Here is a 144,179-nt window from a genome sequence, read left to right as displayed (position 1 = left end):
AACCTTGAAGCAGAGAGGCCTAAACCAAAAGCTGAATCCTTTTCAGCAGGCCTCAGGATCTAGCAACCTGATTCTCACCTTCAACAGCTGGGCTGTGCTGTTTGCTTCTAGCTAAGAACACTGTGCTAGAACCCAGATCCAGACCCAGAAAGCACAGCTGTATCCAGAACCTGTCAGACCCAGACCAGAAGCCATGCTGTGAGCAGAACCCAGTGCCTGACACCGTCCGGTGGTAAGAGTGAAGTCCAAAGCCTTGACCAGATCTGTGACAAGGCCCATTCCATTCCAAAGCCTAAGAGTGAGTATCTAGTCTAGAACTGTCCATAACCAATCTCTTAGTTTAAAGTAATCCTCTTCCAACCATTTTAACCTGTCCAGAACTGCATTATAGAATCTTGTGTCCATCCTGTTGATTCCAAATCTGTAAAGCGCGATCTTTCATTTCTGAAATCTTGATTCTATTTCTGAAAATCTACCTTCACAAAAACCTCTGTAACTTTTGAACCGCACGTCCTAGAAGCGAAATGTCATTTTAAAGCTAAGCTCCTATGCTTTCCAACAAACCCAAATGACATTCCAATTCATTATAGTTTTTCCATAATCGCGATTTACGCACATGGAAAAATTGCCGCGAATTGCAATTTGGCTCAATTTCATTTTCTGTCAAAATAATTGTTTCTTGTTCTCAATTGCTGAAATTTGTTTTCAATTTGATAATCATTCATGAATCATTGCTAGTGTTGACCTGTGCCAATCCAAAGTAATTCTCACTAGTGCTGAATCTCCTTTAGTGAATTAAAATCAATTTAGCATATTTTCACTTTCACTGCAATCACATTCAAAAGTATTTTTGCCTGTTTTAAAATCATACCTGTTTCCCTAAGCTTGCTGGGGGAACTGGAATTGAACTGCCTTCTTCATTGTATTCCTGAAACCTGTGTGCCCTCATTTGCATCTCTTCATATTGCATAGGGGGGGGGGGTGAGTAGTCACAGGGGAAAAAGTGACCATATTATCTTTTGATTGAAATCATATTGAGTCTATTTCTATGTTGCATTCTTTCCCATTATTGCATTTCCTTGAATCACATAAAGTATTCTCTTCTACCGTATCCTCCATATTCATACTCCTAAGTGATTTAAGAGATTGTTAATTTTGTAATATTACCCATTGTTGATTACCGTCCATATTCATAAGTGTGCTATTCAAATATTATTTTGTTCATAATAGTGTGATATATATATTGTTTAATTCTTCAAATAAATCTTTTAATTTGCAAAACAAACCTACTTCTTGGCTCAGTGAGGTCAGGGGGATTCAAAGAGAGGGGTGTTATATAAGGGTTCATCATCCAGATTTAAAGAACTTTGACATAAAAATATATAAATAAGGGCTTCCATTGGGCATCCCAGACTAGACATTGACTTAGTTGGAGTGCTGCATTGAAGTCACTTACAGAGTGGGCGCTCGTCGCGGGACTTCTGGATTAGAACTACCACTTGTGCAACTTAATACAGTGTTCTAACTAATAGGATACATAAATCCTGTTGGACTACCACACTGTGTTACATTGTAAAAGCACTCCTCGAAAAGGAACGCTCTCAGGAAACGGTCTGTTTTGCAAAATAAAATAATAAACTTCTGTAAGTCAGGAAGGAAATCAATTTCCAGAATGGCGACATTGGTAGATATCAAGATAGCTAGAGAGCACCTTTTGCATAAATTGTTTGTCAGAGGTGAATGGACTGAGCAGGACCAGAATGTGTGGTTGCAGGCAATCACACAACAGATCACTGCAACTGGGTTAGATAACTGGAAAGATCAGGGTCCCTTACACGCGGTCCTGAGTGAACTATATATGGCGCTAAGGCCAAGGATGAGCACGACATGATTGTCAGGATAGCGGCATATTTATATTTATATATGGGAGCCATACAGGACAAATGTGCTGAAGGGCAAGATCTGGCAAGTAGGCAACTGATGGCATTAGAGAAGGCCCAATCTGACCTGGACTCTTCTGAGCAGAGGCTGCAGAGGAGCCAGGAGTCAGAAAACGAAAGTATGCAGTACATCAGTAAAATCAAAGAGGACATGGGTATCCTGCAACAGGAAAGGGCAGACCAGGATACCAGAATTCTGGCCTTGCAGAAGGAGTACCAAGAAGGTTTGGACTCCCTACTGCAGAGCCAGAAAAAGCTGGAGCAACAGCTGGATTTCAATAGGGCATGCACAGAGCAGGTAGCCACCCTGCACAGCCATCTAGATAGAGTGAAGGCAGAGAACAATAAGCTGATTTTGAAAGACCTGGACACCCAGGCAGAGTTTGATGAAGAGCGCCAGAAAGCTGGTGCCCTTCAAAGGCAGAGGGACGACCTGGTGGCACAGAGGCAAGCTCTTACTCAGGAAAGGGATACTTTAGGCCAGGAAGTCTGTCACTTAAAAGGGAAGCTGGAGGAAAATCACCTGGCCCTCCAGAGACTGGGTGATCTCAAAAAAGAGCATCAAAACTTGTTAGAGCACACCAGGAGGGTGGAAGATGCTCTGGCAAGAAAGGAGCAGGCCAGTAGGGACGGGACTCAGGAGGTAACCCTCCTGCAGCAAAGACTGGCCCAGTACTCCAGGACCAACCAGGAATCACAGAGAGAGAATGAGGCTCTCTGTCAGCACAATGATAGGCTCCAGCTACAGGTAGCAATGCAGGAGAGATTGATAGAGTCTAGTAAGGCCATGATAGAGGAACTGAAAGTACAGGCTCTTGCATGGCAACAGGGAGCAGGGCTGATAGAGATGAGGTTCTCTGGGAAAAGGGAAATACCTGAGTATAACCTAAGGAGCCCTAATACCAGAGGCCTCCATCTCTCCCAGTCCCTGTACTCTGCCACCCCCATGTCCCCTGGCGCACATGAACCCAGGGCCACGGAGATGGCAGATTACTATCCAGCCAGAAGTATGGGGCTCATAGGCCAGTACCTCCCAGGAATGGATGAGCGGGCATCCGGGTATGGGCACCCAAGTACTGTGAAGTTTAGTGGGGAACCCCAGGAGAGTAGGCCTACTAAGGGCATCCTGAAAACCTCTGCCCAGTTAGATCAGTGGGGGGTACCCATCAAATCCTGGGAGCAAGGAGGAATCAGAAGACTCCTCTGAGCATCCCAGGACACAGGTGACTAGGTCTCCACATTCTGCCAGCCTTTTCCAGGCTCGCAGAATCCAGGAAAACCTGGAAGATCAGACGGGCACCTCTGCGAGCTGTGCTTCTGAGTCAGAGGATGAATGGACCAGGGTTATCTGAACCAAGAAGGCCAATAAGGCGAAAAGGGCCCTGCTTAAGGACCCCTTAAAACAGATCAAAGCAATAAGGCGCGTCAACATTCCTTAACATAAGAACTCCAAGTATTCTGTTTGGGAACACTTGGAGCTCTTTGAGCAAATGATGGAGACTTTCCATTTGTAAACAGAAGTAGCTGCATTCAGTACGTAAAATGGACATTCTCCCCAGAATACTCCAGTTTCTTTGCGGGGCTGGAGGACCAAAACCATTCAAGATGGTCCACATATAGGGCGGCCATCTTAAAGCACTTTTCTGTTCATAGAAATCCCCAAGAGGCTCGCAAGGCAGCCTACAATTTGCAATGTGGGGAGGATCAGGCCCCACAAGAATTTGTGCAAGAGTTGAAGCGTGCCTTTGCGCAGACTACCAAGAGAGTGCGCACGGACAGTAAAGAATTTGTAAATACGTTTTTCCATGCCTTACCCAAATACATCATGACCCAGCTAGTGAGAGATTTTCATAAGAAAAGGTCACTGGACTGGGTCATTGAACAGGCCACCCAAATCTATGAGGTGCAGAAGTCCATAGAAAATAAAAATAATGTTCAGAAAAACCCCAAACTGACCAGCACCCCTGCTGCTGCCAAGGTGGCAGAGGTAAAGGTTGCCGCCATTTTAGATTTGGAGATGGGGGGGCCTAAAAACCTGCCTGCACCGAATAATTCCAAGCCCAGAAGGCCCTCGGGCCAGTCACAGACAGGGAGTCAAGGAGGTAGTCCCACAAATGGGGTCCATCCCTCCCCTGACTATGTAAGTCCCCGCTACAAGGGAAACCGACCCATCCTGGGTTATGTATGGACTCCTCCAGCCCAAGGGGGGGATCAAACCAAGCACCTAACCCAGGGAACTTCCCTCCTAACTTCCCCCAGGAGGGCAGAAATTCACCAAATCGTGGACAGAACTTTTTCACCAGGTATCCACAAAATTTCCAACCCCAAAATCATCCATCCTTCTTTCCCCACTTCCCTGAGCCCAGACCACCTAATCCGGGAGAGGGGAGGCCAAGGGTGGAGGGGTACCCAAATCTTCCCAACCCGGGGTACTACCAGAGAAGGGATAGCTACCCTTCCCGGGATCACCCCAGGGGAGAAAACAGAACCCCGTATCAGCCTGAGCGGGTTTCACAGTTAGAGCGCCAGGTCCAAAATATGGCACAGGATCTGGGTCGCATGCTGAGGGCTCAGCACAACCCTCAGATGGGCATGCCGGCGCAGAATGCCCCAAACTCTGGACCTGGTGCTCCAGAACAATGACGGGGCAGCACCCCGACAACCCACCGGTTCCCAGGGAGGAGGCACAAGGGGAAGGGGGGTGTAAAGCCTTGGAGGAAGCTTCCTTCCCCACTTCTAAACAGCCCTTGGAAACCCAGGAACCGGAAACAAAATCTCCTACCCCTGAAAGTCTGCCACCCAAGGAGCAGAGGGGGGGGGTAGGAGAAACAAAGGACCCAAACAGACCATCAATATCCCCTGGTTCAAACCCATCCTGTTGACTGCCTCCAAAAAAGGGGGGGGTGGCCCAGAACCAGAACCAGGGGAACCCAAAACATCTCCTATCTCCAGTTGCCAACTTTTTCTTTCAGATTCCCAAGACTCCCCACAGAATTCTGCCCAAATCTCTTCTCTCTCAATGTCCAAAACCAGAAAATTAGCCCACCAGTTGTCCAAAAATGTGCATTATCTGTGCCCCCTTGCGAAGAAGGAAGGAAGATGCTATGCCCCGGTACAAGTACAAGGGCAGGGTACAATTTTGGCACTGGAGGACACTGGATCCCAAGCTACCCTTCTGTCCAAAAAGGCCTTTGATTAACTAAATTCAGGAAGGGGGGAGAATTATCAAATTCCTCTCACCTCTCTTCCTGGACAACTTCAGAACTTTGACGGGAATGAAATTCCCGTCGAGAGGACTGCGGATTTGGACAAGGTGAAACACCCGGTCATAGCAGTGATTCCAGAGGGCACCCCTTGTTTACTAGGGAATGACCTCCTGAGAAGGTTGTCACCCCTAATAGATTGCGTAACAGAGTGTCAACTATGTTAGACTAAACGGCACATGCCATCATGGTTGAACAAAAATCTGACCAAGTAGAATTTCACTTCCAGAACAACCAAATTCCAGACGTGACAGTAATAGCAGTAGGACAACAGACTGCTGATGCGGGGTCCTCTCTATTTCTGAAAATCAACATTCCTTCAGGTTTAAGGTGGTATTCCACACTGGAAGGAAACACTCTGAAATTCTTTACTAATCCACAATCAGACATTCCCACTCCGATAGTCCAGAAAGATGTGAAATTGGCTCCATGCCTGGCTGATGTTCAGCAAATTGGAGAGCAGTTGTTCATCCCTGTTCAGTTAAATGATGGTGTGGACTCTGTTCTCGCTCGAGTGTGTGTGAACAACGGTAAGAGCTTCATCAGCGAAGCCATGTTCCGCCAACTCCCAAAAGATCCAGCCATTCCCACATTCAAACTGATAGACAAATGGGAAATGGATTTGGAAGCACCCAATTCCAAACACCTCCTGCCAAGCAGTTGTATGCTCAAAATCTCCATAGGCAACAAGAGCATAGTCCAAAATTGTTGGGTCGTGCGAGACGTCACTGCCGCCTTTTACTTAGGCAATGATATTCTCAATCGCTTTGCCATTAGTTTGGACCTAATAAACTTCAAAGCTTGCTCCCGATTAGCGGATAATCCCATGGGTTTTGATGACCAAGAGAAAGCATTTAGGTCAGCTCAATTGCTACCTTATGCAGTTGAAATTCAGATTGGAGAGGAAGTCACCATCCCAGAAAGGACCCAACAATTCTCCCTGGAAGAGAAAGTTAAAAGAGGACAGAAATTGAAAAACCCTGATGCTTATCTTCATCTAAATGCTTCTCTCCAACAGCAAGGGTTGGGGGTAAACCCAACACCATTAGTCAATATAGAACATGACACCATTCCAATAGAGGTGGAAAACAGCGACTTAAAGAGTATCACTCTAGCCGCAGGCACCATTATTGGAATGGCGGTTGATGACCAACATTTTTCTATTGATTTAGGCAATGAACTGTTAGGACCAGTCCCCCAGGACTGTTTTGACAGTGACAGTGATGACAACACAACACCAGACAGGATCTTTGCCCGGCATGGGGGGAACTTCCTGGTGTACACTTGTGTACACTTCCTGCCCCTATGGTAAGGAAGATGTGACTTGTGACTTCAGGAGGGATGAGGTGATTTTCCAGGTCCATGAGGGCTGCCTTTCCCGCCTGAAGCCACCAGTCCAAATCAGCACTCTGACCAGGGACTTCTCCACCCAGCTGGCGGAGGCCGCTGAGATAGCGAAACCAGAAGTCTTTCCAGGCTTCAGGCAGATGGTTGAAGAGAGAGTCAACCTAGCTGATGCCTGTGTGACTCTGGAGCAGAAGCAAAAGTTAAAACAAGTTTTCTTGGATCTTCAAGATCTCTTTGCGTGGACTCATATGACTGTGGTCGCATCGACATCCACACAACAACCATTCCCACGGACCCTGGTATGACTCCAGTATTTGTGAAGCAATATCGCTTGCCTCTCGCATCAATGGAGTCCCTTACTGAAATCATTAAGAACCTTGACTCCCAGCACCTTCAATAATCCGTTGCTGGGGATATTGAAGCCAAACGGCCAGTGCAGACTCTGCTCCGACCTTAGGGAGCTCAACAAACGGGTCCATACTTCCTGATGGCCTCTTCCCTACAGTGACCAAGGGCTGGCCCAGATCCAGGGGTCACAGGTATTCACTGCAATAGACCTGACCAAAGGATACTGGACTGTGCCTGTCAGTAGGGAGGCCCAGTACAAGCTGGCTTTTACCTTTGGGGGCCAGCAGTACACATGGACCCGGACTCCCTTCGGATACCTCAACTCCGGCAGTGAGTTCAACATTTTCCTACATAAGGCCATGCCCGACCTGGGTGCAAGGGGTAACCTGGCTTATGTAGATGATGTCCTCATCAAGAGCTCAACTGTCGAGGAACACACATCGGAGGTCCGTTATGTTCTGACACAGTTGAGGGCCGCCGGAGCAAAACTTTCCTTTCAGAAAGCACAGTGGTGTAGAACCCGTGTTAATTTCTTGGGGCATGAGATTACTGCTCAGGGTCTCTGTCCCCAGGAAAAGAAAGTGGAAGCACTTCAGGAACTGAAAGACCCCACAACTCTGCGGGAACTAAGGAGCCTCCTTGGACTGACTAATTACAGCAGAAAGCTCGTTGAGGGCTACGCAGAGATCACCAAACCCCTGATTCATCTCTTGTTCTTCTTGGAGACAGGGTTTTCTAATACATGCTTGACTGCAGTATTATACCAAAAGCATGACAAGGTCAATAAAGCAATCTCCTATGCGAGTAAAACTTTATCCTCTGTGGAGGAAAAATTCAATGATTGTGAGACGGCACTCCTGGCAACGGTGCAGGCATTGAAGTATTACCGCCCGTTTATCCAGGGGGAACACATCATAGTGGAGACTCCTCTGCAATATCTCCAAAGTGACAGAATGTGAGTAATTCCTGAATTACTTCCTGGATTCTGTCAATGCAAGGCTTTCCTGTGGAGGTCAGATATGGCCAAAACAAGAAGAGTCCCCTCGCGCAAGGTCTGGCTGATTTGCATGATTGCGCCAGAGAAAACTGTCTTGAGGACGAAAGTCTAAAAATCAAGGACAACCTGGAGGCATACCTCAATTCCCCACACAAAGTCTTTGAAGAAGACAAGTGTGAGGGAATGCCCACTGTCTATGTGGCTGGATGCTCTTACCACGTTGACAACAACGGGGAAAAAGAACTTGTGGCCGGCGTAGGGAATGCATGGGTGAATGAGTCCCTAGAACCCTCCGCTGGGTACAAGATTGGTCTCCGAAGTAGTCAAGTGGCAGAGTTGATGGCTGTGCATCAAGCCATCCTCACTGCTGTCCAACATCAGCTCCACAAACTGGTCATAATCACAGATTCAGATTATGTACGGAACGGGTTCGAAGAGCACCTGGTTAACTGGAAAACCAGAGGCATGCTTTGTGCTAATAACAAACCCTTGAAACATGGGAAGTTAATTCAAAATATTGATGATCTGGTCACCTTGAATGGGTTGACCATCTACTGGAAAAAGATCAATAGTCATTCCAAAGTAGAGGGACCAGACAAAACTGGAAATGACTTAGCTGATCAGCTTGCCAAAACCGGGGCCATCCAAGGGGATCTAATAGAGATCGAGTCCCTGTTGGGGGAAATCCAGGTCACTGCTATCACTAGGTCCCAGAAAAATGCTCACAATGATCTTTCAACTGCACAATGGAGCAAGAAGACCCCAGATGCTGATTTGATTACGGCTCAGAAAGGGGATCTAATAATTGGTAAGTTTTATCGACACATTGAGGACCCTGAGAACTTTCCCCTGACGGATACCGATTATATAGGGAAAGAGGACCTCAGAGTGTTGATGAAATGTCCAAAAATGTTCTGAATCCTAGATGGTTTGTTGGTAAGGAAATCCCAAGCTGGCCATGATCAGTGGGTGGTTCCTACCTCATTCCGAAGCATGATGTTAAGTCACGCCCATGATGCGGCCACAGCCGGTCATAGGGGGTTTCATACAACACTTGAAATCTTAAGAGAGGTTGCATACTGGCCACACATGGGGCAGGACCTCCACCAAGGGGTGTCTTGTGTGTGCACAATTTTAGCTAAAATCCCTCACACACCGTGCACCTCTCCAAAAGTGGGGGATGACACTGCCATGGTCAGATTTGCAAGTAGATTTCATTGGGCCCTTGATTCGCTCCTCTAAGGGGAATAAGTACATGTTGACCGTGACATGCTTATTTACTAAACGGGTGGAATGTCTCCTGGCCCCAAACTTCAAGGCAGAAACAGCAGCTGCCCTGATGATCAATCACATCTTTTCACATTTTGGACTGCCCCAAAAGATTGAGTCAGACAGAGGTAGCCATTTCACCAGCGAAGTAATGACAAAGATGTGGGACATACTTGGGGTTAAAGGAAGCTACATATTGCTTACCGGCTAGCCTCTAGTGGTGCAGTAGAATGTTACAACAAAACCATTGTGAGCATATTAAAAACATTTGTGGCAGATTCTGGGCCAAGTTGGGATATTCGTTTATCTCTTGTCCTAATGGCCATCAGATCTAACCCTTCATCTGCAACAAAAATGTCACCATTTGAGTTGATGACTGGACGCAGGATGGTGCTTCTCCAGCATCTGCTTTACAGGACCCAGGAGCAGACATTGATCAATGCCTCCACAACTCATGAGTATGTTGAAAATTTAAGAAAACACCTTCAACATGCTTTTGCCCATGCTCAGCGAAATCTAGAAAGATCAGCCGATAGCATGAAGACCCATTATGACTTGAAGACTACCAGGAAAGAATACAATGTAGGAGACAGGGTCTATTTATACAATTTCCAAAGGAACCAGGCCAAACAGCATAAATGTCTGCCTACCTGGAAGGGACCTTTTGAAATTGTAGACAAGATCTCACCAGTCGCCTATAAGATCCATATCCCCAAAGGCAGTTTGGCAGAGGGGGATGATAAGTGGGTCCATATTAATCAGCTAAAGTGTTGCCATCCTAGGCACACTCTGCAGCAACTGGAGGAGTCTTCTGGAACCCCAGAGGGGGCCCCTCCAGATCAATACATTTCCAACTCTAAAACCATTCCACACATAGTCTATAAAATTCAATAATAAAAATTCAAATGTCTCCTGATTTACAAAATCTATATGCCCGCCCCACTACATTAATAGTGGTGGAGAAATGTCTACGAATATGTTGTTGCCTTTTTGCTTTGTCATCCTAGGAGAGAGTAACCATGGAGACTGACCAAGGAGGATGACCCGGGGACCGGGAGCAAAGATCCGAGGGGCCCGGGGTATCGCTCAATACTCCCATCAGGACTGGCAAGGAGAACCAAGCGATCCACCCCTGATGGAGGAAAAGACGATGAACTGTGCCATTTGTGGAATCCGAAGAGATGAGGCTGACATCCGAGTCTTGCGAAGTTCCATCGATGAAAGATCAACGGCCATTGCAAGAGGGGGGCTTGTGGGATGTATCAACCCACTCATCCAAGCTCTGCAACATCACTGTGCATTGCTGGCAGAAGAAACATCATAATGGCCGCCGGAAAGCATGCTGCTCGCCAGAAATCACCAGAAATTGCCCAGTGAAAACCTGAAAAATAGGCCACCATCTACTTTTGCCTATATTAGTGAGCATAGAAGACCACTGCTAAAACCATCCTTTGGCTGCATACAGAGCAAAGTCATTGCAAGGGAATACAGAGTTGTTCAAAAATCTGTTTTCTTGGGTGTCAAATTGCTAAAATCCTGACTCACAAATCACCTAAAAGATGCAACCTCTTTGTTGGGTGTTCCACATTATTCTACTGCAAGAATCCACATCAATACAATGTCAGCAAAAATCATAGGCTATCAAGCAAAATCCCCTTTTAAAGATACTTATGGAAAGACAGCTGTCAAAAATGGGTGCAATACCATTTCTCACCTCTACCAGAAAGCCAGCGTTTTAAACCATTTTCCTTGTAAAGTTGAACATGGAACCCCAAACTATGCCAAATAAATACTTGCTATCAGAAGCCTAAGGGGTGGAGACAATTTAAAACTATATTCTGAAATGACTTGAAGGAAGCAATTGTTAAATGTATGTATTAAAAATGTGGGTTATATTGTAAGAAAAAACAATTTGTAGACATTGGTTGCAGAGTTAAAACGTTTCCCACACTGGGATCAAACACATTCTACACCTGTTCCCTGGACAAAAGAAGCTCCCTTCTGCCCTTGGCCAAGAGATTGACAGACTGGTGTGAACAGGAACTAGCCAAGGCACCCTGGCCTGCTGCTCTCAGTCAAGACAATGGGGGCTTTGGGATGAATAGGAATATGCTGATTTGGTTGTGACTGGTCAACAGCTCCTGACAGGAAAGAGAGACATGTGACCTCTGAGTCAGACAGCTCTGGGGGTGGAGACAAACCATTGTGGATTAAGATGGCCCAGCAAATATATGTTTTATAAAATTGCTTATATTAAAGTGTACCACCTGGCAAAAATGTAAAACGTTGAAACGGTTAAAATGAAAAATTCACTCACAATTTTAGACTAAGCTGGACGCTGTGTGATGTTCTGAGACTAAACTCCGGAATTATTAATATTGTAGCTGCAGTGTTGTTGATATGAACATAAGAAGTTAAAGTAATATGCCCAGAGAGGATCTGCATGCATGTATCAAATTTGGTGCAGACCCAATATTGGGAAACTCACTAAAAGCGCGAATATGTGGTCATTTCTGAACCCAAGCTCATAGGAACATGGTACTTGAAAAGAGACATGCCTTAATTGATCTGTGATGTGTATATGTATTATGAACAACTTGTGTATCTGGGAAATATGTTTTTGGGGAAAAATTGATTTTCTATGAAAATGCAAAGGGGAGGGATTTTACCTTAACCATAAACACAGCATCACTCTGACTCATTCGGACACGCTGATCCTTTCTCCACTCAGGGGACAGGGGATCCTCTAACCTATGAAATCCCTAGAGGGTTGGGCATGTAGAATCAGCCTTCACACCCACTTTAGAAACACATAAATAAGGACTGTTGAGACCCAGAAAGGCCCACTCTTTCCACTCTTCAACCGATGTCTTGCAAAGCACTCTGCAGGAAGACTCCAGACTCCAGATAGATCCAGATTACAGATAAAACCAAACTCTAGAACCCAAACTCTAGAACCTTGAAGCAGAGAGGTCTAAACCAAAAGCTGAATCCTTTTTAGCAGGCCTCAGAATCTAGCAACCTGATTCTCACCTTCAACAGCCTGGCTGTGCTGTTTGCTTCTAGCTAATAACCCTGTGCTAGAACCCAGATCCAGACCCAGAAAGCACAGCTGTATCCAGAACCTGTTAGACCCAGACCAGAGGCCATGCTGTGAGCAGAACCCAGTGCCTTAGACCGTCCGGTGTCGAGAGTGAAGTCCAAACCCTTGACCAGATCTGTGACGAGGCCCATTCCATTCCAAAGCCTAGGAGTGAGTATCTAGTCTAGAACTGTCCATAACCAATCTCTTAGTTTAAAGTAATCCTCTTGCAACCTTTTTAACCTGTCCAGAACTGCATTATAGAATCTTGTGTCCAAACTGTTGATTCCAAATCTGTAAAGCGCGATCTGTCATTTCTGAAATCTTGATTCTATTTCTGAAAATCTACCTTCACAAAAACCTCTGTAACTTTTGAACCGCACGTCCTAGAAGCGAAATTTAACGGTCATTTTAAAGCTAAGATCCTAACCCAGAACGATATTCCAATTCATTATAGATTTTCCGTAATCGCGATTTATGCATGCGGAAAAATTGCCGCAAATTGCAATTTGGCTCAATTTCATTTTCTGTCAAAATAGCTGTTTCTTGTTCTCAATTGCTGAAATTCGTTTTCAATTTGATAATAATTCATGAATCATTGCTATTGTTGACCTGTACCAATCCAAAGTAATTCTCACTAGTGCTGAATCTCCTTTAGTGAATTAAAATCAATTTACCATATTTTCACTTTCACTGCAATCACATTCAAAGGTATTTTTGCCTGTTTTAAGATCATACCTGTTGCTCTAAGCTTGCTGGGGGAACTGGAATTGAACTGCCTTCTTCATTGTATTCCTGAAGCCTGTGTGCCCTCATTTCCATCTCTTCATATTGCATAGGGGGGGGAGTGAGTAGTTGTGATGCTGGAAATGCATCGGAGGGACAGGGCCTCCGTATCCTTGTCCTTTACTGCTTTTTATCATGTGTTCTGTTGTGTTTTCCGCGCAGGAGTTCATGGGGAACTCCTGGCGGTGCAGCTCTCTTTCTTTTGGTTTGGTGAACGGACCCGTGGGATACCCTTATGGCACCCATGGTTGGGGGGTACAACCCTGTGCCCCTAGTGTATGTGTTTGGGCACCTGTGGGTGGCAGGCAGAGCAGGGTATGGGCTGGTGGCAGCTCCGTGCTGAATTTGACAGGTGCGCAGAGTATCCTCCATTTTGGGATACCCCCTGCCATTGGGATCAGTTGATTCCTGATGGAAAACAAGATGGCCTCTTGCTTTCTATTACCCATTACCTTGTTTCCCCAAAGTCCTGGGAAGCCCTGACTCTGTCCCTTCCCCCTGACTGGCTGTTGGGTGGAAGTGCCATATATGGTGTTGTTTTGAAGGCCCGGCCAGACTAGCTGGAGCCTTCCCGGTGATGTATGTTGTGGGTACCTCCTATGGGTGGGACCCGGGTGAATAGAGTGTGTGATGAATATGCATTCTGTGTTGTGGATGTCTAGTATCTGGTGGTTGACACAATGACTGAAACAGCCCTGCCCGAAACCGGTATGAATGCAGCTTGGAGTGCTGAATGCCTCGGTACTTGTCCCAATACACATAACTTGTTGTGAGTGTCTGGAGAGAAGTGAATGGCCTGAATACCTCGTGTGTCTGATTGGCTGCCTGCCTGCATGAATGCCCTTAGTCGTGATTGGATGCTTGAGTGTGACCCAGCGGAATGAATGGAAGATCAACAGGATATCTGGGGACCTCTCACTGCTAGGAATCGTGTTCAGAAGCTGAAGTCCACTACGACGAGTAACTGGATTAACTGAAGCTTGACCTTCAAGCCCTGCTGGACGAGAAGAATTGCTGTTGCTCTCCTTCGCAATCTGAAAGCTGCTGTGCCTCCAAGGACTGACCCAGAGAGGACCTGGTAAGGTGCCCTCTTCCCGAGCTACGAGGGACCATCGTGCACAGCTGATCTTTGCCAACGCTACCTGGTAGACAGACCTTCGACAGGCTGCCGACCCGATACGGGGACTGCTGCGGAACTCCAAGGAGAAGCACTCGGAATGTTGTCCGCCACTGTCGACGACCGCCGTCGCCGACCGGAGCCGCCATGCTCCCGTTTGCCTAAGAACTTCCATTGATCATCGGATGCTCTCGTCTGCATCGTCACCCGCTTGTCTCCCGCTGGAGAAGGCCCGACCGTTGATGCGCCGAGGAGCATCCGCCGGTGGGTTTCCCACCACCTAAAGACCACAGAGACGCCGACGACTCGACGCCCTTGCTGGGCCACAGTTCTTCATCATCTCTTTGCGGTCCAGAACTATCATCACCGAGGTGCCCCGCACGCCTCTTCCTTGCAGGACGCCAACGCTCTGTCATCGACGAGCACCGCTAGGAACGAAGCTGCCACTTCCTGCCGTAGTTCAACCTGTTCACCGTCGGACGTTCGATGACCCGTGACTCCTGCCTTAAAGGGAGGGCACTCAAGAAGAGCCGTCGATTCCCCGACACACACACCAAGTTCCCAGACGCCTCTCGACGAGCCGTGGCTCCTGCTTTAAAGGGAGGCACTCAAGAAGGATCGGTCGACACATCTTCGGAGAACTCTACTCCACCAGGTACATTGGGGGGGTAAAACCTTAATAGGAGGAACTAAGACTATTGAACAATATATGGACTGGGCTTGTGCTATATATCTCTTATTTACAGGTTGCCCAGGTGGGGGGATCCCCACACAGAACTGTGCCCAGTGGTAGGGGTCAGTATTGTGCCTATTGTTTCAACCATCTTGCGTTCCTTCCTATCTCTATTGCTGGTTTACTCGTTATTGATCTGTGTGACATTTTAACCGTACAGTTGATGCACTTTAATGAGATGGTACCACTTTAGAATTGTATATATTTATCATTATTGACTTCCGAGTACAAAGTGCGTTATTGTGATTGTGTACATACCTTTGAATATTAATTATATAAAGACTGTGTTTTCAGTAATACAGTGTGTGGAAATTCCTTTGTGGGGTTTCGGGGACTACACTGCACTTAAGAACCAGCCTGCATCACCTCCTGAGAAGCTAGGCCTTGATTGCTCGACCACGTACCTATAATAGAGAATCTTGGCTGGGGTCCTCTGTGCCTCTCCTCTATCATATAGAGAGCGGAAGTACAGACACCCCCTACCAGTCTTTACACTGGTGGCAGCGGTGGGATGCTTATGGTTTTAAGACTCAGTGTATAACCGTGCCACTTACAAAATATCCGCACTTTATTAGATTAAGGTTTGGGTGTGTACAAAATAACTGCATTACAAGCAATGGAGTCTATTGCAAATGGTAAATTGACTCGGATGAGCTTAGAGGCTCTCCAGAGTGCTTGTGAAGCCAGGGAGTTAGACTTTGTGGATAAGTCTAGGGCTGAGCTGATAGCTGCCCTGGTGGACTATCAGACCGATGGTGAAACTCTCGATGAGGGGGGGAATGCAACCAACGAGGACTCTGCCCCTGGGGATTCTACTGAATCTGTTTCTGGGAATACCACCATTCCTGCTGCCTCTGTTCCGAAGCCCAGCATTTCCTTGGAGCTTGAGTTATTAAGGATGAAATTGGCCTTTGAATATCGCAAGTTGGAAATAGATGCTGAACTTAAGAAAGCGGAGCTGGCTCAACAAGTTGAACTGAAGAATAGGGATCTTGAACTCAAAGACAAGGACACTGAATGTCAGAGAATCCAGCTAGAGAAAGCTCGAGTGGAGACTTCAGTGAAACCCAGTGAGAGTGTCAGGTCCCCAGCAACTAAATTTATGAAAGATTTGGTTGGTGTGTTTGTGGAGGGTTCTGATATCCTCCAATGGATTGAAGCGTTTGAAATGGCTTGTGCAATTCATGATGTTGACAAAAGAGATTGGGCTAAGTGTTTGCTAAGCAAAGTGCCTCAAACTGGATATGACTGTATTCTGAAGCTGAGCGTGGAAGAAAGGGGTCAGTATGAGTGTATGAAATCTGCTTTGATTGCCAAGTTTGGCAAGACACCTACCCAATACCTTAAAAGGTTCAGGGATTTTAAAAAAAGAGAGAATGTGTCTTGGGTTGACTGGGTGAGTGCTGCGCACATGAATATGATGGGGTGGTTTGATGGATACAAGGTGAAAACTTTTGTTGAATTGTCCCACCTGTTGTTTTTGAGCATTTTTCTGAAGCCTGTTCACTGGAGCTGCATCAGTATGTTGCTGACCAGAACATTTTGGATCCCTTTAAGCTTGCTAGGCTGGCTGACAAGTGGGTCTCCCACCGGGTGTCCCCTAAGGACTCCAGTGGGAAGGACAAGGACAAAGAAAAGGGGGCCTCTCAGAAAGCTGAGGAGTCCCAAAAGGAGTCACAGTCGGGTAAACCTAAACCCTCCTCTCCGAAGACCCAAAAATCTATTGGGGATAAGTCATCTGTGGGTGGGAATAAGAGTAGTGGTCCACCTGCTGCAAAGCAGGCTCCCGGTGGTTCCAGTACCGTACCCCGCACTCCTGGCACTTGTTGGGACTGTGGGGCTCTGGATCACAAAAGGGGTGACTCCAAGTGTAAAGGTAAGGCACTCGGAGTATAGGCTGTCAGCCTGACCTACCCTTACCCCATGTCTGAGGTGGAGGCTACTGCCCTCCCCTCCTCTACAGGAATCACATTTGGTTTACCCATAGAGATTTCCTTAGTGTTCCTTGGGGCCTGGGACCAGTACGCGGAAGTACTGGCGACTATCCCACAAAACACCCGTAGACTTTTGAGAAGTGTCCTCCTGAAGGGCCAGCCTTCTACTGGTTTGAGAGACACTGGGGCAAGCATGACAGTGGTGGACAGGACCCTGCTTAAGCCAGAGGACTATGTAGATGCTCCTCTGAGAACCTCCAGGTTAGCTGGTGGGCCTCCCAAATTATCGCCTGTAGCCCGAGTCACACTCGTAATTGGAGACAAGACAGCAAAGCTTCCTGTCCTGGTTCAGGACAATGTCCCTTCTAACATTCTGTTAGGTAACGATCTAGTAGAGTTGGGATTGATCGTGGATGGTCTTCCCATGACTGCGGCTGCGGTCACTAGATCACAGGTGACACCGGGTCTGGCTGTGAGTCAGGTACCCGAGCCGAAGGCACGGCCTAAGGCAAGACGAAGGAAGAGCAAGAAGGCCACCTCTGTGGAGGGAGCTCCGTCTCTTCCTGCTGTTCCTACAGCACCCATTGGGATCCATGCTCTGGACGGGCTGAGTCCTGTGGTAAACCTCGTCTCAACTCCTGTGGGATCAAGAGCCAGAAGACTCTCCTGTGGGAGAGAATCTCAACCCGGAGGATCATCCCGATCTTCAATGCTTGTTGGCTGAAGGGGGACCCTCCCGGGCAGACTTCTGTAAAGGACAGAGAGAGTGCCACTCTCCCGAGGGTCTGAGGAAACAGGCCCTTTCCCAGGCACAAGGAGAAGTGCCTAGGACATTCCGGATTTATTGGGAGGGTGAGCTCCTTGTTACCTGGTGCCCTCAAGAGGTTGGTGGTACCCCAGGTTTACAGGCCCTTCCTACTGCAGTTGGCGCATGAGGTGCCCTTGGCTGGTCATCTTGGTACCAAGAAGACTAAGCAGAGGCTCTCTGCCCATTTCTACTGGCCTCGGATGGGAGTAGAAGTGGAGTCCCACTGCAGGACCTGCCCAACTTGTCAGTTGTCTGGCAAGACTGGAGGCAGTGTCATTGCCCCACTGCAGCCATTGCCAGTGGTTGGCACACCGTTTGAGAGGGTGGGCATCGACATTGTTGGTCCCCTTGACCCTCCCACGTCAGGTGGACATCGGTTCATCCTGGTTTTGGTAGATCATGCCACCAGGTATCCTGAGGCTATACCCCTTCAGACTGTTACTGCCAAGGTGGTTGCCAGGGCTCTCCTGGGCATTTTCACCCGTGTTGGATTCCCCAAGGAGGTTGTCTCTGACAGAGGATCCAACTTCATGTCTAGTTACATGAAAACCATGTGGAAAGAGTGCGGGGTAACCTACAAGTTCTCCACCTCTTACCACCCCAGACCAATGGTCTGGTTAAGAGATTTAATAAAACTCTCAAGGGCATGCTAGGCGCTTTGGAAGAGCCCCTAAGGAGGAAATGGGATCTCCTCCTGCCATGCCTGCTGTTTGCTTACAGAGAGGTACCTCAAGATGGTGTTGGTTTCAGCCCCTTTGAGTTACTCTTTGGACATCCCGTGAGGGGGCCCCTTGCCTTGATCAGAGAAGGTTTGGAAGCCACCCCTCCCGGTCCCGCCAAGCAAGTGGGGGACTATGTGTTAGGCCTCAGGCGGAGGATGACACAGATGATGGGTCAAGCAACAGCGAATCTAAAGGCCAGCCAGGAATTGAACAAATACTGGCATGACCTTAAAGCATCGCAAGTGGATTGGACTCCGGGAGAGGAGGTCCTCATGATGGAGCCTACCAAGCCTCGGGCATTGGCAGATAAATGGACTGGACCCTTCCAGATAATCTCCAAGATGGGCGAGGTCAACTATCTGGTTGACATGGGAATCCCAGGGGTAGCCCCTCAGGTATTCCATGTCAATAGGCTCAAGCCTTTCCACAGGCGAGCCGAAGTCTCATGTCTCTTGCTGGCTTCAGAGCAATAAGAGGATGAGAGTGAGCCCCTTCCTGATTTGCTGCATAGCAACCCTACGGATGGCTCAGTGGAGGGAGTGCATCTCTCTCCAGATTTGACAACCGAGCAGCAGAGGGCCTGCAGGACTTTGCTCCAGCAGTATGCTGCTCTGTTTTCGCTGACGCCAGGCCTTACACCGTGGTGTAAGCACGAAATTGACACTGGTGACAGCGTGCATGTCAAGATCAGGAGCTACCGAATGTCAGATACGGTTAAGAACCACATCCAGGCTGAGGTCGCCAAGATGTTGGATCTGGGTGTTATTGAACCCTCAACCAGTCCCTGGTCCAGTCCCGTGGTCCTTGTCCCCAAGGCAAGTTCCCAGGCTGGTACCAAGGATTGGAGGTTCTGTGTGGACTACTGAGGGGTCAATGCCGTCACCAAAACTGACGCGCACCCACTGCCCAGGGCTGATGATCTCGTGGACACCATAGGTGCTGCCAAATTTGTGAGCACCTTTGACCTCACCTCAGGCTATTGGAAAATAGCTCTGACGGACCATGCCAAGGAAAAGACGGCGTTCTCAACACCAGAGAGACTCTACCAGTTTAGGGTCATGCCTTTTGGGTTGAAGAATGCCCCTGCCACCTTCCAGAGATTTGCCAATCATGCTATCAGTGGGCTGGAAGCCTTTTGTGTGGCTTATTTAGACGACATTGCCGTCTACAGTTCCACGTGGGAAGAGCACTTGACTCATCTGGGTAGAGTGTTGCAGGCCTTGAAAAGGGCTAACCTCACTATCAAGGCCACCAAGTGCCAGATAGCTCAGGGGAAAGTCACGTATCTTGGTCATGAGGTAGGAGGGGGTCAAATCCAACCTCTCCCCAGTAAGGTACAGGATGGTACAGGACTGGGAGACTCCCACTACTCAAACCCAGGTGAGAGCCTTTTTGGGCCTCACTGGGTACTATCGCAATTTCATGGCAGACTATGGAACCATAGCTGCACCCCTGACAGCGCTGACTTCACCCAAACAGCCTAGAAGGTTAATTGGACTGAAGACTGTCAGAGGGCCTTTGATGGCTTGAAAGAAAGTCTGTGTAGGGCACCCATGTTGTGTGCGCCTGACTACAGCCGACCCTTTATCGTCCAGACGGATGCCTGCAACACCGGAATTGGAGCTGTCTTGTCCCAGTTAGATGACAAAGGGAGAGAACATCCTATCATATTCATCAGTAGACAACTCAAGGGTAGAGAACTTAGGTAGGCTACTGTTGAAAAGGAATGTTTTAGTATAGTTTGGAGCCTTAGGCATTTTAGGCCCTACCTTATGGGGTCTACCTTCAAGGTCCAAACAGATCATAAGCCCCTGAAGTGGCTTATGCAGATGAAGGGTGAGAACCCGAAACTGCTCAGGTGGTCCATTAGCCTGCAAGGGCTAGACTTCACCATAGAGCACAGACCAGGGAAGAGTCACGATAATACAGATGGCCTTTCCAGAAGGTATGTTGACCGTCTGGATGAGGGTGTCTATCCCGTGGGAGATTAGGCACCCTCCACCTCAGTCTGGGGGGGGGCGACTGTGATGCTGGAAATGCATCGGAGGGACAGGGCCTCCGTATCCTTGTCCTTTACTGCTTTTTATCGTGTGTTCTGTCGTGTTTTCCGCGCAGGAGTTCATGGGGACTCCTGGCGGTGCAGCTCTCTTTCTTTTGGTTTGGTGAACGGACCCGTGGGATACCCTTATGGCACCCATGGGTGGGGGTACAACCCTGTGCCCCTAGTGTATGTTTTTGGGCACCTGTGGGGGGCCCGCAGAGCAGGGTATGGGCTGGTGGCAGCTCCATGCTGAATTCGACAGGTGCGCGGAGTATCCTCCATTTTGGGATACCCCGGCCCTGCCATTGGGATCAGTTGATTCTTGATGGAAAACAAGATGGCCCCTGTGGCCTCTTGCTTTCTATTACCCAAGTCCTGGGAAGCCCTGACTCTGTCCCTTCCCCCTGACTGGCTGTTGGGTGGAAGTGCCATATATGGTGTTGTTGTGAAGGCCCAGCCAGACTAGCTGGAGCCTTCCCAGTGATGTATGTTGTGGGTACCTCCTGTGGGTGGGACCCGGGTGAATAGAGTGTGTGACGAATATGCATTCTGTGTTGTGGATGTCTAGTATCTGGTGGTTGTCACAATGACTGAGACAGCCCTGCCCGAAACCGGTATGAATGCAGCTTGGATTGTTGAATGGCTCGGTACTTGTCCCAATACACATAACTTGTTGTGAGTGTCTGGAGAGAAGTGAATGGCCTGAATACCTCGTGTGCCTGATTGGCTGCCTGCCTGCATGAATGCCCTTAGTCGTGATTGGATGCTTGGGTGTGACCCAGCGGAATGAATGGGAGATCAACAGTATATCTGGGTACCTCTCACTGCTAGGAATCTTGTTCAGAAGCTGAAGTCCACTACGACGAGTAACTGGAGTAACGGAAGCTTGACCTTGAAGCCCTGCTGGACGAGAAGAATTGCTGTTGCTCTCCTTCGCAATCAGAAAGCTGCTGTGCCTCCAAGGACTGACCCAGAGAGGACCTGGTAAGGTGCCCTCTTCCCGAGCTATGAGGGACCATCGGGGGACTGCTGCGGAACTCCAAGGAGAAGCACTCGGACTGTTGTCCGCCACTGTCGACGACCGCCGTCTCCGACCGGAGCCGCCGTGCTCCCGTTTGCCTAAGAACTTCCATTGATCATCGGACGCTCTCGTCTGCATCGTCACCCACTTGTCTCCCGCTGGAGTAGGCCTGACCGTCGACGCGCCGAGGAGCTTCCACCGGTGGGTTTCCCGCCACCTAAAGACCACAGAGACGCCGATGACTCGACGCCCTTGCTGGGCCACAGTTCTTCATCATCTCTTTGTGGTCCAGAACTATCGTCACTGAGGTGCCCCGCTCGCCTCTTCCTTGCAGGACGCCAACGCTCTGTCGTCGAGGAGCTCCGCTAGGAACGAAGCTGCCAATTCCCTGCCGTAGTTCAACTTGTTCACCGTCGGACGTTGGACGACCCGTGACTCCTGCCTTAAAGGGAGGGCACTCAAGGAGGGCCGTCGATTCCCCGACACAGAACGCAAGTTCCCTGACGCCTCTCGACGATCCGTGGCTCCTGCTTTAAAGGGAGGTACTCAAGAAGGATCGGTCGACGCATCTTCGGAGAACTCTACTCCACGAGGTACATTGGGGGGGTAAAACCTTAATAGAAGGAACTAAGACTATTGAACAATATATGGACTGGGCTTGTGCTATATATGTCTTATTTACAGGTTGCCCAGGTGGGGGGATCCCCACATAGAACTGTGCCCAGTGGTAGGGGTCTGCATTCTGCCTATTGTTTCAACCATCTTGCGTTCCTTCCTATCTCTATTGCTGGTTTACTCGTTATTGATCTGTGTGACATTTTAACCGTACTGTTGATGCACTTTAATGAGATTCGATAACTTTGGTGGTACCACTTTAGAATTGTATATATTTATCATTATTGACTTCCGAGTACAAAGTGCGTTATTGTGATCGTGTACATACCTTTGAATATTAATTATATAAAGACTCTGTGTTCAGTAATACAGTGTGTGGACATTCCTTTGTGGGGTTTCGGGGACTACACTGTACTTAAGAACCAGCCTGCATCACCTCCTGAGAAGCTAGGCCTTGATTGCTCGACCACGTACCAATAATAGAGAAGCTTGGCTGGGGTCCTCTGTGCCTCTCCTCTACCATATAGAGAGCGGAAGTACAGACACCCCCTACCAGTCTTTACAGTAGTCACAGGGGAAAAAGTGACCATATTATCTTTTGATTGAAATCATATTGAGTCTATTTCTGTGCTGCATTCTTTCCCATTATTGCATGTCCTTGAATCACATAAAGTTTTCTCTGCTACTGTATCCTCCACATTCATACTCCTAAGTGATTAAAGAGATTGTTAATTTTGTAATATTACCCATTGTTGATTACCTTCCATATTCATAAATGTGCTATTCAAATATTATTTTGTTCATAAAAGTGTGATATATATATATATAATGTTTAATTCTTCAAATAAATCTTTTAATTTGAAAAACAAACCTACTTCTTGGCTCAGTGAGGTCAGGGGTTTCAAAGAGAGGGGCGTTATATAAGGGTTCATCATCCAGATTTAAAGAACTTTGACAAAAAAAAATATAAATAAGGGCTTCCATTGGGCATCCCAGACTAGGCATTGGGCCTCATTACGACCCAGGCGGTAAGTTACCGCCTGGGTCGTACCTTTACCACCATGGCGTAAACTACGTTTACGCCATGGTGGTTGGCGGACTTACCGCCCCATTCCGAGGTTGGCGGGGCGGTAAGTCCCCATTAACCCATTTACCCTTCCCCATTCCAATTTTTGCCCCATAGGGCAAAATGGGAGTGGGGAAGGCGTTAATTACGCCACCGTAAATTACGGTGGCGTAATTAACAAAAAGGTCCCTTAGCGCCATGGATTTTAACACCTGCTAAAAGCAGGTGTTAAATCCTCCATGGCGCTAAGGGACCTCGGAATCAGGCGGTAAGGGTCGGCGCTGTTTACGCCGCCGTAAACCCCTTACCGCCTGGGTCCTAATGAGGCTCATTGACTTAGTTGGAGTGCTGCATTGAAGTCACTTACAGAGAAGCAATGAGTACTGAGAGATTGGGGGGGACCAGGTACGTTTTCTCTTCTGTGTCTTTGTTGCGATTGGTGTGTGAAAGAGGGTAGGGGGCACAGAGGGGGAAAGGGACGAGGCTTCTATTCTTGCTATGGCGAGGCGACCAGTTTTTATGGAGGGGAAGGAGTGTGGTTGGAGGGGGATGGTGGTGGGAGTTGATGACGGAAGTGGGGGGTGAAAGGTTGTTGGGTCGGGTGTGCCTGGGAGGGTAGTGAGGGGAGCGGGTATGATCGTGGTAAGCTGATGGGTGGAGGGGATGGGAGAAGCGGTGGTCTTAGAGTGGATGGCTCGCCATTGTGCCCCTCTGCTTGGTGTTTGTAAAGGGGATGGGAAGGGGATGAGGCAGAGGGTGGGCTGATTTGGGGAGGGGGGTACGGGTGGCAGAGCTGGCGGGAGGGGGCGCACAGGGATCATTTTCGGCAGATCTCGCTTGGGGGCACTCATGGTTCGCACTGTGATATATATGGGTTGGATGACTTTGTTCACACCATCCCACTTTAGCTATATCACTTCATGTTAATTGTTTATACTTTTATGATTAACAGTACTACAGCTGTACCTAGCGATTATTTGTACTTTCTAAGTTCTAAATGCAATTATACTACAGATATGCTATTAGGAGGATTTTCTAAATGCAATTATACCATAGATATGCTATTAGGAGGACTTTCTAAATGCAATTCTATCACAGATATGCTATTAGGAGGACTTTCTAAATGCGAACTAGACAACAGATATGCTATTAAGAGGACTTTCTAAATGGAAACAAGAGCACACATATGCTGTTAGGAGGACTTTCTAAATGCAAACTAGACCACAGATATGTTGTTAGGAGGACTTTCCAAATGCAATTATACCACAGATATGTTATTAGGATGACTTTCTAAATGCAAAGAAGACCATAGATATGCTGTTAGGAGGACTTTCTAAATGCAAACTGGACCACAGATATGCTATTAGGAGGACATTCTAAATGCAAACTAGACCACAGATATGCTGTTAGGAGGATTTGTTGTCACAAAAGTGCTAAGCACCTTCATATTGATTAGTGTATTATGCTCATGAAATATAGATGGATATGAATTACATCCAGCAGTATTTGATAGGTTGCTTTTAGATATATTTTTCTAAATTTGAATATTCTATTATGATGTTTTTTGATAATTAATCAAATATGATGTTATATTTGTTCATCTGACTGAGTCTCTTTCCCCTCCACACTTATCTGAATCAATTATCAATTGAATAATTTACCTACCTTTCCGACATCTCTCCTTCTCCTTCTACTCTCTAATCTCCACTGGCTTTCCTCTTCTACTAGGCTCCGATTTTACCATCTCTATATTGAATTTAAATGGATTAATGATCTTGGCCCATCTTATTTATCTTCACTTCTTACTCTTTACCCTGATCCCTGTACCTCTCAGTTCTTCTTTTCATCATCTCTTAGCGGCCCCTCTTCTCCAGTGTTCAATCGTGTGTTATTTCTTTTTCTGTTCTATCCCCCAAACTCTGAAATGACCTTCTTCGTCTTTTACTCTCAGCACACGCTCTTGCCACATTTTGCATCTAATTTCGGTCACATTGGGCCTCATTACAACTCTGGTGGTAAAAAACGGCATGGCTGCCTCTGGAGTTGCATTTTTTCCTGCACCCGCGAATGGGCAAGAACTGGGTCATGCCGAGCTGGGCGGACTTGGTAATTGCTCATTTGCGAGTGCCGGAATCGAGGGCGTCCCGATCCCCATTCTGCCCCATAGGGCTGAATGGGGATGGAGACATCAGGATGCACCGGCACATTCAGAGTTGTGCCGGTGCATCGGACGTGCTCTGCTCGCGGGTGCCGTTACACCCGCCAGGAAAAACCTGCCGGGTGCAATGGCACCCGCGAGCAAAGCATGTAGTATTGCAGTCCGGGAACTACGGTACCGGCATGCTTACTGGTACCATAGTTCCCAGACCGCCATAGTTGTAATGAGGCCCATTTACTTTCTACCTCTCACACTTAATTGATATCTGTTGTTATGCCATTTCCATCTGCTGTTTTGTTTTGAACAACTTTATTTTTCACCAGACCTCTCATATTTCTCATGGCCATGGGTGAAAAGGCCATCCAGTCTTGTTTCCCCCTTTGGATTCTGGGACTTCTAGTATTTTCTTTCCCATCTGAAAATTAGGAAATGTACAAGTGCCAGAATTGCATACAAAACAGGGCTCCGTGGACTTCAGATGCCTGGCCATGAGAAGCATGAAAACTCTGGTTTCAAGCATATATACAGCACCTTGGCAGAAGCACTGTATAACTTCAAATGCATAAATACATACATAAACTGTTGCCTGTGGTGTTCTTTCAAACCACTTTTCCTCAGGACTTTGCACAAGCGTGCCCCCTACTCCTTTAATGTCACAGATGCTTTCATGTATTAGCTGTTAATCTAATTTAATAGATTAAGCTAACAAATAGCTATTTGAAAATAACATTAGATCACAATCCCATTCTATTGTAAATTAAGTTGTGAAAAAACATTTCTGATGTCAGAGCAAACAAAAATGTAGCAATAAACAATATTGAATTAAGTTTCAAACTGCAAGAGATAAGGCAGTACTTGTAACTGTAAGGCCAGTTTGGAGAAATTGTATGGCATGGCATAGATGTTTCCTAATATGCATCTGTACTCTTCTTTTTTTAATACAGCAGTAAGAAACCAATGCTTGCTCAAAACTAAGAAACAACTACTGTGACCATAAATCCCCATTGCAGTGTCCATGATCCTCCACCATGTCCAAGTCATCCTGTCCTTTATCTATGTTTAATTGCCCCCTGGTTTTTTGTCTTACTGATCCCTCTTTAAAAGTTAAATATGGCTTTTTATTTAACAAAGATTGTTTTTTCAATGATTGTGCTTGTTCTGGAGCTTTTGGGTGTGGTTTCCTGCGTCTCTGCAGGTAGGACTGGTGTCAGGTGCTGAGTGGATTTCAGGAGTGAGGTCTTGGGACCATCCTAGATGCTCTTTTTGCTTCATGAAGATTTTGCTGGTCTTTCTCTGCCCAAGCGTTCCTCCACGCTGCCTTGTTAACAGTTCAGATTGCTTTCAGTGGTCGCGCGGAGCCCTGGGAAGGGCTATTCTGAGCAAGAGCCGTAAACTGACAACAGCTTCACCCTGTACAACTATTGCTTGGTACTGTTAGGGCCTGTGAAGGTCCAAGAGCAAGAACCACTGCGCAACACACCCGAGATTACCCTATAGTGTGGCTGTCAGAGAGGCAGATCTAACTCCCGCAGCAGGTCACCCCCAATGTGCCCTGGGGATGGCTAGGGAGCAGAGCTTGCCTCTGCCTTGAACTACCTGACTTCATCTCTCAATTGAAGGTCTTTGGAAAGGACTGCTCTCCCAAAAGAATCAAACTAATTATTCTTCAAGGGTTGCAGTCCAGTGATGAATCTATGAATTTAAAGCCACATGTCCATAGGTGAATGCACAAAAGCAAGCCTGCTATAAGGGTCCAATCCTAGTTCCTGGAAAAATTGGACTTTGTCTTCTGACAAGATACCCAAAGTGCTTTGTTTTAAAGGAAGTGGAGGGGAGAGGAAAGAAAAGAGATAACATAGAAAAAAAGATGGTGCAATCTTCCTCCAGCTGGTCTGAGCTCCTTCTCCTCTGTCTGTACTAGCCCCGCCCCCTTTCCTTGACAATAGCATCAAAGGCTATTTTGGTATGCAGCACCCTGGTGTAATACTAGACCTTTTGGGATGTGTGTGCCCACGTGTATTATCGTTTTCCCAGGCCAGCTCTTGTTGTTAGCCTGGTTCACTGGAGAGGAGTCTTAAACCAACCCCACCCAAGATCAAAAGGAGAGGCATAGCCATTCACTCTCCTTCCCCGTCACTTGTGAGGGCCAGGCTGTCTGTGAAAATACAAATAAACCATCCACAGCTGAACTGGTCTCACAGTTCTGGCACATGTAAGATATGAGATTGGTGAGGCTTGGATAATGACGATAAACATTAGCCCCATACCTTAAACTCGGATATGGCTTATATTTATGGTTTACAATTGCCAACAGGATAGCAACTGTCATAGCAATGGGTTCTTTGGAACAAGGTGGGGGGGGGATTTTTTAAATGCAGCCCCTGTACTGTCACTGCAGCTGTCAAGAGGGCACCTGTGACCTTGAACCTGCTCTGTGTCACTGGAGAGCAGGCCCTGCAGATCAGGGTACTGATCCAGCTGGGCACAGGTGTATACTATGCTTTTAGCATGACGCATAGGAAAAGAGGTTCCTGATTAGCAAGTCACTGTTCATGAGATGGTATTTCCGAATAGTATGGGGCTGTTCATGTTTGGCAACGAGTTTGTCAAAGAACTTGACAAATATGTAAATGACTTCACAGTTCTTGAAAATGTAGAGGCTTTGTTTCTCAAGACTTTTTTCCTAGCATCTCTCCCAGGGCCAACCAATGTAGGGGTCATAAGTTGAGGAGTAACTCACTCTTCTGAGGCCCATATGATCAAAGACAGTTTGGGTACCAGACTGCTCCCTATCAAGCAACAGCTTCTGGGGTGTTTTGTTTTAGTTTCCGCCAGGGGATTATATGGGGGGTAGGTTACAGGTCTATATGAAAAATTGGTGACTTGTTCCTCAGGTCACTTGGGTTCAGGGTTTCAGGTCAGAATTCATGACCAGCAAAAATCCAAGATGAGTGTATTTCTTCTCAAAGGAGAATCATCTGTTAGTACACAGTGAGGCCAGGGATCTTGACCTAAAGAGAGCAGTGGAAAAGGCAGCCAGGCGACCATGGGTGCGTTCTGAACAACAAGAAGAAAGACAAAGATCTCGGGATCCAGCCAGAGCCAGCCGCCCCAAATCCATGCCATTAGCACCATGCACTGCATTATTAAAAAAAAAACACCTGCTACAGCATGGAATAGGGGGGTGGAGCAGCACATTGCCGCCATGAGCGCTCTTCTGGCTCTGCCCCCCTACGTGTACACAGCAGGACACCAAGCCTAAGGCCTTCTTAAGGAAGGCTGGGCCTGCACTCAGCTCACACCATCTTGAGGAGCCGCCGCCATCAATCTGCTTCAGGAGGCAGGTGCTGTCGTCTTCATCAGCCTTCTGCTGCTGCTGGAGCTGCCATAGCCATCATTATTCTGGAGCCGCTGATGCCTTTTTGCTACTCGCCGTCACTTCTGGTAAGAAGTTTTTGATGCCTGCACCTACGCAGATTACATTGCCGAGGCTGCAAAAATGGGGGCTCGGCCGCTCAGTGATTTAATCTGTCCTGTGCGAGCTCACAGCACATAGAGCAGATTACTCTTTGTGGCAGTGCTCACACAGGGCAGATTAGATCTCTGAGCCCCCACTTTGGTGGGTTGGACTCTAATCTGCCCCATGGTGCAAGCGGACTGTGCACACTGCACAGAGCATTTTAGTTATTTTGTACTCCCTCGGTTGATTTAATTTTAATTGTACTACTGTTTCCTTTGTCTCTCTGGTGTTTGTTCTTAGTTGGTTAAACAAATAAGAACAAACACGGAGCCAGCACACATTCAAATCTGGCCTCTAAAAAACTCAGCACGTCAGATAAGTTATGTGAATGTGTAGGGCTCCTCTTGACCCTGTGTAATTTGCAGGATCGATAACGGCACGAAATAGCCACTGAAGTGAGAGTTATTTTTAGCCCATTTGCTTTCCTAGATATATGTATTTGTTGCAAGGCAAGTTGCTTAATTTACACTTAAGTGTGTTTTGTTTGGCATGTGTATATGTTACTTAAAGTGCTCTTTACACTTTAGAGTGTGTGTGAATGTATGTAAGATCACAAAGGTAGTGCATGAGTATAGTCACAACATCTGGAGGTTGGCAACCCCAACACCTCCCTTCCCCAACTGAGCAGATGTAATTGATGTTTTCATACATGTGTATTACAGACAGGGATTTCAGTCCATTGTGCTATACATTCACAAACACTTGTTACTTCCTATCTCCCTGCTTAAGCGTGACTGATACTACCCCAGCTCCAACTGCCTACTAGGGACAGCATCAGGCTTTCCAAATCTCAATATAAAATGGACCTTTAATTCTTAGGGAAGCTCTAGTGCCAATCACAAATCAGGTACAGTTTACAAATGACTAACAAATGACTAACACTGCCTTGGACAAACCCGCCCTTATTTGGTTGTTACCGATTTGGGAAATCGTACTCGGTTGATTAATAGACCGGCTATAGAAAAATGTGTTTAACCTTCAAGCCCCATATTTCCGTCCTACAAAAGATAGTTTCCTGGTTAACGGTGCTTGTCTCAGAGACATCTATTTTGTATGTAGCCCTGGGTTTACACTTTATGCATCTGGTTTCCGGTACCACAGTGTTTGACTTCGGGTTTTTCTCACAAGATTTATGTAAATACTTCAGTGCTGGGCACCAAACATTTCCGATCCCCTTCCGCCTGCACATCTTCACTTAGTCTAGTGAGAATGCCTACATGTTTCATGCTTATAGCTGGTTTAGAACTAGCTCCAGAGCCTGTGTGCCACTGTTTAAATGGGTGTGCAGGCATGTCTTGGTTTGTGCACTGAGTTAAAGTGTGGTTATTTTGGAGCAGTTCTCATTGTGACTGATGCCGTGGGCAAATCTTATGCGTCTGCATACTGGCTGCCAGGGCTGGATTGGGGCATAAAATTGTCTTGGCACCAATGCAAAAGTGGCACACAGTTGCACATGGCCATTCATTCCTTTTGTGCCAGAATGTTTGAGTAGTATCCAAGGGGAGGTGTGTGATAAAATGTGATGCAAATTGTGTATATAAAGAATATTTATTCTCAAATACATGCAATGGAAAGTATAAGAATTTGTGGCTTGTGGGGTGAAGTGGGCAAGCCATACTGATCCTCAAAACATATTTCACAGCACATGTAGTAGCAGGAATTGGAAAAAGCTGTAGAATTTACTTTAAGGTATACATATATAACATCTCTGCAACAGTGTCCTAACCTGCTGAGCTGTCTTTGCAACATTCTGCTCTCAGATCCCCTGCCATTCCCACGCCAGACAATCAATTTTGTCCTGCTCACCGCCTCCTGTCAATGCATTATTGAGGCTCCTGTCTCTTTTTGTGGTGAGCAGCACTTGCCTAAAGGTTATTTCTTTGGAGAGTCAAAATAATCCTTCTCTGTGCCTTCCTTTCTTCACTGTGCCAATCAAAGAAGGTGGTGAAACACCATTGAGCTTATTGTACTCTAGGCACCACGCCCCTTGAAATTTAGGACTATGTTGGCTAACAGTCAGTGGTACAGCCGGTCGCGGTTCAAAGGCTAGACTTCCTCTCAAATGTCCTTAAATGATGGCCACTGGTTGATGCTTGTTGTGGCACTCCTCCTGCTTCACAGGATTCGTGCCGTCTTTTAAGGTGGATGGCCCAAAGCTGAGAAGAGTGTTTGCCAACGCCCTTGTACTTTGTTCAGAGACTCTCTTGCACTTCCCACCTAGGAAGCTGGCTGGCAGAACATGCTATGTGCTGGCAGGGTACTGGTTCTGGAGCTGCTGGATGTGTCGTCTGAGTCCGGTCTCTCTCTCTGTTTCTTGGGAGATGTTTAGGGGAGCGATCTTGTTTCCATCTTGGGAATCCTGGCCTTCCTTCACTGGCGGAAGATGTTAGGCTGACTGTACATTCAGCCAGGGTCCAAATAAGTCCTTCTTCTTACTCCCTTTGAAGTCGTCGGATGATCTGCTAAGTGAGGTGCTCAGCCCTCTTTTAAAGATAAATGGGCACCAGTGATTGGTGTAGGCTAAGCCTACCTTACAATCAATCTGGAGTCCCCACCAACAATCTTCTGTTATGCGTGAGGTCCGAACAAGAATACTTTGCAACAGGAAAGGTAAGGGGGGACAACATGTACTCCTAAGTCCCACCCATCTTCCTATCTGTTGTAAATCAAAGCGTCTCTCTGGTTAACTGAGCCCTCTGTGACTCTTGATCAAAGCAAAGGTCTCTGTTGAAGTTTGTGACAAGAGCAGGCAGACTTCTTATCTCCCTTAAATCACATACTTCTTCCCTCTAAAAGGGGACATCTCTGCAGGGTTTGCCTAGTGTAAATAATTAACCCAGACATGCCATTCACTGCCTTTTATACAGAGAGGTGGGAGTGAGCTTGAAGTTGACACATTGCATATCAAGCGGTGATAGAATATCACTATGTACAGGTATGGGTAAAGGACCTCAGGTTGTGCGCTTTGTTCACTCTAATAGATTATAACAAAAGGCTGAGCTGCGGTACCAGTGTCACAGATTAGCAACACCAATAGACTCCTAAGAATACACAATACAAGGTTAAAGTGTGACAGGCCTATCGTGCTCTTGCCCAGAATATAAGGTGCTCAGGTTCACAAAACCCAAAAGTCATATGTCGTTAGTATCCAAAGTATATCACCAATGTCTTAAATTGATGCAAAGTGTCAGAGGTGATAGTCCTGCCTTCCTCTTGTCCATTCTGCGACCAAGCATGTCGCAGGCCTGTTCCAATGAACTCTTATTAGTATGCGCTGCCACCAGCGGATTAGACAATAGGGAGGCAGATCCATGGAGCCTTTGATATTTTAAGCAGGCTGGCCATGGCCAGAGGAAGGTGTTGCCTTCCCCCTTGGATGCTTTTGATGTACCTGTGTGTAAAGACTGGAGGGGTGTTTGTACTTCTGCTCTCTATGTGGCAGAGCAGAGGCACAGAGGACCCCAGCCAAGGTTCTCTATAGGGCAGCGCTGGTCGAGCGATCATGGCCTAGCTTCTCAGGAGGTGATGCAGGCTGGTTCTTAAGTACAGTGTAGTCCCCAAGCCCCTACATAGGAATGTCCACACACTGTATTAGTTAAAACAAAGTCTTTATATAATTAATATTCAAGGTTATATGCACTATCACAATAACTCACTTTGTGCTCAGAAAATCTACAATGGTAAATATATACAGTTCTAAAGTGGTACCACGATTATTATCAGATCTCATTAAAATGCATCAACTATACTCTGGTCATATGTCACACAGATCACTTAATAAAGGCAACCAACAATAGACAGAGGAGGAAAGCAGTTGGTTAGAACAATTGGCAGAATGCTGGCCCCTGCCACTAGACACAGTTCTCTGTGGAGATCCCCCCACCTGGGCAACCTGTAAAGTAAAGATATATCACAAGCCCAGTCCATATATGTTCTAGAAGTCTTATTTCCTTCTAAAATAGTTCTACAACCCCAATGTACCTGGAATAGCAGAGTTCAACATCGGGTCGTCGATGGATCATTCTTGAGCAGCTCACTTTAAGGCAGGAGTCACGGATCGTCGAGATCCCATGAGGAAAAAGGGTTGAACGATGACGGTGAAGTGGCAGCTTTGTTCTTAGCGCTGCTCGTCGACGACTGAGCATTGGCTTCCTGCAAGGAAGAGGCGTGCGGGGCACCTCGGTGACGATAGTTCGGGACCACAATGAGATTGTGAAGAACTGTGGCCCAGCAAGGGCATCCAGTCGTCAGCGTCTCTGTGGTCTTTAGGTGGCGGAGCACCCACCGGCGGATGCTCCTCGGCGCGTCGGTGGCCTCGGCTTTCTCCAGCGGGAAAAATCGGATGACGGTGCAGGCAGGAGCATCCTTGGATCAAATATTACTTAGGCAAAGGGAGCACGACGGCTCCGGTCGGCGATGGCGGTCATCGACGGTGATGGACAACAGAACAGTCCGGGTGCTTCTCTTTTGGATTCCGCGGCAGTCCCCGTCTCCGGTCGGCAGCCTGTCATAGGTCTGTCTACCAGGGTGGCTGGCAAATATTACCAGTGCACAATGGTCCCTTGTAGCTCGGTAAGAGGGCGCCTAACCAAGTCCTCTCTGGGTCAGTCCTTGAAGACACAGCAGCTTTCAGATTGGTGAAGTAGAGCAGCAGCAAGACTTCTCCTCGAGCAGGGCTTCAAGGTTAAGCTTCAGTTTCAACTCCAGTTTCTCTTCAGCTTCTGAACACGAATTCTAGCAGTAAGAGACCCCCAGATACACTAGTTGATCTCCCATTCATTCTGCTGGATCACACTCAGGCAACTAATCGGTCAGAAGGGCATTCATGCAGGCAGGCATCCAATCAGGTACATAGTGTATTCAGGCCATTCACTTCTCTCCAGACACTCTCAACAATGTATGTGTATTGGGACAAGTACCCAGCCATTCAACACTCCACACTGCATTCATACCAGTTTCAGGCAGGGCTGTCTCAGTCATTGTGTCAAACACCAGATTCTAGACATCCACAACACAGAATGTGTATTTGTCACACACTCCATTCACCCAGGTTCCACCCACAGGGTGTACCCACAACATACAGTCACTGGGAAGGCTCCAGCCAGTCTGGCCTGGACTTCACAACAACACCATATATGGAACTTCCACCCAACAGCCAGTCAGGGGTACGGGACAGAGTCAGGGCTTCCCAGGACTTTGGGAAGACAAGGTAACAGGCAATAGAAAGCAAGAGGCCACAGGGGCCATCTTTTTTCCTATCAGGAATCAACTGATTCCAATGGAAGGGCCTGGGCATTCCAAAATGGAGGATACTCAGAGCACCTGTCAAGTACAGTATGGAGCTGCCACCAGCCCATACCCTGCTCTGTGGGCCACACACAGGTGCCCAAAAACATACACAAGGGGCACAGGGTTGTACCCCCACCCATTGGTGCCATAAGGGTATCCCATGGGTCTGTACACCAAACCAAAAGAGAGAGGTGCACCACCAGGAGTTCCACATGAACTCCTGCACGGAAAACAGTACAGAACACAAGATAAAAGGCAATAAAGGACAAGGATACGGAGGCCCTGTCCCTCCGATGCATTTCCAGCATCGCAGTCGCCCCCCAGACTGAGGTTAGGGTGCCTAATCTCCCACGAGATAGACACCCTCTTACAGACGGTCAACATACCTTCTGGAACGGCCATCTGCATTATCGTGACTCTTCCCTGGTCTATGCTCTATGGTGAAGTCTAGCCCTGGCAGGCTAATGGACCACCTGAGCAGTTTCGGGTTCTCACCCTTCATCTGCATAAGCCACTCCAGCGGCTTATGATCTGTTTGGACCTTAAAGGTAGACCCTGTAATGTCTAAGGCTCCAAACTATGCTAAAACATTCCTTTTCAACAGTAGCCCACCTATGTTCTCTACCCTTGAGTTGTCTACTGATGAATATGATAGGATGTTCCCTCCCTTTGTCATCTAACTGGGACAAGACAGCTCCAATTCCAGTGTTGCAGGCGTCAGTTTGAACAATAAAGGGCTTGCTGTAATCGGGCGCACACAACACAGGTGCCCTACACAGACTTTCTTTTTCAAGGAATCAAAGGCCCTCTGACAGTCTTCAGTCCAATTAACCTTCCTAGGCTGTTTGGGTGAAGTCAGAGCTGTCAGGGGTGCAGCTATGGTTCCATATTCTGCCTTGACATTGCGATAATACCCAGTGAGGCCAAAAAAGGCTCTCACCTGGGTTTGAGTAGTGGAGGTCTCCCAGTCCTGTACTTCCTGTACTTTACTGGGGAGAGGTTGGATTTGACCCCCTCCTACCTCATGAACAAGATATATGACTCTCCCCTGAGCTATCTGGCACTTGGTGGCCTTGATAGTGAGGTTAGCCCTTTTCAAGGCCTGCAACACCTTATCCAGATATGTCAAATGCTCTTCCCAGGTGGAACTGTAGATGGCAATGTCGTCTAAGTAGGCCACATAAAAGGCCTCCAGCCCACTCAGCGCGTGATTGACAAATCTCTGGAAGGTGGCAGGGGCATTCTTCAACCCAAAAGGCATGACCCTAAACTGGTAGAGGCCCTCTGGTGTTGAGAACGCCGTCTTATCCTTGGCATGGTCCGTCAGAGCTATTTGCCAATAGCCTGAGGTAAGGTCAAAGGTGCTCACAAATTTGGCAGCACCTATGATGTCTACAAGCTCATCAGCCCTGGGCAATGGGTTTGCGTCAGTTTTGGTGACGTCATCGACTCCTCGGTAGTCCACACAGAACCTCCAATCCTTGGTACCTGCCTGGGAACTTGTCTTGGGGACACGGACCACGGGACTGGACCAGGGACTGGTTGAGGGTTCAAGAACACCCAGATCCAACATCTTGGCGACCTCAGCCTAGATGTGGTTCTTAAAGGTATCTGACATACGGTAGCACCTACTTTTGACAGGCACATTGTCACCAGTGTCAATTCCGTACCTACACCAGGGTGTAAGACCTGGTGTCAGTGAAAACAGAGAGACATTCTGCCGGAGCAAAGCCCTGCAGGCCTTCTGCTGCTCTTTCGCCAGATCTGGAGCGAGATGTACTCCCTCCACTGAGCCATCCTGAGGGTTGCTATGCAGCAAATCATGAAGGGGCTCACTCTCATCCTCTTCTTGCTCTGAAGCTAGCAAGAGACATAAGACTTCTTCTCGCCTGTGGAAAGGCTTGAGCCTGTTAACATGGAATACCTGAGGGGCTTTCCCCAGGACTCCCATGTCAACCAGATAATTGACTTTGCCCATCTTGGAGATGATTCTGAAGGGCCCAATCCACTTTTCTGCCAAAGCTCTAGGCTTGGTAGGCTCCATCACAAGGATTTCCTGTCCCGGAGTCCAATCCACTTGCGAGGCTTTAAGGTCATGCCAGTACTTATTTAATTCCTGGCCTTGAGATTTGCTGTTGCCTGACCCATCATCTGTGTCACCCTCTGTCTGAGGCCTAACACATAGTCTCCCACTTGCTTGGCGGGCCCTGGAGGGGTGGCCTCCCAACCTTCTCTGTTCAAGGCAAGGGGCCCCCTCACGGGATGTGATAGAGTAACTTAAAGGGGCTGAAACCAACACCCTCTTGAGGTGCCTCTCTGTAAGCGAACAGCAGGCTTTGCAGGAGGAGATCCCATTTCCTCCTTAGGGGCTCTTCCAAAGCACCTAACATGCCCTTGAGAGTTTTATTAAATCTCTCAACCAGACCATTGGTCTGGGGATGGTAAGAGGTGGAGAACTTGTAGGTTACCCCGCACTCTTTCCACATGGTTTTCATGTAACTAGACATGAAGTGGGATCCTCTTTCATAGGCAAACTCCTTAGGGAATCCAACACGGGTGAAAATGCACAGGAGAGCCCTGGCAACCACCTTGGTAGTAACAGTCCGAAGGGGTATAGCCTCAGGGTACCTGGTGGCATGATCAACCAAGACCAGGATGAACCGATGTCCACCTAAAGTGGGAGGGTCAAGGGGACCGACAATGTCGATGCCCACCCTCTCAAACGGTGTGCCAACCACTGGCAATGGCTGCAGTGGGGCAATGATACTGCCTCCAGTCTTGCCAAACAACTGACAAGTTGGGCAGGTCCTGCAGTGGGACTCCACTTCCACTCCCATTCGGGGCAAGTAGAAATGGGCAGAGAGCTTCTGCTTAGTCTTCTTGGTACCTAGATGACCAGCTAAGGGCACCTCATGTGCCAACTGCAGCAGGAGGGCCTGTAAACCTGGGGTAACAACAACCTCTGAGGGCACCAGGTTCAGGCTTAGTGGGCTCACTAACTAGGAGCTCACCCTCCCAATAGATCCGGAATGTCCTAGGCACTTCTCCTTGTGCCTGGGACAGGGCCTGTTTCCTCAGACCCTCAAGAGAGAGTGGCACTCTCTCTGTCCCTTACAGAAGTGCATCCGGGGGGGTCCCCCTTTGAAGATCAGGGTGGTCCTCCGGGTTGAGAACCTCTCCCACAGGAGAGTTTTCTGTCTCTTCTCCCTCAGGAGTTGAGTTTGGTTTTTCCACTGGACCCAGCCCATCCAGAGCATGGATCCCAATGGGTGCTGTAGGAACAGCAGGAAGAGAAGAAGCCCCCTTCACAGAGGTGGCCTTCTTGGTCTTCCGTCTTCTTGCCTTGGGCCTCGCCTTTGGCTCAGGTACCTGACTCACATCCAGACCCTGTGTCACCTGTGACCTAGTGACTGCAGCAGCTTTCATGGGGAAACCATCCGAGATCAACCCCAACTCCACTAGATCATTACCTAACAGAATGTTAGCAGGGACATTGTCCTGAACCAGGACAGGAAGCTTTGCTGTCTTGTCTTCAATCGTGAGTGTGACTAAGGCTACAGGCGATAATTTGAGAGGCCCACCAGCTAACCTGGTGGTTCTCAGAGGAGTACCTACATAGTCCTCTGGCTTGAGCAGGGTCCTGTCCACAGAGACACTTTTCAAAAACCTATGGGTGTTCTGTGGGATAGTCGCCAGTACTTCTGCGTACTGGTCCTAGACCCCAAGGGACACTAAGAAAATCTCTACAGGAGCACCAAACTTGATCCCTGTAGAGGAGGGGAAGACAGTGGCCTCCACCTCAGATATGGGGAAAGGGTAGGTCAGGCTGACAGCCTGGACTCCAAGTGCCTTACCTTTACACTTGGGGTCACCCCTCTTGTGATCCAGAGCCCCACAGTCCCAACAAGTGCCAGGAATGCGGGGTACGGTACTGGAACCACTGGGAGCCTGCTTTGCAGCAGGTGGACCTCTACTCTTATTCCCATCCACAGATGACCTATCCCCACTAGATTTTGGGTCTTAGGAGAGGAAGGTTTTGGTTTTACTAGACTGTGATTGCTTCTGGGACTCCTCAGCTTTCTGAGAGGTCCCCTTTTCTTTGTCTTTGTCCTTCCCACTGGAGTCCTTTGGGGACACCCGTTGGGAGACCCACTTGTCAGCCAATCTAGCCAGCATAAAGGGATCCAAAATGTTCTGGTCAGCAACATACTGACGCAGCTCTGGTGAACAGGCTTCTGAAAAATGCTCAAAAAACAAAAGGTGGGACAATAGCAGTGCACGATGGTCCCTCGTAGCTCGGGAAGAGGGCGCCTAACCAGATCCTCTCTGGGTCAGTACTTGAAGACACAGCAGCTTTCAGATTGGTGAAGTAGAGCAGCAGCTAGACTTCTCTTCCAGCAGGGCTTCAAGGTTAAGCTTCAGTTTCAACTCCAGTTTCTCTTCAGCTTCTGAACACGAATTCTAGCAGTGAGAGGCCCCCAGATATACTAGCTGATCTCCCATTCATTCTGCTGGGTCACACTCAGGCAACCAATTGGTCAGAGTGGCATACATGTAGGCAGGCATCCAATCAGGTGCATAGTGCATTCAGGCCATTCACTTCTCTCCAGACACTCACAACAATGAATGTGTATTGGGACAAGTATCCATCCATTCAACACTCCACACTGCATTCATATCAGTTTCGGGCAGGGCTGTCTCAGTCATTGTGTCAAACGCCAGATACTAGACATCCACAACACAGAATGCGTATTCGTCACACACTCCATTCACCCAGGTCCCACCCCCAGGGTGTACCACAACATACAGTCACTGAGAAGGCTCCAGCCAGTCTGGCCTGGACTTCACAACAACACCATTTATGGAACTTCCACCCAACAGCCAGTCACAGGGAAGGGACAGAGTCAGGGCTTCCCAGGACTTTGGGAAGACAAGGTAACAGGCAATAGAAAGCAAGAGGCCACAGGGGCCATCTTGTTTCCTATCAGGAATCAACTGATTCCAATGGCAGGGCCTGGGTATCCCAAAATGGAGGATACTCAGAGCACCTGTCAAATTCAGCATGGAGCTGCCACCCACCCATACCCTGCTCTGTGGGTCACACACAGGTGCCCAAAAACATACACTAGGGGCCGAGGGTTGTACCCCCACCCATGGGTGCCATAAGGGTATCCCATGGGTCTGTACACCAAACCAAAAGAGATTACTCCACCGCCAGGAGTCCCACATGAACTCCGGCACGGAAAACACGACAGAACACACGATAAAAGGCAGTAAAGGACAAGGATACGGAGGCCCTGTCCCTCCGATGCATTTCCAGCATCACACTGTGGCTGTCACATTCCAGCTGAACATGACAGGGGAGAACGGCACCTGTAGGCTGTGTCCTCCGGGTGTACACATGACTATGCGTTTGTTGTGTGGTGAGCAGGAAAAATGTGTGCAGAATGGCCTCGGAGGTTGATCTCTCATCATTCATTGTCATTTCCAAAATTAAAAAAAAGCCCAGGCAAGCCCACGCTCTCCATGCAGATGGTCCAATTCCTCACACCAACACTTTTAGGTTCATGTGAGCACATCTGCTAGCTGAAACCAGGAATTAAATTATTCACTGCGCTGTCAGTGCCAAGAGGCAGTTAAGTTTGTCGTTTTTACTACACCAGATTAGATAAAACTAAACTTGCCTGACCTTCAACATCAACTTCTTCACAGAGAAGCAGGCACATCCATCTCACAGAGGAGAAGCAGGCACATCCATCTCACAGAGGAGAAGCAGGCACATCCATCTCACAGAGGAGAAGCATGCACATCCATCTCACAGAGGAAAAGCAGGCACATCCATCTCACAGAGGAGAAGCAGGCACATCTATTTCACAAAGGCTAAGCATGTGCATCTATCTCAAAGAAGAGACGCATGCACATCTTTCCCACAGAGAAGACACATGCACATCTATCCCACAGAGAAAGAAGCATGCTCATATATACCACAGAGGAGGCACATGCACATCTATTTGACAGAGGAAAACCAATCACATCTGTCCACAGAGAAGCATGCGCACCTATCTAACAGAGGAAAAATATTGCATTTCAATTCCACAAAGACACACGCAAACAGGTCTTCCAGATCATAAATAAATGGTCCGTCACCACCAGAATTTACTTTGAGTCTATGACTGAAATGTGTTTGTGATCTCACTGGCAAAGACCAATATGATATAATGTAATCAGTAGTATTATTTCACTAAAAAATGAGCCCTTTTCTAGGAAAGTATAAGAATACCGAGATGCACTTTCTTAAATCTCACCTACAGAAACATATACAATTAATAGTCACAGTCGCCATGAACCCTAAGAATGTCTAGGAAGAATTAGGTGCATATTGGAAGAATGGTCAATTTTTAAAGAATGTGTGAACTAAAGACATCTGTCTTTTATACGCTTCTGAAATGTATACGAATCTCATCAACCTCTAAAGTTGACCTATCATTCAAGTGTTTAATTAGTTCAATCAGCTTTTATCCTGGTATATTGACTTATTCAGCAACCCTCTGGTAATGAATAGCAAGTCAAGTCTCAAGGACAGTAACGATTTTTGGAACACCTGAAAAGCATTGACTCAAAGAGTGCAAACCTTTGATAACAACATCCTTAATAGTCTTTTTGTTTGGATTCTATTGCAAAACCACGCAGAAGTAGTAACATGAGCTATAGAATAAGTTTAACAAATATGAACACAAACATATAGTAATTATTAGTGGAATAATGTGAATGAACAGTGTAAACGCCTTGCGTAAGGCTTTGACACCGTTCATTCACACCACGCCACATTTTAATGTATTTGTATGGCAGAGAGGAGGGGCAGAACACAACTTGCATTTCCACTGCCTCCCTTCCTATCCGCTTTACAAATGCCCCAGCATTTGCTCCGGCATGAATTTTCATGGCAGTGCAAATTCCGGGGATCCATATGATGGCCACCGGTTTATGCGCCAGCATAGACAGGTAGACTCCATAGGGATCCTTTATACACGGCTCCTGCCATACAATCAAATGGATCCAATCATGCTCACAAGGCAGGAAACATTTACAAGTAAAACGATGCATACGATGGAACCATGGTAGGCAGTGTTTACAATTACAATTAAACGCTGCCTGCCATGGGTGCATGTCAGGAAGCAATTCAATGTAATTGTAAACTCTGCCTACCATGGCAGCGTTTACTCATTTGTACAGCGGAGTACAAATGTGCAGGGTAAAATGCTATGTACACTCATGGCAGACAGCGTTAACTATTACAATTAAAGGAAAATTCAGGAAAATGCATGCCGGCGCAAATGCTGCATTTACAAGTACAATTAAATGTTGCACCCCATGTGGCATGGCAGGCAGAGTTTATTGTAATTGTAAATACTTCCTTCCATTCAAGCATGGTAGGTAGCATTTAATGAGCATTGCAGACACTGGCCCTCATTACGACCCTTGCGGAAATCAACTGACATGACCGCCATAGCGTAAATAGCGTTTCCGCCACTGCACGATGGAGGAAAGTGCGGCTAATTCTGACCCATCGGGCACGAGCATTATGCCATGGCGGAAGTGCAAAGTCCGCGATGGCGGAAATGACCCCAAAACGCCCCTTACCGCCGTCGTACGTCGCCCTAGGTGCAATTCCGCCACCCATCTTAGCGGTCACCGTAATGAGCGGTCAGCGCAAAATACGGTCACCGTAAATATACGGAAACGGAAGTAAAAACATGGGGCCGGAACGGGAAACAGCACGCCGTACACCTATAAAAGCAGAATCCCAACACAACCATTAAAAATCCGACCCTGAGACACATCCCAACCCGTTAGCCACCCCAGTCCAAAAAATCAATATGGGAAAAGTTGCTAAAAAAGCGTGCGACCGCAAGCGGCAGGTCCACTTCTCCCACGAGGAACTCACCGTGCTCACAGAGACCCTCCAGGAGAATGCTGCCGTCGTCTTCTCCACGCAAATGACCAGGACGGCACTTGCGAACAAGAAGGCCATATGGGCGCTGGTGGCACAGCGGGTAAGTGCGGTGGGGACCGCACCCCGCAACCCACAGCAATGCAGAAAGCGATGGGACGACCTACGGATACGCGTCCGGAGCATACTCTCTGCCAACCGGAACATTGCCACAGCTACCGGGGGAGGATCGGAATCACCCATCAAGTTGACCCCCTGTGAAGAAATCTGTGCCTCCACCATTGGAATGGAGAGCATAGAGGGAGTCGGAGGGATGGAGAAAGGAGTGCAGACATCAGAAGAATCAGGTAGGTGGCCCAAATAAAACTATGCCAAATCCCCAATTACCAACCGTGTGAAGTACCATGTGTCCCCATAGTGCAATAGAAACACATGTTCAGGAGAACGACCACATACAATGCCATGACAGCGCCCCTTAAAAGTCAGATCAAATAAATAAATATTTAAAAAACCAAAAAACACACTCTACATGTGCAGCATGCACACCCTAACTGCAGACTGCAAAATAACTGCATCCCCAATGCACACAAAAATGAGACCACCTCCAAGGCCCTGACCCAAATCACCCCCAGGTACCACCCCAATGCATGTGATACAATTGCCATTACAATTACCACAGACCCATGAATAACGCTCGCCCTCCTTTACTCCACCACAGGGTCCGATTCCAACGACGAGCTTCAGGACACCCCTACCAGCACACCTGCAAAGAGGGCCAAGACCAACGGCCAAAGACCCTCCACCTCAGCTGCACGGATCAAGGCACGGCAGCTGCACAAATCGAGTGGCAGCACACTGGAGGGGACATCAACAGGCACCCCAGCAGCCAGCATGTCCACAACAGCAGCACCACAGGTCCCCCCCAATGGATGCCACAGAAGGCACTGCTTCTGGTGGCAGCAGCACCCTAGGTGACACTGCATTCATGCCAGCATGCTCCGACACAGAAAACGGTGCTGCCGAAGTAGGACACATCCATGACCTGTCCCAATCCCCCTGCATGTTTCATCCCGTACACCATGAGGAAACCACGCAGGGGCACCCACAAGACGACGACTGGCCAACCCCCACAAGGCCTGTTGCAAGGCAACATGAGGCGTCCAGCCCCTCTGTGACACCACCGCAAATGGGCATGGCCCAGCAGAGGCAACAGTCCCTCGAGCAGATGATAGTGCAACAGCAGCAACTAGCCACGCTCCTCAAGGAGCATGCTGATGAATGTGGGGGTTCTAAGGCAGCCATTGAAACATCTACTGAGACACTTAGGGCAGAAATCGAGCGAAGTACAGAGACACTAAGGGCACAAATGGAGAGAAGTACCGAGAGCCTGAGGGGGGAACTGCATGCGATGTCCAAAGACGTATGTGGTGAACTTGCCGCTGTGCGCCGTGTGCTCACTGAGCTCTCACAAACCCTTAGGGACATGCATGGACGTGAGCAGGCAGAGACATCATCCGTTGCAAGTTCCGTCCAGGGCAGCCCCCAACGTAGATCTGGGAGGACCCGGCGCTCCACAGGCAGGGGTGCCCCTGATACCCGGAGAGGCGGCTTGCAATAGCGTCTGCCCACTGACAATGAGCGTCATTGGACACTGGTGTTCGGGGGGGAGGTAGGAGGGTGGAGGGGGTGTGTTGGGCTTCTTTGGGTGGTGGGTCGATTGGGTGTGTAATGTCTTTTCACATCTGCAATACAATTCTTCATATTCATCCTATGAGATGTGTGGACATTGATCTCTGTGTACGAGGCCTATCTTGGCGTACAGTCCATATTGTGCATGTCCCAGACACACACAGTGCAACAAGTCCCATGTCCATGTAACAGCCACCAGGCGTGAGTGCTAGAAGCATGCATCTATGAGATTCTGACGTAATTCACGGGCCTCTTGTGCCTCGCGGACCCCTTGAGGTGCTGCCACATCCCCACCCTCATCATGACCATCTTCAGGTGCTAGCAGTTCTGCGTCGGGGGGCATGGCCACATTCCTACGTACGCACATGTTGTGTAGCATGACACATGCCATGACCATCTTTGCCACCTTCTCATGGCGGTACAGGAGTGCCCCGCCAGACCTGCTGAGGCAGCGGAAACGAGCCTTCAGTAGGCCGAATGCCTGTTCTATGACCACACGGGTACGTGAGTGGGCATGGTTGTAGTCCTCCTCATGCTGGTCCTGTGGGTTCCGGATTGGTGTAAGGAGCCATCTCTTCAGTGGATACCCGCAATCACCTGTATGTGGACAAGAAAGGATGTTTGTGGAATGTCATTGCTACGTACGCACCCCCACCCCTTCCTGCCAGGTCATTCACGCATCACCTACCCCACATACTCATGCATTAAATGTGACTCACCGAGTAGCCATGATCGGCGCCCTGCGTGTCGCTCCATGTAGCGTGGTATTCTAGAGTTCCGCAAGACCATAGAATCATGTGTTGATCCCGGAAATCGGGCAGAACAATGTGTAAAGATCCTGTTGGAGTCACACACCATTTGCACATTGATTGAATGATATTGTTTCCGGTTGCGGTACTGGGCCTCCATGGCATGTGGGACAACCAATTCCACATGGGTGCAGTCGATGGCACCAATGCAACCCGGTATGCCGCCAAGTGCATGGAATCCCACTTTTGTGTTTGTAAGCTCCTGCTCTGAGCGTGGTAAAGAGATGTAGTCGTCTGAGTGCTTCAGGAGGGCATCAAGCACTTGGAATAGTGTCCGTGAGAATAGTGGCTGTGAAATGCCATGCAACTGTCCGACTGTGTGCTGGTAGGTGCCTGTGGCCAGGAAGTGGAGTACAGACACCACCTTCAGTAGGGGTGGGATGGCGGTTGGGCTATCTATCATGCTGACAAGGTCAGCGTGTGTCATGTCGACAATGGCGGTTATGGTGTCCCGGTCCAAACGGTAGAGGGTGTGGATCTGCTCAGCTGTGAGGTTGAACGGATTAGCTCGGAGGCGTGGGATTGCGGGCTGCATTCGTGGTGGTAGTGGCTGTGCTGGTGGGGCTTGCTGGCCATGCCTTGCCCTCCTCCTCCTCCTCCTCCTCCTCCTGCGTCTCCTCTGTGCGGCCGGTTGTTGTAGTAGTTGGCGTTCGTCTTCTTCTTGAAGTTGGAGGACTTGCAGTGCAATCAGGTCCCCCAGGCCCAACATCGCTAGTCCTGCCGGTAGCATTCTGGAGTGGGTGTGGTTGGGGGAGGGGTTTGGGTGTGCAATTTATGTGTCTTCAGGCTGTATAGCCTTCACCTGTGGTGATTCATTCCACCTGTGTCAGCTGCAATGCCTTTCGTGCGAGCACGTCCCGCACACGACGCTGCAATTCGACGCATGGCATCTTGCATTTGCAATCATGTTCTTAATCCCGATGGCTGTGGAATATTGGTTTATATGTTAATTCTGCTATGGTCCCATTGTTGCACATACTATATTTGCATTCGTGAGCAGACTTGTGAAGGGTCAGTGGAATGTAGTGCTCGATCAACGGTGGACCCTCATGCAGCACTGTACCGACGTTCACCGACGGCGGGGAGTCCCATCAGTGATTGAGGCCAGTTACCATTTTCACACACAGCCGCACTGCATAGATGTATTTGTGAATCCAAGCGTTCACAGATGCCTTTTCAACGTGATGTTGCAAATGAGGAATTCGAAGGACAGCGCTTTCGGTTTTCAACTAGCGGCGTGGAGACGCCCACAGGTCTGACTAGAAATGTAACGTTCTATTGTTGAACGTCCTTGGGACAGGGCCCATGACGGGAATGCAATGATTGATATGGTTTGAATGGGATGCGCCATAGCGTTGTGGACGATAAGGCAGGACGTTCCCAAATACATGTGACTTCACTACACAAGGAATCCGGGCAGGAGCACAGTGGATTTTGAAGGCTGCATTACGCACAGACTCAATGGAAATTTCGAATGTTATGTGAGTGAATATTCAGGCGTTTTCATAACGGGATGAGGGAATGATGAATGGATGCATGGAAAGATGATTTAATTGGGAGTCTGCCATGTACATGGCTATTTGGAATCTATCCCCTTCCCCTGCGCTATGTGATGCAAGGCTGCCATAGTGGGACCATCGTCTGTCTGCCCTTGTTGAACCCTCCCTGTCTCGACGCGCCTTCAATCACTTGTGTCTATGCACGTTGATTATGCCATCTGATGGATCCTGTTCTGACAGGCGCATGCACACAGACACTCGTTTGAAATAGTGTATTCACTTCGATTTGTGTCGTAATGATTCGCAAGTGATTTTTGGGTGCAATTGATCCTTATGAGTGGGCTAGCATGCTTATGGTTGTAGGTTTGGTGTGTTGAATGAAGTGAGTAATGCATATGGAGTTCGGATGCCCATACTGTCATTTTTTTCATTTGGGTGACAGGTATCTCCTCCCCTTCTGCCGCTGCCATCTGTACGCCACTCCTGCAGATGGCTTCTACAGTCGACACCTGCAGCTTCGAGTTAATCAGTGGAGCACCTTTACGATCTTATGGGACGATCGCCAATGGCCCACATGCCCTTACGCAGTACTAGTGGCTAGGTGCAGCATACCTAGCTTCCAGCTGGATTAGTGCCTACTTCATGGGACGGCCCTGCGGTCCTAGGCGCTTCCATGTTGCCTTTTTGGACGTTGATGTAGCCCCTGTGTGCCATGAAGGTACAGGGCGTCACACATGGGGAAGCTGGTCATTTATTGCGGATGCAGCCCACAGTAATGCTGATCATTTGTGAGTTTATGTTCAAATGGCTGTATGGGCTTGGTGATTTTGATGTGCATTAAATTTATATTCAGATATTAACCGTGTAGCGTTATTCTTTGCTGGTAATGTGGCATATTCCGATTTGTGGCGCGATGTATTGTGAGGTGTTCTGCATTAGGTTCCGGCTTCTGGGTACGTCCTTATGCTGATGGTTGGTTTGACTACTGGCTTGTGTACAGGGCTGGTGCAGTCTCCCTCAGGTTACTGCTTTGGATGTTGATTTGCACTGGTGGCAAGCGATGGGGGACTGTTGTTGTTTTGTGTAATGGAATTTTCAGTTCATTTTGGTGTACTTGCACCTTCAGATGCCTGTGCTGCATCAGTACGGCAATGGTGTGTTGCCAATTGTGGATGGCCACTCACAGGGCACTTGGGGCCCCTGCATGCATTTGTTCGTTGGCATGCATGGGTGACTTGTACATTTCGCTGGTTGCATGGTGTGACTGCATTGCACCTACGAGGAGTTGTGCAATGTGGCCAGGGAGTGGAGTACAGGCACTCAGTAGGGCCATTACGGTTGGTTCGCGATGCCGTAGTTCTCGCCATGGCGGAATGGTACTTTCCGCCATGCTTGATGGCGTTAGGTGAATGTCCGCTGGGGTCAGCATTCGCGTACCGTTGCGCCATGGCGGATATTGCGGTTTTGCAGGGCGCGCGTGCGCGTACTTGGTGCAGTTAGCGTTGGCGTTCGCTACGGTGTCGCTAATGGCATCGTACTTTACGGTGACGGGTCATGATCGCAACGGGCGGTATTCGATGGCGGTATTACATTTCCGCCATCGTTTTTCGTATTCCGCAAGGGTCGTAATGAGGGCCACTGTGTACAATGGATCCCTATGGTATGGTATGGCTAGCGCATAAAGCGGGCAGGTTCCATAGGGATCCCCAGAATTTGCGCTGGCATGAAAATGCATACCAGTGCAAATGCTGGTGCATTTTTATGGTGGAGAGGAAGAGAAATGGTGGAAATGCAAGTTGAGTTTCACCCTCTTCTCAGCCAAAAAATGTATGAAAATGTGGCATGGTGTGAATGAAAGGCATTAATTCAGGTTACTCCACCGATTAAAATGAGCACCATTGAGTGTATTAAATTGTATAATTGTGATACGTGCTTTGATGGTTTTATATCTGAATAAAGCTGTTGATGATGATATAATAATGACATTTCATTTCAGCTCCTAAAACAGTGGAATGGTGGTCTTCATAAAACACATTATTAATATGCAAAACCGCTAGGGTGTCCAATATAGCTGCTTCATGTTCCCAGACCTACATCACTTCATTTGAGAAGCAATGCATGCTGCTTGCGTTACTCGTATTTCAGAGCAGAGTATAATTTTTTCAATTTTGAACAATAATAGGCAGTAATCCACACAATGACCTCCGATATGCCATGCCTTATGCAGGTTTATCATGGGATATTAGACGTTTTGATTTGTATAGAGGGGTACCTGAGCACCAGGGCTGGATCAGCAAAGCTCTAGCCCCAGGCTATATGTGCCACTGGTGGACTAGATACACAAGGCGAAGCTCTTAGCCATGTTTTGTCTGCGGCAGCAGCACTCAGTAAGAGAGCAGCACATTACACAGAGACGCAGGTTAATTCGTTGCCACTGCACATGTTGTCTCTACCAGCCATCCCTTCCCAACCAGGGATAAGGTTGCAAATGGCACATTCCAATTATGAGGGAGCCCAGTGACGGCCTGGGACCCCTCCTGTAGCGCAGTGTGCCACCTCTAGGGTAGAACACATGTAGCCAGGGTCGGACTGGGGATATGGTCACTCAGCCACGGGCCGAATGACTTGGAGGCCGTGGGGGAGGGTTTTATAAGCCACCACTTGGGTCGGTTTAGAGGTTACAAATATTGTGTAACTTACATTACTTAAAGTACCACTTTGCTTGCCGGCGGGCTGCTGACTGCGGCCCACTCATCAGCTAGATCACAGCACGCACAGCCAGTGGATGCATTCATCAAAGGAAGGTAACATCTGCGTGTTACCTTTCTTTGATGAATGCATCACAATAGAGAAGCCGTGCTGGCCTGGCTAGCAGTGCCCCTGAGCCAGGCCCAAGCCATCCACCGGCGGCGGCGTGGAGCCAGTCAGGAAGCAGCAGGCCCACTTCCAGCCTCCACTTTTGAATTGTAACACATTGCATTTGCAAGTTGCTTCTTGCAAGTGAAGTGCAACAAATTGTTCTGGGCCGGCCCGGGATGTGGTGGGTGGGATGATTGTGACTGACTCTGTGAGCTGAGGGCCCTAGGATGAGCTCGCGCTGGTGCCTTTCTGTCTCTCATCTCGTGTTTTGACCTTTGTCAGCATCAGGTTTTATGGAGTGGGTGTGGGGGGATTATGACTGGCCTGGCATTATCAGATATCAGACATTATCTCATCCCGGGACCCCACCCCATATCCCATTATTCCCATTTCTTCCAGACTGCCCAAAGCGTCCGTTTCTGAAGGTGGTCGCAGGGAAAGCCTTGGGATGTACCGAATCTAACAGTGGCTGATCACTCTGCTGTCTCAACGGCCAGGGCCAGGTCAGAGCCTTGTCTAGTGATTCATAATTGTGGGGGGGATGGGGTAGAGGGCTTAGCCATGTCAGACAAAACAACCAGAAGGCCAGTGGCACTGGTCAATTGTGGGGAGGTGGGGTTAAAACTTAAAACCCATGTTCTGTTTCACTCTCTTGCTCTTGGTCACCAGTGCTGAATGATTGAATCTCTGGTGAACAGCAATCCTCACACAACCCAATTCAGGGCTGTACTCACTTCACCTGGTACACTTACCTGAGAGAGTGCGTAGAATGGGTAACTATGGGCACCCACCGCCAGCACCCTGTCCCTGGCAATACAGAACAGTGGCTGTGTGGGCTTCTGGCCGGTCCACAATGTGTTAGAATCATAAACAGAACGCTCCTATACCTGCTCTGTCTTGAGTGCTGTTTTCACAGCGCCCATGCCTCCCAAAGGCTGTACAAAGCCCTGGATAGCAACAGAAGAGGAGGGAGGGTGTGGGAAGAAATGCAAATTACTCAATGTCCCCTGAATGAAATATAACATCATTCACAAACCATGACATTGATTGAATAAAGCAGGTGAAAAGCTCTACGAAGAAATTAAAAGCTAAACTCAGAGCTGACTAGTGCCACGGGTCTTCTCATGCCCCCTCTTCCCCCGCCCGCACATAATGTTTGTTATACTATGATGGTATTATAGTATTGCGATACACTATCATGCAATAAAATTATGCTCAGTCTTGTGCTATGGTGTTATGTTTCCTTATTGTATGGCATGGTGTTGTGATATGACATTACAGGTTGTGGTAGCATATTGTGATGGTATATTGCATCATTATACAATATGGCATGTCAAGATGCATTGTCATATTCATATCACTTTTGTTTCTATAGCTCACGAACGTATAGCGCATGGTCTTAGCTGGGGCAGCTTCGAAGCGCTGTTGGGCACTTTTAACAGAGCACAAGCGAGCGAGGTGCCAGGCTGGTTGCCTTAAGGGTAATTCAAATAGTACCATCAGATTTAGCATGGATGAAGGGAGGGAGCCAGGAGTGACTGGCATTCTGCCTAGACGTGTAAGGCACCAGCTGGCACTGAGGTGCCCCCGGGGATTCGCAGAAAACATTGGAAGTTGGTGTCAGAACACAAGTAAGAATTGGGGTGCGGGGGTACAGACAATGTATGGTTTCTGCATAGTTCGTCCCAGTGTGTTAAACTGCAATGCGTGAACGTTGAGTACTGTGTGATCGCACAGGGGTTGTTTCTCAGCTGGAGATCGCGCCGTGACAAGCTTATTGGGCGTGGACCTGTAGATCGGTGTGAGGCGAAGGAGACTGGTAAGTTGGGAGTGGCACTGGCAGCCAGACTGTGATGCGGGATAGAAGCCTAAAGAATACTTGCCAACCCTACAGATTTAGACAGTATGCTAGTGCTTTTTAAGCAGTCCTACCACCTACAGATTTGGGTGAGAAATCCTACTGCTTTTTACAGTGGCAGGTAATTTATGTGAATGTAAGGCAGGCTGCAGGACAAAGCATGCAACACATTAATTAGTCTGTCTGTACAGTGGACTGGTAGGTGATTACTTTGGGCTCAGAACAATCCCCTGACCTGACAGCTACGTTACTATGTCCTGAACTCTTGCCAGGACAACCATTGAAGGCAAGCGGCAGAGCGTAACACCATCACAAAGCATCTGCCTATCCAACTGAGAGGGGTATCAGTCTCTGTCATTCAGTGTTCAACTTGCACCGCAGGAATACATATGTCTTGCCCAGGCTGCTGCTGCAAAGCAGTGGCAAATATTGCCTATACCAGCTCTATGTGATTACCTTCTGTGAAGTTAGGTAATTGAATTTGGTGTTAACCTACCATTCAGAATGATACATTTTTAACATCTTCCCATGTTGTGCTGTTTGATGGGTTGTGTATTTTAGAATGCTCCAGTGGTTCCAACAATGTATGTTTTGTATTTTCCTGTGATGTCATTGTTATGCGAATTGTTATTTTTGAAACTTGAAAAATCCTACATCCTTTTGGTCACAGAATGTTGGCAAGTATGCAAAAGCTGACTGGACAGCTGGACAGGCAGGACAGTAGCAGGTTCGTGGCATGGCTAGGGAAGGACTTGAGTGTGTTGCAAGACGGGCACGCTCACTCCTGCGAGCCTTAAAGGAATGGTTTGGTCAAAAAATATTATTGTCCCTATGGGTCGGCCATGTGCTTTTAATCATAATTCGATCGATCGTACAAACATTTCCTATGCATCTTACCCGAGTTTTCGTCTGTTGAGCACAAGCAAAATCGGGCAGCAGGGCGCGGACATTTTGCGATAATCCTATCACTTGCCGCATCGCCCTGGATGACCTGCGTTTGCGGCACTAAATCATATCCACCGCCCCTGAGCCTGACATCACTAGACGGGTAGCGCCCATTTCACAACGCCAAAGCACGTCTCGTGTCAACATTCTCTGCGCCTCAGATAATGACGCGTCGCCATGGAAATGGCAGGAAGCCTCTTTCCTCGACAAGTATACACAGAGCGTTTCACAAGACACAACAACAGATTTTCTTCTCCATTCCTCTCGCTGTATTTCTTTGAGTATTCTGTGACTCGTTTCTGTGCTCTGGTCAACTACCTTTGTTGCTTGTAGCTCGTGTGAACAGATACCAGTACGACCGCTATCAATTATTTTCGTTTCTTTACCACACAATGGCAACAATAATGCCCTACCTGTACGAGACTGAGTATTCCGATGAGGAATTACTGGAAAGAGCAAGCTCTGTAGACGATGGGGATTTGGACAACAGTTGGGGGGACGTTTCAACAGATGAAGAGCCTGGGCCTAGTCGCATGGACGGCGTTTCCACCTGGTGTACCTGCAATCGGTGCGCGCTAATGCCAACCGAGGTGGAGAACTGCTGCTGCCGAGAAAACTCTGGATGCTTGTCCTACATATCGCAAGGCGATCCACAGCCGCAATGCGTTAGCGAGCTGCCAGACTTCACGGCAGTCTGTCTCACACGGTCCGTGTTGAGGATTTTGATGGTGCTTATGCATGAACTTCGCGCAACAGTTTGCCCTCGTAATCCAAGTAACGAGTAAGTGTAGTCTGGTTGTGATGTCAGTTAGGCCACTACTATTTCACGGTTTTCCACTATATTCTTGTAACTTCAAGATATCATTGTCATATCCGTTTAGTCTTGCAATTCTCTAGTAATAGTATCATAAAAGTCGTTCAATATTGTGCAGTGTCTAGTTAGCATTTGTCCTGGCAAAAATGCCATTGCATACAAGAATTGTCATTGACAACCAAGGTTTAATACACTTATCTTGGTCATTTAAAAACAGATTGTATCTTTCTCTTTCATAGGTGGTACCAGCTGGGGGCCTATTGTTCGTACACATGGTGGCTACATGGGAGATTTGGACACTGCGTTCGACGAGTAATACCCGCCTGTGTCGTTGGCGCCATTAGACAAACTTTCCCCAGCGACAGTGGTCAGTACAGGGGATTTTCTCTCGCCGAGCTGCAACCAGACCTTTACAATGTGTAGTATTTTTGTGCCATCAAAATAAGAAACCAAATAAAACACAACATATTTTTTATCAATGGTTGTTTCAGTTTTTAAGTGAATCAAGTGTGTTTCCATTCAGCAGTGTTCCGGTGCCTTGTCTGCATGCCTCCCGGCCCATCCAACCCCCCCCACTATCAAAGGCAGTTCGCACCAGTGGATGTGCGCTGCCATGGGGGGCTGTCAGGGGTGCAAACGGCCAAGGTGCCAAACAACATGTACACTTCAAAAGGTATCCCACGCCCAGGGGCCATTGCTCACATGGCCTCTTCAGACCCTGTGTCTCCAGGCAGGCCTCCGTTAAGCAGACCGCGCCCCTGCAATCCACATAAGTGTGTCTCCATTCAGCAGTGTTCCGGTGCCTTGTCTGCATGCCTCCCAGCCCATCCATCCCACCCCCCATTATCAAAGGCAGTTCACACCAGTGGATGTGCACCTCCATGGAGGGCTGTCAGGGGCGCAAACAGCCAAGGTGCCAAACAACATGTACACTTCAAAATGTATCCCACGCCCAGGGGCCATTGCTCACATGGCCTCCTCAGACCCTGTGTCTCCAAGCAGGCCTCCCCTGAAGCAGACCGCGCCCCTGCAATGTACCTAATGCCACGACATATACACTTCATTCACAAACACACCCCTTTTTGTTATTCTTTATAAACCACTGGATATTTACCATGAGAACATCCTTGAGCACTGCAAGTCAACTCGTGAAGGTGCTACTCTGTGACCACTTCGAGTGAACTCGTCAGTGTGCTACCTGTGAACATCTCCCTGTTCTCCTGCCACTAATTACTCTGCTTGCTGAATCCAACTGTTTGTTGGTCAAGGTAAGTACATGTATCCTAATCATATCTCCTTCATTTGTAAATGTATATATATTCTGAAGTATCTAACTCCGTAGTGCTATGTTAATTTGTATCATTGCTATTGACCTGAGTTTCTTTTGTTATGTTATCGGTATATCAATTTTTATCATTGTCAATTGGCATCGTATTACATCCTTCGCGGACCGTGCCTATAGTATAAGCATGTTTCATTTTTGTGCATGATAGAACATTCAAGGGACGAGTAACATGTTCTGATTTTCAACACATCAATGAATCGTTTGTGAAATGTATCCTATAATGCAGCCACACAGGCTGCACTGGTTTTGCTGTGGTGCCCAAAAGAAAGCGTGCATCGAACAATGTATGGTCCAATTCATTCTTTCGCACATGCTTATGCAAAATAATTTTCGAATAATGTTGACCTTTATTTTGCAGAATTTACAACAATGCCTGCATGTTCTATTTTTGGTTGCCCTTCAAAGACCCATGACAAATCCGAAGGCATTACAATGCATGTATTCCCTAAGACTGTTGATCGAATAAGAGAATGGGTCAGACGTTGCGAATATCCACTGGAAGACCTTGAAATTAGAGTCTTGGAGGACAAGAGGGGTCATCGATACCGCATCTGCAGCCTCCACTTCTCACCGGATATGTACGACACATCCTTGTACACAAAGAGGAATCAACCGAGAACAACTTGGAAATCGCTCCCAACCGCTATTCCAACTTTACTCGTGAAAATGCCGCCACAGGTGAGTCACGCTTCCGGATTTAGCTTTACTCCTGTATTTTCGGTGTAAATGCCACATATAGTACTTTCTATATTTATGTGATTGAGTAGCTGTTGAAATAATGACTTTTCTGCTAAACATCAGTCCTTGTTTTGTAGAACCCACTTAGAAAAATGTTTTATGGGGACGGATAACTATGCTATATTATGCGTTTCAATAAGTGGCATTATCTCTTATTCAGTCTCCTTACATGCCATTTTGTAATGTTGGAATTTCTAAATCGAATAATACTTTCCCTTTACCACTCCATGACTATCCACCGAATATGAAGGAACAAGATTCAACATCCATGTCTTGCCTGGAGTCATAAACCACTTTGAGCGCGTATCAGGTAATCTTACCTAGATATTCTGTTCCAGACTGGTTTTATCTATGGAATTCTAGATAATGTGATCATATTTTTGCAATCTATCATTGCATTGGACAATGTTTCTTTACCACTTTACTGTTGATAAGTACCTTTGTCGTCTTCCCAAATTGTGTGTCCAGTTTCCAATCTTTTCGACATCACTAATGAAAGTACTGTGTTTCAGGGAGATGCTGAAGCGTCCACTACAATCCGAACACCCCTCGTAGTAGATGCGGTGTCAGATGTATGGGTCTTCATAGCTCAATGGGACGAGATAATCTGATCATATTTTCGCAACGTATCATTGCATTGCACAATGTTTCTTTGCCACTTTACTGTTGATATGTACCTTTGTCGTCTTTGTCCCGTTTCCAATCTTTTCGACCTTACTAATGCAAGTACTATGTTTCAGGGAGATTCAGAAGCGTCCACTACAATCCGAACACCCCTCGTAGTAGATCCGGTGTCAGGTGTATGGGTCATCATAGCTCAATAAGACGAGATAACCTGATCATATTTTCGCAACGTAGCATTGCATTGCACAATGTTTCTTTGCCACTTTACTGTTGATATGTACCTTTGTCGTCTTTGTCCCGTTTCCAATAGTTTCGACCTTACTAATGCAAGTACTGTGTTTCAGGGAGATGCTGCAGCATCCTCTACAATTACATTATCCATTGTGGGTGTTCCGGAACCAGACCATACAGTTGCTCCGGAGCCAGAGGTATGCACACTGACAGTACCATTGAATAAAAGAAAGTCGGTCTAATTAGATGTGTAATGACAATGACTTATTTTAAATGGATACTATTTTTTGTAGGGATGTATACAAGATCCGTATATTGAACCGGAGGAACGTGTGTCAGAGTCAGTCCGCCAGTTTGCTGATGTTAGAGTAAAGAAGGTTTCAAAGAAAAGAAATAAAAATAAGGTTAGTTATAAACACTTTCTATTGTTGTCAAAAGTTTTGTGCCAAGGCCTTCATTATATGCTTTTTTTAATGTCATTTGTACAACACTGTATGTTGGATTTACACTGAACATCCATTTTCCTATCTGTCCTGTAGTTGTCCAATCGAGTACGGACTATGCAGACACAGACAGCGATACAAATGACAGGTGCTGCTTGCCAAACTGTTTTCACCATGGAGGAACTATTCATTGAGGCGCGTCGTGTTCACACTCGAGATGCCTATGTCCAATGGCCAGAAAATGAATTTAATAAGACCAGCGATTGCAGCAAAGTGTTCTTGGACCATTGCTACCATGCGCCCGCTCCGCCAGAGGAAGGTGCAATTGAATTTATAGAAGATAGTTTTATATTACTCGATGAGCACTGGACACAATCGACACCCGCCAAAACAATGCCCCCCAAAAAACAGTCCACATTGATGTTTTCTCCTATCCATCGTCAAGTAACAGATGTTGAAATGACAGAAACTGAAGCATCAACACTATTGACGCACGAAACAGACAAAGATATCGACTATAGTATGTCCTGTTTTGCTGATATGTCCACCACGGGTCAGTCCGAAACAACAATGTTGCCTGATGACAGTATTATAAAAGAGGCCAAATACATAGTATTCAACAACAGCTTGATGTAGATTATAAAGATGCTGAAATGCGTGCATTCAGTGGGAGGGGAAGTATGTGGAAAGCCATTGGTGAGCGTGACTCGTCTAACACAAGGCAGTAACCTGAAAATACATGCCACCTGTGAAAAGTCATATAAAGCATTTTCATGGTCCGCTCAACCGATGCTGGGGAAACTGCCAGCTGGCAATCTACTGTGTGCAGCAGCTTTACTTTTCAGTGGCTCTAGTTTTACGAAGTTATCCAGTTTCTTTCAGTTTGTGGGACTCCATTTCATTTCCAAAACGCAATACTACAAATACCAACGTGATTATCTATTCCCTGCCATCAGTGATGCTTGGAAAATTGAACAATTGGCTATTGAAAGTACATTCCTTGACAAACGGTTCAGGCTAGCCGGCGATGGACAGTGTGACAGCCCCAGAGTTTCTTCTAAGTACTGCACCTACCATCTTCAGGACATGGAAAGTAAGAAAATTGTGAGTTCGGTGGTCGTGCAGGTGTCCCAATGTAAATCCTCGGTGGCCATGGAGAAACTTGGTTTTATAAAATCACTGGAAGATCTACAATCGAGGGGAATGCAAATCGAACTCATAGCCACGGACAGACACGTTTCAATAGCCAAGACAATGAGAGAGCAGTATCCAAATATTAAACATCAGTTTGATGTATGGCATGTTGCCAAATCAATTAATAAAAAAATCTCGGCTGCAGGGAAAAAAAAAGGTTTTGAAAGTATTTCGCAATGGTCCCAGTCTTTCAGCAACCATCTTTGGTGGAGCTCCAAAACATGTGATGGGTCTGTGGAAATTCTACTGGAAAAATGGCACTCACTGATGCACCACTGTTCCAACGTTCACCACTGTACAGAAAACCAACATTTCCAGCAATGTGAACATGGCCCTTTGTTCCCAGAGCAGGCACGGACGAAGAAGTGGTTGATACCATCTTCAGTTCCACACAAAGCCCTTGAGAAGATTGTGTTTGATAAAACTCTATCAAGAGATCTGAAGGGACCCACAGAATTCTGTCACACAGGAGATTTGGAGGTGTTCCACAATATGTGCCTAAAGTACAGGCCAAAGAGATTGCATTTTGGCATCCAGGGGATGAAATGTAGGACTTTACTAGCGGTATTAGCGCATAACGAGAATGTGGGCCATGAACAATCTAGGACAGCTGGAAACTTAGGGATGCTTCGCTACAATATGGCCTTTACAAAAAGAAGCAAAAAATGGGTGGTCAAGCCAGTATATGATGAAATGGAATTCGATTTTGTGAAAGATCTCATTGTTAATGTCGTCGAGATGCATGGTCATGGACTCACACACAAATCTGTTCAGAGCACACATACATTGCCACAAAACATTGGCAGCGTACCATGTCCACCCAAAGCAGAGCTTGTTAAATCGTTCAAATCCCTGTTGAAATGATGACCGTCTATTTTTATTTTTGCAAAAAATGTTTCTATAATCTGTATAAATAAAGTATGCATTTTGTCTTTTGAAATCTATCCTCTCAGTCCTTTTCTTAAAAATATATTACAATTATTACGATTGCTTTCACATTTCACAGTTTAGTTGAGATACTGTGGGACCATCATTATTTCTGTTAATGAACAATGGGTAACAGTGTGTAAGAATATTTGGGTTTTGGCAGTTGACTTGCAATAAAGTTCTGCAAAAAGCTGAATAACTGCTGGACCTACAAAAGGGCCACAAAACATTCTAGGGACGCAAGAAGTACTGACTGTGAAAACATGCCATGGGGTAGGAGGCCATGAGATAAGCAGAGGTGGCCTTATTGGCAAATTTCACCTACAGCTGAGCAGCACCACGAACAACGAGCGACCCCCTATTTCCTGAGCCTGTGTTTCAAAATTTGTTTTCTCATGGATGCGTTGACAAGGGATGTTGCAAAGCAAGAATGTACGTTCATTTTGAGTGAAGGTCACCAGCTTTGAATTTCGGCTTGGGAGCTGTGAGGCCCCACGCGTCCCTCGCACACTATAAGGTTCTATTGTTTTTTTACCTTGAGAGGCAGGGACCATTCCAAAAGGGATTGAATTGAAGGGGGATGTAATAACGTATGATATGATAAGGTTGCCCATTCTGAAACTGCACCTAGTTACATATAAGTTCAGTTTTTGAGAAAACGTTGACACGAACAGAGGATTCTGCATCACGGACTGCATTACGCCTAGAGAATGGAAATTGCGGAAATAATGTAAGTTTCTCTTTAGACGATTTCATACCAGAACTAATCAAAATACGAATAGCTGACCGTTACTGATGGGTGACATTGTACTTGTTCGTTCTGTTTGGCATATTGCAATGAAGTGCTAGTACTTCTATCTACCGGGCAACAGGCAGAGGCGTAGACACGGTAGGGCCTGAGGGGCAAGGCCCACCCAAAAGTTGTAGACGTTCACTCAGCGGCACTGTGTAGGAATTTACAGATGTTAATGTCACTGTGGTGGGCCCAAGTACATTAGCTTCAGGCCCCACTTGTTAGACAATCCTGGCCACGCCTCTGGCAACAGGGGCAGGCCAGCATTGAGACGCATGTAGACCACCACTCGTTTCTCCCTGGCTCTATGCTAATAAATCATTACATTGTTTTTGCCCCTCGAATTCTTGCCCAAGTTTATGCATTACATTTAGAGCTCAACATTCTCATTCGCACTATCCGCGGAAGCAAATGGCAGAGTACTTTGATATTCCATGTTATATTCTCTCGGTTCACATTGTGTCACCTCTGCGCTAATAAAGGAAATTAATAATTGTAATAAAGATCGGCTACTGAGACACTTTCTATTTTTATCTTTTTCAAACAGGTACATCGTGCCGCTCTGCGATTGTCATCTATTCCAGACCCCGACCGATGGCTTCTTCAACCGCCAGCTACAGCTACATGTCAATCGCTGGATCTACTTGACCGTATTTTGGGATGACAGACAAGGTCCAATCTGTCCGTACGCGGTACCGGTGGCTAGGAGCAACATAACAACCTTTACGGTGCTCTAGTGCCAAATTGAAGCACCAGCCTTGCAATTCACCATGCGACCGAAGTGCTTCGATTAACCAAAACGAACACCCTGTGTACCCAAAAGGAACAGCGTATGACTCACGATAAACATTTGCGGATTTATTAAACGAGAGCAAAGAAAAAAAGTTCTATTTTAATTGATTAGGTCACACGCCGATTGTTATCGAAACATTTAATGTGAAATAAATGTACTTTACCAATTGTACAGTCTTGTTGTTTCCTCTTAAAGTACAGTTTCATATTCCTAATTGTGACACGCCGCTCTGTGAGATGATGTGTGTTGTTTTCCGGGGTTCCGCGTCTACTCGCATAGGTGACGACTGGGCGTGTTTGGCCACGCTGCCCAGCAACGTCACAGAGAGAGGCGGAGAATATAAATGATTTGGTGATGTCAGGCTCAGGGGCGGGAGATATGATTTAGTGCCACAAACGCAGGTCACCCAGGGCGATGCCACAAGTGATAAGATTATCACAAGATGGCCGCGCCCTGCTGCCTGATTTTGCTTGTGTTCAAAACTCGGGTAAGGTGCATAGGAAATGTTTGTACGATCGATCAAATTATGGTTAAAACCACATGGCCGAACCATAAGGACAATAATATTTCTGACCAAACCATTCCTTTAAAAGCTCACATCTGACAAGAAGTGCGAGCACACAGAGAGGGCTCAGGGATAATATTTGCATAATGTGATGGCTGATATCCGTCAATCCCTGGCGGTTCAGGCAGTAGATCTGGAAAATAAAATGACTGCTCTCGTGCTATGTGTGTCTGACTTCCCTTGAATACTTCCTGATACTCAAGTTATTTTGTGTTGTTGTATTGTCTTTAAATGAAGGGCGCTGCATAATATTCCCTCTTGCAAAGCTTTCCCGCTTCTGTGCACTTATTTAATTCACCGGACCCAATGCCCCGCAGCTCCCACCCATCAATGCTATTTGAGGCCTGATTCATGCACATCATATTGCCAGAGATGAATGAGAAAACTAGAATTCCTTTGCCCCTCCACATGTAGAAGACAGAGCTCCTCAATACATTTCCCTGTGATATAGCATGGCGGCTAAGGAAAGCCAAACACTGCGGCTCTGTGCACGTGGCTTGAAATGCCAGGAATGGCCGTGTACTGTGCCTCTTGATATCGCCCATCTTGTCACAGAGGAGTTCTACTTGTGACTAAATAAGACAAAAATGCTGCACAGTGGAATCACGAAAAATTGTGCTGTAGTATTTCTCACTTAGCAGGGGGCTGGCTAGCAAGTACTGCACAATTTACTTCCAATGGCAAACGAAAACGATCTTGTCCAGACCCACTCCTTGATTGACAGCCCGTTCTGCCCATGGATATGGAAACAACACTCTTCATTCTAATCACAAAAATAGAACTGTTTGGGTGCCGGTTCATTGAGCTACACGATGCAATTTCTTTACTTAAGCAAGTCAAAATGTGTTCATGTACAGCTGGTTTAGTTGCCTCATTAATTAGAAGATAATAATCATTTCATTTAAAACGACTTGCCATGGCAGCATTTTGGATACCAACGTATTTCCTAAGCAGCTTGTGGGCTGTAGGTCGACTTGCAGGACCTCTACATGTGTACCACACCTCCACAGTGAAGTGATCTTCAAAGCGTGGGGGGATGCTCTCCCTACCCCTTTGTGGGTCACAGGGTTTGGGGGAGTATAGGAAGGTATACGTTTTGGGCAAGAGTGGGGGCTAGCTAGGGCTGGCCCAGTCACTTCCAAAAATGCCTGGGGAAACATGTTTTGTGCCTATGAGTGAAGGCGTGCATTGCCCAGCCAATGGTGTTTGGCTGGTTCCGGGTGCCCAGAATTGGTATGCACATGGGTGAGTGCACATATCATGGTTGAGAGTGTGCAGATCAAGTGTGCATGAAGCAGAGTGTGTGCTAGGATGTTCTATGTACAGTGCTTTGGCAAAAGTGCTATATGAATAACAAATGATTATTAAATTTCAGGTAGGGCCATGGCTACTGCCTGGAGTTAGTCATTCATGCAAACGTGCCTTAATTCATAGTTGTATGGTGATTGTAAGATAAAGAACCATGCACAGTGGTGTACGAATAGGTTTATTGTTTCACATTTCTTGTACGTTGGTAAGAGTACAAAATAAATTGACAGAGTGGGTTCTAGTCTAACCAGGCACTGACACTGTTATTGTTTGCAAAGGTTCTGGGAATTTTGCAGGGCATCCCAAAAGCGAGGCAGGGTAACTGCTGTTACCGTCAGCAGCCTGGGAGAGGGGCAGCTCCAACCTTATCTCACCCTGCTCCCCTCCTCCCCCCAGCTACAGAGACACGCAGTCTCTGCAGCACAAAGCCAAGGAAGGGTGAGGTGTGAACAGTCACCTCACCCTTCCTCCAAATAACAAGGTGCTAAGCACCATAAGGAAACCAACAGTCAGGCAGGGCCCAGGTTCAAAGACCTTCCCCCATCAGGGGGCCAGACAGTCGGCTATCCGGCCGGGGGCTGTGACAACAGCAGCCCCCACTACATACATAACAAAGACCCAGGGCCTCCCTGGGTCCTATAAATAAGAGCAGTCTATCTGGCCGGGGGCTGTGACAACAGCAGCCCCCACTACATACATAACAAAGACCCAGGGCCTCCCTGGGTCCTATAAATAAGAGCAGCATGCTCTGAGTAAACACAATCTGTTTTTGGACCCAGAACGGGGACCCAAACAAACAGGATGTTCACTGTTTACTCAGTGTCTTCCAAATCTTTTTGCTCCTTTAGCAAATCCTAAGAAAGTTCGCTGTACTCCGCAGCATCTTTTTTCTTCCTGAACATTGTTACTGTTCACAACAAATGCATTCCAGCCCCAACGAAGGAAGAAGAGGCATCCGAGCAGCCAGCACGGACGGTGTCAGTTTCAACATCTTTGCAGAACGGACAAGCGAGCGGCGAGCGTTTCCAAAACAAAGTGAAACAAACAAGGACGAGTGCCGTGTGAAACCTTCAAACCCATTCTCGAACGTAGGAAAAAGAGGCACCCAGCAGCCCAGCACGGACGGTGTCAGTTTCAACAGTTTTCAGGTAAGCCGCCACACTGGGACTACGGGGGAGTAAAAAGTAAACACAGTGTCCGGGAAGAGATACATTTGTTCTGAGCCCCCGCGCCGCAAAGTAGGCTGTACAGGATAAACTCAACCCTGTGATAAATTCAGATAGAATCACAGCCAGTCAAATAGCATGGCGAGCTGGGAGCTCGCTTTGACATCCACGCAGAGCCTGCTCCGGCGGGGGCCAAATACTGCTGACTAAAAAATATTTTCTAAATTTTTACGCGGGTGCCCCCACAGCAAAACCATTATTTTAAATAACAGAGACACATGAAACAATTCTGGGGGCTGCCCATTTATTTGAAAATAAGCACCACAAACGATTGGCAATAGGAGACATTTCCCTGAACCCTCCATAGATTAACAAATCGAGATACATTTTCTTTAGCAAAAGAGCTAGCAGAAAACCTATGCTAGCAAAACGAGGGCAACAGCTACCAGTTACCCAACACGGGCAACAAATAGAGCAAGCTCAAAGGAGCGTGCCGATAACAACAGCCCTAAACCCTAGTAAAACGTTTTTTTTCCTTTCACTGTAACGTGCCAAAAAGGAGCATGGGGCCCAAACGGAAAACACAGGTGCCCACAACACCGGCACAAAAGCCCAAATCACCACACCTGTTAGCAGCCATTGAAGCAGCAGAACACTACGGATGGGCATGGTTTAGAGAAAACATGTACGGCCTACCCAGGGAAGGAATTGCCAGGCCACCCTGCCAAGAGGAGGGCACTGCACCATCAAAAAAGAGAAAACTATCAGAAGGCGCCAAAAAAGGTAACAAAATATTGTCAAAACTATGCGAGAATGTAGCGGAATTTCAGCAATTAATGCTAGGAGTGAGGGCGAAACAAACCCCGTCCGCAGGGGAACCTGGGGCCCCAAACCCCACCATTGCACTAGAACCTGCAATAACGATAGTCAACACCCCGGTAACGCCACCTACAGCAACCCCGCCACAACAGGTACAGCAGGTGCCAGTAGCACCCACAGCAATAAATGCAATAGCCCGAACAGCTCCATCAACAGACCCAGCAGGCGCTTTAAAAGCATGGGCAACCCCTATCGCAGACAACACGGGAGTGACAGGGACACCCGGCAACAGTACAACAGATCTGTAACACACATTTAGACCAAAAAATGAAATCTTTCCAAACAGAGATATTAAATAGATACAAAAGATGCCTGGCATGGAACATTGACACCACAATCAAAGAAGCCATATGGGCCAAGGAATTCATAGAAATCTTTTCATTAATAGAAGCCCAGCACAAAGGGAAAGATGCTTTCAGAGATCCCAAAAAGATAGAAGAAAAAGCTATTGCCAGAAATGCCCAGGTGGAACAAAATTGGGACAACTGGTTACAAGCTTTTGCCATCTTAGCAACAATATACGAAGAAAAATTCCCCATGGATTGTAGGAAACTCTGGGCATATGTTGATAAAATAAGGGTGGTAAAAGTAACCCAGAGGGGGAAGACATGGCTAGCATATGATATCAGATTCAGGAGGAGCATGTCAGAAAGGCCACGCATTGAGTGGGATGAGGTCCAGAATGACATATATACCCTCAACGCCGAACCCCCACCGGAGGAAGATACCACGCAATCTTCCTCCAAAAATAACAAAAAAACTCAGGGTAACAGGTCCAATGATAATGATAAAACCAAGAAAGGCGAGCAGCCCTTTCGGAAGAACCAGTCATGGGCGGCTAAAAATAATGCCCACAGACAGAACAAAAACCAAGCTGCCAAATCCAACATCCCATGCAGAAATTTTGGGAAAAACCAGTGTACATGGGGCAAAGAATGCTGGTACAAACATACCTGCACAAACTGCAACGGTGACCATGCAGCAAGCAACTGCACCAGACTACCAGCCAAGAAAGAATTACATCCCAATTTTAGAACCAGGAAGAACACCCATCAATCTGGGAAATTTTAGAGAAGCCTCTAACAACTACCCAGACAAAGAAACGGCAGGGTTTCACCAAGGGTTTTTTCATCCCATTTAAGGGCACAGGGTCACAAACCGTCCCGATGAACCTGAAGTCAGCCAGGGATAACCCCCAGATAGTGGAAACGAAAATCAAGAAAGAATTGCAACTAGGCAGGCTAGCAGGTCCCTGGGAATGCATGCCATTAAATAACTACTTAATATCCCCACTAGGCCTGGTCCCCAAAAAAGAAACCGGAAAAATGAGGGTAATCCATCATCTTTCCTACCCCAAAGGCCAATCATTAAACGACGGCATCCCACACACGGAATCCGTATCTTACACACATTTCCAAGAAGCGGTAAGACTCATACAGGAATGTGGCAGGAACGCCCTGATGGCCAAGCTGGACATCAAGTCCGCTTTTAGACTCTTGCCAGTCCACTCAGATTCAGAGCAGTGGCTAGGTTTCACTTTTAACAACACATTCTATGTAGACAGATGCCTCCCCATGGGGTGCGCTGTATCCTGTGCACTATTTCAGCAATTCAGCTCCTTTTTTCAATGGGCTTTCCAAAAACAGAGACCAGGCACAAAAATAGTACATTACCTTGATGACTTCATGGTAATGGGACCACCAAACTCTGGTGAATGCGGTAGAGGGCTTTAGCAAAACTGGAACATATGGCCGCGCAATGGGGAATTCCCCTGGCGAAGGAGAAAACCACCAAGCTAGACACCAGCATAATTTTCCTGGGTATCGAAATAGACTCAGCAAAGGGGCTTTGCAGAATCCCCAAAACAAAAATAACAGAACTCTTGTTAAAAATACAAAACCTGATAACTAAAGATAAGGGGACAGTAAAAGAAATACAATCCCTAGCAGGTAGTCTCAACTTCGCATCCAGAATAATACCCCAAGGGAGGATATTTTCCAGAAGCCTAGAGTTCAAAATCAAATCATTCACCAAACCCCACTTGCACATCCGGCTAGGCAAAGAGGTTAAACAGGACCTGGAAACATGGGCAAAGTTCCTCAGAGAGTCCATGGGACTTTACTTTGGCGAACGCCTTTAAACACCTGGACAAACAGGGTCCTATTCACCGATGCAGCCGGGAGCAAGGGTTTTGGAGCCATACTAGACTCTGAATGGGTGGCAGGACACTGGCCCAATTCATGGCAACCAGCAGGGTGGACAAAAAACATCACCCTCCTAGAAATATTTCCCATCTGGCTAACATTACACATCTGGGGCAGGCAGCTAGCAAACACGGAACATTTGATCTGGTGCGAATAACATGGCTGTAGTGGGCTCCTTAAACAGAAGGTCTACAAAATGCCCTTTAGTGCTGAAAGTCTTACGAGCCATTAGAGCAGTCACACTACAAGAAAACATTGTGGTCAAAGCGAAGCACATTTCAGGGGCAGATAATAACATTGCTGATGCTTTATCTCGCTTCCAGTGGACAAGATTCCGAGAGCTAGCGCCACACGCCCAAGGTCAGATGACGCCAATACCAGCAGAATGCTGGGCAATAATGGGAAGACGAGAATAATGGCATCAACGCCAGCACCAGAGAGGCCAGGCCGGGATGCCCAACGGAAACCAGGCACCTCTAAAACGGGTGCCAACAACACATTGGCATCAACACCAGCACCAGAGAGCGCAGGCCGGGATGACCAACAGAAACCAGGCACCTCTAAAACGGGTGCCAACAACACATTGGCATCAACGCCAGCGCCAGAGAGCCCAGGCCGGGATGCCCAACAAGAATCAGGCACATCAAAACGGGTGCCAACAACCTCAAAGGTTTCCTAACGGAAATGGAAGAGAGAGCAGTTGCAAGCACTACTGCAGCACAGTACAGTAAGTGTTTACAAACAGTATTTAAAGCCACAGGTTTAAACCATGTAGAGTTAATAACGATTAAAGACATAGGCCCTCATTAGGACCTTGGCGGAGGACCATGGTGCAATTTGCACCATGGTCCATGGCGCAAAGCTGCCAACTCCGCCAAGGTGGTTGGCGGACTTACCGCCCCATGCCGACCTTGGCGGGGCGGTAAGTCCCCAATCCCCATTTTACCCTTCCCCATTCCCATTCTTGCCCCATAGGGTATAATGGGAGTGGGGAAGGCGTTAATTACGCCACCGTAAATTACGGTGGCGTAATTAACAACAAGTCCCGTAGCGCCATGGATTTTTCCGCCTGCAAAAAGCAGGCGTAAAAATCCTTCCATGGCGCTACGGGAACTCGTAGTCTGGCGGAGAGGTACGCCATGCACTACGCCGCCGTAAAACCCTCTCCGCCAGGGTCCTAATGAGGGCCATAGAAGTATTTTAAAAATTGGCTCGGGAACAAGGGTTCAAAAGAGATTGGGGAAAAAGACACCTGGTGGCAATCTCATACTTTACAAAAATATGGGCCTTTCAGATCCCACCCAGAATGCCCTCATCTCCTATGCAATGAAAGGATGGGGCAGAATAGAGGGTCCCCAAGTGGAAACCCGCCGACCCCTTGATTTCAACAAACTTGTGCAGATAGCAAGCCAGTTGGAAGCCATATGTTGGCACCTATACCAGATAATTCTATTCAAAACAGCATTTTTTCTAGCCTACTTTGGGGCTTTCCGGGTAGGAGAACTCATCGCTTCCAGCACCAAGGCCACAAGCGGCCTGGGTGTCATGGAGGTCAGGGTAAGACAAGAGAGTGTTAACATAGAAATGCAACAGTCAAAAACGGGTGCCAAAAGAACCATCAACATTTGTTGCATGGATGAAGCAACAAACTGTCCGGTTTGCATCACTAATCTCTATTATGCACAACGACCCAAGGTGGGGGGGGGGTTCTTAATCCACAAGGATTCATCAGCGCTAAGCCACTACCAATTTAAAGGGGTGCTGATGAAAGCAACCAGCAAAGCAGGGTGGGACCCCAAAGGTTTCGGCACCCACTCCTTCAGGACAGTTGCCGCCACTGCAGCATGACAGGGAGGCCTAGCACCGCAACAGCTAAAAATCATGGGGGGATGGAAGTCAGACTGTTACAAAAGATATATCAGACCACAACTGATATAGCCATCCTCCCTCAATTTTCTTTTTCTTTTCAGCCCCCCCCATCCCTTACAGAAACAACAGGCGAAGTGAGGACCACACTCCGATCAGCATGGATAGTCGGCCACTCATTCGTCTTTAGGACAGGCAGATGGGCAGAAGAGACCAAAGAAGGGCCACCTTTCAGAAACACCCTTGCTTCATGGTGGGGATACAGAGGCCTACGGTGGGCCGACATCCACGAAACACTAGCAGAACTAGTGGCATACAGGGACCCCCAGAATTCCTGATCATCCATCTAGGGGGCAACGACCTAGTCAACACGGGTAGACGAATTCTATGTGAGGAAATCTGCTCCTCCCTAGCAGGCATTTCACACAATTGGAGGGGTACAGAAATATACTTCTCAGCCATCCTACCCAAAAAGAAATGGCTAGGGGCCAACTGCTACAAATCTGTAGACATCTCCAGAACAAAATTGAACAGAGGGATAGAGAGATTCTGTACGACAAGAGGACTGGGCTTCATAAAACACCCAGCCATTACATTAGGCAACCCAGACCTCTTTCTCCACGACGGCACCCATTTATCTAACCAGGGCATGGAGCATTTCCTTCGAGAAATCACTGCCACCCTCACCTCCAGGGGTTGTCTTTAGGGCATACTTCTGGGGGAACACAGTCAGCCGCACAACCTGCCCGCGTGTGGCGGCACAGGCTAGAGGGGGTAACCTCAGGACCCGGTGCCCAAAAGTATGATACTATTATGATATGTATATTGTGTACTGCCATAACCATATCTGTACAATAAAATCCTACGGCCTTTTATTGCCAACACTTGACACAAGTTGTGAGCCAATTATTACGGGTGAGGGCTTGGGGGTCAGCCAATACTAATGCATGCATATGGGTTCAGCAGTTATTTTTGACACAGGAAGGAAGGGAGGAAGGGGGAGGGAGGAGGGAGAAAGGAAGGAGGGAAGGAGGGAAGGAACTATTTGCTCTTCCTTTCTTGCTCTAATATATAGACTAGCAGGTTGAGTGCTCGCTAGTGCTGCTGCAATCTATCATCTATGTGTGATCTGCAGGTAGCAGGTTCAAATCCAGGCAAGGCCAACTCAACTTTCTTTAATCTGAGGTTGATAAATGAGTACCATCTTCAGTTGGGAATAATTGTTTGTAAATATGTTTTATGTACAATGCTTTGGCAAAGGCTCTATATGAATAAGAAATCATTATCAAATACCAGGGCCATGGCTACTGCCTGGAGTATCTGGGTGGGTCGCTCACAAACTAAGTACTCACCTGCTTTTGTCACTCATAGTGGAGCCAGCCTGCACTTCACAAGTTCGAATCCTGCACGTGCCCATTCGGCCTTTCATCTTTCCGAGGTGGTTCATACACTGATCACTATTCACCATTAACCCTCCAAAAGTAAGATTTTCTGTAAAGTTGTGAATTGATGGAATTCACAAATGAGGGTCACTTTTTTTGGGTGAGGGGCCGGCCACTTTTTTTTTTTAGCTGCCCAGGCCTATTTCTTCTCCGAATCCGACCCTGCATGTAGCGCGCCTCTCCACAGCCTTGTGCATTCTTTCTTAATAAAAACGTGCACCCAGGAAATGGGTGTTCCATCCTTGCATGGCTCCTACCTACCCCTAAATAATGGGGTCCAGAACACGGAAAACAGCAGAATATGCCATTACACCAGCTTTGTTTTTCTAGACCAATATTTTTGATAAAAAATGCTTAAAGAAGAATGTTGCCGTCCATTTATCATACAGTCCCATCTCCTTTCAAGGTTTGTAGACCACATTTTAACCAAAAAACAGTGTCAAGAAACCCCCCAAAACACACAGGGATACATGTTTTAGCTGTGATGAAATGTGAGGAAGCGTGCAATGTAGGTTTGTGTGTAGGTGTCCATTTGCGGAATGTAAGGCACACCCATATAGAGGTCAAGAGGGGTAGAAGGTGTGTGCTTTTTATTAGTCAAGCGTTCACTGCTTAATAATGTCTTAGCACGATTGACGGTTTCATAAAGAATTTTATTAGTGCACAGACTTCATCAGAATCTTGTCAGCTTAACTAGGAGGCTGCTCACTGCACCTTGAGGACCAGTTCTGTCAAGTTCTGAAGTTGTCATCCCCTGCTTCTGGGAATGGTACTCATGAAAGGATTGTGTCAGAGGTTTTGCTAGGTCTGGAAAAGATCTGAGGCTACGCTATTGTCGGGACTGTCGGGACTGGGGCTAGCCAGCCTTTTAGTTGTTGTGCCTGAGTTTCTATCCAGGGCTTCAACCAAAAGACCTGGAGCTAAACCCCCCTCGTCCCCCCCAAGCAACGCCTCTGGATTGTGTTTAACCTTGCAACTCAATTCAGGGATCCTATTTTCAGCCATGGACCTGTTTCTTGGTTCTTTCCAGACTTTGATGTAGCTTATGGTAAGCAAGGTTCACAATGATTGGAATTATAACGAATAAAAACAGCTTAACATTCACCACTTCAGTAGAGATTCCTCCCAATTGTTGGCGCTGTTATAAGAGATAGTATTACAACATGTCATGGTACTCAATTGATCGAGCGTGGAGGGGTGAACGGCTAAATTGACCCTGTCAGGATGTGAAATTCGGAAGTGCAGGCTTGCCTCATCATGGAGGAGGGTGCTTAACCCATGAGCTACCATGCAGTGACACATGAGCTAGTTAAAACATATATGGCATGAGCCAAAGGGCCCACTTGTCTCAAGCATATATATATATATTTATCATCGAGAGCATGGGATTTTGCTTGCCAGCTTGTTGGCCTCTTGTTGGCAAGTGCCAGACGCCTGTGACACCATTACGGCATTTTTTTACAGCTCTGCTGGATCATGCATCCACTGCTACCGAAGACGAGCTTCGGGCACTTCAGCATTTGCCCGTAATTAACCGCCAGCAATGTCCCCTGGCAGCGTCCGTCTTGTGCGGGGTCCCCTCTTTACTGAACAGATATGAAATCTTGTTTATCGTACCTTCTGATGAATCTTGAAGTTGCATGTAAAACCTGTCTTGGCGGGCCGTTTTGCTAAAACGCAATCAGACCTGTTCGACACTGCTGCTTTCAAACCACAGACTGAAAATATGAAATGTTCATGCATAGATGTTCTGCAAATAGGACCACAATGGGTGGTGTATCAATTGCAAAGTGTGGCCTGTTCAATCCTGCCTCCTGGTTATTAATTCTCCACAATGCATGAAAGATGTGTGTATGTCTGTTGCAGTTGTGTGCTCTAAATGTATTTTTATGTATTTGTTTTTGTATTTATTGAAGGACTGGGTGACATTTCAAACAAAAATGACTTAGCAAGTAGGCAATAACAGAGGGAAAGGCGGTCCTAGCTTAAGGTGGCTTTACATAGGAGCTTTGTTTGATTAAATGACAGATACCAGGTGTGGACAGGATATGAGAGGGAGCACATACCAGGGCCTGGGGAATATACATAGACAGCCGAAGGACAGTATTTAACCATTTACAAATGACATACAGTGGTCATGAATGAAGAAGGTAGGAGAGTTGGGTTAGCCCCTCATTTGGATAAGAGGGTGGAACGGTTTGGGGGGCTCCTTCCATTGCTAGCAGGTTGATTGTAAACTGCGTTTTGAAGAGTTTCACTGAAGAGATGACTTTGATGGCTTGTGGCAGTGAGCATTCCGCTGGGGGAGGGGCAAGCAGGAAAAGAAGAACGAAAGCAGGTGCAATCACAGGGTGATGCACTGTTAGAATGGATTTCTAAACTCTGCTCTGGTGAACAGATGTTTAGAAGGCCACGTTTGTTTGTGAAATATTTCTGGGAGGATCGGCAGACCAATTCCCGGTAGCTTGGAGAGCAGTCATGGCTAATTCACAGGAGGAGTGGGTTGATCTGAGGTCTTTGATGTACTCACACAGTAGGATACCAGTAATTACCCTTGGACAGTATAAGAAAATATGCAATTTATTAGGCCCAAGAATAAACACACGTGAATAATTAAACGCACAGTAAAAAAACACACTTTGTAAAATATATACAGTCACTTTTTCGTCAATTCGGTAAAGTGCGGAATACTGCCAAAACCTGTAAGAGAAAAGGGCAGGCAAGCTTTATAGCAGAGACAGTCTTCAGAGATGGATAACTCTAACTTTATAAGTCCAGCCCTACGATGAATGGAGTCTTGGGCTCAAAGTGCGGTGCATGCGTAAAAGCACTCGGTTGTGCGTAAAGTCACAAAGTACAATTTCTAAGGAGTTGTCAAAGTTATAGAAAGGATGAAAAGAGGTTCCAAAATTCAGGGAAGATCTGCTTTGATGAACAAAGCTATTCCCAGCTTTTGGAGGACTTTAGGACGATGGGGCTACCCAAGCAAAAGAGAGGACAACAAGGGATCCTCTGCGTAAAAATGCAGTGCGGTTAACAATAGTCCTTAGGTCTACTTGGCTCTTCTAGAAACTTGACTCTGTCTACAGGTTGATTCAGACCTGTTGCTGATCTGCAGGTCTGCGTTTAGGACCCCCTCCTCATATCCACAAGTGTGGTGAGTGCTCGCACCCAGCAGCCAATGAGGAGATCTGCCGCACTCATGCCTGCCAGTATTTGTCCAATCAGGGACCACTGCGGCTCTCATACTCTTGTGCACACCAGACATCCTGGCACCAGTAGTGTGGATTGGGACCAGACAGTCCCAGCCCACTTCCTGGGTACCCATACACGTGACCTGCAGTAGCCCACGAAAGATGCAGCTTTCAAAGCTAGCTGCATGCCCAAATAAGGAATTCCTGGGTAACAAACACCAGGGGTAAGGCCAATGGACAAAATGGTCAAAGGAGCAGACAAAAGACCTCATGCACAGCCCTGAGGAACACTATCCACAGTGATGAGCCAAATGCATTAAGCGCGATATGGCTTGGTAAAAAGTCATAAAAGGATATGAAAAAGCTTCTGCCACCAGTCCACTCCTAAGCATATTGTCCAGTCACCAAAAATTCCTCAGTGGATGACTAGGGCCTGAAAACACAAGGGCCCCATTGTACAGTACAGAAATGTACTTTATGCAATGATAACATGGTGCCAAAAGAGGCAACAAAGTTGAAAGACTAAGAGAAACAAAGTTTTTCAGTACTGATAGCCAGAAGGAAGTGTCTGTTTCCCCATGATGATGAGCAAAAGTCCAGTGGAGCACAGCTGAAGGCTGTGATCCACTGGAAAATGTCAGGTCAGGATGCTGCAACAAAAGCAAAAAGTACGTGGGGTCCACAAATATAGAGGTAAATTAGTCATATCAGAAATGTGCCCTAACATGCACTGATAGGTTGTAAAGAAAAAAGGAGCAGAGAGCTCGGGAGTAAAAGTACAGTGAGATTTTTAGACAAGTAGCAGGAACTTAAAGACAGAGAGCGATTTTTCACTGAAGAGCCATTCACCATTCATGGTGATGGTAGGTAGAGATGGAGAAGGATCTGGGAAGGTAGAAAAGAGTGTGTTACAAAGTTGAGGACTTTGTTGAGAGAAGCATACAAGTAGAGGGGTAGAACATGAAGTAGGTTTGCACAAGAGTATAGATAAGTGTTTTAATTGTAATGTTTAGAAGGTTAAGTCTGACTGAATTGGCAGTGGACTCGATCAATTGGAAGAGTTTCAGGTCACTGCCAAAGGGTACCCAAGCATTGTGATCCATGGGTGAGGGGATGGGGAGGTCAGGGGGATAAGAGATGGGAGAGAAGAGAGTAGGGATGGCATTGGTGGAAGGGAGAAAGTTGACATCTTTTCTTGAAGAGTTGAGCATGAGGCAACATAGAATCACCAAATGGCGGATGGTGGTTAGGCAGTTGGTTTTGTATTCAGGGATTGCAGGTGTCAAGGAGGGGAAGACAACGTTCTGAGTATTGTCAGAAAAGAGGGGGATTTTAAAGCCAGAGGAGGAAATGGGTTTTCCAAGGGAGCAGGTGTACCACGTGAAAAGTGGATCTTTGACTGATCCTTCAGCTATAATAAAGTCCTGCAGAGAAACTCTGTGGGATCAGTATCACACACACAATAGAAATATATACCCACAGAATGTTTTGATTATAATTTATTTTCAAAAATTGTATTATTGGTAGAATATTGTTATAATCATTAATTTCAAAAAGAAGCATTCACAATAATAGTTTTGTAAATGTATTGAAAAATTTAAGAAGATAATTATTCAAACAAGAAATAATGAATGTTTGATTCAATGAACCTTTAGTTCACCTCAATATGTCATTTTGAAAATAATAACATCAGGTTCAACAAAATCTTACAAAAGAAGAAATTACTTACAAATATACTCAGCAAAGAACGCATAATTAAAAAAGATTTTCCTTATGTTATACACTACAGTATTTCACAGGTAAACAACAAATTAAAGGAAATATCTAGGTAATTAGACACCAATATATTTTTAAAAAATCGAATTTGGTGTTTTGTAGTCATTTAACGTGTTTCGGGGGACCCTTCAGCAGGAATGGAGACACCAATTTTCATCAACAGTTCTGGAATAATTAATGAGTGTGAATTTCTAACTATCTCTCCAGAAAGAAACCTTAAATATTATTGTCAAAACTAGTAAATCTAACAGTATATCTGGTATAGCACCTCAAGCAGACATCAATCCCAATGTTGTTTATGTACAGAGAAAGGCAATCAGAATGTTTCTCGCTCAAGTAACTAAATAAGTGTAAAAGATAAATGAAAACACTGAATTTGATTTCAGTTCTATGTCCTTAATCAGCAAGGTGGCAAAAGTCTATCAACTCTACATTAAAACAATCTCTCCAATAAGACAAGTGGTAAGTGGTGCTAAGTGGTTTGCCACGGAGGACCGTACCGTTGCTATTTTTTATTGTTGGAGGTGGTGCTTGTGTAAGTCTCTTTGCTGGTTTCATCATAAAGACTCGTAGACCGCGCGGTACCACATGCAGAAAACTGGGGCTAAGTGGTTTGCCGTAGAGAACGATCTTTACTATTTGTATTGTTGGAGGAGGTGCTTGCATGAGTCTCTCTGCTGCATTCACCATAAAGACTCAGAGACCACACAGGGCATGGCACGGATAAGTGGTGCTAAGTGTTTTGCCATGGTTCAACAGGAGAGTTGGGAAGTTGTGGCTTTCTTATTATTTTTGTCTCGGAATGGCATTCTCTAGCACTTGAAGGCTGTGACAGAAGTTACGGTGAGGACAAAGTCCTGCATTTTCATTTGCTCTGTCTCTGCATATGATCTGAACTGCACTGAATGTGCCAAGTCCATGAGCCTGTGTGTGTTTTGTAACTCTGTAACCCTTATCCAGCAATTATTCAAATTACTTACGTATGTAAATCGGTGCGTTTCAAGGCATTTTTTGCACATACTGTTGATAAAGTACTTAAGATATTTAAGACACATAAGTCAAGCATAGCATGGCGGTGCCTCCTGATGACCTCTTCGGTAAGGCTTAGATTGAGGAGCCGGTCATGCTACTCCCCTACTCCGTGGTGTCTGGTGTTCACTGTTACAAATCAATCACCTCACTTAACATTTATTACTTAGACCGGTTTTGGAGAAGAGGAGCGGTGCAAAGAGGCTTTAATCCCTGCACCATCCAGTGCACCATCTGGGACCCAATATGTTTATGTATAATCCAAAAAGTAAAACCTTGTCAGACACTACAGATATTATCAAAACTGGTGAAAAAGTTTCCTAAGGTGGAGAGAAAGACAAAAGGGTACCTGGGCGTACCGGTATGGATCTTATGAACGCCACGGTTGTTGCAATGACTCCCCGTCCCAGGTCAGGTACAAATCAGGGTTATGGGGTGGTTCTCGACTCCGGTCCTAGTACTGGCTGTGACAAAACTCAGGCCTTTGTTACAGGTACACCAGCAGATCCAGCAGATTCCACCTCCCTGGAGAATGCCTGTCAAGTGTCTTCATCCCCACTGGGGTTGAAACTGTCTCTGTGAAATGAACAAGAGGGCAATGATGATGAGATCATTCAATCAGAAATAAGATGTGTGCTGTTGGAGGAGGAAGAAGTGAGTGTGAAGGGAGGGTGTAATGTTCTGTGCCATCCAACAGTAACAAAAGGTTGATTAATCTACCAATAAGTCCCAGAGGATGTCTATCTCCAATTGCCCATCTGCAAAGGTTGGGGCGGGGGCTGAGGGTCGAATTGGGCCAAAGCCTGCTACTAATTGCAATGTTAATGTTCCCAATTCTATTCCAAGGAAAGTAACATCCAAGGGAGAAAAGGTCAGATCAGACCTGTCATTGAATATTTGCAAATCGATTGCAACACAAAAAAGAATGACTTCTTCAGAGCAAGGAGGATTTGGCTGTCCCTTGCACAAGCATGGATATTAGGCCAGTGGGGGGGTGAGAACTGTACCAGCAGAGGACAGTACCTTCATCAGGATCATAGCCTGATAGCAAAGAACCTGCTTGACAACACCTTGTAACTAAGCTTCGCATATTCGTGTAAATGCTGCGCCCTGATACTCATGGGTATAACTGCGCATTATAAATAATAAACAAAACAAAACAAAACAAACAAAACAAACAACATTCCTAGACTGGATATAACAGAGGGGGACTGTCAAGTGGATTTGAATGTTGCAATGGTGGGGGAGCTGATGCTGTCTTCTTACTGAGCATCAGACCAGTAACTCAGGTGGAGAGGCGAATGGTCAGGCTGCCCCTGGGTTTGGGTCAAGATCCCTGCCACAAGGATTATACGTTGAGGGAACTTGACAAACAATTCAGGCCAACTGCACCAAAGATATCAGCTCTGAACATGTTGTTAAGCTCCACTGTATGATAATATAAAACTGGAGCTAGATACACACACTATTCAGCTAAGTGAAATAAAACTTGGTCTGGAAGGTATTGTGTGATATTTTTACCCATGCCGATGTGCCCCACTGTACCACTTTACCAATGTGGAAAGAAACAGCCAAACATGGATGTGCGAACCCCTGTGCACGCAATAATCTCCAAAACTGTGCATCAGTCACAATTACAAAAGGCTGCACACCCATGCCACACACAGTCAAAGAGGGGGGAAAACAAAACTCACTGCAGGAGCATGCCAGTGAGTGCTGTTACATTTAACATGAAGCAAGGCCACAGAATTGGGCTAAAAACCGAAAATGACTTTTAAAATGCAGCTTTGCAATCTTCAAAGTGCTGTTTTGGCACTAGATCCATTTATTTTCTAATGAACAATTGAAATTAAAAGGGGTACAGATCATCCAGTGTGCCAGAGAAACCGGGCCTCATTGACTGACAGCAGCTAAGAAATGCATCTCATGAAAAAGGCAGCCCAGCAACATTTCTTTCAGTTCCACGGGAAAAATGCAGCTAAAAATGCAAAACATGTAACAATTTCAGCTGTGCAGCAAAAACTCCAAGCAAAGGCTGGATACTTACTTCCAGACTGCAAACAAATCTCAGCACTTAAGAGAAGAATGGGTGCTGAATAAAATGTGTGTGCTGCAGAGGAAACTCTGATGTAAAGGATTCAGTTTAAATGTGCTTTTTCCATGGAGAAGTGCAAAATCACCTGTTTAAAAGCATGTTTGTGAAAGGCCTAATTCTTCAAATGTTAAAATCCCCTATAAACTGTGTTCATTTTTATATGTTTTAAATGAAAGATTTAGGTGAATCTTAAAGTCAAAACCCAGTTTGGAGTTAAATAATTAATTCTGAGTTGACATTTCCCAGCCTGGGAAAGATTGACACTTCAGGTTGACACTCCACTGCTAGCAGGAAGGCTTAATTGCTGCTGGGAGGTTCTCACATATTCAGTACAAAGAACTTATTAGACATTCGTCTGGGGCCCAGCCAAGGACAATGGCAGGCTGAACACTGATCCCTTCAGGGGAGGGACAGGACACTTCCCTCTGGTCCCCCACCCTGCTCAAAGGAATTTGACAGCTGCTGCCAGTTGAAAGAAGAAAGAAAAACTGCTAAAAGACATTTGTTGTTTAAATGCCTATTCGTGATTAAGTTTTGAAAACCTTTAACTTTGCAACATGAAGGAGGACAAATCTAAAAATTGGTAGTTGTAAATCTAAGTTTATGCTCTTTCTTTGAAGACATGAGTGAACCCTGTACTACATAAGGAACAGAAGTTACACATAAAGAATAATTGTGGCAAAACTATTGACGCTGCATATATAATATTGTATAACCGTGTGCTAGGGGTAATTGCACAGATATGTACTGAATTAGGAATTGTTAGGCCAAACCGTTATGATTAAAATTGACAAAATTCCACAGAACAACAAAGCCAGCTCTCACTGAGATGGGAGATAGATGTAAGGATAACTCACAAAATATGTAATGTATGTGTCCGATTTTATTAGAGGGCTTAATTATAGAAATGTGCATTTGTGGGAAAGTTAAATTGTGGTTTACATCAATGTGGGAGTTCCCAAATCACATCATAAAATATGACAGCTCTTTCTGACTTCCAACCAGAAAAAGTCAAGTGCCTCTGACCTATCACAGCCATGGGGGTGTGGTTTGTAATTCTGCCCCTACCATAAACTTAGTGATGTCACTTGGCATGATAAATATAGGAACTTCACCACACACAGACATACACTGATTCCTGACTACATCCTGATTTCCGCGTGACGCTCTGGTCCTGACTTCTTCATCTTATTCCTGACTTCTTCATCTTGTCCTGATCCAGACTGCTTTACAAAACCCAGGCCCAGCATTTGCTGAACTCTTTTCAGCTAGGGCCAAATCCTGAAACCATTCCAAAAGAACTTTAGGGAAATCATTCTGATCCAGTTTGGCTTTCTACCATTCATGCTTGCCTGCTGAAACTCACCATACTGCTAATCTACAGTGTCCAGTAATCAGAAGGGCCAATCCAATCCAATCTAAGGTGCAGTCCAATTGACCAGAACTGCCCAGCTGATCCCACCAGAAGTGCCCTGCTGCCTGTAGACCTGATCCATGATGACCAGAACCTGACGGTCCAATCTTAATTTACAGTGGACTGTAAGCATCAATAGGAATCCTAGTGACCCATAGTATATTTGCCTTGTCCTATCCCAATCTCAACCTATCCAACCTTTAACTTAAGACTTTCTTGTCATGATCACTGCTTCCAAGGAGCCAGGACCAGCCCAACGTCCTTGGAAGCAGGCCCCTAACCCTAATCCTAGGCACCAGCCGGTCCCCACTGGGACCTTTTGGACATTGTCCTGGTGCCGGTGGCACCAGGCTCATCAAAACCATTGGTCCCGGCACTGGAAGCGCCGGGCTCATAATAGGTGTAAGGATGCTTGGGTGGACTTACCTGCAGCAGACCATGCTGCTTACTTACCAGTCACTTAGAAGCTATCTAAGAACAGGGACTACTTTCTTACCTGGGTGGGGCAGCTCCACTCCCTGGATACAGCACTGGAACTCTTCTGGAAACTGGAACTCTTTTCTTACCTAGGCGGGGCCGTGGAAGAAGACGCCTCATCACCCCAAGGCTATTTAAACCACACCCGATAGAGGAAGCGTGCTTCGCGTTATTCTGCATCTGCAGCAGAACGCTCACCGAGTCTGCTCCGGCTTTTCTTCTTCTGATCCTGGACCTGCAAGAATCTACTTACCATTTCAGTATCCAGACATCATCAGCACCTGCAAAGAACAGAAACAACAGGTTAGCAAGGCGAACTTTACACGCAGCACTTAATCACCTGATCCATCGGCTGCGGCCGCTTCGTCACGCCGCATCTCCACCTGCAAAGGCAACAGTATTGCCATACTTACCGGCACGCTGTGGATTCCGGATTTCTTCGTTCTGCATCGCCGCCTGTAAAGACAAAGCATCGTTAACAACTTACTGGCATTCCGCGGACTCCAGCGCTGCAAACCAACATCCCGCTCGTCGCAATAAAATGCCTGCAAATACTCCGGCGTCTCTTTAACACGAACTAAGCTGCAAGGAAAGAGACAATTACAGCGCTTGCCATACTTACAAACTTCCAGGCGCTTTACTTCATCTTCCATCTCAAGAGCCCTGCAATACATAAGGGAAAAGCATTATATAGAGTCTGCATATAAACGTGCCACGCATTTAAAGACTATACAGACAAAAGGTGTCCAGAAACTCACCGCTCGTGCAGACAACGACGGTAACCATCCTCTGAATTCAAGAGGCCTATGTTTCACCAGTGAAGGAACTGGCAACGGCACCCTGCACCAGACGCAGATGGAGAGCCCAGCATTCACCTATATAAGGTGAGCACGTTGACCTGGGGGCTCTACGAAAAAGCTGGGAAGAGAGAGGGATAGAGGGACCTTCGACTACCCAGACCATTAACCCCCATATTCTTTCACCTGCAGAAACCTCACTCTTCGAATCCGACACACAGTGCGAAGAGGTTCGACCCCAGAAGCCAATCGAGTCCTGCACATCACTTTTCGAGTCACAGACAGCTTCCTGCCAAGACCCGCGCCTCCGTGGGAATCAGGTGAGCGTTACACTTCTAATATTTTCAGATCCATTCTTGCAACCCTGTTTGTAATCCCTAGTGTTAGCACTGATTTTCTCTCAATTGTTTTACAAGAACATAATAAAGTAATTCCCATAAACGAAAAACAGAGTATCTGCCACATGAAGGATTATAATCAGCCGTGGATAACTGTGGAGATTCACGGGTGGCATTCTCTTTTTCTTAGTCATTAATATAGTTTAAATAAAACCAATCTGTCATTTTAAAACAGAATTTCTGCTTCTGTCTGTTCTATTTGTTTTCAAAAACGCCACTCATTAAAACTTACATAACTTCTTCAATTTTATAGCTAGAGATTTAATTTCGATTCTCTTTTAAATCTAATACCTGTAGCTACATCCACAACCAAAAACTGCGAAACAGTGTATTTGACCCATTTTTATTAAAAATCGCATAGTGAAATTTAGGTGTGAATTTGCATTTTTGCAAATGTTTTACACGTGTCTTTTCCCATTCAAAGTATTTCCAAACTTCCATTCTTATTCTAAGTGGGTATTGTTGCTCATATTGTAGCTTATGTTTGTTAGGACCTGTTTAGTGTTGCCCTCATAGGAATTTCTAGCAATTTAAGGATTTTTGCACACTTTTCATTGTTTTTCTAAGCCATTTTCAACTGTCATTTTAAAAAGTGTAAATTTCCCAAAAACCCTGTTATCTCTTGTTTGAGGAGGGAAGATCATATTCAAACACTGCACTCTGTTCTTCATTCCTGAATACCTGCTGCTTACTGACATCTGTGTAGAATTGCTCACGTGTGAATTAAGAACTTTGCAGGGGGAATCTTAACTTAAATGCTATCTATTCTACAACACAAAACTGTTCTTTTCTCTGTGTTTTATCTTCTGCATTGCTATAAGTTAATTCAATTGCCTTACTTTCTGAATTATTTTGTCACCACATTGGTCATTGCTGCCCCATATATATTAATTTGTGTTTGATTTTAATTAAATACATTAATAAATATTTACCTTTACGAACCAGCCTGATTCTTGGTCCACTGTGACCTGGGTGGTATTTTGAGAAGGATGTGATATGAGTGGTATATCACTCAGGGCCCGATTCTCATCTTGGCGCAGTGAGCGTGGTAAATAGCACAACTCATTGCGCCATTTTTTGATGCCCAGGCACCACTGCTATTCTCGCGTGGTGTGGGCCTGGGCGACAGTGCTTTCACTGTAATCTACCTGTTTCTAATGGAAACAGGCGGATTGCAGAATCTCTGCAGCATTTTCGTTAAATAACGAGGGAATCGTTATTTAACGAAAATGCTGCTGATACACCAAATTGAGCAGCTTCTTTTTATTAAAAAACACTAATTATTGGCATTTTTAAACAACAGCTCCAGAAAAACCCCCAAAACACACCCCTCCCCCGCCCATGCCCCCCTGACGCCCCACCCTTCCCCGCACCACTCTCAACACTTTATTCCCAGCAGCGACCATAGTTTTCTACTCCCGATCCCCCCACCTCCCTGCCCTCTCCTATCCAATGTCCGAAATCGCCTTCCCAGCTTCCATTCAGTCTGTTGGCCACAACCTACAGTCCTACTCCAGCCATGATTCCTTTGTAGATTAGACTGGCCTACCATCCATCCCCCAGTTCATATCCTCCCCATACATCTCGATCTTCCCATCCCTTCTCCTCTGCCCATCCCCCTTCATGGCGGCCGTAAATCATTGTCCTTCGATAAATTATTTAACAATTGGGACCAGTCAATCGTCACATCCTCCCTGTCCGTCTCAGGGTCCATGTTTTGCAGAACCGCTAATTCCGCCAACCCCCACCTCTGCACATCCTTCCGCAATAGATGAATCGCCGGACCTTGTGGGGCTTTCCATGCTATCGCCATTCGGCGTTTGGCCAGAAAACGTAAGAACCGGCCCATCCTGTTCCGTACTTTGTATCTCTTCCCCCCTGGAAGCTTACCCACAAGCAGATTTCCGGACTACGTTCCAAAGGAATCCCCAACAGCTCATTCACTCCCTTGATAACCTCATTCCAGTACTCCACCATCACTCCACACTCCCAAACCATATGCCAAAACCCTGCCTGCGCCACGACACATCTGGGACATTCATCTGACAGGTCCCAATTCATTGCCCGAAGTACAACTGGGGTCAATATGACCTATGTAAAATATTAAACTGAACCAGTTGGAAGCGGGCATTCCTTGATGTCTACCGAACTATTTCCCAGACCTGTGTCCATTCGTCCTCCGGTATTTGGCGCCCCATGTCACTTTCCCATTTCTCCTTAACCTTCAACTCCCCACACCCCCGAGTTCCCCACCCGCAGGGCCCTATAAATCCGCGAAATACTAGCTCTACCCCTCTCCCGATCCAGCAATACTCGAAGCACTGGACACAAGTCCGGCTCCTCCGGAATTCCCTCCCAAATTTCCGCTAACCTTCTAACCACCGCCCCATATAAGTGAGCTGCTTCATCATTGCAGGATGTTGAAGCTGCTTACTTTGGTGTAAATGAAAGTGTTCATATACACCCATTCGGTGTACATGAACACTTTAATTTACACCAAAGCCAGCAGCTTCAACATTGCAGAATGTAACGTTGAAGCTGCTCGCATTGGTTTGAATAAAAGTGTTCCTATACACCCGTGCGGTGTACAGGAACACTTTCATTTGCACCAAAGCCAGCAGCTTCAACGTTGCAGAATGTAACATTGAAGCTGCTCGCATTAGTTTAAATAAAAGTGTTCCTATACACCCGAGCGGTGTATATGAACACTTTCATTTAAAGCAAGAAGCTTCAACGTTGCATCCTGCATCCTGCAACGTTGAAGCTGCTCGCTTTAGTGTAAATGAAAGTGTTCATATACACCCGTGCGGTGTATATGAATACTTTCATTTACACTAAAGCGAGCAGATGAAGCTGCTCCCTTTGGTGTAAATGAAAGTGTTCATATACATCCGTGTGTTGTATATGAACACTTTCATGTACACCAAAGCAAGCAGCTTCAATGTTGCAGCAACGTTGAAGCTGCTTGCTCTGGTGTGCATGAAAGTGCCCATATACAACACAGGTGTATTTGGACACTTCCATTTACACCAAACAATGCTTCTTATGGCACTCCTCCAGTTTATCGGCACCAAAATGGTACCGTATATGTGCGCTAGTTTAGCGCACATATTAAACTGGAGGAGTGCCACAAGAATAGGCTTCCAAAAAGCCAGTTTACAAATTTGGCGGTTGCTAGGTTGGTTTCCAACCCATCCTAGCAACCGCCACATGTATTCTGAAAGTGGTGCATTCCTTCCGACTTCGAAAGAATGCGCCACCTTCAGAATAGGTCTTAAGTACCGAAAAGGTTGTTAACCCTTTTAACATCCTTTTCAGTACTTAACACCTTGATGAGAATCGGGCCCTCAGAATATTGAACCTATAGACACAATAAATAAGTATTTCATTGGTGCATGTCATGATGCCTACCCCCGGGCATCCAGACCAAGTCCAGCATCCCCGGAAGCAGGCATCATGTTACCCTGAGAAACCCTTGTTAGGGGCTATATGGGTACAGTCCTGGCGTCTATGGCGCCAGGCTCATATGGGGGAACAGTCCTGGCGCCATAGACGCCAGGCTCATATGTTAAAACTTACCTGATGCAGACCATGCTGCAAGAGATCCAAGCCCATGTGAGGCTTGGAAGGAAGTACTTTACCTAGGGACTATTTTGTTACTCGGGTGTGGTTGTGTACTTTGGTGGCTATTTAAACCATGCCCGAAGGGGAGCACACGCTTCGCATTACTCTACATCCTGCAGCGTAACGCTCACCGTGCCTGCAGTCAGCATCCAGCCTCGTGCCACGCCCGCCTCGAGTACAGAGTGCCTAGAAAGAAGTGGAAAGAAGAAGAAAGGTTAGAACAAAAACATTGGGTTTCTTACCTGATTCCGGATTCATCGCACCTTTGAACAAGAAAAAGTCTTTATTTAAACATGTCGCATTGCCAGCAGCAGCGCTGCGCCATACTCACCGTTCCTCGCAGCATCTCTACGATCCGGCGCTGCCTGCATCATTATGTTGCCGCATTCCAGCACCTAATGGGGACAAGAAAACAACAAGGTGAGCCGAGGGGAAACAAACAAGGACAATCTCTTGCCACCATATAATTACCTGATTTTACCGCCGGAGGTATTAGTCACCAGCACGCCAAATCTTCTTACGCTGCACCTGTAAGGAAAGAGAAAGCAGCAAGTTAAACTTTGGCATCATTTAACGGACAGCACAGACTCTTACCTGAACTCTTTAGCTGCCACAGAACTATCTTCTTTTGGGTGTAAGCTGCAAGATAAACAAAGGAATTGGACAAGAGTGATTATTTAGACATTTTTAAACTCTTAAGAACTATATGCTTACGGTCCTTCGCTAGGAGTTTTGGAGCCAAGATTTGTCTAGAACTCTTCCAATATCCTCAAGCCAGTGAAGTAACTGGCCATCAACGCACCCCTGCATTCCTCGCAGCATGGAGAGCTCATCATTCAAAACTATAAGGTGAGCTTTGTGAACGGGAATATCAGAGGTGATAAAAGGGGACGCAGTGAGGGGCTATTACTCAGATCCACAGTTTGTTAATTGCCTTTCTCCACCTTTAGGAGACTACTTCTATGGGTCAAGCAGATGAAGCTAGGTGGGCCAGTCCAGTCAGTCATCTCTGCACTGCGCATCACGTTGGTGGAGACCGTGGCTATCCAGTTCCGCCCGACACCCCTGTGAGAACCAGGTGAGCGTAACAGAACGCAAAGCCTTTCTACAAATCCTCACCCGGGTGTCATGGAGACCTCAGAAACTGACCAATTGGCCCTATTATTAGGGGAATTTAAGGCTGAATTACATGCAGCTCGCCAAGAAACGAATACCCTCAGGAGAGAACTGATTGGTTCTAAGGAACACACTGATGATCTTGCTAGACAATTATTGCAAAACCAAGCTGGGCAAACACCATTACCTGGACTCGGGGGGAATTCAACTCCCGTTTCATCGAGCAATCCTGTGCAAGTGGTTCTACCAGGGACCATTCCTTTAGCCCCGCCGGAACGTTTTGCTGGGGACCCGAAAAAGTTTGCAGTGTTTATGAACCAATGCTGCTTGCACTTTTTATGCAGACCTGGAGCCTTTCCAAACGATCAAGCCAAAGTAGCCTTTGTATTATCATATCTCAGCAGCAGTGCAGCGGATTGGTCAATTCCACAAGTCAATCAGGATGACGCTATTCTTCGGGATTTTCAGGGTTTTCAAATGAGCATGGAAAGACTATTTGCCTGGCACTCCCAAGGACAGGCCCTGGATAACAAACTTTTGTCCCTACGACAGGGTAACCAGGACCTTCTAACCTATATTGCAACCTTGATTATTCAGACATTTTTGAACTCTTAAGAACTATATGCTTACGGTCCTTTGCTAGGAGTTTTGGAGCCAAGATTTGTCTAGAACTCTTCCAATATCCTCAAGCCAGTGAAGTAACTGGCCATCAACGCGCCCCTGCGTTCCTCGCAGGATGGAAAGCTCATCATTCAAAACTATAAGATGAGCTTTGTGAACGGGAATATCAGAGGTGATAAAAGGGGATGCAGTGAGGGGCTATTACTCAGATCCACGGGTGGCTAATTCCCTTTCTCCATCTTTAGGAGACTACTTCGACGGGTCAAGCAGACGAAGCTAGGTGGGCCAGTCTAGTCAGTCATCTCTGCACAACGCATCACGTTGGTGGAGACCGTGGCTATCCAGTACCGCCCGACACCCCTCTGGGAACCAGGTGAGCGTAACATGCATTACATGCTAGGCGAGACCCGGGTGTATTGCCTGATTGAAATCCTTAACAGTATACAGGGGGATTGTAGAAATTTGCTGGAAAGGCCACTCACCCCAATTATCTGTCCACCATCTGTGTCTACTGCTATGGTGACAACCTCCCAACACAGCTCCAATAACCTACTATTCTAATGCAACACAGCTTTTCATTCTTTCTCAAAGATTCTTTGGCTTAAGATTTCATGATACCAATGTCCAGTTTCTATACAATTGCGGCTCTGCCTGCATTCTTTTAACTGCTTGTAGCAAGCCTAAATGATGACTTGATCTATTTTGCATTTCACCGTCTGTACATTCATTAAACTACTGTTTTCTGCTGCATTTTGTTAACATGTTATCTTCTTCATTTACACTTTAATAGTTCACTTGATTCTTTACTTCTGAATTTCTCCTCTAGGATCCATAAATCGTCTTTATTCAGTATCTCAAGACGTTGCACATACATCAGTTCATCTTCTTAGCTCTTTGTCGTATTCCTTCAGGAAGTTCCTCCTGCAGGCTGTCATCAACTCGAGGATACATTCAATATGGTTGTCTCAATGGATACCGTCTTCCATATGCTCGCAGTATTATTGGTACAGTAGCTGAGCTTAGACAGGGCTCCAATACAGTGGAGGTATGGAGGTAGGATCTCCTGCGGATGTATACGTCTGCTCCTCTACATTCCCCTCTCTGGTCGAGTCCTCGAGTTTTTATGCTTTTTTTGGATTTTTTCTTGAAGAAAGGTTTCTTTGGTATCCATATCTTCACCCCCCCCTCAGGGTGCCAGCACTTTTGATATGTTCATCCACACTCCAGGTCATGTAATTGCATTCTCCACTGGGGGTACAGAAGACCCAGCATCCAATGTAATTCTTGGGATCTCTGGGATACAGGCACTTTGTTCCCTCAGCTGTCACAATACTTGCTTTTCTGCGGTCTCTGATGGTACTTTCAGTCTGAGCGTTGTCTTCTGTTTCACCTCTTACATCAATCATGATCTTCATTCCCACTGCTTTCTTTGCTGTTTTCTGGCATTGTCCAAATAGTATCCTTACCACACAGAATCTGAACATTATCATCACCAATACTGCTCCAAGGAACTTGAATATACTCACCATCCACTCGGGAATCCATGAAAACAGGTATAAGAACCAATTGTCATCTGCAATAGCCTCCATCTCTTCCTCCATTTTCGTGTTTCATTTTGCCGACAGAGTTATAGCATCCGTCAGAGTCCCGTTCTCACCGTCATGAGGTGATATGAATATACAACAAGAAGGCCTGACATTGGCGCAAATACCTCCTTCCATTGCTGTAATCATGTCAAGGGTATACGTGTTCTGGAGGTTCATTAACCTCATGGCCCTCAATTCTTCTTTTATGGCATTTAATCCTTTAATAGTGGTGTTGGTTGTCTGTAACAGCTCCTGTCTGGTAATCTGAAGCCATTTGCAATTCACTACTGTTTGGAGTCCAGGTATGAATATAGATGTCATTATCATAGCAGTCTTACTAAACAACTTGTGCTCATAAGGAATATATTCATAAGCCTTTATTGATTTTGATGACAAAGAATTCTCTCTTTTCATCCACCGGAGTGCAAGTGACCTTTTTTTTCTTAAGTGCTCATCCACTTGTGGAAATCCCTCGATCTTCAGGACGCTCAGAGGAATCACCAAGGCTGGAACATGGATGCGTACTATGGAACAGACGCCTCACCATTTCCTGGGTAGCTTTATATATGCTCTAGATCCACAGGCCCAATATTGATCAATTAGGACAGCAGTCTCTTTCCTTATTCCTGGGATATCAATTATGTTCTTTCACCCCTTATTTTCTCCAACTTAGATCTTACCTGTGCTTCGAAAGCACATTGTTGCCTTAATCATAGGACCACAGCCAGTGGTCCTGGTTTATCAGCCACCCATGTGAGCAGTTTTGAGTTCTTGGCAATGACTTTAGGCACTCATCTTTCACCTTCTGCACCTCGTGCGCTGGTTCCTTCCTTAGTAGATGAACTGCACAGGAAATCATCCCATTTAGCCATCCTTTGGTCGTAATTACTTGTCCATAGATTAACAGCTGTGAGTGCTCTCAGCATCCAAGCATTCCAGTTATTTCCGTTTTGTCAGAGCAATTCATCCTCTTCATTTCTTCATCACTCTGTCTTGTCCTGCAGAAGCATATACAAGCATGTTGTCTGCCCATCCAGGCTCTTTTTCCATTTGCTTTGTCTTGATATAATCGCCCTGATATGGAAACAACTGTCTTGATCACCATCACAGGGTTGCCCAGCTCCCTTGGAACTGGCCTCTGGTAGTACATGCTGCTAGATGGCTGAGGCACTTCGCATGATGTGCCGGCATCTCCTTTGATTGAATGTCCTTACTGTACTCATGGCATAGGGGATGAGAGAGCAGACATAGCAACTCTCATCAGATGCCCTCTCCCCGCCTTTGTCATATGTTGGTACCACGTAGTATTCCCCAGGTGAGCTGAATTATCAAGATATCAAGATAGGTATTTATCACTTGGTTATCTTCTTCTGCATCCCTCTTATTTTGCCTGACATGCCCAAAAAGGTCAAAAAATGTATCATTATTTGTAATCATACTAGGAAAAATCACATGTGTAGTGTTTTTGTTTGAACCATCAACATGATAAAGACTTTGCAATCTAAGACACAGAAAGAAAAAGAGAAACCATATCAATATATATATATATATATATATATATATATATATATATATATATATATATATATATATATTCAGTGAAAAAAACTTTGTTAAAGGGACGTTATGGTTAAGTTGCGCTACTAAAAACCTATGAAATTCAGTGAAAAAACTTTGTTAAAGGGACGTTATGGTTCCAAGTAAAACCGAAAAACCCTTGAAATTCGCCAGTTATGGTAAGCTAAGCAACCATAGCTCGCGCCACCACCGTGCACTGCTAAGACTAACACCCAGGACATCAAAGATGACATCACAAATGTCATTGATGACATCACTGATGACATCACATGGCTGGCTCACTATTTTTTCTTTTGCTGACATATCTAGGCCACATGGTTTTCTTCAGTAACAGTCGGAAACTAAGAATTTTATTTTATTTGTAGATGTATCCTTCTAGTAGGTTCTTACAGTAATTCCCTTAGAGTACAGTCACATCATATGGAACATATACATATGGGAAAACACAAGCTTGAAAGACAGCAATCCTTTTTGTGCATAAAGATAATCACTAGATTTATGAGCACTTTCTGATAGTTCTGTTGTTTCTTTTATGGCTGTACTTTCCCTGTATATGGTCATATTTGTATACATTGTACTCACACTACTTTCCTTAGGGTCCAATCACATCAAGTGATACATATACATAGGGTAAATAGCAGCTTTGAAACAGAGCAATCATTTATTTGCATGAAACTAATCAGTTAAGTTATGAATTGTTTCTGCTACTACTTGTGCTTTTTTGCTAACTTCACTTTCCCTGTATATACCCATATTGGTATGTGTTCTTGTGTCTTTGTGTTTTGTCTATAGTAATGCAATTATGTAATACATGGGTTTTATTAGCTACTTATTATATATTTCACAGTACACAAAAATCTGTTAAGAAAACAATTATCATTTCATTATTCAACATATTAACATTACGAATATCATACCTTCATCTTGTACGCTGCACACAATGTTATGTTTCTGTATGAGTAGCTTAGTATACTAGATAGAACCCCATAATAGGATGCTATTTATATCAATGCATCGTTCAATGCACTTATTAGGGTATATTTCTTGCAATGATTCTTGACACTTTTTTCGCAACATAATAAGAATCCCTTCTACACATATTTCATGAGAAGTACATACACATGTGATGTCATCAATGACATTTGTGATGTCATCTTTGATGTCCTGGGTGTTAGTCTTAGCAGTGCACGGTGGTGGTGCGAGTTATGGTTGCTTAGCTTACCATAACTGGCGAATTTCAAGGGTTTTTCGGTTTTACTTGGAACCATAACGTTCCTTTAACAAAGTTTTTTCACTGAATTTCATAGGTTTTTAGTAGCGCAACTTAACCATGACGTCCCTTTAACAAAGTTTTTTTCACTGAATTTCATAGGTTTTTAGTAGCGCAAATTAACCATAACGTCCCTTTAACAAAGTTTTTTCACTGAATATCATAGATTTTTAGTAGCACAACTTAACAATAATGACTTTGACTTTATATACATGTCATATGGAACTGACTAGATCTCTTCTTATGAACTTGATGTCCGCGAACTTATTTAATGTTCGCGGACATATTCGGTGAACAGTACCACTACCTAAAAACTGTGGGGGGGTGGTGGGGTATGTTTGATTGTTATATCATAATATAGGAACATTTAACAAATTCAAGAAGCAGCACACAAACACATTATATATAGTAATACATAAGAAATGTAACCCATATATGTAACACACTAACCATTCATTTAAATACAATATGTTCTGAAATGGAATATACCACAAGAAGATAAATTGGCTTCCAACATAATTACCTCACAGACACAACAGAACTGAGAACAAGACCAGACCCACTGAATACATAGGACTTATCTTACCAGAAATAGTAAGTGTACTTCATTTTACTCATATATTTATAAACTTTCTGTATTAGATTAAAAAATATATTATCTTTTTTTTTTCTCACAGAAATGTCTAGTACTCTGGAATGGCTAGAGGACAATTTCCCACATGAAGAAATGTCACAAGATAGTGAAACTAATGGTAAACACTTTATAATATAAACCATTTATTTATTATTTTTTTATATACATTTAACATATACATTATTTGTTTGTACAGAGCATACCATAATAGAAAAAACTTCAGAAAACCCTGTTATGGATAACAGTCTTCACAATATAGAAGAAAAAATGGATGTATTGTTGGCTAATTTTAATAATTTAAAAACTTTTGTAGAAAATCATTTCAAACCAAAAACCTCGTACCATTGCCCCACATGTATTTGTCCCTCCTCACCATATCCCAGTCAATTATCCCCAAAACCTCTCCATAATCCAAAACGTTTTGATGAGACTTCCATCCCTTCTTCACCTAATACCAATCATGTTGAAACCCCAAATTCTCCTGTTTTTTTTTCTGTTTCTGCCTCACCTTCTCTGTCATAAATTATTAATATAAGTTAAATAAAGTTTAATTTTTATATTGTATTGTGAATAGTTTCCGTTTTTTTTTAAAAAACAATAAAAGTGTACGCGGACAGTGCGAGTGTTCTGAAATGTTCTTACATAAACGAAAATGGAGGTGGCCTGAAGAACACCACACCTGTTCGTACTGTTCGCTAGCAAGTTGAAACTGTTCTAAGAACACACGTGGTGTCCTGAAATGTTCGTAAAGAAACAAAAATTAAAGTGTTCTAAAGAACACTATATCTGTCTGTCATGTTTGCTATCAACTTAAAACTGTCCTTAGAACACAATTGGTGTCCTGAAATGTTCGTAAATAAACGAAAATGATGTGTCCTGAACAACAGTACAACTGTTCGTAGTGTTCGCTAGCAACATGAAACTGTACTAAGAACACACGCGGTGTCCTGAATTGTTCGTAAACAAACAAAAATTTAAAGTGTCCTAAAGAACACTATACCTGTCCGGTACTGTTCGCTAGCAAGTTCAAACTGTTCTAAGAACGCTATTGGTGTCCTGAAATGTTCGTACGTAAATGAAATTGGAGGTGTCCTGAAGAACACTATACCTGTTCGTAGTGTTCGCTAGCAAGTTGAAACTGTTCTAAGAACTCAATTGGTGTCCTGAAATGTTCGTACATAAACGAAATTACACGTGTCCTGAAGAACACTATATCTGTCCTTACTGTTCACCACCAAGTTTAAACTGTTCCAAGAACACACGCAGTGTCCTGAAATGTTCGTTTCACGTGTGACGCACTTTTAATTACTTCAGAACCCGAACAGTGTCCGTAGGACATCAATGCGCATGCGCTAACCAATCTCTGTGCACTTGGTGTCCTGCGGACAGGCGCTTCCTTCGCGGACTAGTTCGCGAACTGATCATATGACTGCACCCACGCTCATCGTGTGTCCTGAAATGCGGACACTGTTCGTGTCCCCGAACAATTTAAAAGTACATTTTCAGTTAATCCATAATATTTTTCAATAAAATCTCACCATGGCACAAGTCCCACATAGCAATCTTGAGTTTCTATATACCTTTTGAAACTTTCCGATCCTTTTTTTGTGTTCGATCTGTCCGCGGACAGTGCCCATGTCCGCGAACCGTGCACAAGCACCCCTATAAAAGACCACGCCCAAGAGCTTCTTCCCAATGTGTTTCTGGCTGTTCTTCAGAACACAGTGATTTTTGCTGCCACCTGCAGACTACACCATCATCGAGATGGCATCCTTGGCTGCTGAACTGACACTTGGTGCTGCACCTGCTTCAGCACCACCCCCACCCCCTCCACCACCACCACCTCCCCAAGGGCCTGAAGAGGGGAACAGGAGTGAGAATGCGGAGGAGGAAGAAGAGGATGATGAGAATGAGGGTGAGGAAAACCCTACTACCCGCACTAGTCGTGAGTCTTGGGTGTGGCGGTTATTTACCATTCATGGTAATGTTCCTAAGGCTCGTGCGAACCGTGTTACCTGCAATGAGTGCAAAATGATACTCAGTCGCGGGAAGCACGGTAAGTACAGCTTTGGGACCACTACTATGAAGCGACACCTGAGGTCATTTCACTCTGGGGCTATTTTCAGGGTTGTACCTTGCGAAGAACGTAGCAGGTTGATTTCCTCTACTTCATCCTCTGTTTCTGATCCTGTCACCACAAGGACCATCTCTGTGGGACAGCGTCTTCCTCAAGCTGCCTCACAGGCCATACAGAATGCTGATGACCCCTACCTTTTGAGGGTCACAGTTGTATGTATGTACTGTGACACAGTACTCCGCAGGGGGGAGCGACTTCGGAGTGCTTTTGAGACTATCGTCTCAGAGCACGAGAAGACCTGCTCACTACCCAAATAAAACCCACTCTACATCTTCCTCTCTCAGCTCGCCCTTTCTTATCCCTGTGGTTGGTGTCCCCCCATACCCTCCTTTACCCTCCTCTCCTAGTGTGTTGTGTCTGAAAAACCAAAAAAAATACAAAATTACAAAAATCAAAAAAGAATAAGGCTCTTTTCAGAGCCGCCTTTCCTAGTTAAAAAATAGAAGTGAAAATAAATGAAGCAGGGCTCTTTGTATTTTTTAGAAGTCCGCGGACAGTTCGCAAACATTAAAAAATTGGGTTGCTACTCCATCACTAACATTGTAATTTTCTCTGGAAAGAAGTGGTGGCTCTGAAAAGAGCCTTTGGGTGGTGTTTGTAAGTCAAAAATTGTAAATGCTTAACATCTACTTCAAAATTGTTGTTGTAATTCCAAAAAAGGTCGCAATGCATTTTGTACATTTCTCAGAAAAATCTGATTGCCAGCATAAGTAAGATGGACTCCATCTCTGCGAAAAATGTATGTACTACAAAATATAATATTTTCATTGTGAAAAGAAGACATGCCAAAATCTCTTAGAAAGGCACAAACAGCCTTATTAACATTGCGCCTTGCTTTTTCCATTTGTGGACCAAATGAAGAAGAACGAAGCCACATTTGTCTCTGCGCAATCCGTGAAAATATCACTTGAGAATTAGGAAACATGTCCATAACCTTCCTAAGTCCTTCTTTCATAGCAAATTACAAAAAAATTCCAGTCACATGTCCTAAACTGTTCCCTCCACAATGAATTACAATTATGTCTGGATGTTGCTCTGTCGCCAAAGTAGCACAGAGAGGTAGCAAGTCCAACCACTTCATTCCACGTACTCCATGCCAGTGTACTTCCACATGTGGGAATCCAAGATCTACAGCTACTCCACAGCTTTCTGCATGCACCTTCAACCAATGTATCCACGAATCTCCTAAAATCCAAACAATCTGTTTTCTGAAACACACAGCCATAGCTATCTTTTGTTCTCTCAGCAAAAAGAGAATCTGAGAAAATCTCTCCTGGCACAACACACTCACCAAACTTTCCTGACCAATCCCTTTCAGTGCTTATTCTCATTTGCATGACTTCTGAACCCAAAAATCCCCGGATGTAACTCCCGATGTCCGCAAACTACCGCCATGTCCGCGGACACATCGTAACATGAACAGCCCTTCTACCATTTCCACTACACTCTCTCTGCCATTCCCTCATTGGATGTACCTCAAAAATCACATGACCATGCACCAATCACATTCAAGACCTCTACAACTAACTGCATCATCATAGATCAGCACTGCAAATGTACTCTGAATCTCTCTGAGTACAAGTGTCATATCATTGGCAAGCAGCATCTACCAGAAATACTGTACAAGTCTTCAAGATTTCTACTTGCAGCTCCATGCATATCCATATGCATGAACACAAACTTCAGGTATGCATATTTTCTGTATAGTAGATGAACACATTTTCAAACAGACTTTTACCTTGTAAAATCTGTAAAATGAATTTACTATACTTTTTTCAATTTCCTAAAATCAACTATCACTTATAAACCTTTATACTATTTACTTTCTTTATACACACACACTCAAATCATGTTAAACTAACATTTTTTAAATTAAATATATAGACTACATATATTCAAACAAAACTGCATGCAAACACAATCTATGTTTAAACCTTTATAAAAATACTTATACAATTTCATATTTTTTGTTTTTATTTATTTATTTACTTAATTACTTTAAATTAGACATGACATTGAGGCGCTATTACCTAGAACAGTTTACTTACAGAAATAGTGGTATTCACTAATATATTATAAATTTCACAAGAGATAGTAAAGATATTTTTTTTTTGCTACAGTTAGTCATTCAATACAATTTGTTCATTAAGAACATATCATATGTACTGAACTGATGCAATGTATCTTATGTAAATAAATTAGTTTAATGGTTTTACAGAAGGCACTGAGGATTTCAATTAAAAAAATCAATATCTAAATTAAAAACAGTGCTATATACGAAGTTACTAATTTGAAGCTTTTACAATTGCAGTGAAGACCAGTTTCCTGAAAAGAAGCAGCCGAATTCGAAGAAGAAAGAAAAACTAAGAAGTTACCTGTTAATTTTAAAAAAAAGTAAGTAAAATATCACCATAATATTTGTATTATTAATCAAATATACTATAACGTTAATACGAGCTATTTCGGTTTCTAAAAATAGAGATTTTGTACCATTTTGTCCAAAAATTTCCATGTCTTAAACAGCGATTTACAGCCAGAATGGCCCACAAATTTCTATTTTTGGACACACAAATTACCCAACTGAACCACTACAATTTTCATGTTATAGAACAAACAACTGTTTTAATTGTATACATTAGATTTACTATTTGTACTTTTCCACACCACTAGCTTACTTTTTTTGTCATCTGAACCCCAGTTTAGTAACACATACATTCAAGAATACCTATCCCTACTAGTTTTAGTTCCCAATGCACAATCACACACCATTACATACATCTTTATCATCTTACTCAAACACTCATGCACACAGCACACATACATTCCAGAACACCCCAACCCATATCTTCTTTATTTTTTTCAACAGACCCTAAAGAATGCCTACCAAACGTCAAGTCCGTAGAAAGCAACGCAAAAATAGAGCAAATGAAAATAAAGGTGTCCAACATAAGCATCCATCTCTAGCAGAATTTGTAAAAAAAAGTTGAAACAAAACAGCTAATACAATCATTTAGTGAAACACAAGAAGGTTCAAGTACAACAACTTCGCTTCCTCTATCAAAATGTAAAACAAACCAAAAAACAATTAACAGAAAATCAGCTATCAGTACAGATAAAACTACTTCTTCAAATTTTAATATAGTGCAAAGTAAGCATATCAAGAAAAGTATTTTAGGCAAAATATACCATCACAAAGACCTTCAAAATCTTATAAAAACAGGAGAGAAATCAGGTTCAAAGCTTAAAACCTATCGTAGGAAATTAATCTTAGAAGCATTGATGGACAGTGCAATTCTTCTCAAAAGAAATTTATTTATTTTACTGTTAAACAAAATGAAACTACTAACAAAACTAATAACTAAATTACAAAAAAGACTTCTCAATAAGCGAAATATCAACAGAAAGAACTTCTTAAGTATCAGCAGAGGTGAATGGAATCACACTACAAGCACAGAACCATATTTTAATGAAGAAGCGTACAAACAAAAGCAAACAAATACAATTGCCATACATAGCAGTTGTCGAGGTTATGAAAAAGTGAATAATACCATAATGGAACAAGAAGTACTTCTTACAAAAATATGCCCTGAAAACTTAGGATTACCCCTCCATTCAACTGAATCAGAACGTCTAGTGTACAAATGGTCAATGTGTAACATTCCCAAACAATGTTTCAAATCTTTACGCCAATTCCTCAATAAATATGTAAAAAGCAAAGACAAAATCAAAATTAAATTACTGCAAAATATAGATACCTGTCCAGTGCGCAAGTACACAGGACTACAAGGACATTCATTGGCCTGCATTACAGGACCTACTTGTAAAACCACTTTCCATGATATCAAAATGATATCAACACATCATTCAACTATAAGAAATCTAGTCTATAAACTGTACTATGCTAAAAGTCCTGCTTTAGCACTAGCAAAGTTAAATAACATCCTTCTACATGGTACAGCAAAAGACCTACTTGAAGAAATTCACTATATCCAGAAAAAATATTTTGGAAGTAAAAGCCATTTACAGAATGAAATAGCTTTAAACCAATTAAGCAACAATTCTACACATGGCAACCTTTTGCTAAACACATACAAAAAAGAAATAATAAAATTTAAAAGTACATCAGCTGAAGTACCAAACCATGTATGTGTATGTTGCCGTAGAATTTTTTATAAAAGTAACACAAAAACTGTGGACCTATCATACAAAATAGAAGACAATGAAGATTCTAAATGGTTTGAATTAGCTCTCTACCTTGTAGCAGAAAACAAATGAAATAACTGAGCCCTTAATACTTTGCAGTTATTGCACTACAAAACTTGACAACCAAACTCCTTCACGTTCTATCACAAATAATTTGGAATTATACCCAGTACCAAAACCTCTACAACAACTTAATTTATATGAGAGCATCATAATTCAAACAGTACACCCATTTCAAGCAATAATACGCCGTCAACCAAATACAGCAAAATTACCTCCCTCTGAATTGGTAAAAGGCATTCGTGGAAAAGTAGTTTATTTACCATTAAATCTAAAAGAAAAAGTGCATACTCTAGGAGTGCAACATCCAATGCAGCAATCTTTAATTATATTAGTAAATGGAGTACCTACAAAAGACAAAAAAATATGGCAACAGCTGGTAGATTTATATAAAGTTAGACAAGCCTTCCAATATCTTAAAGAGAATAATGAATATTACAAAGAAATTAATATTGAAGAAAACTTGAAAGATACAACTGAAATAATTCAAGAAACACAAGAAGCTGGTCAATTTGAGCTACTAGATCCTGCTACAATATCAAATACTTTAGACCGTTATACAATTCATCCTTTGCACTGTAATGACACCGTACAAGATGTACCGGAAACTTACCAAATGCGGCAAGCAAAAGGATCGCCAATCAGTATATGGGAAAAAAGTATAGAAGCACGTGCTTTTCCTCTACTCTTTCCTACTGGCAAAGGAGGAAGGTATGATAATAGACCTATTCAAATATCAGCTTCAGAATACCGCTCATTACGGATGTATTCTGAAGATCCCAGATTTAGACAAAATGTGGAATACATATTCCACCTACTCTTTGAAAGTGAACTAGCAACTTTATGTTACGGAGTTGCACACATATTAAAATCAGGATCACACTTTCAAAATATGACAGCTACACAATTATTAGAGAAAGTGCAACAAAAGGATTAGGTTTTACAATCAAATATTACAAATCTATTAGCAAATATGCGTGGTACTAAAGAGTACTGGTTTCGACGTCATGGAGATGTACGTTGTATGATCAGAAACCTTGGCCCACCCACTTGGTTTGTTACATTAATTTGTGCAGAATATGCATGGGAAGATTTGCATGATTTCCTACGCATATCAAATAAAAACAAAACAAACATAGATATTCTAACACCTGGAGAACTTTGTTCTTTGGATCCTGTTAATGTTTCAAGATATTTTCACCATCGCTTCATTGCTATGCTACATTTTATTTGTAATAAAACTGTTCCTCCCCTTAGAGAAGTGCAACACTTCTTTTGGAGAAAAGAATACCAAGCCAGAGGAGCACCACATATCCACATGCTTTTATGGATTAAAGATGCTCCTAAATTTGGTCAAGACAGTGATGCCACTGTTTAACAGTTTATTGATAAATATGTCACTTGTGAAATTCCATCAGAAGCCACAAATAGTGATCTTCATGCACAAATTTTACAATTTCAAAGACACACATGTGGAAAATATTGTCGTCGCAAATACAAAAACAAAGGCAAATACTACACCAAATGCCGATTTGGTTTCCCTAGACCAGTTACAAATACAGGTCAAGTAAACAACCTCATGTCTTCAGTTAGACATAGTGTTAAAGGTAAGTCACCTAAAAATACATATTACATAAAAAGAAAAGAAGAAGAACAATATATCAATGATTATAATGCAATCATTGCCCACTTATGGAATGCAAACATAGATGTGCACTACATTGCAGACAATTCTACTGCAGTTGCACGATATGTCACAGCATACTTACCTAAAGCAGAAAAGACAGAGCTCCAACACCTCTGGAATGACCTGTCATCAGATAAAACAGTATCTCAGAAATTATACAGCTTGGGCATAAAAATGCTCACCCATAGAGAATGTGGATCTTATGAAGCAGCTGATCGTTTAACTGGTACTTCATTGTATGGTAAATCTGAAAATATAGTATGGCTAAGTCTTGGTCCAGCTAAATCTAGAAAAAGAGTTCTAAAATCATATGAAGATATAGAAACAATAGCCAAACCTGATCCCAACAGCCAAGACATTTTAAAAAAACAATTTATTGGACACATACTACCCAAACAGAAGTAATACTTTGGAAAACATGTGTCTATACCAAATAGCCCAAAACTACACATACAAAAATAATATGAAACCTGATGAAAAAAAAAGGTAAATATAGAGTGACAAACTGTGAAGGCAGCTTAGTTAAACTCACTAAACCAAATTTAATTAATCATATCAAATTGTCATTAAAGACTCCTCAACATAAAGAAGTATATTATATGTCCCTGCTACAACTCTTCAAACCATGGAGAAAAGAAGAACAAATACTAGATAACTATGACTCATATGAGGATGCTTTCAAAGCAAATGAAAGCACTATAACTGATGTAAACTTTACACAGTACAAAACAATGTTGCACAATGAACAGCAACACGAAGAAGAACTCCAAGCCCAACTAGATAAGGACACTCCTGATAGTAGTCAACCTTCTGTAACAGGAAGCCAAGAACCACTGGTAGAACCACTAATAATAAATGAGGCAGAATTAGCTATGATAGAAGTAGAAAACACCATGTGTCACTATGACGATAAAGAAGACTTAACTATGCTACAATCAAAACTAAACAATGAGCAAAGTAGCATTTTTCAAGAAGTAACAAAACAAATTGCACATGGTGTGAAACATGAAAATAAAGAATGTTCCTGCCATAATTATAAACCTATACTACTGTACGTCAGTGGTGAAGCTGGCTCTGGCAAAACATTCCTAATCAAAATCATTAGTAAGTTCCTTCAACAATTGACAAACAACAAACTGTCAGCTGTTGTCACTGCCCCCACAGGTTTAGCTGCCTACAACATAGGTGGTGTTACATTACACCGATTACTACTATTACCAGTAGAACACCAGAACAAATTAGACTATTACAAGCTGCAATGGAATTACGCAGAGTATTGAAACAAATGAAAATGCTACTAATAGATGAAGTGAGCATGGTCTCCAACCTGATGTTAGCTTTGATTCACCTCAGATTACAAGAAGTACTCAAAACAGACTATGAAGAGCTCTTTGCAGGAAAACACATTATTGTTTTTGGAGATCTGCTTCAATTAACACCAGTAAAAGGTGAACCTATTTTTAAAACATTAGGGCACAAACTCTGCCGTAAAACTGTTGGCAACATTGGAAATGTCAACCTTTGGCAACATTTCCAATACAGAGAATTAACAGAAAACATGCGCCAATCTGCAGATCTAACTTATGCCAACATTTTAAAAAGTTTGAGAGTTGGTATACTTTCTAAAGAAGCAGAAGCAACATTGAAAACCCGGCACATTAATGCACTTTATGGCGATAATGCATGTGCTACAGATGTTATGGAACAATTAACCCACAAAAATGTCAATTGTATGGCCTTAATGCCAACTCTTGCAAGCTGTCTCAAATTCAATGAAATAATGTTAAGTAAAGAAATGCAACCAATAATGGAAATTAGCGCCACAGACAAACTAGATGTACATGGTATGACACTACCCATGTGTGACCAAGCCACAACAAGACTAAATAATTTAGAAAAATAAATCTCAAACACAGCAGGCTTAGAAAAGATGTTAAAATTATCCTTAAATTGCAGAGTAATGCTTAAACGTAACCTTGACGTGGACCAAGGACTAGTTAATGGAGCACTGGGTACAGTTGTTGGCTTTCAAACATACCCACATGACAACAAAATTCAGTTTGTCAATATACTCTTTGACAAACTTTCAGAAGGAAAACGTATAGGACGCTCAACAGCTAGATTCCTTCTCTTCAAAGATATGTATGTACACAGAGAACAATTTTCTCTAACTCTTGCATACGCAGTCACGATTCATAAATCACAAGGTCTTACCCTAGACAAAGCAATGATAGATATTGGTAACACAGTCTTTAAAGAAGGCATGAGCTATGTAGCACTATCACGCTTACGTACACTTGACGGTCTATTTCTAATCAACTTTGATGCAAGTAAAGTAAACGCTGATATTCCTTGCATTTTAGAATATAATAGACTTCGCTCACTATACACTCCCCATCTAAACACATATTCTGTTCCACAAAAACTAAAATGTTGTAAAAGAAAACTAAATCAAACAGAAATGCAACAGGACGTCACTGCAAATCCTCCAAAGAGAGTAAAAGAAACTAATACTTCATCAACTACCACAAACAAAAAAGAATCAATTATAGAAAGTAAACCAGGTACTTCTTTAAAGAAGGAAGACAAACTCCAAAAAAGGCAGTTAGATACAGAACTACCTGGACCATTTAAATTCTCAAATATAGTTGGTGTAAGTTGCTATGCAAATGTAGCAATGAATATTCTATTTCAATTACCACCAATTGTTGACAACATTTGCTTACACAGTACAGACCCTTTGTGTTTGCAAATGTTAGTACTTCACAGAAATGCAGCAAACAATCCTGACAACACATATAGTGTTTTTGGAATAAGACGACAATTGGACTACTGTGCTGGAATGGTAAAATTCACTATAAACTCACAGGAAGATCCACAAGAATTTCTAATGTACTTACTATTAGTACTGGAAAACAAAAACATACCTATAAATGAAATCTTCCTGATTTCATACATGTGGAAACATACATGCACTCTGTGCAACAATGTGACACAAGAAGAAATTCCCAATGAACGCTTCATATATATATCAATACCAAATTGTGAATCCATTCCATTTCAGCAACTTGTACAAAATGCAAACCATGGTAGATTATGCTCTACCTGCAATTCAGATAATCGCTCCACGTTAGTAATACAAACACATAGTAAATACGTAATACTAATCCTTCTACGTTACAATGCAGATGGTACCAAAAACAACTGCAAGCTGACTGGATTCACACATAGTCAAATATCACTTGGTAAGAAAACCTTCACAACAATAGGTATAATCTACCACGCAGGAGCCACAACCAATTCAGGGCACTACACGGCATATATAAAAAAGAAATGTGGATGGTTTGAATGTAATGATAGTACCATTACTATAAAGCAGAGATTACCAGCAAATCTTACAAACGCTTATTTGATGTTCTTAAAACCAAAATTTGATAAATAAACTGTATTTAAACCTTTAAGTAAATGTGTGTTAAAAAAATATAAACTGTTAGAATACTCCAAAAGCTATCTAACTGCTCAAAGATTCTACAACAACTAATCAGATAAATGAATGCCACTAAATTAGACCAAAGAATACACAGTTAGAATACGCCAATTGGTATCTAACTGTCCCAAAATTATAAATTTGTGTTAAAATAATATAAACTGTTAGAATACTCCAAAAGCTATCTAACAGCTCAAAGATTCTACAACAACTAATCAGATAAATGAATACCACTAAATTAGGCCAAAAAATACACAGTTAGAATACGCCAATTGGTATCTAACTGTCCCAAAATTTAACAATATCCAAATAGATAAATCAAAACCACTAAAATATATTAAAAAAATAGACTTAGAATACGCCAATTGGTATCTAACTGCTCCAAAATTTTATAATATCAAAACAAATGAAGAATATGTTACTGCTCCAAAAAAAATACAACAAAGCAAAGTATAAAGCATTAGCCAGAAACAACAAGTGAACACTGAAAACAAACAAACAAATAAACTGTAGCATAACAGAAAAAGGTTTTTTTTTAATCCAACATGGATTTTTTTTTTCTCCCACAGACCCAATGATTTTAGCAACAAATACAGAAACTGAGCAAATTGCACAGTACTCTGATTTGTGCTCTACTAAATATGAGGGTCGAAAAAAAATAAAAGTATATTTCTTATACAATGTAATAAGTCATTACAAAATACTAATACTAACTTGCTATATTCTTTTATCACAGAAATGAAGAAGAAAAACATGGACTCCCATTACTAGACCAAACAGTAAGTATACAATAATAAGGACAACCATAGCAGCATATCACATCCATAGTATCTAATACCTTTGTTCCTTATACATTTGTTTTTCACCCAAAGTTATAAGCAAATATGAATGTGATATGCTGCGGTGGTTGTTGCCAGGGCATAGAGTCATGCACCCAAGACTCTATGCCCTGGCAACAACCACCGCAGCATATCACATCCATAGAGTCAAACATTTCAACTATGTTCTATGGGAAACTTTTAATGTCCGCGAACAATGTGAGTGTTCTTAGAACACTTTGAACTTGGAGCGAACAATACGGACACTGTTTTCAGAACACCCCCTACGAACATTTCAGAACAACGCGATAGTTCTTAGAACACTTTCATCTTAACAACGAACAATACGGACAAGCGTCCTGAGGACACACCCTAAGAACATTCCAGGACACCGGGAGTGTTCTCAAAAACGTCTTCAGAACACCCCCATTTTGTTTATTTGCAAACATTTCAGGACACCGCGGGTGTTCTTAGAACACATTCAACTTGACAGAGAACAATACGAACAGCGTCCTCAGGACACCCCCTACGAACACTCCCCGGACACCGCGAGTGTTCTTAGAAGCGTCTTCAGAACACCACCATCTTGTTTATTTGCGAACATTTCAGGACACCGCGAGTGTTCTTAGGACACATTCAACTTGACAGAGAAAAATACGGACAGCGTCCTCAGGACACCCCCTACGAACACTCCACGGACACCGCGACTGTTCTTAGAAGCGTCTTCAGAACACCCCAATTTTGTTTAATTTGCAAACATTTCAGGACACCGCGAGTGTTCTTAGGACACATTCAACTTGACAGAGAACAATATGGACACCGTCCTCAGGACACCCCCTACGAACACTCCCCGGACACCGCGAGTGTTCTCAGAAGCGTCTACAGAACACCCCCATTTTGTTTATTTGCGAACATTTCAGGACACCGCGGGTGTTCTTAGAACACATTCAACTTGACATAGAACAATACGGACAGCGTCCTCAGGACACCCCCTATGAACATTTGAGGACACCGGGAGTGTTCTCAAAAACGTCTTCAGAACACCCCCATTTTGTTTATTTGAGAACATTTCAGGACACCGCGGGTGTTCTTAGAACACATTCAACTTGACAGAGAACAATACGGACAGCGTCCTCAAGACACCCCCTACGAAAACTCCCCGGACACCGCGAGTGTTCTTAGAACAGTTTCACTTTGTTTGCGAACAAAACGGACACATATTGAGTCCTTAGAACACCCCCCAGTCAGTTTATTTAGAACATTTCAGAACACCTGTGATGTCCGCAAACAAATCGAACACAAAAAGAACGTCTAACACATAAAAAACACAACTTTCATCCTCATTCTCATACACTCCCACCCTCCCCAAACACTCCTACACACCAACACACTCTACAAAATACACATTTTGAACAAACTTTCACCACGCTGCCCGCGGACGTCCGTGAATCCAAGATGGCAGCGCTACCGAAAAATCTGACGCGCTTCACGCTCCACGCCGTCCAATCAGCGAACACGTTGCATGTCCGCGAACATCACGCAAGACGATTGGCCAATCAGGACACTGTCGGCGGAGCGAACAGGGAAGTGTGTCCGCGAACCGAACACAGATATCACACATTTTTTTTACCTACTTTTTGGTAATTTTAAAAAAAACTACTGGACGGATTTTCACCAAATTTGCAAAAGCACGCTTTCGGGACCAAGCCGCTGCTCCTGGTCCAAATTTGGTGGAAATCCGTCCAGCGGTTTGGGCTGACCAAACATTTTTTCCCATTCAGTCTATGGGGAAAAAAAAAAGTTTTGGGACCCCCCCTATAACTTTGCCCCCCCTGGACGAATCCACACTTTGCGAAAAAATTCAGAGTGACCCAAATACTTTTTTTTGTTGGTGAGGATCCGTCCAGGGAGAGCGAAGTTATAAGCCACCCAAAAAGTGCTCTTCCTATGGTGGAAACAGCAACTTAACCATAACTACATGGCCATGTAATATATATATATATACATATATCATTTTGTGTGCCATGCCATTTCTCTTTGAATTACTAGTCTCCCTGCAACTGCATTTTCTTTGTCCTGACTCATGTTTATTGCAATGTATTCCAATCACATCAGCAGTTGCACAATCTGCTCAATTATTGTAATTAAAAGTCTTCTATCACTGGGCTGATTTTCGTATCATGAAAAAACGTGAGAATATTAACATTTCTCCTGTGGAGGGTAGGGAATGATTGAAGTATAAACACAAAAACGGCAACTACAAGCCTATGTGTGTCACTGTCAACGGGTATCATGTATTATCCTTGAAATAAAGATGCTCCGAAGAATCAATTTGTGTATTGAATTCTCTTCTAATCTCTTATAAGGAATTGGTGCAAGGCATAATATCAATATGATTTTCCTTTTCATTTTTTTTTCAAAGAATCTCTAAAAGTACGTTTAAGCTCTGGAAGCTCTGCAAGTCTGTGCACTTCCTACTAAATTTCTAAAGAGTGTCCAATGAATTCCAGTCCAAAAAGAAATATCTTTTCAATTCTGCACTGTTTTATCATCCTTTTTCTTGATCATCGATTGGGTCTGCACACGCTGCAATTCTTCTTCTTGTCTTGCTTCTTTGTCAAAGGGTACTAGAGGGAAGGTCTCGCCTTTATAGATCTTTACATTGCCCAAATGTAATCAAGCTCTTCTTCCAGACACCCTAACTGCAGTAAGGGAAACTTCTACACAGAAAGTCCTGTTAAACCTTGGCTCATGCCATCTACGGGTAAAGTTTTAAATAAGTACTTGGTCTCCAACATACAACTTTAGTGGTGGCAATAAATCACTCGGATTGGTTAGTGGGCTGTCGTCTTCCGTGTTCCTTGATCCCTGGCTCTGATGCTTGACTTGATCTGAAATTAGAGAAACACTGGTAGTCATACATGTCAAATATTCATGTATTGCATCACCTACATTCTGGGCATCTTTCCTGACTCTAGATGGGGGCATAATGGGCGTCCACATGCGGCGCCGTGTTACTAGCTCATGGGGAGTAAGGGGATGGTCTGAACCTGGCTGAAATCGAAGGGCATTGTAAGGAACTCATGGTAGCAACAGTAAACACAAACACAAGGGATCACAGTTCAAGGGTTTAGTTTAGTTTAGTTTATTCATTTGTATTGCGCACCGGACCCAAGGGTATGAGGGCGCATGAGCAGCAAGGTTATTCAAAGCTTGGTTACAGGTTGCTTATACTTTACATTACATAATTACGGTGTGACAATGAAGGAACATGTGTACAGTTTGGCAGGAGATAATGCAGTAAATATATTTAAAGAATTACAAATATTTACAGATTTAATATTACAGATTTACAGATTTACTTAAAGCATGCAATGCGGAGAGCATCCGTGTGGTGTTAGAGGTGTTAATGGTTCGTGTTCTTTAACCAGTGGATGTAGTTGCATCTAAAAAGTGAGTAAGATTGGGGAGTTCTGAGCGATGGTGGTAAGGAGTTCCAGTGTTGAGGAGCTTTCACCTGGAAGCTGTTGCCACCCATTTTGGTGCGTTTAAACCTGGGGACAGTGAGCAGATTAGCATTGGAGGTTCTGGTGGGTCTGATGGGGGTGTGTTTGCATATTCTGTCTGCCAGATAGCGTGGTACATCGTTATTCAGGCATTTGTGGGAAAGCGATGCTACTTTAAGCAGGATTTTGTCTGTTGTGCTGAGCCAGTTATGGGATTTCCAGATATTGGAAATGTGTTCCCTCCTGGGAATGTTGAGCGCTGCCCTAAGAGCGTTGTTTTGTAACATCTGAATTTTGTTGGTAATTTGCTTGGTGGCTCTTATGTAGAGGGCGTTACAATAGTCCAATTTGGATAATACCAATGCTCTGGCTAGTGTAGTGCAACTCTGGGTGGAGAGGAAGGGATGGCTGCTCTTATAAGCTTACATGTGTAGGCCGTGGAGGATGCCATCAAGCTAACCTGTTTGTGGAAGGTTAGGGAGGAGTCGAGGTATATTCCTAGAGTTTTTACTTCTTTGGAAACCTTGATTAGGTTCCCGTCTATGATGAAATTAGCGTAGTTGTGGTCGAGTTTGGTTAGGTTGGAAGTGGAAACAAGGATTATGAGTTCAGTTTTGTCATCATTCAGGCATAGACTGTGCGAAGCCATCCATGCCTGGATGATGAGATACACCTTGTTCACCAAGGCCAAATCCTGGTTGTAATCTCCCGTTAACGGGATGAGGATCTGTGTATCATCGGCATAGTTAGTGTAGGTGATACCCAGGCCATCTAGATCATCAAACAGGGTTTCGTGAACACGTTGTACAGAGTGGGGGAGACGCATGAGCCCTGTGGGACTCCACACGTGATGGGGATGGGATCGGCGGCGGCAGAGGAGGAGAAGACACTCATGGATCTGTTGTTGAGGAATGACTCAATCCAACTGATGGCATCTTGTGAAAAGTGGGCAGCTGAGTCTAAGTGATTACATAGGATTTTATGGTCAACTAGGTCAAACGCAGCGGAGAGGTCTAGCAAGAGTAGTAATGCAGTTTTCCCGTTATCTCTAAGGACGTCTATTTGCGCTTTCAGATCTATCAGGGCGGTTTCAGTTCCATGTTGGGGTCTGAAGCCGGATTGTCTTATTCCTAGAAGGTGGTTTGTTTCAAGATATTTTTGGATTTGTTGGTATGCTGTCTTGTCTAGTATCTTGAGCAGAAATGGGACGATGGTAATTGGTCTGTAGTTGGTCGGGATGGATGGGTCGAGGGAGGGTTTTTTGAGGAGAGGGAGGACCCAAGACTCTTTGGGGTTACTGGGGACTGTTCCTGAGGCATTGATGAGTCTGGTGATGAATGGCGAGAGGTCTCTTGCCGCGTCTTTAATGATTTGTGGGGGGCAGAGGTTGCCTTTGCAATTGGAGGGTTTAAGGCCAAGAATGATTTTTTCTACTTCGAGAGTAGAGACTTTGGAAAAGCTGAAGCGAGCAGTGTTGGGTGTGTGGTGTGAGGGTGGAGGGCTCCAGTGGGCATTGATGGGGTTGGTGAGTTTGGTGAGGGAGTCTTTCTTGTTTTTAATTTTTGTTTGAAGGCCTGTGACTTTGTTATTTAGTGCATTGTGGACACTGGTGCACCATAGTTTGTTTTTAACGCAGGTATCTGGGATTGTTACCGGGGTTTCCAATTCTTTCAGGATAGTAAATAATTCTCTGGTGCTGGACTTGGATTGTGAGATTCTCTGGTTATAGGATTCTTGTTTGGCCGCTATGATTTCTTTTTTATAGTTGGCCGTTATTTTGTTAAGCAGTAGTTTGTATGGTCTGTCTGAGACTGTCTCCAGACTTGTTCCAGTTTACGCTTTTCCAATCTAAGGGTTTTAAGATGGCTGGAGAACCATTGGTTGAGGTGCTTTTTTGGTTTGGATTTTCTAAGTTTCAATGGTGCAATGGCGTCTAAGGCTATGCGCATGGTGTTGTTGTAGCCTTCTACGAGGTCATAAGGATTGGAGTCTTGGAGTTGACTAAGCGTAGGAAGAATGACCGGGATCAATTTTTCCGCTGTGATATTTTTTTTGCTTCTCGTGGGGATGGCTGCGGCTAGTGCCATGTCGGTTGTAAGGCTTGAGGCCTCAAGTGAGAAGGAGAGGAGATGGTGGTCAGTCCAGGATTGGGGAGTGTTATTAGTGATCGATACGGCACAGTTGTAGTCTGCTATCCAGTCAAGGGTTCTCCCTTTGTTATGGGTGGGGCTGGTTACTTTTTGTGTGAAGCCTAGTTCAGACAAGGTGTTACTGATGAGAGTGGCTTGATTGTCTTTGGGGTCTTTGTAGCCTAAATTGAAGTCTCCTAAGAGGAGGCATTGTGAGGAGTTTTTTAGGTTGTCGGTAAGGATGGCATTGAGGTCTTCCTCGAAAGATCCAAGGGGACCAGGCGGTCTGTATAGTAAGTGAATGGATATTGTTTGGGAGTTGACAGTGGGTAGCTTGGCTGTAAGTGATTCGCATGATGGGAGGTGTGTAGTGGAGTTAAGTCTGATGTTAAGGTGGTTCTTGGCAATGATGGCCAAACCTCCGCCTTTAGCTTCAGTTCTGTCCGCTCGGATGATGGTGTAGTCAGTGGGGATGGCTAGAGAAAGGGCTGGGCCTGCGGCTGCATGAAGCCAGGACTCTGTTATGGTTAAGAAGTCTAGATCTTCAGCTAAGATGAGATCAGCGATGTCCGTGGCATGGGCAATCATGGAGCGTGCGTTGATGAGGGCACCTTTTATAGGTAGGGTATTGGTTTTGGCAGGGGTGGGGGTGGTTGCTGTGATGAGTGCTCTGTTGTTAGTTGTAGTGGAGCTGACGGGTTTAGGTTTGGTTTTTTTTAGCGTGAGGTTAGCGCAGGTGCTAATGGATGTTCGGTTTGTGAGTTTGGATTGTGTGGAGTCCCTGGCTCTAGGCTCATGTATTTTGGGAAGTCTGGATCGTAATCTGGTCAGCCTGTCCGAAAGGCATGGGGGAGAGAGTGGGGTAAGCATGATTATGGTGCTAGGCTCTGTGAGGGTGGGTGATGTGGTGGCTAGGCTGATCAAGTAAAGGGGTGAGCTGGGCAGGCATGCGGAATTGATGATGTGGAGAATGATTCTCAGTAGTATAGGGTAAAGGCCCGGGAGGAACATTGTGTGAGGTAGGTAAGATGCAATGTGTGTCCTGTCTAGGTTAAAAATCTAGCAGTAGGCACGTAGGTGTAGTCAGTGCAGCTTGCCTGGAATAGCACTTAATCCAAGTAGCGCATGGTTGCAGATTGGCATCTGATTCAGATATAGGCATGCAAAGTGGCCCTTAGATTTAGAATAGCGCAGATGTGCAGATTAGCAATTTGAATCAAAAATAGCAAGCTTTTGTAAATTAGCACAGCATTAGGTTTAGAATGGCACCAGCGTACCAATTAACATCTTGGATCGGAGTAGCGCATGAGTTCAGAGTGGCACATAGAATAACACCTAGGTTCAGAGAAACACTTGGTTCAGAATAACACCTAGATTCAAGATAACACCTAGATTCAGAGTAGCACTTAGTTCAAATTAACACCTAGATTCAGCCTAACACCTGGATTCAGAATAACACTTAGATTAAACGTGACATGGGTTTGCAGCTTAATCACAACATTGAGTTTAACGGCAATTGGTGAGCAGATCAGCAGAACAAAGGCAGATGGTCACAGTACAGTTAAAAATGGCAACTAGAGTTGCATTAGGGTAACAAAGCAGCAATGAGGCACAGTGCAGTTATATTAACCACTAAATTCAGAAAAGCGATTGGGCTACAAGTCAGCAGTTGTAAAGGCCATTGGAGAACATAGCAGCAGAGCAAGGGGCCGTTAGGCACAGTGTAGTTATAGCGATATCTAAATTCGAGATGTTGCATTGGGCTGCATTTAAGTAATTCTATCGGCAATTGGACACAATGTGTTTATAGAAGCATCAAAGACCAACATATTGCGTGTGGGCTATAAATCAGCGAGTCACAGAGTAGTTAGGCACAGAGCATTGTCATAGCATCTAGATTCGAAATGTTATAGTTGGGCTGTGAACCAGTCAAAGTAGAATGCGGCCAGGCACGATGAAGGAAGGTTTAAATAGGCACACGCGAGTGACTTTTTAATGGATTTTGTGTCGTATTTAGGCACAGAGCGCTCAAGACACCCTGACGGGCATAGGGTGTCACGGATGGATGTTACCTTAGGAGACTGGTGTTGGGAGGCCAAAAGGACTGGCAGGTGGCAGGATCGGCAGGTAACAGGCAGAGAACAGGCTCCAGCCTTGTTCCTGAGGGCCTTGGTGTGAGAAGGCTGGCTTCGCCAGCCGGCGGCCAATGGCTGCAGTCGTAGTTGCAGTGGCCAATCCGCAGGGTCGGGCTACTGCTGGGTGCCTGATGGTGCACACCATGAAACAGGCATGAAAGCGGCGGCCATCTTTGAGAGGGCGCCTCGTGTAGGGTGCCTCGAATGCTAATGTGGGCACAGGAACGAGCTCTTTTGGCTGCGGGGCAGGTACAGGGCTGAAAGGGGTTCCGAATCCTTACACGTGCTTTTGGGGCAATTAGGTGTGAATGCACGGCAAAATTAAAAAAATGACCATGGAGGCGGGATGTAGCGCAATGTGGCCGCGCTTACCGGGGATGGTTTCCTGGGCCGGCCCGCTGCTCCTGCAGTGTCGGAGCCTCGAGGATGGAGCTCCTGCTCATCGGTTGAGTTCTGCAAATGCTCCCAGGCAGAGAACAGGCTCCAGCCTTGTTCCCGAGGGCCTTGGTGTGAGAGGGCCGGGTGTTTGTTAAACTGTATAAATGGGGTGAGAAAACGCCTAATCTAAACTAAATCTAAGATTGGAGCAAGCTACGACCATTAAAAAATAATAAGGCAGTCCTAGTGGCGTCTTGTCAAATAAAAAGGGCCTATACTAAAAAAATAACTATTGCCAATCCTTAATGCTGAGTTGCAAAATAGTGTGAGATAATGTCATCAGAAAAGAAAGAAGTGTTCACAAAATGACAAGTTAGGATGGTATATATGGGGTCTCCCTTCCCTATGTTTTTAGCATCATACAAGGTGGGACTCTCAAGCATAGCACACTCCTGGGTTTCTCCAGCACAAGCTTACAGTTTGTTTCCAAAATATCAGGGCCTTCTGTGACCAAGTCTCTTGCCTCAGAGGGCCTGTTGTACTATAAACAACAAACAAAAAGTTCCTTTCAATAATATTCCCTTCAGGTGATTTCCTGTCACCAGTGGATCCCCCTCAACCAGGCTCTGCTCCTTTTTGCAACGTTGGCCTCCCTCAGCCGGGTTCACTACGGGCTTTCATTCAAAATATCAGCAACTTGTAACATTCAAGAATCTCAATGTCTTTTTAAACAACTGTTCACTGTGGACATCCCTCTGCCCGGTTCACACTTGTCAACACTATGTTTACAGAGTGTTACATTTTGCTCTCATTCACGGGCATTCCTCAGCTAGGTTCACATTTGCCAGTTTAACACAGTTCACTTAGTTGTAACACTTTGCGGGTTTCACTTCCCTTAGCTTTTTCTAGTCCCCAGTCAGGCTTTCTCTTAAGCCCCAGTCAGGCTTCCTCTTAACCCCCAGTCAGGCTTCTCCTTCCCTTAGCCAGGCGCACATGCCTGTTTCACAATGTCAAAACTTTGGTAATGGGTTAAGTTCTTTCGATTGTACAAGGGATTTTGGCTCGACCCTTGTATGACCACCTTGACTCTTTGTGTTGGCCTTTCCTATGGCCTTTCGTTACTATAATTTTCACAAGAAAAGGGGACCAGCCAGAGTCTTTTGAAAGGACACCCATGTGGCGCCGGACCATTCTGCAGCTGATCTTTCCCTAGGCTTTAAAAGTTCCCTATCACACACGTTCTTTGTTCATAACAAGTTGCCGTTTGCAACCTTCGCTCAACACCGTCCGGTTTACTATCAGTTCTCTGGCTCACCTGCTGTGCTTACCTCCTTGTGGTTTCTTATATCTGGAGTCAAGGATGGTACCACAGTAGCAAGTGTGTCTCCCTTCTCGGTTATCAGCGTGGGAGGGTCCTGTGCACCGTTGACATCTGTTACACCACACCTAAGCTCTAGCTCCCAGTCTTATGATTCCTTTCATGGAGGCTTTGCGGGTTTGAGTCAAAAAGGGCAAGGGCACTGCCTTACTTGTTATCCTTGCTGTTCTTGCTGCCTTTCTTCTCTGTTTGAACTGTCATCCTGGAATAGCTGCTTCCTCATGCATTTGTCCTTGCTCAGAGTGTGCTCTCCTGCTCTGCCTTTTATCCCTGTGGAGAAAGGAAAGGGCCGTCAGGTGTGTGTAGTTATTGGCAATTGCCTGACTCTGCCTGACCCTTGTGTTGGTACACATCAGGTAAACGGCTCTGGTGTTTGCCTGTTGTCTTTCACAGTATAAAAAAGTGTTAGTTCTGAAAAGGGGGGTGATTCTAAGTATCCTATGGGGTAGGATGGGGAAAAGGTGTTATAAGGAAGGGGGTACCGTGTCTCAACCATCGGTGTCCCACTTCCACTCCCCGAACACCCCTCATCCAGGTGATCCTCCCTCACTGGTCCACCCTGAGGAAATGGCCACCTAGATGACAGATCTCCGGGGACTAGCGGGTGAGATACCTTCAGGTTTCTCACAGTATACAAGTCTAAGGGTAGGCAATATAGCCATCCCTTTTTCAACGTTAATATGATCTTTACTATCCTTTCCTTAAGGAGGCAGTTGAGTCTCTCACATATCTTGTTTGCTTGGGGGTGATACACAGAAGAAAACATATGTTGTATGCTCAATAGAAGCCCTATTTGTTCAAAAGGCTCATTGCCAAAATGTGGCCCATTATCGAACCTCAATACTTCACACACATCCCATCTCGAAAATACTTTGCACACTAGGAACTTCGCTGCACAGTTGGCATCAGGGTGTGAACAAGGACTGGCATCGATCCATCGAGAAAAGGGACCCACCACCTCTAATAGATAGCTACATCCATTACATGTCTGCAGCATATCGACATAGTTGATATGCAAATGCTGAACAGACCATTCGGACGGGTATTATTCCTCTGATTGTTCTTAGTGTATGCCCAGCTGTAAACATCTGACACACGATGCAATTCACAATGAACTGTGCAATGTGGCCCACAAATTGGGGACAAACCAGTCTTCTGCAATGGTGGCAGCAAGACTTTCACGGGTTATATACGCAGGCTAATGCAGCTGCTAAAGTGTGATTCTTAGTAATGCTGCTGGCATCACTGGCTTTCCAGCGCTTTCATGTCTCCATAGTGCTTCCGTGGGGGAAAATGAACACCACATATGTTTCCATAGCTCCTGTTCCTCTTGTGGGGGCAATGTATCTCTATTAGTTGCATAATTGACAGCATATTAAATCCCTCTCATACAAACATGCTTCAGTTTGCTACTTCTTTAATATTCTGTTTCAAAACTTGAAATTTCAGAAGAATAAGCAAACCTTTTGGCTTCTACGTCTGCGGATTCATTTCCACAAGAGATAAAGTCTGCTCGTTTAGTATGCACTGTGCATTTTATGGCCGCTGTGGCCACTGGGAGTTGTAGTGCCTTAATGAGCTTGTCCAATAAAGGCACATGTTGCACTGCACTGCCATCTTTGCGGAGATACCCTTCCTTTTCCAGCGTGACAGCACTGCATGCACGGTTGATGTCACATAGGCGGAGTCACTGTACACCATCACTTCCTGACCTTCGTGTTTCTCGAGCGCAACAATAAGCGCTACCAATTCTGATGCCTGTGCTCAAAATTGAGACGTTAGTCTTGCACTCTCCACTACCTCAAATTCACCATTTAATCTGTGTCTTACAACTGCGGATCCTGAATGCCTCTTCCCACTAGTTTGGTCAATTTTCGAAGAACCATCAATAAAGAGAATCTCCCCTCCCGCTAGAACATTTTCTTTCACACAGAGTATATCATCATAAAATTCAACACAATTAGAGCACTCATGCACATGATCACCTTCGTCACAGGTTTAGTTAAAAACGTGGCTGTGTTCACTATTTTACACCACACAAATGTAATCACTGGATTAGAAATCATCACTTCATACGCAGACGCTATTTGTGACATCAATGTACCTTTGGGTTTCTCTAGAATAGCAAATAAAGCGTGCTCCACATATAGAGACATGGATCAGCCCATGCTAATACTTGTGGACTTCTCAATTGCAAATGCAGCAGCAGCCAAAGATTGTTTGCATGGAAAATGTCCTCTCATAACTGGGTCTAAAATCCCACTGTAATACGCCAAAGGTTTATACCATTGGGTTGTTCTTTGTGTGAGTACTGCCGTCATTACTGACCCATTGGTGTGTGAAAACAAATACAATTCTTCACTATAATTGGGAATTCTTAAAACTGGAGATATACAGATTGTTTTTTTAAGTCTTCAAATCCTTCCTCCATTTCTTTAGTCAACTCTATCTTTTCTTTACCAACTTGTGCTTTCTTAAGTGCTTGCAAAAGCGTTTTTTTGTGTGTGCTATAATTGAACACCCAGGCCATGCAATAATTGCATAAGCCCAGAAATTGCTGGATTTGCCTCACTGTATTTGGCTTTGGGGTTTTCATGTTAGCCTCAGCTCTTTCAGGTGTCTTTCTTTTCTTCATGTGAAATTAACTGACCTAGGTACAACAAGTCTTCCTGGTAATACTGTAATTTCTCCTTATATACCTTGTATCCCTTGTCTGTCAATATAGTCAATAACTGGACAGAGTCTTGTCTACTTTCATCCTCTGTTTCACAGCAGATTACTATGTAATCTATGTACTGAATTACCGCGCTCTTTAGTTCAATGTTGCCTAAATCCATCTGTAGGACCCTGTTAACAATTGCAGAGGACTTGCATTACCCGTGAGGCAATTGAGTATGTGTTAGTCTCTTTTGTCTGAATGTAAAGGAAGCACGGTCTTATGAGTCTTTGTGCAACAGGATTGAGAAGAATGCATTTTTTAAAACAGTCACCATGAAATACTTAGCTTCAACTGGAATGCTTCACAATATTGTCCCAGGATACGGAACTGATGGAAATTCTGCTTCTACAATCTGATTAAGAGGATGCAGTCCTGGATACATTTCCACGACCCTCCTTTAGATTTTTTTTATCAGATAAACTACATTATTGCACGGGGACTCTGATGCCACTAGGATTCCCTGATTCATCAACGCTGAAATAGTCTTAAATATGCCTTCATCAACTTCTCGAGACATGGGGTACTGTTTTGTTTGAGGTAAAATTGCTCCTGGCTTGAGTTTTATTTTAACCTCTCCTATTCCCTTCAATCGGCCTACATCATATGGGCCCGTAGTCCAAAGGACACTTGACACCTTTTCTAGGTCTTCCTGAAAGAACACTGGCCATTGCTGCATCAATGCCATTCGTGGTGGGACTTCCCTTTTCTCAATTTCTATCCAATGGATAATGCACTACCTCATCATCCATACGCTCTTCTTCTTTTATGTCAGTCAATCTGTATCCTTCCCCCAGAGCTATCACTGTCCTCCATGCTCTTGCTTAGTCATCTACTCCTTCAATCATTGCTATTTCTCCTCGTACTGCAACTGCTTCCAATTCTATAGGAATAGTATGTCCTTCTACCTCATCCATAGGTACTTGTGGTCTAAATAAAAATGCATCAGGTTTCCTCACAATTTACCCCACTAATCCAGGTAGACATGTTAATAAAATGTTCACTCCGTACATGAAGACTTCTGGATCTACTGGAAGTCCTCGTAGAGCTACTTGCCCTGTAAATACCAATATAAACTCGCCTACATTTAAATAGTGTATTTCTAGAATGGAGCACACTATTCCTTGATCAGTGAATGAAATCGTCATGTTAAATTTTGTCATCAAATCTGTACCCAAAATGTTAACTGGAATTTGTCGTGAATATAACAAGGGGACAGACATGTCACATTACCCTATAGGAACAGGCAGTTTATCAGTAAAAGGAAATACATTCGTAGCTCCAGAAATCCCTTGGGCATTTATGGCAATTCCTGACATTGGGTATTTCCCTCCTGCACACAAGAGCGAGTCTCCCCAGTGTCTACAAAAAAAGAAAAAGATTTGCCTCCAATCCTTACATTGACCCTTGGTTCCTCTTGGAGGTCTGGTGTTACTGATAGTACTGAACACATCAAATAACCCTGTGAGCTGTCCTATTGAGGGTACAAATGTATCCCTGTCCCTGTGAAAGCATACCCTCCTACCACAGTGACACACCCTATTCTAGGTGTCATTATTTGCCCTGAATTCACATTCTGTTGTGTTTGCATAGGTGCTTGTTGCGATTGCCCTTGCTTTGTGTGCATTTGCACCAACCCCTGCTATTGTGTCTACTGTGCTTGCGGTGCCTGTGTCTTATACGAAGTGTGATCCTGTGCAAAGCCCTCTCGTGTTTGTGTACTGTATGGTGGTGGATAAGCTGCCCCCCTCTTAAAGGTTGTCCATTTTGATGCACATTTCTCGGCCTCTACATACACGTGCAATATGCCCTGTTATCCCACAATTCTAACACACTGGGGGTGGCTCTCTGGCAAACCCACCATTGTATCCTCCGTGAGTATTCTGATTCCCACTCTGGGAATTTTGAAATCCACCTTGGGTGTTCTGAAATCCACCTCCTCTTCCTCTAAATCCTCCACCTCTACCTCATGGCCAAAACCCATATCCACCTTCATCTATTGGGTGCACATTGTTCAGCTGTGACGCACCCGCTATTTCTTGCATTCCTACTCCCTCTACACTTGTCAATACTGCCCCTTCTATAGCAAATATTTACTGTTTTTTTAAACTAACTTAGCTTCCTCAATCTTCCTGTTCTAATCTTTCTTTCTGTTCTTCCCTTGTAATAGCCAAAATGATGCTTGATAGTAAATTGCATCTCAGCCCAGCCTTCGCTTCCATTCCCACTTGTTCTTTCATTGGTCTCTGCACTTGTTCTGGCAACCCCTGACACAAAATATGATAGAATAGTGCCAGTATTTGTTCCCATGGCACACACGTCTCAAGCTGCCATTTATCTTGAATATCCTTAATATAAGCAATAGGGTCCTCATCTTCTTTCATTTTACGTGTCACAATTGTACCCATATCGGACATATTGGGATACTGTACCCTGAGGGCAAATGGCTTTCCATCATGCTCTGTGTTTCGTGCTGTCACACTTGCATATCCCACTCATCTCCAAATGTCGTCAGCTCTCTCCCCAAGAATAGCTGCCAGTAGACCTTGTATGTCTCCTATGGCCAGCGCGTTTCCCCTTGTCATTTTCTCGAATTTGTAAATCCATTTCCCAGCCCCCAAAGTCAAAATAGATAACTTACATTTTAAGTTATCCTTATCCATCTGGGATTGCAGTCTTGCCCCCCCCTTCTCTAGCAAGGGGAACTGTGAGAACCCTATCTCATAAATGTGTCCCATTGTCCATTTTCACAATGTGGGGGTAATCATCCCTATTCATCTTCGTGGTGGTAACAATCTTCACCTATTCACATAGGGTGGGGATTCTCCCCCATACTACACAATCGACTTCAGGAAAGTTTGGGATATGGTGTTGGATCTGGTGTTCTCTCCTTAAGGTGTTCCTGATCTGACCATCTTACCTCCTTATCCAAATGTTGACTTCCCAGGGGGGACGCATTTATCCTCCCCTTCTATCTCACAACCTGACTCTCTTTCCTTGTCTGACATTGCAAGACCCCAACTGGTGTGACTATCTTCCTCCTCTTCTCTATCTAAATTTAATCGACTAAATGACAATGCTCTGCGTTCATCACTGAACATGTTTTCCTCCTCCTCCCGTGGTTTAGGTATCAGGGATCTTTGCCGCTCCCTGGTGTCCCACACTCGCTGTTCTGCCTCATTTGCTGATATATTTTGTCAATTCTCTCTACAATACTTTCTGCATCATATCTTTCCTCTTCCTGTCCTACTTTAAGCATTTCTTGGCTCCTTTCTCTCATTGGGAGAACTTTGCTTATCGTGTCCTATCGTCCCTGTATTTGATCGCGCTGTCTTACTCGTTACTTAAGAACAAGACTGGCATCCAGACCTTGCTGCCTTCTATTTTGTTCTATTCCTTTTTCCACCTCCCTTCGCTCTCTCGTGTCTCTCCTTGCCCTCTCTTATTCATGCTTTTGTGCTTCCCTTCTTATTTCTTCCTTTCGTGCATCTTCTTCTCTGTAATCTTTTTTTCCTTCACTCATAGTGCCTCTTCATCCTCTCTCTTTCTTTCTCTCCTATCCCTTTCTTCTATTTCTTTCTTTCGTCTGTCGTACTTCCTTTGTTCCTCTGCCCGCTTTTCGTCTTTTTCTTGTTCTTCTCTATATATCTGTTCCTGTCGTTCCCTGCATTTCTTCCTTGCTCATCCTCCTACAACCGGTTTTCTCATTCCCTATCCTTCTTTCCTTGCTAGTCTTTGTCTTCCTTTTGTCTAACCTTCATCTAACTTGAGTAACATCTGTCCTCCCATCCATTCGTTCTGTACAAGCGTTACCTCATCAGGTCTATCCTTTTCTTCTTTCCATCTCTTAATTTCTCTGTCTATATGTGTGTATATATTTGATCTCTCGCCTCTTTCTTCTTTATCTTGTATGAACTTGTTTTTATGAACTTACAGGCATCTTCCTTCTTTTGCTCTTTTCTGGACTGTCCTCACTAGTATAAGCATGGGGTTCATACGTTGGGTTAGTATACCCCGCTGCTGCTTTTAATTCCTTTGAAGGGTATCCTGTCTCCTGTGCATCTGCGCTCATAAACTCGAACGGATTAAGATGAGCCGAGGTCTCAATGCCCTCCCCTTTATGCTGATTAAGCATCCACTCCTCCGATAATTAATCCTCTTTCTCCTCTTGGTGCATTAAAAAAAATTCTAAATCTGCCAGTCTTTTCTCTAATTTCTTTCCTGTGTACGAAGTGTGCACATATGTGGTCACGTGTTGTAATACTGCCCTTGACAATGATCTCGCTTGTGACCATGGCATGAACATTTTATCAGCTGTGCCCTTTACTCATTCTGCACTGTACTGTTTGAGGTTGGGCGCATGTCGTGGTAATGTTTTACAAAGATGCATAAGAGAAGTGTCCTCCATAAAACAACTCAAAATTAATTTTCGATACTTACTAGATCATTAATACATCTCTACCTATCTCAAGGCTTATTGCTCAACAATTTTAATCTTAAAAACAATAAACATAAGCAAGCACCACCAATAGCGGCTCAATCCTCTTTTGTTTCAACAACCTAGCTATCTTCTGATTGGTGCCAATCGTTTAATACACTTAACTCAAAACAACGTCACTTCCAACTTTCACAGCTTATTACCTCTTTAAACTTCATACATCAAATAATACTCACAATAATAACAAAATACACATTAATAACTCTTGTGATCACCTTCCATTTTCCCTATAATCATTTATAGTAAGAGGTATTCATTCCCCGCCTCCACTTACATTACCACATGCAGAGTTTAAGACGTCACCTTGCACGGTCCTGACCATGCGTATTCTCTGTTTTAATATTCCGACTGGAATTTGAGACGTCTTCTTCTATCTCCCTTGAAATAGGATTATCTAGGCGTTTCTTTATCCACACAAAACGTCCTGTTACCCAAAAATATCACAATGTCGTCCCTTTATATTGCCATGTCCCTTAGTCTACTTACAGCCATTTAATCAACTCGAGGCCATTGTATCGACTTCTCCTCCAATCCGACCACTTCATTTTCCGTCCGTGGAGCACCCGTGGAAACTGAGCAGGGTTTTCTTCAAAGAGGGACCTGCCCACTGTCTCGATTCTTCTTTATTTCTATTGGCCGCTATCCACAGGAAACTCCACGATCTTCCACCTAATGGCAGAGGATGCCCAATCGTCCGAAACTCTTAAGTCAAACTAGTTTAGAACTGAAACCATCTATACCACTACCACATGAGCATATGGCCCTTGGAACGTGCATCTGTTACTGGATGGGATTACACCAGAATAATTCTGAGTCCAAATAACCGGACACACTCAAGAAGATGGCAAGTTACTGTTTTATTAACAATTATCTAAAACAGGGAGGTTACCCAGAGAGTGCTCCACCCAACCCATATCAAAGGGAGAACACTTGACTGGGTGGCAGTTTACAATTGTAACATCTCTATCTAGTCAATCTACCATCAGCTATGGACAGACCACCACCTTGTGGCATTTTCCGTAGCAACTAACAAACCTGCCGCTATGCCTAGCCAGCTGCCCCCACCCTTATAAACTAAGAATAAAAAGAACATTACTCCTGACAACTTAATCCACCTGTTTCTCCCGACACTCAACTCTCTGCCAGAAAACCTGGGTCCGGAGACGTTAGTGAATAAATACAACAAAATTATATCCACCTCCCTTGACCTAATCGCGCCGTACAAAATGAGAAAAAGTAAGCCCAAAGCTCATCTCAACTTTTGGTACACACCACACTTGAAAACACTACGCACTAAAAAGTAATGCGAGGCATCCTGGAGACTATCACCTTCGGAGGAAAATAAATCTAACCTCAGTACTATAACTGCACTCTAAAAGTGCAAAATACTCCTGACCAAATGCAAAACCTATAGCAACAGAATAGCACAAGCCAATTCAAGCACAAAGGAACTTTTTGTCATCTTGAAAGAACTAGAAGCCCCCATCCCAGAGCCAGACAACTGTGTGAAAGATAAACCTTGGTGTTCCAATATACAGGAAGCTCTAACTAATAAAGTCATAAACCTACAAGACAAAATTGCCAAAAAAAGTAGCACTAACCAAAACTACGCCCTCTAACATCTCCGAAAATACCACACCACCTAAGAATACCTCAGGCCCAACCCGCTTAAAGTTCTCCAAAGTCTCCATTATTGAGGCTGAAAAGATCATACTCTTGCTCAAGCCATCTAATTGTAAGGGTGACCAATGCCCAGCCAAACTGATAAAGGATGCAGCTAGAGTCCTAGCCCCATCAATTTCCAAACTCATTAATGCCTCATTCTCCTCGGGCACTATACCAAGTAATCTCAAATAATATTGGGTGCTTCCTCGACTTAAAAAACAGACTAGATCCGGCCATACCCACTAACTACTGACTGATCACAACAGTGCCATTTCTTCTGAAAATTCTAGATAAAATTGCCTACCTCCAAATACAGAAACATCTGGAATCCAACCTCCTTTTAGGAGCACACCAATCTGGTTTTCGGCCCCAGCATGGCACCGAAACTGCCTTAAAATACCTTAAGGCCCAGATCAATGAGCTCAGGGACAAGGGGAACGCAGCCTTACTCCTCCTCTTGGACCTATCGGGTGCATTTGACCTTGTGGACAACAAGGTCCTTTGCAGCTACTTGGACTCGGCGGCTCACTTCTCTGAAGAAGCCTTAACTTGGATACAGTCCTTTCTCAACAATGGGAATATGAGGGTCTTCTCCACTATGGCGGCAGCAGACCCGATCCCCATCACTTGCGGGTGCCCCAGGGATAATACGTCTCACCCACCCTATACAAAATCTTCACGAAGCCCCGTTTTCGATGATCTGGACAATCTTGGTATCACCTACACTAATTATGCCGATGATAGCCAGATTCTCATATCACTTACTGGGGATTACGAAAAGGATTTGGCCCTGGTGAATAAGGTCTATCTCATCATCCAGGCATGGATGGCCACCCATGGACTATTGTAAACAGAAGGATATTTGTTAAGAAGTTATTCCTACAGATAACCCATACTCCGAGACCCCACATACATTGATGAAAGGGATTGTATAATAAATGTATCAAAGCTATCTATACCCAACACAAAACCACTGTGTGGTGAATAGAAAACTATCTTTTTAAACTATTCTCTGACCTTAGTGGTCACAGAACCAACCTTGATAAGACACACATACTGGAGGAGGTACTAATAAAGACCAACACCGACCACCAGCAACTAAGCACTTACCTTTTTAGAAATTTAGGAAAGTAGTGAGAGAGGAAAGGGCCAGGACCTCTACATCTCTTTGTAGGTGGCACACCAGCGCACACTAGGGCTGGCTCCAACTCTATAGAAGGTATCTCACATGTAGGGCTAAAACAAGTTTTGCTAAGGACTTAGCTGTAGGAATAACTTCTTAACAAATATCCTTCTGTTTACAATGTGTTAAAATGACTAGGGTGCAAACAGGAGGTGACTACCCGTCGACTCCAATTTGTAGCTACTCACCCATGGACTATGCCTGAAAGACGATAAGACTGAGATGGTAATTCTGGGGACCCCCTCAACCCTCAATAAACTCGGAACCAAATATTCCACTTTTAGCATTGATAATAACCCTATCACAGTTGCTAGCGAGGTGAAAACATTGGGTTTCTACCTGAATTCTACACTCTCTTTCAAGAAGCAGGTTAATGCGATGGCATCCGCCACTGCATACACTTGCAAATTGATCAGAGCAGGTAACCCTTCCTGTCTAACCACAACTGCTTGACCCTAATTGGATTATTGCAATTCTCTTTACATTGGAGCAAATAAGGAGAGCATAAAAAAAAAATCCAATCCCCCCAGAATAATCCTCTTAGAGGCCCTCTCAGAATGGCCAGTAGAGAACATATCTCCGAAACTAGAAGACACAATAATTGGTTGACAACACATGATAAAATCCAACTTAAAGCTGATTCACTCATTTACAAATGCTTGAACAATGCTGCTCCTTGCTACCTCACGGAGAGACTCAACAGGAAAGGTCCCACCAGACTCACCAGACTATCTAGTACAAATTGCCTATTTGTCCCTAGATTTAAATTCTCCAGAGTAGGGGGTCGCAGCTTTACGGTCAAGCCTGCCCAAATCTGGAACTTGCTACCCTCTTCTCTGCATGAGGATCAACCTTACCTAAAATTGCCTCCAAATCTCACAAGATGGCTTAAAGACTCTGACAAGTAAAACCCTCTATTAGTAATTGCCATGTTTTTCCAATTAGTCCTACCAACTTCTGGCTCACCCTGACTACTGCCATACTTTTCTACTTGTGTTTGCGTTATCTTTATCCTAAGGATATTGACAGATGACATCTTCAATAACGCCATATATATAATACCTGACTTATATTTATCTTTGATGCATAATTAACTGCATTATGTAAATGTGACCTATATATATTTTTGATGTACAGTTAATTGTATTATGTAAATGTTATTATGCTATTTGCAACTAAGCTGTGATTTCTCTTATGTAATGCGCCCTGATACCTACGGGTCTGGTGCGCAATACAAGTAATAAAAACAAACAAACAAAACAAACAAACAACAAACATCAATGGATCTATGCTCAGTCTCTCAGTGATTTCCACAAAAAATACAATGTATATACTTCATTATGCGTCAGAGTGACGTCATACTATGTGGCAATAGTGAAAAACACACCAAGGGTTGGGATTGGTTAAGGGACACATCTAGATATACAATCATATAGGACCTAGGTTTGTTGTTGGCTGTCCGATATCAGGTGTCCAACTTATGCCGACCTCTTCACACGTGTTATTTAAGCAAAATCAGTTATACAGTGTTTCAGTGGTTTCTTAAACTATAAGATCCTTCGTTATACAGACTAATACAATTGGTTTGGCATGATTGTGCCATGTCTGGAACATTCGGTTCAATTAGCAGCATGTAAACTAAGACCCAGGGGCAAGTAGATAGGACATGAGGCTGCCCTACCTCATTATTAGCCCAGCATCTCTCATTACCAATGCCTTCTGCCGCAAAATTGTCTTTGTACTTGGCTTTGCAGAGTTTTCTTGTCCGGTTAATGCACGGGAGTGAGGGCTATTGTATCTGGAAGTCCTCTATTTCCATCCTTGACTCACATGACAAATGGCCACGATTTGGTTCATTCTGCAGCTTCTAAATGCTTTAAATGAATTAAGACTTGGCATCCTTTGTGTTCTTTCTTGCACCTTAACGTGAGAGGATTCATCCTCTGCACACACGTTCTTCTTCAGAGTAGATAGCTAACCTCGACTTCTCAGTTCTTGACTTCAGGCCAGACAGACTCCCAGCGCAGCTCCAATAAGCTACTATTCTACTGCGACACAGCTTTTCATTCTTTCGCAAAGATTCTTTGGCTTACTATTTCATGATACCAATGTCCAGCTTGTATACAATGGCGGGTCCAGCTGCATTCTATTTGCTACTTGTAGCAAGCCTATATGACGACTTGATCTAGCTTGCGTTTCAGCATTGATACATTCATTAAACATCTGTTTTCTGCAGCACATTGTTAACGTGGAGTCTTCTTATTTTACACTTTAATAGTTCACTTGATTTTTTACTTTGTCCTTTCTCTTCAAGGATCCATAAATCGTCTTCATTCAGTATCTCAAGACGTTGTACACACATCAGTTCATCTTCTGAGTTCTTTGTCAAATTCCTTCGGGAAGTTCCTTCTGCAGGCTGTCATCAACTTGAGGATACATTCAATATGGTTGTCTCAATGGATACCGTTTTCCATATGCTTGCTGTATTATTGGTACAGTAGCTGAGGTTAGGCAAGGGATGGTCTCATGGCTCCAATGCAGGGGAGGTAGGGGGATAGGATCTCCTGCGGATGTATACATCTACCCCTCTACATAAGAATGCAAGAGGTGGACACAATCAACACTCGCTTAACTCAGGACAATGTTATCATTATTAAGGTAGCTGGAGAGGCGGGCACACAGACAGAAGCCTGGGCCCAAAAAACTAACTAAGGCTGTACAATGGGCTAGCCTCTTTAACCAAAAGAGAGGGGGTAAAATATCAAACGTTTTGTGTAAGAGTGCAGAAGAGGGAACATCCAGTTTTGAGTTATCGGGGGAGTCAGCTCTCAAAGCCTTGGTCAGGGAAGTGGGTCTTCAAACTGAGGGGATTGTGGCTACGGGCGGGATGTGGAGGCCACCTGAAATAATGGGCCCGTTAAGGACGGAAACAGCACCATGGAGCGGCCTGGAAAAAGTCCAATGGGCTGCTATTTGTCATGGGGATGATCAAAGCTACCCAGAGGACCCTAACCGTCAGGCCGTGAATAATGTTTTTAGTAGGCAGTCTATTGGACCTAATGGGGCAGGGGGGTCCCAAAGGAAGTCAGACGAGAATACTGAGGTTGAAGGCAATGATGGGATGATGCGAAGTGGGATGTTATTGGCAGTCAGGGACACAGCAAACAGCCGTCCAGAATCCAGATGTAAATGCTCAGGAAGTCTGAATACTAAGCCATTCCCTAACCATATAGAGGGTGAAGGGAAAGGTCTATGGGGGTTTAACGGTACCCTCAGAATCAGTCTGGTCTGAAAGCGGGTAAATGTATGGTCTTGGAATGAGTGTTCGCATTAGTGGAGGATATCCCACAGAAATATCGGAACATTTTAAACCTGTTCAGGAGATTCCTCAACTACATCTGATCAGCTCTAAGGATATTGAAAGTGTTTACTTTAGCCATGTCATAGGCTGTTTTGATGGGAGCGATTTCAATGTAGCCTGTATAAAAATTACCGCAGTATGGTCCCATAAACGGTGAGGGGAGGATGACATTAAGAAATAGCGGTCCTTCTTTGACACTTGGGACCCATCGTCGCTAATGGTAGTGTGGAAGGGGACATTACGCCCATATGTACTTGGAAGAATGCCTTCAGCTCCTCCTGTATTGACTATTTAGTTTTGTCAGAATCTCTTATAAGTGTGTGTAAAGAAGTACATATCACTACACCTCATTGAGTGACCATAACCACATGATGGCCAGATTTGAATTTGGGCTCAAGCAGCAGGGTCGGACTGGGACAAGAAATAGGCCCGGTCACCCAAAAAAAGTGGCCCACCACTTGCCTCATGACCCTTGACCTCTGATAACATCACTGGAAGTTATGTCATTTGACCCAACCCCAGAGTGACATCCCGGGAAGCGATGAAACACGACCTTTCACCCCGTGACAAAACAGGAAGTGGAATCAAACAGCATTGTTTCTAAGTACACTAAATTACTGTGAATCCAAGCAGACGTCCAAGGCCAAATGATAATGTTATTGTATAGCACTTACGCTTAAGCTCGTTTTTATAGAACAAATATGCATACAATATCACCCAACCTGTGTTGGTACTCATTTATAGACCTAAGAAGGATGAAAGGCTTTTTGAAAAAAAAAGGAAAAATTTTGAAATATGTATATTTTTTTTTCATTTTATTTTCTTCCAAACCAGCACAGGCATGGCCAGAAACAAGCCCCCACCCCCAGCCCCAGGGACGATTTCGGCCCGGCCACGGGCCGAAAGGCAGAGGGGCCAATCCGACCCTGTCAAGCAGGATATACAGCCGAATGTCTCTAACTTTAATGGGAAATGGGTGCAATTGGATAGGGAAGCAGATTATGAGAGAAATCAGAGGTTTTGACTGTTGGGGGTTTTGGGTCCTTACTTGATAACTTGATAAATTTGTGAAGGCCCCAAAACAGAGGATGAAGGTTAAGATGGTCGGCACTCATCTGTTTGATAAAACTGCAATATAAGAAAAACGTATTGTGCAAAGAAATGCGTACAGTTGTGAAAGAAACTTTGGATGGGACCCAATCTTTTAAAAATTGATTTAGATCACACAGTCACCAGAAGCTGTAGTGGAAGGAGGAAGGAATGCTGCACATTGTTCTGAGTAAGGACTCTCACAACGTATGGGTAATGATTAACAACCTTTTACATTGTCAGGAGGATAAGCAAGATAATCCCATACCGGAAGAACCCTGGGGTAAGCATTTTGAATATCTTTATAGATAGTGTTGGTGTCTTGTACTAACTGTCACTGGTTTTTGAATTTGAACGTTGCCCAGGAAGAGCAGATTATTAGGAAGGCATCCAATTCATAAGCGATTGGGCCGGGGGTATATCAAATTTTCTCCTCAAGACTGATCCTGTAATATGGGCCATTGTACTGTTTTTTTATTCACATCTGTTCTTAAAACAAAGTCCACCCCCAGCTCCTGGAAATAATTAGTGGTGATTCCAAATTTTAAGAAAGGGGATAGGAGTAATCCCTTTAATTACTGCCCTATTTGACTTTTAGATTGTGAAACAAAACATTTGCAGCTTTAGTTCTCCAGGAGTTTGAAGGTTGGGCTAATGTAACAGGCGCCTGACCAAGTGCCAACCAGGTTTTAGAAAGGGCCTGTCTACAGGTTTAAATGGTTTTGTTTGGGCATGCATCCAGCAACAGGCTGTGGTGGGGGAAGCAGGGCCAAGTTTTGTAATGACGATAGACTTCTCTCAGGCTTTCGACTCTGTAAACCGTTCACAGCTTCGGGCTAAGCTTCAGGAATGGGAAATCCCTGAGTTATTATTGGCACTTTTGATCGATATGCACAGAGATGCAGTGTTGCAGGTTAGATTGAACAGGCAGGGGGACTTGTCTGAAGATATTTGTACACACTGAGGATTGAGGCAGGGTTGCATGTTGGCCCCTTGTCTGTTCAATCTGTATCTGTCCAATCTGGGTGAATGTCTGAGAACAGTGAGCTTTGTTCCGCCAAGGATAGATGATTTGCCGGTGTTGTATTTAACCTATGTGGATGATTTGGTCCTATTATATAGGACACAGGTGGGTTTGCAGTGACTGGCTAGTGCAATTGAGGCAATGCTGATGTAAACAAATTATCAACTGTGCAAAGTCAAATGAAATAAGATTTAACAAAAATGTGAAAATGCCAGTTTGTAACCAATCTTTGGTAACAAAATTGAGTTTGACCTATTTGGGGTTTGTTATGGATTCATGGGCAATATTTCACTAGTACCGATTCTATATTTCTATAGGTTGAAAGTTATCCTTGCACTAACGTATGGTGTGGAAATAGCAGCTGTTTATAGGGTGACAGACTGGGACAAAGTAGAGTCAGTCATCTGGTGGAAAGGTGCTAAGTCTACCTGATTGCTTACCAATAGCCGCCCTATGTTTAGAGCTGGGTTTGGCTTCTCTGTCCTACACTACTAAATGGAAAATGCTAACCAAGTACAGATTACTCTTAAATCCACTGCAGTGTTCCTTGTATAGTGATCTGGGAACTACGATGTCTAATTACCCCACCTTGATTAATTTGAAGAGAGCGATAGATCTAATCTTTGGCGAATGCGGGTTGGAAAATTACCTTTTGTTATTTAAGCCTCTGTCAAGGGAGTGGGATTGGCACTTGACTATACAAAAAATTAACACCTATAGATTGTATGCATGTGTGTCACTAATGGACAAACCTATGGGTTACTTACCACTCTTTCTGAGAAAAAACCCAAATTTATTTTGGCGGGGTCAATTCCTCAGATTGAGATAACATTTGCTGTTGACTGGGGGGATTTGCTTGATTAGGGAAGGTAAAGGAAAGAATGAAACAGCTGTTGTGTGTAATTGTACGAAGTGTAACTCCCCAAATGCAGTTCAAACTAGGGAACATATCTTGATGGAAGGCAGCTCATTGCAGAAAGCTTGGTTACCACTGCTTAAGAGATTCTTTTTTTTAAAAAAAATTATTTGGTTTATTCAACTTTTCTCAAGTTATTAAGCCCACACTTCAATTCACAAATCACATATATATATATATAAAAAGACCTAAAGAAGAAAAATTAAATCTGTCAATAAAACCCAGAGAAAAAAGGAGAATAGCAAACCATCCTCAGCTCCTCATGATAACATTTCCAAAATGGTTACAATCTTCCTCTAGAACAGACTGAAGAAAACAACAAAGACATGATTGTTCCCCATCCTACTGCTGTGGCTGCCGCCAACCTCAGATCCCCCAATGCTACACACTGGCACTGGAGATGGTTTACGGATTTTAATACTCCCTCCCCACACAAGCAGCGCTCCCTGTTTGCTCTGGGGACCTGTTGCCAGTGCCCCTCAATTTCCCATGTTCTCACCACATTACACTTCAGCTTTACGTAATCTCATACCAAATGGTTACCCAAGAAATTTTGTATGCATGTTGGGGGACTAGTCCTTTGCTGAATGTAGGCCACAAACTCCATGGCATGGTTATTTGTGCCTAGAATGACCAGGACCTGCTCCAGGCCTTGCTCCTCTACAATGCGCTTAAGAATTTGTTTGTAATACTGAAGAGGAGAGCCCACAATGTTCACCTGTGCAAACCTTAACCATTTCTCAGCTACTTCATATACATTAGAAAGGTTGCTACCCAGCATAAGTGAGGCTTGTGACCTTTGTAGCTCTGAGATTAAATGTAATAGGGATCCCTCTGGGACATTTCTCAGCTTCCAGTATAAATGTAAGTATCCAAGGTCCATCTTGAGATGAATAGACAGGATATTAAATTCCAGCAAGATCATCTCGAATGCTGTACGGAATGGAAGCCGCAACATGCTCTTATTCACTCTTCAGTCCTGGCTAATGGGCACGATTCCATACCATAGATCATTATTAGTACCACATTTGCTTGATATAGCTGGAGCATTGAGACAACCAAGTATCGTCCACCCCTCTGCGTAAGAGTACAAATCCCTCGAAGCAGGGCACTAGACTTCAGTCTGATATGGTCCAAATGGACCATGCCACTTAACCTGGTGTCCAAGTGAACGTCCAAGTATTTATACTTTACCACCTCCAGCTTGGTTCATGCCAGTTCCCAGGCAAGTTTAAGGTGTGTCCTCTTCCTTGGGGATCAAAGACCATTATCTTGGTTTTGGAGATGTTAACATTCAGGAACGTTTGTAGTTCTCCAGGTGTCATGTCTGGAATAGCTAATTCATCTGCATACCCTAACCACTGGAGCGGCTTGGAGTCCCGATTCAGGGGGAGGGGTGGCAGCTGGGTGATGCAAAGCCTCCTCCAAGTAGGCCAAGTATAGGTGGAACAACATCAGGGCCAAAATGCAGCCTTGTTTTAAGCCCTTTGGAGATGGTATCCGGCAATAAATCCCCTGTGTTGATCAACCCTAATCTTGACTTTAGTCCAGTTGAGAGGGTGTGCCAGTTTTTCAAAATCATTGCATACAACATTTAGTTTCTCAGCCGTATCCTCATATTTGTGTGTTAAGTCAGTCAATAGGGTTACCAAAATGGAATTGTGACAAGATGCTCCGGACTTCAGCAAGTTCATCATCAACGTCTACCACTGCAGACAAATTAGACCTCAAAAGGCCTGGAAACGAGATGGTGAGCTCCTGTACATTGGCATTGCTGAAACTTATTTCACAACCGGCCAAAAGAGTCTTTTAACTTGAGACGTTACCAAGTCATTAGGTTTACCTTCAAATTCGCCTCCAGAAATTACTAAACTCCTATTGCGCAAACTCAAAGCATCATGCATTCTAGGTGACCTGGCTGATATTCCCATCAGTATATCGGAGCCTGGTTTAATCATGGCTTTTATCAACATTTCAGTGGACTTAGATCCCAGGCAAGGAGCTGATATCATACGTTCTTCCACCTACTCCACACATCAGTCATTTGCCACCTCCTTGTTTGCAGGGAGTAATACTTTGTGATTTTGTTGGCTGCTTTGCCTGGCTCATTAACCTCCATTAGCCTTAAAGTCCGTTATGGGAATTGACGCAGGGAATGAATAGAAGAAAATGAATTTAAGGTCTTCCCTTGCCTGGTAGGGGGGCCGCTCGCAGAGCTGAAGAAAGATCCAGACCCAGTGTGGGGAATACATGTACGGTCTAGATCCTCAACCTCAGTGCTTGTATCCAACTCCCCGTCCACTATGGGCGGGCTGGATTGATACATATCTGTGCATAAACAGCGTCTTCCCACCGCCTCCCACTTAGCAGCGCCGGCCGCCGCGGTGGAGGTCACACAGTACTTCGGCATAAAGATCGTAGAAAGAAAGGTTAAAGGGGACGGTATGTAATCAGCCACCAACCCCACCAGAAATGTCCAACAAGGCTACGTTGTGCTCAAATGTCCAGAAAATCAGAATGTGAACAGCACTTACTGCCACTGATGTCATTCTGCTTCCTTGTGTCCAATGCAACTAGGATAAGCCAGCCAAGCCCATACACCAAGACACTCTGTCACCCTCTGCTCCACTCTACAGGATGGCTAAGTAGGCGGGTGTGAGCGTGAGCAGACTGGAGATGGAAAAAAAGTGTGCGCCTCCAAATTCACTGACAGCTGTAGAACACACCAAGACACTCTCAGGCCGATTCATGGAATAATTAGCGCGGCGCAAGTGGGCAAAAACGTGCGAATTGCAGTGGAATAGCGAAAATCGCAGTGCAAGTGCGAAAATAGCACGAAAAGCAGCGCACATCAATTCATTGAAGGCCGTGCGCGAGAAAACCATCGGATGTGCGAAAAAAAAGTGCGCGGCGCACGTTGGCGCACAGGCCATCTAACAGCGTGCGCCAGGTCACAGCAAAAATCGCACAGGCCACAGCGAAAATCGCACATAGCGCGGCGCACGCAACAAAAGTAGGCGTAACACGGGGCGTAACACTCGGAATGGGGAACAACTTGCCAAAACGTGGGCGTCACGGGGGAAGTACAGGGTACAAGTGCGCGGAACGCCCACACGCTCGCCTACAACACGCATTCATGGAATAGAATACGGCAAAAAAGCGCACGCTCAAACCAGCGCACAGGCACAAACACGACCGCCACAAGAAAGCAGGCGGTAGCGTCTCTGCGCCTGGAAGAAATGTGCGCCAAAAGGTGCGCCAACAAATAGCACCTATATACAGCCATGAAGAATGTCCTATACTGTGGCCCTACAGGACAAATGACGTGCAAAGGGGTACCCATAAACACGGACACCCGCTGACAAAAAAATACATGTGCGTGTATACCGGGGTGCGCAGGAAGTCTCACACGCGATTTCGGCAGGGTACGTGTATTACATGGGTGCGCGGGAAGTTTCACACGCGATTTCAGCAGGGTATGTGCATTTCAGGGGTGCGCGGGAAGTACCACATGCGATTTCAGCAGGGTATGTGAATTCCAGGGGTGCGCGGGAAGTACCACACGCGATTTCAGCAGGGTACGTGGATTTCAGGGGTGCGCGGGAAGTTCCACACGCGATTGGCCCAGTGCGAGCGGGGTACGTGTATTTCAGGGGTGCGCGGGAAGTTCCACACGCGATTTCAGCAGGGTACGTGTATTTCAGGGGTGCGCGGGAAGTACCACACGCGATTAGAGCAGGGTACGTGCATTTCAGGGGTGCGCGGGAAGTTCCACACGCGATTTCAGCAGGGTACGTGTATTTCAGGGGTGCGCGGGAAGTTCCACACGCGATTTCAGCAGGGTACGTGTATTTCAGGGGTGCGCAGGAAGTTCCACATGCGATTTCAGCAGGGTACGTGTATTTCAGGGGTGCGCGGGAAGTTCCACCAACGATTTCAGCAGGATATGTGTATTTCAGGGGTTCTGGGGAGTACTATACGTGAATTGGCCGTGTGGGTCCTCCAAGGTGTACGCTCCACAACCTCCACGGCCCCTGCAGGCAGCCCACACCACGGGGGACTACCCTGCACCCCTGCTCATGTCCCGCAGGCAGCCCATCCACCATGGGCATGCCCCCCAGCCAACCGACATGTCACCTTGCACTACTGATCAACAATGCATGTCTCCCACCACCCCCACCCCCCAGCCACCAGGGGCAGCCTCCACCAGGCCCCCACTCATGTCTCCCACCACCCCCACCCCCCAGCAGTGCAGGGGCACCCTCCACCAGGCCCCCACTCATGTCTCCCACCACCCCCACCCCCCAGCCACCAGGGGCACCCTCCACCAGGCCCCCACTCATGTCTCCCACCACCCCCACCCCCCAGCAGTACAGGGGCAGCCCCACCAGGCCCCCACTCATGTCTCCCACCCCCCCCACCCCCCAGCAGTGCAGGGGCTGCCCCCACCAGGCCCCCACTCATGTCTCCCACCACCCCCACCCCCCAGCCACCAGGGGCACCCTCCACCAGGCCCCCACTCATGTCTCCCACCACCCCCACCCCCCAGCCACCAGGGGCACCCTCCACCAGGCCCCCACTCATGGCTCCCACCACCCCCACCCCCCAGCCACCGGGGGCAGCCTCCACCAGGCCCCCACTCATGTCTCCCACCACCCCCACCCCCGAGCAGTGCAGGGGCAGCACCACCAGGCCCCCACTCATGTCCCCCTGCACCCCCACCCCCCAGCCACCAGGGGCAGCCTCCACCAGGCCCCCACTCATGTCTCCCACCCCCCCAACCCCCCAGCAGTGCAGGGGCACCCTCCACCAGGCCCCCATTCATGTCTCCCACCACCCCCACCCCCCAGCCACCAGGGGCACCCTCCACCAGGCCCCCACTCATGTCTCCCACCACCCCCACCACCCAGCAGTGCAGGGGCAGCCTCCACCAGGCCCCCACTCATGTCTCCCACCACCCCCACCCCCCAGCCACCAGGGGCACCCTCCACCAGGCCCCACTCATGTCTCCCACCGCCCCCACCCCCCAGCCACCAGGGGCACCCTCCACCAGGCCCCCACTCATGTCTCCCACCACCCCCACCCCCCAGCCACCAGGGGCACCCTCCACCAGGCCCCCACTCATGTCTCCCACCACCCCCACCCCCCAGCCACCAGGGGCACCCTCCACCAGGCCCCCACTCATGTCTCCCACCACCCCCACCCCCCAGCCACCAGGGGCAGCCTCCACCAGGCCCCACTCATGTCTCCCACCACCCCCAACCCCCAGCAGTGCAGGGGCAGCACCACCAGGCCCCCACTCATGTCCCCCTGCACCCCCACCCCCCAGCCACCAGGGGCAGCCTCCACCAGGCCCCCACTCATGTATCCCACCACCCCCACCCCCCAGCAGTGCAGGGGCACCCTCCACCAGGCCCCCACTCATGTCTCCCACCACCCCCACCCACCTGCAGTGCAGGGGCAGCCCCCACCAGGCCCCACTCATGTCTCCCACCACCCCCACCCCCCAGCCATGCAGGGGCACCCTCCACCAGGCCCCCACTCATGTCTCCCACCACCCCCACCCCCCAGCCACCAGGGGCACCCTCCACCAGGCCCCCACTCATGTCTCCCACCACCCCCACCCCCCAGCCACCAGGGGCACCATCCACCAGGCCCCCACTCATGTCTCCCTACACCCCCACCCCCCAGCAGTGCCGGGGCAGCCTCCACCAGGCCCCCACTCATGTCTCCCACCACCCCCACCCCCCAGCAGTGCAGGGGCAGCCCCCACCAGGCCCCCACTCATGTCTCCCACCACCCCCACCCCCCAGCAGTGCAGGGGCAGCACCACCAGGCCCCCACTCATGTCCCCCTGCACCCCCACCCCCAGCCACCAGGGGCAGCCTCCACCAGGCCCCCACTCATGTCTCCCACCACCCCCACCCCCCAGCCATGCAGGGGCACCCTCCACCAGGTCCCCACTCATGTCTCCCACCACCCCCACCCCCCAGCCACCAGGGGCACCCTCCACCAGGCCCCCACTCATGTCTCCCACCACCCCCACCCCCCAGCCACCAGGGGCACCATCCACCAGGCCCCCACTCATGTCTCCCTACACCCCCACCCCCCAGCAGTGCCGGGGCAGCCTCCACCAGGCCCCACTCATGTCTCCCACCACCCCCACCCCCCAGCAGTGCAGGGGCAGCCTCCACCAGGCCCCCACTCATGTCTCCCACCACCCCCACCCCCCAGCAGTGCAGGGGCAGCCTCCACCAGGCCCCCACTCATGTCTCCCACCACCCCCACCCCCCAGCAGTGCAGGGGCACCCTCCACCAGGCCCCCACTCATGTCTCCCACCACCCCCACCCACCAGCAGTGCAGGGGCTGCCCCCACCAGGCCCCCACTCATGTCTCCCACCACCCCCACCCCCCAGCCACCAGGGGCACCCTCCACCAGGCCCCCACTCATGTCTCCCACCACCCCCACCCCCCAGCCACCAGGGGCAGCCTCCACCAGGCCCCCACTCATGTCTCCCAACACCCCTACCCCCCAGCAGTGCAGGGGCAGCACCACCAGGCCCCCACTCATGTCCCCCTGCACCCCCACCCCCCAGCCACCAGGGGCAGCCTCCACCAGGCCCCCACTCATGTCTCCCACCACCCCCACCCCCCAGCAGTGCAGGGGCAGCCCCCACCAGGCCCCCACTCATGTCTCCCACCACCCCCACACCCCAGCCACCAGGGGCAGCCTCCACCAGGCCCCCACTCATGTCTCCCACCACCCCCACCCCCAGCAGTGCAGGGGCAGCCCCCACCAGGCCCCCACTCATGTCTCCCACCACCCCCACACCCCAGCAGTGCAGGGGCAGCCCCCACCAGGCCCCCACTCATGTCTCCAACCACCCCCACACCCCAGCAGTGCAGGGGCACCCTCCACCAGGCCCCCACTCATGTCTCCCACCACCCCCACCCCCCAGCAGTGCAGGGGCACCCTCCACCAGGCCCCCACTCATGTCTCCCACCACCCCCACCGACCAGCAGTGCAGGGGCAGCCCCCACCAGGCCCCCACTCATGTCTCCCACCACCCCCACCCCCCGCCGTGCAGGGGCACCCTCCACCAGGCCCCCACTCATGTCTCCCACCACCCCCACCCCCCAGCCACCAGGGGCACCCTCCACCAGGCCCCCACTCATGTCTCCCACCACCCCCACCCCCCAGCCACCAGGGGCACCCTCCACCAGGCCCCCACTCATGTCTCCCACCACCCCCACCCCCCAGCAGTGCAGGGGCAGCCTCCACCAGGCCCCCACTCATGTCTCCCACCACCCCACCCCCCTGCAGTGCAGGGGCAGCACCCACCAGGCCCCCACTCATGTCTCCCACCACCCCCACCCCTCAGCAGTGCAGGGGCAGCCTCCACCAGGCCCCCACTCATGTCTCCCACCACCCCCACCCCCCAGCAGTGCAGGGGCACCCTCCACCAGGCCCCCACTCATGTCTCCCACCACCCCCACCCACCAGCAGTGCAGGGGCAGCCCCCACCAGGCCCCCACTCATGTCTCCCGCCACCCCCACCCCCCAGCCACCAGGGGCACCCTCCACCAGGCCCCCACTCATGTCTCACACCGCTCCCACCCCCCAGCCACCAGGGGCAGCCTCCACCAGGCCCCCACTCATGTCTCCCACCACCCCCACCCCCCAGCAGTGCAGGGGCAGCACCACCAGGCCCCCACTCATGTCCCCCTGCACCCCCACCTCCCAGCCACCAGGAACAGCCTCCACCAGGCCCCCACTCATGTCTCCCACCACCCCCACCCCCCAGCAGTGCAGGGGCAACCCCCACCAGGCCCACACTCATGTCTCCCACCACCCCCACCCCCCAGCAGTGCAGGGGCACCCTCCACCAGGCCCCCACTCATGTCTCCCACCACCCCCACCCCCCAGCCACCAGGGGCAGCCCCCACCAGGCCCCCACTCATGTCTCCCACCACCCCCACCCCCCAGCCACCAGGGGCACCCTCCACCAGGCCCCCACTCATGTCTCCCACCACCCCCCAGCCACCAGGGGCACCCTCCACCAGGTCCTCACAATCCCCAATCATGTGCGTTATGGTCAGCCTCCACAGCCAAAAAGCCCTACCAAGTAACCCATTCACCCACATGGAAATGGAAATTACATGTCACACCCCCAATGTTCATGAAGCTAATGAACCCATGTCCGTCACACACAATGTTTGCAATTGAATGGGAAAACACCCAACATGACATGCATGAAACCAATGAGATGATACCACACAGTGAAGCATGAAAACAAATTTGTATTGAAAAAAAGAAAGAACGCTAAAGAAATGAAACAAACTACAATGGGAAGTAAAAAAAAATCAAGCTGCATGTCCGCATAAAAATAAAGAACTGCAAATCATAATCCAAAAAAATGTCCTCCAAAGTCAAATGTAAAAAAATTATCTATCAAATCAAGAACTATGTAAAAAACTCGAAAGGGTCCATGAGCCCAACTGAACAAAGGAAACCTAAAAAAAAACCTAACTAAAAAGCAACTATATACAAAAAGTGGAGCAGTGTCCGTCGACTCCAAATCATAAGAAAAAACAAAGGAAACCTAAAACTAAAGAACTATATACAAAGGCGGCGGGCAAGTCCAGCGGCTCACTCCGTGGTGTTCCGGGCCAGGGCATCATCGAACTCCTGTTCAATGTCCCGGAGGGGGTCCAGTTCCATGGCCCGAGGGTCCGCAGGGACGACGCCGTGTCCTCCTCCAACCCCCTGCAGATTGCCTCGAGGCACTCGGCCCGCCTCAGGGCCCTCCGCATGGAGTTCTCTGCCCTGACCATTGTGAGCCGCGCCTCTTCCGCCCGCCGCCGCTCCGCACCTATGGCGTGGCCCAACCGCTGCCACACAGAAGACACTCTCTGTCCTGGGTCCTCCTGCCCTCTGGCCGATGCCTGCCCCTCCGATGTCGAAGGCCCCGAGCCTTCATGGCTCCCACCATGTTGCTGCTGCTGCTCTGCCTCTGCCCGTGCACTGCCTCCTGCTGCCTGCACATCCTCCGCCGGCTGGGGTGCAGTTGTTGATGTGGCCACCCCTGCTGGATGTCCGACTCCCGACTGTGGCAGGGATGCCTCCTCCACCAGCCTGGCCGCACTGTCAGAGGCAGCTCCACAGGGCACCCAGGTGACTGATGGGTGGGAAGATGGCACAGAGGACGACTGGCACGTAGGGGGTCCAGTTGAGGAGGGGGTCGGAGCAAGCCCCATCAGACGGAGGAATCCGGTCTGGGTGACCTGTCCCAGCAGGCTGATGTGGTCAACGAGCCATTCGAGATGACGTGCAGTCTCTCCATGAAAAGACTGCAGGTCACCTCGCATGGCCCGTTGACGCAACGCCACACCAGCCAGGACAGGCTCAACCCGGACCTGGAAAGCCACGTCCGCAGGCAGAGGAAGGCCAGTTGACGTCAGCTCATCCCCTGCCTGAAAACGGGTCTGGACGTAGGCATCCCTGCTGGTGCAAGATGATGCAGGGACAGGATCGGGGACAGGATTGCACACAGGCACCTCCGCGGAGGCCTGTGCTGCCTCCTGTCCCTGGTCCTGGACTGCACCACTAGCACCAGTGGGATCCACACCTCCAGACCCCGTCTCTGGTGCTTGCACGGCCTCCTCCTCCACCAGACCCCCCACCAACCTGGATGACTCCGTGCCATCTTCCCCTGTTGGGCCCTGTGGGGTCCCAGCTGCCCCTTCTGCTGCCGAGGAGTCCAACTCCAACCTCCGCCTCTTGGACCTCCCCCCAGCAGCTGCGGCCTGGGACGCGGCACCGGACTCCTCACTCCCCGACGAGATGACAACACGGGAGGGGAGCCGGGCCTTGCGTCTCCGGCTGGCGGTGGGATCCCCGCGCTGTCTCCACAGCACCTTCTCCGCCCTCTTCATCAGTTGACGCTGCAGACAGGGAGAAACAAAACACAGGCATCAGGGCACTGTACAATGGACACATACACACATGACAGTTGCACATGAGTGGCATTGGCAAACCTCAGACATGTCATCACAATCCCCAACACACATGTCATTGCAACTCGCACACATGAGCCATACCACAGCCATATCGCAACTGCCACCACCATCCATACACATACAACAGCATGAGCAGCCAAAGGTGACCCAGACATCACATGCAACACAGGAAGTGCACCACACATGTACACACACCACCACACTTGCATGCATGTGTACACCTCTGCCAAGTGTCGCACTGTTCAGACGGGCATCCATGTCACATCTGCCAATCAGGCTTACACATACCGCAGTCAAATGCATCCATGGTGCATCACTGTTGCACCCTTGTCAAATACACACACATGCACATGTACACAGTGCTCATACATGCAGCCGAAAACAACATACATGCGTGAGATCACGGACATGTCTACTTAAATACACATTCATCCAAACATGTGTGCACGCACAACTGCATTTGGCATGCAAGCCTACACACACAAGCACCATCCATGTCTCACACATTACAGCCCTCGCATGTGTCAGCCCCACGGCCCTGGACACCCCCACCCATACTCGACCCCATACAAACAGATGTGCAACCTGCACACTACCGAATAATCACCACACGCACTGCTCACAATCAGGATGCATGTACACTCACCGCTCGACTCCAGACGGGTCTGCTTCTCCAGGACCTGGACATGGAGCGCTGGGGATATGCGTTCCAGGACCCTCATCTGTTCTTCCGACAAGTGGCCCCGGCGCCCCTTGGCATCCGCTGCCTTCAAGAGGCGCCGGGCCTTGTTCAGGGTCCTGGACCTGAAGTCCTCCCAGCGCTTCCTGACATGTTGGAAGTCGCGGACTGCCACCCCCTCCGCGTTGATGGCAGTCACGATGTCAGTCCAGATCCGAGTCCGTCCTTCCTTGTCGGCGCGGGAACTTCCGAAGAGGGCATCATACTGCCCCAGGACTTGCTCCACCAGGACACCAACTTCGGTGGCACTGAAGCTGGTGCCCCTCTGCCTCTCTGGCCGGGGGTTGCCAGTGGTCACAGATGGTGTTTGACCCGACATGACAACCCCAGAGGCAGGAGTGGGTGGGCAACTGGGTCCTGGGGCTGGGCTGTGGAGCGATGGAATACCAGTCGGGAGTCTTCGGTTCCAGCAGGGGTGGTCACAGCAACAGCACCCCTGGCTGATGTGCAGGCAGCAAATGGCAGTGCACGTGGGCAGCAGGCAGTCAGGCAGCAGCAGATGGCAGGTGGGAGCGTGCTCGGGGCTCTGGGGGGCAGTAGTTCGGCCTTCTGGGCAGGAGCGTGGTCTTCCGTGTGCATACGCGTGGCCAGCTTGATACGGAGTGATTTGGCACGTGAAAAGTCTGCACGTCAGCGTGAAATTCGAGGAAAGGCCATTAGCGCGTAAGCGCGTCAGCACGCATACGCGATTATATTGGACCAAAGGCCCTCAGCGCGTAAGTGCGTCTGTGACGTGACCCGCACGGGTGTTTCCCACACAGCACATGATGACAGAGCACACGTGGAAAGACTGCATGTCAGAGTGTCATCGCGTGTTATTGGACAGCACGTCAGAGTGTCATCGCGTGTAATTCGACAAAAGTGCGCGTACACGCGATTGGCCTATGTACGTGTATATCAGGGGTGCGCGGGCACTTACACACGCAAGTACGTAAGTGCACCTGTATCCCGGGGTGCGCGGGAATTTCCACACGCTATTGGACTGGGTACTGGATTTCAGGGGTGCGCGGGTCACACGCTCGCCTACAACACGCGCAACGCATTAATTTGCGCGCTAACAAAATAACAAGCTCAGACCCAGGATGAACATACCGTTCCTAGCAGTAGTGGGCGTGGGCTACCAAAAGAGGAGGAGGAGGATAGTCAGGGCCAGAATATTCACACCGAGAACCAGCCTTTACGGGATGCCTGATGACCAGGTGAATGGGAGGTACAGGTTTCCACCACACATTATACTGGACCTGGTGAGTGAGTGGGAGGATGACCTCACATCACCCACCCTGTGCTCCCAAGCACTCAGCCCCCTGGAGAAGGTCCTCAATGTACTGCACTTCTTGGCCACAGGATCATTTCAGCGGACAAGTGCCATTGTGGGTGGGGTATCACAGGCCACCCAGTCACGCTGCCTACACCAGGTCTTGAACATCATCACTGCACGCCCATCAGACCGCAGGCACATATACCTGCCCAGAACACCTGCAGAAAGGCATGCTGCCGCCCTGGATTTTTACGGTGTGTCACGATTCCCCAAAGTGCTAGGTGCCATTGACTGCACCCATGTGGCTCTACGTCCCCCCAGGGCATCAGAGCACATCTATAGGAACTGCAAGCACTGGCATTCCATCAACGTGCAGGTAGTATGTAATGCCAAGGGAATCATCACCTCAGTATTTGCCAACTATCCCGGGTCAACCCACGACAGCTTCATTTACCGAATGTCCACCCTAAGCCGGGACCTAGAAGCTGGGCGGCATGGCGATACATGGCTGCTTGTTGAGTATGAATGCCACTGCACATGCATCCATGTCAGATACTGAGCAAGGTCACAACCCCACCAATGATACCAATCACCACCTCCACAGGGGACAGTGCCTACCCTCTCAGCCCCCACATGATGATGCCAATTCGGAACCCAACCACGCCACCCCAGGTAAGATATAACACAGCCCACATTACAACCCGGGGCATAGTGGAGCGCACATTCGGAGTGCTAAAGTCACGCTTTCGCTCCCTTGACCGTTCTGGCGGGCAGCTGTTGTACGCTCCCCCAGTAGTGTGCAGGATCATAGTGGCAGCATGTGTCCTGCACAACGTTGCAACACGCCGGGGCCTGGTGGTGGTGGCCCCACATCCCCAACCACATGCACAGCCGCTGCGCATGGGAGGGGAAAGGGCACGGGGGGAGGCAGCCCGTACACAGCTAGTGGCTAATTACTTCACATAGAAATCACACCCCTGTGGAGTGCACACTGCCCTGGCACATTCCATCTGACAATCAATGATGACTCAACCTGACACTGATCCTGAATGTCTGGAGAATGAACCGTGAAAACCATATCAGCCTGAGATTGTTCACCTGGAAGTGTCACAATGTGTGCATCCCTACCCACACAGACACCACCAATGCAGTTTTGTGAAGTAACACATTCAAGCAGCTAAAATGAATACCCACTTGAAAAATGCAACAAGAGGACAGTGCCATGTCAGCCAACACATCCCCAGCACCGCCACACGACACACCGTGCCATGTCATGCTATTTGCAGGTAAACAAATTAATCCCCACAACATGACACTAGTGTCACAATGTAGAGTGTCCCTAATTGAAACTTGCAACACCTGAAATGCTCACAGTAATGCCGGACCAACAACAAACTTGAGCAGGTACTACCATCAACATGACATCACAAATGTTATATATTAGTAGTCTCACCACCTGGAAATGCCTGCACTCCCACCACTACCAACTGTGCGGTGTTGGCGCCATGTAGAGTTGTAGGTGCACTGCTGCCAACATGGACCCCATCTCCAAACTAGAGGGCCTTGTGTAGACATGAGGAAGGGACCTGCAAATTGGGAGGTAGACACAGATGATGAGTTACACATCAATGCAACATGCAGTGTACAACACAATAGCAATATGCACTAGGAATGTATACACAGTATTGACTAGACTACCCACACATGTAGTGGGAGTCCAATGTCACCATGTACGTCAATGTCACTTGGGCACACCCTTTGCAAGCCCATGGAAACGGGAAGCAGGAGGGGTGTGTGACTCTAACCCAAGCATCTGAACCAAATACATGACAAGCCTGCATGTGCCCAGCCACAATGCAGCGTATGCCCACAGGAACCACGGAAGCCAACAAATTGTCCCAAAAAAATTGGGAAAAAATAATAAAAAATAAAAATAAAAATAAAAATAAAAATAAAAAAAAAATCAAAAATGGCCATTGATGGGCCCGGGGGGGGGGGGTTGGGGAGGCCACCCAGGAGGTCCGAGGACAGGATGCACACCAGAACCCACCTGCGTGGATCCTGGGAAAATAAAACACCTCCATGGGCTCATGGCCCACACGGCTACCCTATTGTGGGAGTATCACTGCTGTCGCTATTATCACCCTGTGCAGCTGCATCCGGAGGTGGTTGCACTATGGGAGGCAGCCCACGCAAGGCCCTAGTCTGCTCCTCCATGGCTGCAATTATGCGGGTGTGGTAGGTCTGGTTCTGGAGGATGAGTGTGCGGAGGTCGCCATGCAACAACTCACGGGATGCCCGGACCTCCGCCCTCGTTGCCTGCATCTCAGCTGAGAGCGTACGGGTGAGACGCTCCAGCTGCTGTTCTGTCCTTTGGTGTGTTGAAGCCTCAAGCTCAACAAGAGTCGTCCTGAGGTGAAGGAGCTCCTGCCTCAGGGCTTCCCTGTGGCCCTGGGACTCTATGGAGATGGCCTCCTGCAGAGTCGCCAGTGCCGCCCGCCTGTCCCTGTTGGACGCCAACATGTCCTCCCTGTGTGACTGGCAGATGGAGTCGGTTGCCTGCTGTAGTCGCTCCATCAGCCTTTCAGGGGGGACAATGGAAGTGGCCACCCTATCCATGGCCTGAGCCATCATCTCGGATGATGCTGCCTGTTGGGTTGCCATACCTTAAATGGATTGCTCCCATGCGGTATTGCCCGGTGGCGTACGGCCACCACGTCGGCGGGCACCACACCTGTCTGGGGCAAGGCGAACTGCGCCTTGCTGTGCCGGCACTGCCTGAGGCTGCAGGACTGCATTCCCCCTCTGATCTGCTGTCCCAGGAACAGGATCAGATGTCGCGGAGTGTGACCCTGCATCCGTAATCACCAAAGGCGTAGCTGCCAACACTGACATCCCCATTGAGGGTTCTGACCCTGGTGCAGGTGGGTGAGACAGAACAGAATCCCTCCCTGGAACACTCACCTGCAACGGCACGTAGGTCTCATCCGAATCAACACCTGAGTACAGCTCGGGGGAGGTGCAGCCAGAGGCACCCCTTGAGAGCACGGCCTGCAGCAGTTGTGGGTTCTCACCCACCACCACACCACGTCCCTCACTGGTGGTTGGTCGGCCCTCGGACCCCTCCTGGGTCTGCACCATCTACACAACCCCAGCAGTATCAGGTGCGTCTTCCCCTGTAAAG

Source organism: Ambystoma mexicanum, chromosome 2p (genome assembly GCF_040938575.1).
Source record: "Ambystoma mexicanum isolate Mex_15411 chromosome 2p, UKY_AmexF1_1, whole genome shotgun sequence".
Taxonomy (NCBI): Eukaryota; Metazoa; Chordata; class Amphibia; order Caudata; family Ambystomatidae; genus Ambystoma; species Ambystoma mexicanum.
The sequence above is the reverse complement of the archived record's forward strand: the minus strand, read 5'-3'. Positions refer to the sequence as shown.